We start from the raw sequence: 144,179 nt of genomic DNA on the forward strand, positions 1-144,179 counted from the left end.
AAGAAGTATATTTATAACCGTATACTAGTAGATAAATCTTTACAAGATGTGCGTAACAGGCGCCATTAATTAAACATTGTGCTGAGTGACTGTTTGGTAGACAAATGATCTTGATTCGATAATATGACGGCCAATGTATATATGAACATGAACGGCGGATATTTCCACAGATGAAAGGAAGAGTAACGGTGTACCTGAAATTACCGCTGTTGCTGATAAGCGATAGGCGTGCACGTGCTGTGAAAATGAGATCGATAATGACCATGTGACGGGTGCGCGTGCGATCTCGCCATGGTGTCTTGTTAGCCGAGTTGGATGCCTTTGTTAACACACGAGATAATAATCAATTTGCTAGGTAACAATATTATCTAGCAATGTGTTGCGACCATCTCATTTCACCGCAAATGTCCGTTAACATTGAAATGATTGAACTTCTTAAGTACTGCGTGAGTACATCCAGGTACGCGTTAAAATGTGGTGAAGTGATGAAGGGAAGTAATGCGTTTTCTTTTGAGTATTCTCCTACGCAGTGACCTCCCTTTTCACGTCTAATCTAAACATAGGTTCCCAGTACCAGGTAGTTTTTTCGGACTTGAAATAGAGATTATTTTTTTGTTATATTATTCAGTCATTTTAAGAAATGCTTTTATTAACTCACGCACACCGACCTTAAAGAACGAGATAAAACAATTACATTATGATAATAATTAAGCAGACCTCTTACACTTTAAATGGTATCTTTTTAATCGTTTATTTCTAAAAATGTGCCTCTTATCCAAGATATTTTGGTTTCAATCCCACCAGGGGGTACCTTTTCATGGCCTTTCGAAATTGACACAAGTACTAGTACAAACAAAGTACGAACTCGAGCACTTATCTATAAGTCATTGTCAGCTTTCGTAACAATCGAGCCGCGTAAAATATATAAACTAAAACTAAAAATGTGTCCACGTCCACTTTCGGAGTTCGGGAGTCGCCGAGTACAAGGTGACGGCAGTGCTGCGGTGATAACCGGTCCAAAGTAATAGACACTAAATATGCGCCTGTTTTAGTCCAGGGAGGTTGGAAACCATTAGCAGTCTCAAAGGGATGGAGCGCACAACTGTCCAAGTGAATGTTTGATGACAATATGGCAAAACAGACATGCAAAGAATGCATTCCAATACACCATTTCGGAAGAATAGTAGACACAGGGGACCACAATGGAAATACGAGCTGGCTCTTTATTGCGTGAACCTTGGTATTTGGGGACATTTTTTTTTACTGTACGATATAGTATTTAATATTTGATAATTTATTCCATTTTATGTGATGTTGTGAACCATGTGATTTGTTTTCCTTTGCCAAAATAAATTCATTTATCTATAGAGGTTTGTTGAATAGGGGGCCCCAATTCTCCATGTCACATTTAACGCCTCTTTAATAGTTTATTTTGGTTCCGGTTGGTGGAAACGCACGTCTCCAGTTGCAACAACAAGAAACGTAAAACCCGAATCTAAGTATCAAGTAAAAATTTGCAGAAAAGTAATAGTTGAAATAAAAGTATGCCTTTTATTGAATGAATGTGCATGAAAAACATACCAACGAGTTCCATGTTAGATTAAGATAACTGGAAAATCTCGGATAAGCCTGCTGTAGAGAAGCTAGAAATAGGGGGCAAAGACAGAGAGAGGAAGAATGACGAAAGGGGAAAAGAGAGTACATGATTTAAGAGAGGGAGAGAATGGCCAAGATGGAGGTTAAGAGAGACAGAAGACGAAGGGAATGGGAGAAAGGAGAAGGGAGACAGGGGTGATAGAGGAGTGAAGTGGGGTAGGGAGAAAAGGGGGGAGAGGGGATGAAGGGCGATGTGAAGTGAGAGAGATGATGGAAGGAGGATAGAAAAGTGGGCGAGGGGAGAGAGAGAGAGAGAGAGAGAGAGAGAGAGAGAGAGAGAGAGAGAGAGAGAGAGAGAGAGAGAGAGAGAGAGAGAGAGAGAGAGAGAGAGAGAGAGAGAGAGAGAGAGAGAGAGAGAGAGAGAGAGAGAGAGAGAGAGAGAGAGAGAGAGAGATGGGGTGATGAGAGAGAGGGGGAGGTGAGGGGAGAAGGGAGAGGGGGTGATAGGAGAGATAGTGAGGGGTTGAAGGGAGAGAGCGAGGGGGATGAGAGAGAGGGAGTTGAGGGGAGAAGAGAGGGGGTGTGAGGGGAGAAGAGAGAGAGAGAGAGAGGGGGGGGGTGATGGGAGAGATAGAGAGGGGGTTGAAGGGAGAATGAGAGAGGGATGTGAAGGAAGAAAGTGGGAGAAGGGGGTGAATGGTCAAATAAAAAGATAGAGAGCGAGCTAAAAAGAGAAAAAAATGGCGAAGAGACAGATATATAGAGAGAGAATAGTGAAGAGAAAAAATGAAAAGAGAGGGAGAATGGACGAAGGGGTAAATAGTGAGATAGGGGTAAAGAGAGAAGTTATGGAGTACAAAGTTGGATTTAAAAAGGGAGAGATAAGAGGCGGGGAGTGTGAGAGAAAAAAGATCGAGGGGTAAAGAAAAAGGGTGAGCAATTGGTATTGAAAGATCTGGTAGGAGACCACATACGTATGTACGATAGTAACTCTGAGAGCCAAAGAGAAAGACAGAAAAGATGACAGATGTTGTACCATGCACGACCACACGTACGAGCGGTGGCTCTGAGAGCCGAGCTCGAGAACCAGCCTAGCCAGTTTCCGTATTATCGAATCGAGGACTTGAAACCCTTGGATATTGTATTTCAGTTTACACAATTGCAGGTTTCAATGGCGGATATCTTTTTTTCATTTTCCGGGGTAATAACAAATTGAATATTTTTTTGAAGTGGTACAAAATATATATATATAAAATTATGTTAATCTTCATATTTAAGGGATTCATTAAAATGTATGTGTCTGTCGGTTTTTGCGTTTGCCTACTTACATTGTTTATACATATTCTATAAATGAATTATTATCATAATAGCGCTACATGTATACTTTATAGCGCGTTTGGCAATCTAAGTAAATTACATCTTCAACAGTGGGCTATGCCTAGTATTTTGTTAATTTATTATGATATTATCAAATTTTATTAAACACTTTTAGAAATAAATATACTACTTTGGATTTTTATATCCGTGAAGAAGATCAAATATAGTCCATATCCATACATACCATATTTCTGAGAGGCTTTCCAGGGATTTTGGTCTGAATTCCAGGGGATTTTGATATTACACCAGGGGATTTTCACGCAGCGAAATTTTGCATAATATCATGGATGCTTTTCACTGTCGACATTGGGCTATTTTTTTATATATAAATAATTAAAATTTCAGGGTATATGGATCGCTCGGCGGGGGACCAGGGAATGGGTCGGAATTCCCTTTTTACCCGTCGGGGGATATGGCATGTTTGCATATCACTTTCTCTACCATCGAAGCAAAAAAATGAACATATGAACTGTAGAATGCTTGCCGAATGGTGGGGTTAAAATGATAAAACAAATCCACGACATTGATTATTTATATTTATATATATAGCATGAACAATTGAAACATGTCCAGTAAATATTAAACTATCACATACATGTACATGCACACTATATTGATGAGCCATGGTATACCAGTACACTTCATCACCAAGGATACCGGACAACACGTATTTCCATTGCGGATCCTTGCTGTTGTTCGATTGTTTCATGGCATAGAGAGGCACAGGAGAGAAGACCGGTTATTAAAACCTTAACTGTTCAAGTGATAAATCAAATTGATAAGCACAAACCTGTATTTGCCTTGAGAAGAGGGGTGTATCAACACTGTGAGAGAGAGGGAGGAAGGGAGGGAGGGAGGGAGGGAGGGAGAGAGAGAGAGAGAGAGAGAGAGAGAGAGAGAGAGAGAGAGAGAGAGAGAGAAGAGAAAATGCCGTTAACAAACCCCAAAGATGTATTATTGGCCTGACGACAAAAAAATATACTGGGGAAAAGGCATTCACAGCAAGCTATCTATATTCCATTGATGTACGTCAAACCGGCCTGCTGGGGAAGCTAGACATTTGCGTGTCAAGCTGAATAATGTTAGTAAATGCTGTAAAAGAGACAGAACTTATAAAGCAAAGTTAAAAATAGTAGGTACAGATGAGGTTAAACAGTAGAAGAAGTTTGAAAACTCCCTATGGCATGTTCAATCTGACCGGTCCCGGACAGCCTGATAGAACTGCTACAGGGTAGGGAAGGCCACAGTGTTGGGTGGGAGGTTGTTCTAGTCTAAAATAATAGACGTGCTATACGGGATTCTTCCAATCCCTGAAGGATTTGCCATATCAAAAATCTAAAAAAATCCGTCAACGTACAATTATTTGGACTAGAGGTTGTTCTAACTTGCTCACTCCTCTCTGGAATTTTTATACTACAGCAGCCATTTTGGTGCTTATATGTCAAAGTTTTATAAATGAATTTGGAAATGAAAACGTTTTAATTTTGATTTAATTAGTTCATAACAATGTTATTCCAGTGAGAGTACCGGACACCGGGAACTAAACAAAAAGTATCTTGCAGTTGATTGGTTAAGGTCAAAGTACAACAAACATGGCGGCCAAAATTCTTGTGAGACGAACAAAAGGAAGAAAGATGGAAATCCTAGCCTTCTTTCCTTGTTTATTTAATAAGAGTCTCGTGTAACAATACCGTAAAATAAGCATATACGAAGGAAATTTTTGTTTAGTACTAAGTTCGTGCCAAATGGCGCCAGTATTTCATTTAAAAAGTCCAATTTTAACAGACCTGTCAAGAACAATTTCAGAATCGATGAATATTTCAACAATTTCCAAAGTGTTACTTACTTTGCGACAAATAATGTTGTAAACTATGTTATAGAATGTATTGTTGAATGCTACCTTTGGCCTTGATAGCTTGTTCAAATGCCGTGTGCATTAAGAATTGACATGTCAGTGGCATCTAGTTCCCTTGTTTATGCCCGACCGTCTCTGCAAAAGAAAAAGAGTGATGGTCCATTCTACACTGCCATCTTTGACTATGAAGCCACACGAGATGATGAGCTCACCTTGCGTCGTGGTGGGCAAGTGGAAGTCCTGTCAACAGATGCCAAGATCTCTGGAGATATTGGCTGGTGGACTGGCAGTGTGGGAGATAAAGTTGGGATCTTTCCCAGTAACTTTGTTACAAAAGAACAAGATGTCATACGCAAAATACCTCTCGAAATTGACTATAAAGAGCTCAAGTTAAATGATGTTATTGGTGTAGGTGGATTTGGGAAAGTGTTTCATGCAACTTGGAGAGGTGAAGTAGTGGCAGTGAAAATTGCAAATCAAGATCCAGATGGTCCAGGTGCAACAGTGACAAATGTTAGTCAGGAAGCCAAACTGTTCTGGCTGTTGGACCATCCAAATATTGTCTCATTAAGAGGAGTATGCCTTCAAGAACCAAACTTGTGTCTTGTAATGGAGTATGCAGCTGGTGGATCATTAAGCAGGGTTTTAAATGGACGTCAAATCCATCCAAGCATTTTAGTGGACTGGGCATTACAAATAGCAAGAGGAATGCGATACTTGCATGAGGAGGCACCTATTCCACTTATTCACAGGGATTTAAAATCAAATAACAGTATGTATAGACTCATTGCAGATCTTTATATATTTTAGCCAGTCTAAAAATAATATAAAATCCATATATGCTTAAGAACTCAGTCCATCATGGTTATTTGTATCACAAAATGCTTAAGAACTCAGTCCATCATGGTTATTTGTATCACAAATGCACGTCTAAAGCTTTTCTTGGTCTATGAAGATATCATCTATAATGGTAGATAGATAGATATCTTTTATTCCTCCAGGTTGGAGAGCAAAACATATATACATATACAGAAGGTTAATTACAACAGTGTGTATATGGTTTATTGCAATATTATTGCAATATACAAATGACATAATACAAAAGTGATAATTGTACTGTCAACATACAATGACATTAATAGCTTGTATATATATATATATATATATATATATATATATATATATATATATAGTTTGTAAAGAAATTTTAGCGGTACTAATTCAAATTCAAACTAATATATAACATACTGCAATATCGTAATAAGCCACAGTTCTATATTACAGCCAGTGGCAAGGTTGTTTTAAACGAACATCGAAAATTAAGACATTTAAGCTCAGGCTAATAAGTATGATCTTGGCACAGCGTTAACTTAGTAATCTGCACAATGCAGTTGCCAGGTTCAAATGGCGAAGACTTTTACTGTTGTTGTCAGTAGAAATTTTCAAAATGAACTGACACTGTTCGTTGCTATTGATGTTTAATATTTGTAAGAACAGCAGATCTGATTAAAGGCTTAAAAGGGCAGAGGAAAAACAATAACAGCAATTTACTGTACATGTAGTTATGATAATCGATTGAAATTATTATTCAAACAAAATTAATCTTAGCATAGATTCTTATCAAGTTTTCGCGGAGGAATGCGGCGTTTGTATTTCTTCTGTGGACTTATAACCCTCTAAGGGCCTGCAATACACACTGCTGGCACCGACATTTCATAAACTCATAGATAGCACTAGATGGAAAGTGGGTCTATCTTGTTGAGTGTACTGTTGTATGGCTTGTTGAAAAGCACCCAACAATCGCTAGAGAGACAACTCTGCACATGATGTTTACAGTTTACAAAGTTTTCCCGGTGATATTTTGTTTATGTTATGATTTAAATAGTCTCTACATCGATTGAGAACACAGTGATATGTCTTGGTGAAACTAACTGCCTTCTGAAGGAAAAAGTATCTATTTTTCCAAAAAATTAAAATATTTTTCCAATTTGGATACTACAGTATCTTCAAATGAATAAGAAAGCAATATATTTCTTGTAATACAACAAACAAGAGCTCTAACCCTGTATTGTGTATGCATTTTAAAGTCGATACATGTTACGATGTATATTTGCCATTGTTTTGGCTATTTTGGAACGAGTTTGATGCTGAGCTTGAAAAAAAATAAAAAAAAAATTATTCTTTTCAGAATACATACATTTTAAAGCTTTCTTGAAATACCCAAATCAAAAGTATAAATAATTTAATGTACATGTAGGGCAAAGCATATACAAACATTTTGGGATTCCTACATACAAATGCGTATGTTTAATCTAGTACTGTGAAAGGGGAATTTGCCAGGAAAACAGAATTTTGAAATTGCACAGAATATTCCTATGGAAGAGTGGGTGGGCAGTTGTATTAGTAAACTGTGGTAATGTCAGTGCTCCAGCCAGGATTTGAAAAGGGCAGGGTGCTAGGTTAAAAAGGGCACTTTCGATGAGCCTTGATCAGGCACTTGCAAGGGCCAATGTTGAATTCTTATTGTGTATTTGTTGTAATTACTTTCAATCCTAATAGTTAATTATGAATACCTTATCTGTTTTCTTTAATTTAGTGTCAAAACTATTTATATTTATTATTTTCATACATATTTCTGAAAATTGACTCTGTCAAACAAAAGGGCACAGCAGGGTGTAGTAAAGGGCAGCAGGGTGCTTGAAAAGGGCAGCGGGGTGCCCCACCCTGCTATTTAGGCCTAGCTGGAGCACTGGTAATGTGTAGACAATCGCAATGACATTAGTAAATAGTAATAGTAGCTATTTTTGTCTGATTTTAATTAATTTTCTTTTGTTGGTATTCAGGTAAACCCAAAGGGGATTGTGGCCACATAATTGTTTCTTTTTAAACTTTTAAAAAAAATGTATATAAAACATACAAAAGTAACATATTTGGCAGTTGAAACCTAATATTACTTCAATCAAACACAATTCCTAACCTTTGCTTTACAATTCACTATCAGGGCATAGAGTAATGGAATAGTGCTGCACCCTATCCTTTTTTTGGTACATGTAGCATCCTTCTGCCCTCATGGAGACCAGCATGTTTACCCTCCTGCCTTCATAGAATTTATTGCTTAAGATAATAAAAAAATCTTTAGTTTTGCTTGAAATCTAAAATATTATTACAAATTCATACAAATGCCAAAATTGAAAAACCATTAGTCATTTTATAAATAGATCATTCAGTAGAAAATACTAGATTCATATACTCCAGAGGTATGGAACACAGTTACCATGAATTTTCTTCACATACTGACTGTCTTATAATAGAGAGATATCGGATTGCAGTTTCATAAATACAGACAGTTATTAAATACCAGTAATCAATATTTATAGTCTGCAATAACATAGAACATATTTCTATCATGATAATGCATCTGTCTGGAATTTTGAATATGAAAATATAGCATATTTTTCAAGATCTGGGCTGGTAGTCAATATTGGTCTTAATTTGATTTAAGAACGATGTAGCTTCATTCATCGAAATTTGACTTTTGGATGAACAAGCCCAAATTCTTAAACTTTTGCTTGGCATCAAAATTTTGAACAAGCCCTGCTATATAAAATTCAGAATTTGAGCAAGCCAGGAAGACAATTGTGTTCATTTTGACCACTGTAGCTAATTGGTTAATTGTTATTAATAACTTACATGTAATGCACCAGTCAATTGTAACCACGGCCACCCCAGGTTCGGGGAATGGCGGGGACTTTGACTTTCGGTCCAGCCAACCCCGGGTAAAATCTCCGCCCTGCGGGGACGAACTGATGGTCAAATCCCCGCCAAATGCCCCTGCACCCCAGGGAGCCTAGGTAAGGCCCATTCCCCGCTATATTTTGCGCGAAGACAAAACCACCGCATTCACCCGGCACTGCGGGGCCACCTGGAATTTAAAACACGCCCCATTTCCCCGGCTATCCCCGGTATACCCCCGGACCTGGGGGAGCCGTGGTTACTATTGACTGGTGTAGAACAATAAAGTGAATGAAGTCAATGATGTATGATCTTAAGATAAACTTAAGTTGTATAACGAATACCAGCCCAGACATACAGTTCTAACCAGGTTTTCAAAAGGTCAGGGTGCTGCAGAATAATGACAGATGCTAAGGGAGAAAAGGGAACATTGTAATGGGCTGTCAAGAACTTGAACTTAATGTAGGGTTTAGCCAGGTTTTCTAAACAACAGGGTTCTGCAGAAAAGAGGACAGGGTGTTTAAGGGAGAAAAGGGCACATGATGTCTGGCAGTGAAGAATTTGAACTTGATGAATTTCATAAAAATGATCGAAATTGTGCTTACCAGGTAATTAAGATAAAAGAGGTTTCAGCTGCAAACTATGTCAAGTTTGTATGAATTTGTAATAATATTTTAAATTTAAATCAAAACAGAAGATTTTTTTATTGTCTTTAAGCATTTAGTTCTTTGAAGGCAGGAGGGTATACCATGAGGACAGAAGGGTGCTAGCAAAAGTGGACAGGGTGCTGCCATGCAGCAGCCTTCCATAACTCTATAACTAAAACCCTAATAAATTCAATTGTACAGAAAGTGAAAGGAATTGTGCTAAAACGAATTAATATAAGGTTTCAACTGCCCAGTATGTAACTTTTGTATGTATTAATAATCTTAATGGAAGCCCTGAAAAATAATATACATATGACATTTTTTCTTTATTTCCACAGATATGAGAATTGAACCAATCACAATTATATAATACATGTATGTGCATCAATACAAACAAGTCATGACTTGAGAAGCTACTGTATATACAAAACTGGATAAATGCCACTTATCTGTTATAAAGATGTATATGGTAGTGAAAGCAATTACATGGTAAAATAGAATATTAAGGATTTTAATGGATAATTTAACTAGGAAGAAGAGAGATGATTTACTTTTAAATTTAGACTTTCATACAGATTGTTTTTTTTGCTGGGACATTTGCATAAAATATACATGTACTAGGAAGTACCTTAAAATGAATATAAATAATTATGGAAATAATTTCAACAGGGGTCTAGGACAAAATTGTGTGTATTAACCCTGCCTTGGGCATGAAGCTCTCATAATAAAAAAAGACCCAGTGGTCGAAATGAGCACAAGCCCGCAAGCCCTGCACTGGTAAAATGTCTACCGGGCTACAAATGTAGCTCAAATTCTAAATTTTATATAGCAGGGCTTGTTAACAAATTTGGTGCCAAACAATAGTATAAGAATTTGAGCTTGTTCATCAAAAAGTCTTATTTTTAAGATTGATGATCCCCGCTGTTTGTTAGAACTCCTGTTTGTAATAAAACTAATTAAAAACAATCGATCGCTTCTGTTATTCAGTTCTGATGAGAGAGGAGATTGTTAACGAAGACCTAACCAACAAGACGATGATGATAACAGATTTTGGCCTGGCTCGAGAGATGTACTGCACTACACGAATGAGCGCTGCTGGTACCTATGCCTGGATGGCCCCAGAAGTTATCAAGAACAACACATACTCCAAGCACAGCGATGTGTGGAGGTACTCAGTGATTTCTTTAGCTGCTTAGAAGGACTCCACACATTAAAGAGTCTGAAATTCATACTTTTTTTCCCAGACTCCTAGATTTTGAGTCTTGGGACATAAATAAAATTCCTGGTTTTGCATCTTGAATAAATGGAATTCTAAAAAAAAATTCTGAGCTTATGTTTTTAGTGCTAATTATTTATTTTAATTTAAGTATTTCTTCTCTCTGTGTGATAATGCATTTTTCTTAAACCTTAATTTTTTATTGTGTCACAAACTCCTGAATTTATGTCAGTAGTATGTTGGACTGCTGTGCAAATACAATGAGTGTGTTTGTTTGATGCTTCTGTTATCCATTGACATGTTACAGTATACTGGTATGGTGTGTTTCAGTTTTCAACTACAAACAACCCAGTGGTTAACTTGTGGCTTGTTGAATGTTTCATTTACAAACTACACTTTGTTAAATTTGTAGTTTGTTACCTGTTGTAGTTATAAACAACACTGTGGTCAACTTGTGTTTGTTACCTGTTGTAGTTATAAACAACACTGTGGTCAACTTGTGTTTGTTACCTGTTGTAGTTATAAACAACACTGTGGTCAACTTGTGTTTGTTACCTGTTGTAGTTATAAACAACACTGTGGTCAACTTGTGTTTGTTACCTGTTGTAGTTATAAACAACACTGTGGTCAACTTGTGTTTGTTACCTGTTCTAGTTACCAACAACACTGTGGTCAACTTGTGTTTCTACCTGTTCTAGTTACCAACAACACTGTGGTCAACTTGTGTTTGTTATCTGTTCTAGTTACCAACAAAACCGTGGTCAACTTGTGTTTGCTACCTGTTCTAGTTATAAACAACACTGTGGTCAACTTGTGGTTTGTTACCTGTTCTAGTTATAAACAACACTGTGGTCAACCTGTGGTTTGTTACCTGTTGTAGTTATAAACAACACTGTGGTCATCTAGTGGTATGTTACCTGTTCTAGTTACAAACAACCATGTGGTCAACTTGTGGTTTGTTACCTAGTGTTGTTACAAACAACACTGTGGTCAACTTGTGGTTTGTTACCTGTTCTAGTTATAAACAACACTGTGGTCAACTTGTGGTTTGTTACCTTTTCTAGTTATAAACAACACTGTGGTCAACCTGTGGTTTGTTACCTGTTGTAGTTATAAACAACACTGTGGTCATCTAGTGGTATGTTACCTGTTCTAGTTACAAACAACCATGTGGTCAAGGTGTGGTTTGTTACCTGTTCCAGTTATGAACAACACTGTGGTCAAGGTGTGGTTTGTTTCATGTTCCAGTTATAAACAACACTGTGGTCAAGGTGTGCTTTGTTTCATGTTCCAGTTATAAACAACACTGTGGTCAAGGTGTGCTTTGTTTCATGTTCCAGTTATAAACAACACTGTGGTCAAGGTGTGGTTTGTTTCATGTTCCTGTTATAAACAACACTGTGGTCAAGGTGTACTTTGCTTCATGTTCCAGTTATAAACAACACTGTGGTCAAGGTGTGCTTTGTTTCATGTTCCAGTTATAAACAACACTGTGGTCAAGGTGTGCTTTGTTTCATGTTCCAGTTATAAACAACACTGTGGTCAAGGTGTGCTTTGTTTCATGTTCCAGTTATAAACGACATTGTGGTCATCTCTGTGGTCATTATGTGTTTTGTTTGGGTTCCTGTTGCAAACAACACTGTGGTCATCTCTGTGGTCATTATGTGTTTTGTTTCATGTTCCAGTCACTAACGACATTGTAGTCATCTCTGTTGTCAATATTTGATTTGTTCAGTTATATACAAACAATACTAAGTTTAACACTGTGGTCAACTTGTTGTTTGTTTCCTGTTTCAGTTACGGTGTGGTACTCTGGGAGTTACTGACAGGAGAGACACCATACAAGGGGATAGATCAACTCGGTGTAGCGTATGGGGTGGCAGTCAACAAGTTAACGCTGCCTATCCCTTCTACATGTCCCCCCATCCTCGCCAAGATTATGTCAGGTACATGTACACTAATGCTGCCTAAAATATTGAAATACAGTAAAACTGTGTTCGCTCGAGGGTGCTGGGGACCAAGCTGAAACCTTGAGTGATATGATGTTTCGGACGACCAAAGTTTCCATTTCAGTCTGTTTTGAAATGTCTTACAATATATTTGCAAAGTCGTTAGTTTACTTCAGCACCGATTATGTATAGAGCTGTGGAAATTACTCATATATATAGTTATGTTCAAAATCTGTCATATACTAAATGTGAAAAAGTAAAAGAAAACCCAATAAATGAATAAATATCAAAAGTTAATTTTTACAAATACAAACACATTTTGTAAACAAAAAACATAAGAATATGATTAACTTTTCACAATTATCTTCTCTAATGTGGGAAATAGGGATTATACATATCGTCACCTTAGTGCAATAATGCAATAACTGCATATAGAAATAGAAGTAGATATTGAGTTCTTGCACTCAGATGACGATATGTAGCATCATGTCATGATTATATTGTTTTTAAGGAATATTACTGTTGTGTAAGGTAAAATGAAGTTTTTAGAAAGGCTTATACTTTTAACATATAATGAAATAGTTTCAGACTTATCATATAAGTGTATAAACCATTTTATGGACCACATACAGTAATATTCTCCTCAACTTTGTGTGAATATCACGAAGAAAAATGTTGTTTTTTTGGTTTCCCCACCCACCCTTTTTTTGGCCCTTACTCTTGATGTTTTAACCTATATTTTGAGGTCACAGAAAAAAATCTAAAATATGAGGAAAAAGAATTGCTACTAAATTTTTTACTAAATTTAAATATTATTTCAAACTACCTACCCTAATTTTTTTGGTCATAGGAAAGAATATAATTATTTTAGACCTTATGGTCCATAAAATAAGATTTAAACCTTATCAGTCAATAACTGTATAATATAATGAATTTGTCTATAAAAGGTCAAGGATTTCAAACTCTTGTTCAATTAATTAATTTCATATTACTCGGATATTGGCAGAATGTTGGCAGCAAGAGCCCCACTTCCGGCCGACGTTCACAGGCGTGATGGAGATGTTGGAGGAAGTCTGTTCATCTGCGTTTGTCTCCACGCCCCATGACTCATTCCACACGCTGCAAGAAGACTGGCGCGCAGAAATTGAGGAAATGTTTGATGAGCTTCGCAGTCGGGAAAAGGTATTCAAAGGGCCGATTGTTCAAAACTTTGTTAAAAATGACCCGGGCTACGAAGAAATCCGTAGCTAGACTGGTGATAAAATCATCCCGCTTACAGTTGCTGGGACCAATAACAATCCAACTCCCAGACAGTTGTCATATCATTCCTTACTTTTAACCATATAAGGTACTCAAGATGCATTTTTTTGGTTAACTGGTGGGCTATGGAAATTTGGATTGGGCTACAGAAATCTCAAAGTCTGTAGCCCCATTGGCTACTAGGTCAAAAAGGTTAAATTCGCACACTGAATATAAACATGTAGCAGAAATAGTTGTCTCACATGTTGTAAAAAATACAACAAATCACAAGTTTATTCATTAAACTTCCAAAGCAGTAAAAGGTTTGAATGTTAACAGTGATGACATGAATGACTGGCCCAATATTGAGCTGGATTTATATTTACAGTCTTCAGACTCGACACACTTTGACCAGCCCAACTGCGTTCATACCCTGATAATGACATCAATCCCGCAATTCATTTCTTAATAACACTTTGAAACTTAGTTAGTCCTCAAGAAAATCAATTACAGCTTGGAGAATGTAGATATTAGTTTCCACTTATTCAGAATCATCTGATACTAAATTTCCTGAACATAATGATTTACATGTACAACCATACATTATCTATCCTCTGGCTACTGTCAAGGCATGTATAATAATTACATTTATTTCACCATTATTGAACAATTTTAAGAGGAATCTGTAGGCATGTATTACATGTTATATTTAATGTTGATAATCAGGTCTTTATCATTAGAGTTGGTTTTATTTTAAATATCTTTAAGAGAATATGTTATTCATGATCAAAACTACACTGTAGTACATATTTAGCAGATAAAATCCAATTTGTACATATATAATGTTCAAAGTTCCTCCCAGCCTTATACAATGTGTTGTTTTCTACTTGACCACCCTGTCCCTCTTCTGCAGCAGCCTGCAGTTAATTGTATACAACTGAATCTTTGGTTTGGTCAAAGTTAGCCTAAGTGTTTACTGATTGGTCCTTTTTTATCTGGTAACAACAATCGACCAATCAAATTTAAACAATTTGAACAATTGGCTGCCATTCTTTTTATAAAACTTGGCTAAAACGCTATACAATTACTGTATTGTTGGGAGTATGTTTTTTTTAATCTTCACCCTTTTCCAACATAGGAGTTACGTAGTAGAGAGGAAGAACTTACAAAGGCTGCTCTGCAACATAAACACCAGGAAGAGTTCCTGAAGCGAAGAGAACAGGAGATTGCTGAACGGGAAATCGAACTTGTGGAACGCGAGCTCAACATCATGATCTTACAGCAAGTCATGCACAAACCTCTACCAAACAAGCGACGGGGAAAGTTTAAGAAAAGCCGCCTTCAGAAACTTGTTAAGTCTGGCAGCAAGTCAATAAGTGAACCTTCTGGTAAGGCCATAAATATAATTATTTGTTTCCACTTAGATCTCAAAAAAAAATAGGGTAGGTAGGTACCCGGTAGGTAGGAATATTTTTTTGGGGAAAAGTGGGATTCTGTAGCGAAGCAACCTATATCAGTGTATATTACTATTGTAGAAAATTTATACTCTTTGTTTCTGCTGACATCTCCAAAAGAAGATAGGGTTGGTAGGAAGACATCACTTTCTCATTTTGAGGGACTGGGATTCTGTACCAGACGACATATGTTAGGGTATTTTATATTGTAGAAAATTTTAAATTTAGAATGGTTGAATTTTAGCATATTTACTCAAACAAATGCACATCTTTTTTAAAAAATCAGCACCTTGGCAAAATATGCCTAAATAGAAAATAATCAATTCAAAAGTTATCCATTGAAAATGTATGTTATGGTAGAATTTATATGCCATAAGTTACAGCTTATTATATATTAATCATAATTTATTATAACTGAAGTCCAACTTCATTATTAAAACATTTATTTTAACAATGATTCGGCCATCTTGACCTTCATCAGGTTCTATGCAATACAGGAAATGATGTCATGAACAGGAAATGATGTCATCATATTTTTTTACGAATATTGCTGTTAATGCTAGTATTTCAAACTATTTCCATGAAACATTTTTCATGCAGCAATGTTTCTAAATCAATGCACGTACCTTATTTTGAAACATTTATGTGTATTACAGACTTTCGTCACAACATCACGGTGCAGAAGGAGGTACAGACGTCACCATACCGGGACCGTATCTCCAGCCCCGAGAGTCCGGCACCCCAGTCCCCAAACCACCCACCCAGGCTGCGAGCCATAGCTTGTAAGTGTCCTGTTTGTGAAATAATAGTATATTGCCTAAATGTTGAACAAAAAATAACATTTTCCAAAGGGCAGTTCATAGGAGTGGCACTGTCAATCCATCTATCAAACTTGACTGACATGTATGGCAGTATATGAAGGTTTGTCACGTATAGCTTATATGCTCTTGCTTCAAAGCTCGGGTCAAATATAGATGTCAGTTGGTTATCACTCAGACAAGGCCAAATTGGGGGCATTTGTCATGTTTCTGTGAAAGCTATGTTTTCTAAGCTTAGGTGTGAACATTGCTCCAGTTCCGAACCATGTTAAGTTAGATGAAATCTTAGACATAGAAGGAAGTGTCCAATCCATGGTTTATATAACTATTACTGCGTTCCAGAAAAAAGAAAAAGCCCAACTGAATGCGCAAGTTGAAGCAATGTGTTCATCAAGCATATTTTTGTTGTCAAATATTTTATAGCGTAAGTTTATTCAATAGATCCTGCTGATGGGATAAAGGGAAAGACGTGGGGTCCGAGCTCCGTACAGAAGGACCGACGTCAGCGTACATCTGTGATCATGTCGGACGGGCGGTGGTCGAAGAGCGCCCCCAGCTTGGAGAAGAACCTCAAACACCTGGGCGGACCACATTCCAACTTCAGTGCACTCCAGGAGATGTGTATGTTCAGGCTTGGTTAAAGTGATGCTCGTATAGGGGCTTCCATTAAAGGAAGTTTGGATGTATAGTACTCCCTAGAAATGGGCTGAAACTTCCAAAATTTATTCCTTGGAAATACAAAAACTTACATAATTTTGAAGAAAACTTACAAAGTTAAAAGCTTGGAAGTTCAAAATATCAAAACCTGGTGTCTATATTACTTTTATGGTCACAATTTCAATTAGTCTTGAAGTAAAATGAATTATAATTATGTAAATCTGTGAAGTTATAGTTGCAACGTTTTTAAACTTTTAATACTTGGAAAATATTGGAAAAAAATATTGTATTCAGGAGACTTAAACTTCCAAATTTCAGTGAAAAACTTCCAATATTGATGGACAGGAAGTTCATACTTCATGTTTCAAATTCTTAATGGAAGCCCTGCTCGTATTTAAAATCAATACATACACATGTATAACAAAATAACATAAATTTTGAGTGATAAACCTTTAACTACTTACTAAAGAATGCATTTATGGAAATTTTCAATTACTTATAACAAGATTGTAACTGTGTATTTAATACTTGAAAATGCACAAAAATAAATGACTGTTAGGTCCAAAAAAGATTTACAGTGATTAAAACTATCGTCTTATGGTAAAAATACCTTGTTTTCTGCACCTCTCTTTCAAACTACCGGTAATCATGGTATCCTTCATAAGAACCATTGTTTTCGATATCTATTCATCCTTTTCGGTAGATTAAAACAATTGTATCAATTGTGGTACACCTTATTTGGGAGTAAGATCGCATCTTAAATAATAATGCACCATTTAGTAAACAGTTTGTTTGGCTTTACCCACCCAAATGGTTAGGTGTGGGTAGGTACGGTAGGTTTTTTTTTTCTTTTCTTTTGTTCTTGCCTAACTGTTTAAAGGGACAAAAAGGTTTGACTCACTTGACTTCATTGATCAAAATCAGTAATTTTATTTGGTGCAATTTACTGCCTTCTAAAGGCTGTTTCCCTTTGCGAAAGAAAAAAAGTCCATTTATATTTTTCCCCAATTTGATAAATGCAGATTATGTTGACGAATAAAAAAGCAATGAATTTCTTGAAAAATTAATAAACTCTTTAAAGACTAACTCTTTCACAGCATAATGTATTCATAAAAAGGTGAAAACATGTATATTTGCCATTATATTTGCTAATTATATATATAGTAATGGTAGGCGCAATTCCGTGCGGGTGTGTGCGTGCGTGCGTCCGTCCGTCCATCCCACATTCATTTCTTTGCATCTCCTCTTACATTTCTCATGCGATTTCTACCAAACTTTCACAGATTGATGATCATAAAGTGAAGCAGCCCATATTGTCGGGCTTTTGCAATTTGTCCATTTTTGAAAGAGTTATAGCCCTTTGTTAAGTTTTCATTTAAAATTGGTTTCTTCGCAACTCCTTTTACGTTTTTCATGCGATTTCTACCAAACCTCTTACAGTTTGATGATCATAAAGTGATGCAGCGCATATTTTCGGGCTTTCCTGATTTGAACATTTTTGAAAGAGTAATTGCCCTTTGCTTATTTTACATTTAAAATTGGTTTCTTCGCAACTCCTCTTACGTCTTTCATGTGATTTCTTCCAAACTTTCACAGATTGATGATCATAATGTGAAGCAGCGCATATTGTCGGGCTTTCCTGATTTGACCATTTTTGAAAGAGTTATTGCCCTTTGATTATTTTACATTTAAAATTGGTTTCTTCGCAACTCCTCTTACGTCTTTCATGCGATTTCTACCAAACTGTTACAGATTGATGATCATAAAGTGAAGCAGCGCATATTGTCATGCTTTCCGGATTTGACCATTTTTGAAAGAGTTATTGCCCTTTGCTTATTTTACATTTAAAATTGGTTTCTTCGCAACTCCTCTTACGTTTTCATGCAATTTCTACCAAACTTTCACAGATTGATGATCATAAAGTGAAGCAGCGCATATTGTCGGGCTTTCCTGATTTGACCATTTTTGAAAGAGTTATTGCCCTTTCTTCGCAACTCCTCTTACGTTTATGACTATATAGTGACACAGTGCATATTGTCAGGCTTTTGCAATTTGACCTTTTTTGAAAGAGTTATTGCCCTTTCTTAATTTTACGCATTTCTTATGTTCCTGAGAAATTACCCTTATCATTGATTGGCTTTCGTTACAAAAAATGTCCCCATGAGGGGGGGGGGGATATTGCTGTCTGTGACCGCTCTTTTTTGTTTTGATTTTGTATCTTTCCCAATCTCAATTTTTTTCCCAATCTGCAAGGCACAGGCAGTTAAAATATTTCGAAGAAAAATCACTGGAAATAAAAAAAGCATAAAATTTGTGTACATATAAGCAATATTTATCCTCTTAGATATATGCCAGAAGTGGTTATTCTACATATTTGAACAGATACAGGTACTAATTTTGACACTTCTGTAGAAATGGTGGCCTAGTACCTATTATTAAACTGAAAACCCCATTTATAAAGTGTAATATTTTTTATGTTTACACTAATCAGGCGTAGTAAAACTAGACAGTGGTTAAAGCTATTGGAATCATTTTTAGTTTTAGGTCTTTGGTTGACATGATAGTTAATGCTTTTTCAGGAATAAACATTGGAAAGAGGAAGGAAGGGTTGTAGAACTAATGGTTATAGAAAAATAGTTCATAGCTACCATAATCAACAGCAGACTTTTGTGTTACAGGGGATGAAGACGAATCATGGCCAACGGACCTGGCTGAGGGTCGGCGTTCTGCTCTCGGCCAGAGTAAAACCCTGCCAGCAGATACGGGTAACCTGCGACGCTCACTCTCAATAGGGCGTGTGGGCTCCAGTCTGTGTAACATGGCCAGTATACTGGCGGGCGTGGCAGTAGGCTACGACATTCGCCTCTCTAACACCTCTGGGATTCATCCAAATGTGCAAGGTGCTATTGACCCAACGTCACCAAAGTCGGACTCTTTTATTCTCAATCGCAGAGACGCATACAATTCTGCTGTGCGAGATTTATTTATAGAGCCAGATATAGATTATAGAAGCTGTTATTCTGTGACAGGCTCAGGGCATAATACTTTCCATGGTTACCAGACAAAATATAGACCAAGTATCCAGGATATTCCTGTGCAATTCATGGATAGTTCCATTTTGAATACATCCTCGGCTTCTTCTGGGGGTGATGCCAGTGACTCAGCCTCTACGTCACAGTCTACCGCAACTCTATTGCCACGTGCTTCTCCTTCCCATCGTCTGTCATTGGGTGAGAGCGATGATGGTACAATCACAAACTTGTCTCAGGACGGTCTGCTCTCAACGCACCAAGCTCTCAAACGCCAAACTTCTGAGAGCAGTTACAGCTCAGACACATCTCGGACAACGGTCAGATCTAATCGACATTCAGTGACTTTTGAAGATGAGTTTAATGTTAGCAATTTAGGTAACTTAGGCTCTCGAGAAGATAGATATAAATCTCCGTCTGATACCTCATCAAATGCAAGCCCTTTTCACGAAACGCCAGTAGCACCACCTAGGAGATCAAAACAAAATGGTGGGCCTAAATCAGCCGAACGACCAAAAACATTAGACCTTGCCAATGCCAAACCAGGAATATTAAAATCCACTTCCTCACACTCGTCTTCGAGGGAATCGTCACAGGATTCGCCACGGGCAATGTGGGTGACGCCGTCTGAATCGGCCGATCGCACACCGTATTGGTCAACGCGGTCTGGCATGTCACCGGGCAACACCCCACCGCACATTCTACACCAAAAGACCCTGCTTGATATTGACATGGAGGGGCAAACCTTGGACCCTACCCAACCCCTTCTTGTGTTACAAAACCAACCCAATGACTCTTCACAACATGAGTTCAACGAGAGATTGTGATACTCCTTTTATGACAGTTATTTCTACACATTTATTTATGTTCTTTCAGTTGAAGATGTTATATGATACATTTTCTAATTATGTTTTATCGCTGTTCTAAAAAAGATATTTCTCGTGTAAACAGATTTTCTTTCACATAATTTTACAAAGCTGTTTATCTTAACAAAAATGAAAATTTGTTTGATACAATTATTTCTGTGACAGCTTAGTACCTTTCTTTGTGAGACATACATGATTATATAACATTTTTATATTATTCTTAGGTTGGGGTTTTAGTATACAATGTATTAACAAATCCTTATAATGTTTTTATTAACTATTTTTGTTACATGATATAAACATTTTAAAAGTGTATGTTTTTCCAACCATTGATTTTTACATGTGAAACATTCCACCATGCACTCATGATGTACAATTTCCATCTGAACCAATATCACAAATTGTTAACTCGTCTGAATAAATGTCGAGGTATTGTCATAGCCAGGAGGTCTATTTCGTTATCGTCGTGCAAAAACTTTAACCTTTGGCGTAACTCAAAAACTGTTAAAAGTATTTGAATATAACTTGGTGCATACGTTGCTAGAAACAAAACTCTCATGCATACCAAGATCCATAACTCTGGGTTAAATAGTTTTTAAGTTATGCCCCTTGTTTGACTATAAGAACTACAAGAACAGGCGAGCATTAGCATTCCCTCTGTGGCTCTCTTGTTGTATTTTTTTCCCAAGCTTATCTTCTGACTTTGTGTGAGCTGTGATGTGATGAAGAATTTGAGAGATTATGACTTTGCAGCTATAAAATATTCTAGGGTTTTGGCTAGGCAAGGTGCTGCTTATGGTAATCAAATAATATATCTGTTTTGTTAAGAAAAGTTATTGTACGATTATAAATACATGCAAACTTTACATGATATTTGGCTGTTAAAAACCTAAAATAATTTTTAAATTTAAACCCATTTTCCGATATTTTCTGCCAAAGTTATGATATTTGAGTGCGCTACAAGGGGAAAAACTACTGAGATACTGTTATAGCCTTGTCGTCGGCGGAGAAGTGTCAACACTTCAACCTGGACAATATCTCAAAAACAGTTCAAGAAGTTCAAATGAAACTTGGTACACATGTTGCGAGTGACAATACACACATGAATAGCAAGGCTTAATTAATTGTTGAATTAGGCCTCTTTTATCAACCAAAAATTTGCAAAAACTTTGGATTTGCCATAACTCAAAAACTGTTTTTGACTTGCAAAATAAAATGCAACTTGGTACACATGTTGCCAGGGACAATATGCACTTGTATATCAAGACCAAGAACTTTGACTTTTTGAATAATTTTCCAGTAATGCTACTTATTTCAACAAAAAAAACAACAGACTTTTGTTTGGCTCTACTCTGCGACACTCAAGTTAACCGCAGCACCCTGTCCTTTTTAAAGCCTGGCTAAAACCCTAAGAGTATTATGCCTTATATAATTGCAACAGAGAAGCTATTACCTCATTTTTAAAGGCAATTATGATATGTCTTCAGGTAAAAAATCATGTATGTGCCAGTAAGGATTGAAATTTGTTCATTTTGACATCTTTGTATAAAATGAATTCCTTGACATTCAACTGAGAATTGCCGGCTATAGCTAAAATGATTTGATTATGTTCATTAGGTGTTTTTTTTTGTGCAGTTTTACGATATCAGCTGTCATCAAAATTGAGATATCATTTACAAACCTGATTCTATATGTTCATAGTTATAATTGAATTTTTAGCTCACCTGAGCGACTAGTGCTCAGGTTGAGCATTTCCCATTGTCCACTGTCCGGTGTCCGTCAGGCGTCAAGCATCTGGCGTCCGACAAAAATTGCTTCATACGACATTTCCTCCTAAACCTCATGGACAATTTTGATGAAACTTTACTGGAATGTTTTTTGGATGGTGCCCTTCAAAATTGCTAAAAATAATAAAATCAATGGCAAAACAAATAATTTGGACCATGTGTTCAGTTTTGAAAACAAATATCAATGTTGTGCTTTGACCACTACAACATTTGACAATACTTGATCATAGTTTAATCCCAAGTTTTATTATCATGAACCAATAAACTCATTCACTCTCAAAACCAGAGGTTTAAATCTTTCATTCAGGTGACCGATATTAGGGCCATCATGGCCCAGTTGTTCTTGAATAAGCCAGAATAAATAAAAAAAACAGCAACAACAGTTTTTAACAATCTTTGAATTGATTTGGGCTTTCAGGCTTGTGCTTATTTCTATCACTTTATCAGAAGTAGAGCTGCAATAAATTATAAAGCCAAACATTTTGGGTTAAATATCACTTAGGTTTATATGGCCATGTGAACTTGGTCAAATAAATCATTAACAGCCATTTTAGGTTGAACCTCATTGTTTTTTGTGGCCATGTGAAATTTGTCTGATAAATCATTAACCATCATTTTGGGTTAAACACCACTTTTGTTTATTATGGCCATGTGAAGTTGCTCGACAAACGTTTTAGGTGAAACAAAATTTATGTTTTATGGCCATGTGAAGTCAGAGGTTAAGCATGCATGTGTTATCAATGTGCCAAATGTGTTTAATGACAAAACAGAATACAATAAAGTGGTCTTATGAATATGTGACGTTGTCAGCGAAAAAAGTCCTGTGGAGGGATAAGTGACATTTTCATTGTTTGTGGAGTATTGTGGTTCATAATCAGACGATTGTAGCAATTTTAGAATATGTTTAAAAATAATCTCTAAATCAAATCTACAATATCTGTTTTAATCCAATTACTTTGATTTATCTTGTAAAGTTCTCTATAATATGTTGACCCACACAGGAATTATTTTTTCTAATGTCGTTACATAGGTATGCATTACATAGGATTTAAACTCAGAAATATGGAATTTATGTCATGGGCCTATTGTATAGACCTTTGTCAAAGTTAACCACATGATTAAGGATATTGTTTTTATGTTTTAATGGTGAAATATTTGATAATGTGCTTGCATATTTGAATATAAACAAGACATACAGCTTAAAAAGTTCTCTCAAATTTTGTTAAAAATATAACAGATCATTAAACTTGCAGATTTGAAAGTTACGAACAGTGACGTTAACAATGTTGTTAAATTTAACAAAGTTCTGAACAATCAGGCCAGTACCTTACAGTCTTCTTGCTGTTCATGTTATATATGTAAATTCAACCAAACAGTTTTTACCAGTTATAGACACTAGCGATCTATTTTTTACACCAATGTGTGGCATGTATCTTTATCAAGTATTTTGCTCAGGCCAAGAAAAAGATTCAGTTTGTTTCCTGTTTCATATCCCCCCAAAATAGGGTAGGCAGGTCTAAAAAAAAAATTTTTTTTTAGTATTTCTTTATTAGCCGATTTTTAGCTCTACTGGCCAAAGGCCAGAAGAGCTTATGCGATGGTCATGTGTACGTAGTATGTGCATCTGTGCGTCTGTGCGGTCTTTCGTCCGTGCATCTGTAAACAATTGCTTGTGAATTATGGGCCATGAAAGTTTTAAAGAAATGCTTTCTATTTTTAGCCAGGTCTGCATGAGTGAATTCTATTTTTAGCCAAGTTTACATGTGCATGTAAATTCAAGTCTAGAGTTAAGGGAGACAATTTGCAAGTCTAGGATTTTGAGCGACAATTTGCTTTTTGCTTCTGCAGTTGATTTTGTGAATTACTCTGCCTTGTTCTTGTTGAAAGCCCAAAGGCCATTTTTTAGCTTTAAGTTCTGTAGTTTGCGCATTCATCTTAACAAAATTGGTTGTGAATGTTTAAGTTATGCACCTGGGTGTCATTACTGGCCACACCCAGGGTTCACAGGTTTGGTAAACATAAATCTGGAAAGGTTTGAAAATCTTTTTGTGTGTTCGTGCATCCATCTCAGCATGATTGATTGTGAATGTTTGTTCAAATTGATCAATGTTGTCCTAGGATGCCCTTGACTTTGACCTTTTGACCAACTTTTTAACTTTTAAAACTACAGAAATTTTTACTATGAGTACAGTTTTGAAAGCATTTTTTTTTTGTCGGATGACTTTTACTTTGCACATGTTAAAATAGTTCATGCAACTAATCTGCTTGCAATACTTTCTGGGCTCAGATGTTGAATGTGCTACGCATTCAGGTAACCCAAACACAAAACATAAACTATATGTCTGTTGCCTTTTACCCATACATACATGCTCTGGATTGACATGACCACAAAAGCCATGCCAGTAGAGCATAGGCCCTTTTGGGCTACTTGTTTATTGATATTTTTCTGTTACCAAAAAAATACAGGTTTAATGTTTTAGAAAATTGATACACTCGCCAGTATTGTTCAAAGCCAAAACAATTCAAACTAATAAAAGATTAAAATCAGACTAATGAACAAATGTATTTTGTCTAGGCAATAATAATGTCTAGGATCGGGGCAAAAAAAATAGGAAAGGTCGGGAAACCGGAAACGAACAAATTTTTTCTACGCCTAAGAAAGAGGTTGCGAAACATTGTGTACTTGAACGTGTAACCAAACATTCTTGTACAAGTTGCTATTGAGTTTCAAACTGTGAAAAATTCTCTTTAAACTCGCTGATACTGGCATAGATGACTTTTCTATTGCTATTGTATGTGTCATTCTCCAAGTGTACAATGTACACATACCTGGATGACGTAGTGCATAAAAAAAGTAGTCCACACATACCCGTACAAGTAGTGTTTCGCAACCTCGCTTATGTTCAAAGGTCAGTTATTATGTACTTTGTATTCATTGGAAGAGTAATATATATCTGGACACAAAAGTTTGCTCCGTCTTCCAGTAATGTTGTGAGCTGTCGTTGTTTCTGTGTCCGTATCGTACGTGTCATCTTGTCTCAAGCTATGATATGCTTTGTGCACAGTCCCAAAGTCAAAGATGCAATAGTATTTTTCTACATTTCTGCATAAATTTTATTTCTACAGTATCTTTATTTAAGACAAGAAGGAGTTTTCCAATATTATGTAACTCAAGCCGGAAAAAAAAGAAATTTTTTTTTTTGACTGATTTTAAGCCCTTGAAATCTCGATTTGTCGGATTCTTTGCTGAGGAGAGATTTTACATCAAAACGCTAATTTTATACAAAGTACTATTTTATTGCTAGGAATCAACAACAGTCTAGTTCAAATTAATGAATAATTTTCCTCACAAAAAAGATAAAAGCAAAAAACATCCTGTTGGTCCATCATTAAACTTTGGAGATTTGGATTTTTAATACTAAAATTAATTATAACTGCTTGTAGTATAACAGCTATTTTAATAAATTAACTGTGTTTATAGGCATTGAAGTGCTTAGCTGGATTTTGTAAATAATATTAAGTCTGATTTAAGTTATTTGTTCTCTGTACTTGATATCATTTTTTCAGTCATATCAAAGTATATATCTGTTTGTTTGTTGGAAATCTATTTATATCTCTACATGTACATAGCACCACTAGGCATCTGCTATATTTAGATTATATATGCTTTTCGATGTTATTTCTGAGTTGTATGTAACAGAGTATTCTAATTATAGATGTTGTTTATATATACATGCACTTTATCTGATATCTGTTTCACTAATCAGTCAATTTTAATAATACTTGAGGATAGTTCTAAATCATCATTAGAAGGAAAAAAAATTCCCTATAAATTTAGACCATGTACCAGACAGAATTATTATGATTATATCCATTTGACTCAATGGCTTTATCTTTACAGTGAATGTCTTAAACGTAAAACAAGGTCAGCATTTTTTCTGTCCTTAAAACTAGGGCGATCTTGGCTGCAATGTTATCAAATTAGAATCTTAATTGTTTGTTGAAATCTCGAAGCGTAAAATTGCATAACTTTCATTTTTATACATTTTACAATGATACTTGGATCCAAAATAAAAAAAAATCTAAAAACATTCAAAAATATACTAAAGAAATTGTGCTCTGTCAAATGAATTACAAAACCATAGAAAATGTTGTTTTCACGTTACAGATTTATCCCGTTCAAAAACAAAATTATGCCCTGTTTTCTATGATGAAACTGACTGCTTTTAAGAACAGAAATATATTTCATATTTTATAATGCTTTAACCGTGTTTTGAGAAGAAAAAAACCCGCGGTATATAGCGCTGGCTTCCCCTGGTAAATTGCCCCAGTTTTGGGTACTCAAAGGATATAAGACCGTGCTTCATTCACAAGTTTTAACTTAAACTAAATCAAATAATAAAAAGAGAGCTCTAATTTGAACTCATGATAATGTGTTGTTTTTTTGCAAGCATGTGCTTCACATTTTACACGAACTTCGTTATTTTCAATGTCTGAGCCATTAAAACATGAACAAGTCCCATTAAAATGCCAATCTAATCATCTACTTCCTTAAAGCAGCCCTTTTGTATGTAATTCTATTTGTAGATTGTTCTGTGTTAAAACATATTGTTGTTGGTATCGGATAAAGTGATATATCTAGCTTTTAAGTGTAGATTTTGTTATGTTGCTGCTTTGTTATGTATACCCTACACAAATATTGTCTTTTTCATACATTCATATATCTCTTACTGTCCTTTCGTTTCAAATGATGAATGAATGTTTATTACCAATCGAGGTCAATATTTGCTATTTTCACAATATCTTGTTTTGGTAACACCGAGAAAACTTCTGAAAAAAATTGTTTCGTTTGTGGTGGACGGGCCTGGACGGATCGAGATTTCAAAATTTTATCAGCCCTGTTTTTTTTGGATGCTCTGTTTTATTGGTTTTTGGCAACACTTTAGAGTTCAGCCTCATGTCTTTGCCAATTTGATCGCTGGACATATTCACATTCAATCATTTAGAAGAGTTTCGACGAAACCGACTTTCGAAATACGGATTAAAGCAGCTCAATGGCTATTTAGTCATTATTTTGTTATATTAAGTGGGGTATTCAGAAGCTTGTGCAGTGTTGGCTGGTTAGAATAGTTTACGCTCAACACTAAGAAAGTTAGCTGCACGTGGCATGCCAACCAAAATGTTCAGAAAACCAAAAAAATACTTTGGTACCAAAATCTTTGGTTTATTTTTCTTGAAAATTACTTTTGATCTTTTCCATCACAATATCATAGGAACATTGGAGCCACAACCTTTTGTTATGAGTTAAAAATGCTCCAAAGAATCTTCTGATGTTGTTCCAATTTGTAATCTAGCTTCGTCAAGCTGATATTTTACAAAACCTTATATTTTGACCTCTAATTTTGACAGAGATTATAAAATACTTTTGATGCCTTATAAGTCAACTTTAAGTGCTGTCTTTGTACTTTAAAACCTTAGTAATGGTTATTGCTTTTTGCAGTTTTTTGCATTTCTAAACCATTAAAACGGCATTAGCCGAGGGCAGCAAAAACAGACAGTGACATAGTGATGGCGCGAAATTGTTCTTTACTAGTCAGGCATGCACAAACTACTGAATAATCATTTTAATACAACTAATTAATGACTTTGTTGAAACTTACAAATCATTTTTTGTTGGAAGCATTTTAAATGATTAAATCACAATCCATCTGGCAATTTCATTGGTCGAGATATGAGCATAAACGCTAAAAATATGGAGCAACAAATATCCATTAATAAAAAATGTTATGTCAAAAGCCCGTGATATGCCTACAATGCAAAACATAAAGAAAAATATTTTGGTTTATAGAAGACAAATTATTTTACCAATATTCAGATTTTAATTACATTATTCACATGCATTTATGAATATGATTGGTGAAAAAATCCAAACATACTTTGAATCGAAAGGACTGGAGGAGGATTTTTTTTATATTTGTTTGTTATATTGTTTTTATAGATTAAGTGTATATTTTGTTCATGTGTCCAAAGACTTTCAACTTGATGCCTTTTGTAAATTTTGCCAAAATGTTTACTTTTAGTTTATGACCCATCAAAAAGTGGTAATTAAAATGGAGCCTTTTGTAAGCACGTTTTGAAAGAAAATGGTATTGTAAAAAACATATCTTACTTCTACGCTGTTTTATTTACGACTAATTTAGGAATTTTTTAATTTGTAAGAAAAACATTTTTTGCATTTTTTAAGTTTACAGGGAAGATGCAGGGCTAATCCTGACCTCATGATTTCAGATTCCGGGCCGTATTTACTAATGTCCTGGGTCCGAGAATGAGACTCCGGCTCAGAAAGGCAAAATTTAATATTGTTGTAAAAATGGTATTATAGGCGCAAGGATGGTAAAACAGGATGTATGTGTTACAAATAATCTGTTCTACAATCAGACACACATCTTTCTACAATCAGACACACATCTTTCTACAATCAGACACACATCTTTCTACAATCAGACACACATCTTTCTACAATCAGACACACATCTTTTGTCAAAATTAGTTCTATTATAGATGTTTTGAAACATTTAAGAATAATCAGTTATCTGAGCCTGACTCTGAAACTCAGACACAAGACTTTAGTGTATACAGGCTCTGGGTGCAAAAAAGATATAATACCAGGCTTAGTTTACATAGTCTTTTTTGCTTGATTTTTTCATTGAAATAGTAATTAGTCCCTTGAATTGGATATAAATGGCTTTGAACACAATTTCAACCACTGGAGCAGATTATTATTTTTTTTAGCCTATACAGTCGATATAAAGAGTATACTGTCAAGGCTGGAAAAAATAATTTGTTTCTGCCCTGTGTGATTTCAATAGGGGTCGTAGCCCCTTATCCCTGTTTTGTGCATAAATCCCTTATACTCGAACTAAATTTTCAGGATTTTTAAAGATTGGGATTATCAGCCAGTTATCATCCGTGGATTTATGGCATTCTAGTTTTACATTTATCATTTTTTTGTATATCTTTAATGAAATCTTGAAAATGACCTTTTTGATATGATATTAATGATACCGTAATGAAATATAGTGATTTATCTTAATGATGGGTAACACTTACTAACAGATAGTTTCTATTATATAAGGATTTATTTTGTTAATGGCTTACTAATGCAACTCTGTATCCATTTTGTATCATCTTTGTCAAGCATCTATGTGAACAAAGTTTCTTAAGGCAGACCAAATTAAAGTCATGAATATGTGAGTGTTTTGGGTTGTTTTTATCCTTGTACCAGTTGTCTGACATCTTGCATCACAAAGATTCATTAAAGGGACTAGACACCAGATGATACAGTTGCAAGAAAAAAAGAAAATCGTCAAAATCTTACATTAAATTGATATCGTTGTGTACAACACATTAAATCTTGCTTACTGAAGTATCACATTGCTTAGGACACATGCATCTTCCACAGTTTATGCTCATTTACCAATTCGAAATTTACTAGGGTTGTCTACCATGTATATCCCAGTAATTTAACAATAGCATCAGTATATTTATCTGTACTCATAAACAGATTTGATTTAAACTTGGAAATAATTATGCGCTATTTCAAACAGGGATACTCAGATGGGACAGCAGCATGATTGTTGCTTTTATTCTTTTAACCATGTCAAGTGATGTATTATCGGCCTCATGCTAGCTCACATTGACAACTGAGGCTTGATTTGAGGAAATACTGTATTTGACGATTTGTGGACCATCTGGTGTCTAGCATTTTAAGCAATATCTCTAAAACCTTTTGACCAGTTTCTTTGAAGTTTGTCTGAAGCCTCAAAAGCATTATTTACTTTATATTATTTTTTCCATTTAAGAGAATAATCATTAATTGTTCCAAGCGCAATAAAGACAAATGTTTAAATAGCTGTTTTTAAAGAATATCATTTGGATGGTGTCATGGACATTCTATATGAAAATTGTTCCGGAAGTGAGCAGAATTTTAACATAAAATGGACAAAATTTATGTTATTGAAAATGATTGCAAATACAAATAAAGTTCAATGCAGTCTACATTGATAGTAGAAATATAGTGAATTTATAAAATGCTACATTTATATTTCTGGTATCCATGACAACGCAAATATGAGAACTTGACTTAGTTCAAAATCTTGGCAACAATTATGAAAAAGGTATCCCTTCTACAGTATGATTGGAGGACATTGTTGGACAATGTAGCTTGGGTATAAATCTGGAATTTTAATAAAATTTTTCGTGTTTTTAAAGGCCTGCCTGGTTCCCATTGGCTGCATTAAGGCTTGACCCAGCTTTGATACAATCATGACTTTATTTAAGAGTATTTAAATGCCATAAGTGACATGTGAGTGAGTTAGAAGTGTCATGGCAATTTCAAGTCACAACTAGATATCCAGCAGAGTTGTAAGAAACTGAGTGCAATATTCTAGCTTATTTCAAATACAGGCCTTGGTTATGTAATGTGCCCTGTATTAAGACATTTTCCTGGGTTTAAACTGGTACTGAGTACTATAGTTTTCCAGAACTGCCCTCTTATGACGAGCACCAAGCTAGGGAGAAGTGGTACCAATTTCGTCTTTCGGTATGATGCGGTCGGGGATTGAACCCAGGACCTTCTGAATCCGAAGCGGATAATCTACCACTAAGCTATCCGGGCGATTTAACTGTAATCTAGTAACCCAGTGACTTCTTAAGAAATGATGGTGTTACCAGATTCAAAAAAGAAAAACAATTGGACTTCCAGTACTTATGGTATGAAAGGCGAATGTCATGGGGACTATGTTCTTACTTCAGGCCGTGATGACATTACCTGGGGCCACCCATATGGTTAACGTGGGAAACTAGATTCGCTTATTTCAACACTTTTTCAAACACTTAGAGGGCTGGGACTGGTTGTGTTCTTCTTAGAGGCAAATGTCATGGGGACCAAGTTCTTACTTCAGGCCGTGATGACGTCACCTGGGGCCGCCCATACGGTATGAAATATGTTGATGTTTATAATAACTTATAACCTGTTATAATATTGTGCAATTCAAGTCATTATGACCAGAACACAAGCTAGGAAGGATAATTGTTTGTTTCAGTGTAAGATCGTAATATATTTCACACCAAAGCACCAAAAGATATATTTTGCGAATGGCAAAGCCACGAGTAAAATATTCACTTTTGGTGTTAACGAGGTGAAATACATTGTTATCTAACATTGAAACAAACAATGTTTAGCTCGACTATTTGAAGAATAAGGAGAGCTATACTACTCACCCAAGCGTCCGGGTCGGCGTCACACCTTGGTTAAGGTTTTGCATGTAAGCACCTTTAGGTCATTATCTCAGCAAATGCATCATGTATTGCATTGAAACTTTAGATATGTATTCCAAACTATCAAACCTACTTAATTAATCAAGCTAGATAACACTAACTTGAATATACAGGGTAATGCAAATTAAGGGCCTTTATTATTTGACTTAGAAATTCTGGTTAAGGTTTAGCATGTAAGCATGCATAGGTTTATATCTCAGCAAATGCATCATGTATTGCATTGAGACTTTATACAATGGTACTCAACCATCCAACTTACTTGAAAAACCAAGTTAGATAACTCTATTTTGCATATAATGCTAATTAGGCCCTTTATTTTTCGACTTAGAAATTCTGGTTAAGGTTTTGCATGTAACCACATTTAAGTCAATATCTCAGCAAATACATCATGTATTGCATTGAAACTTAAGACATGTGTTCCCAACTATCCAACATACTTAATTAATCAAGTTAGTTAACTCTAACATGCAGATAATGCAAATATTTGCCCTTTATTATTCAACACAGAAATTCTGGTTAAGGTTTTGCATGTAAGCACACATAGGTTAATATCTCAGCAACTTCTTGATGTATTGCATTGAAACTTTATACATGTGCTCCCAACCATTCAACCTTCTTAATTAATCAAGTAAGATAACTCTATCTTGCATATGATATAAATTTTGCCCCTTTATTATTCAACTTAGCAATTATGGTTAAGGTTTTGCATGTAAGCACATGTAAGTCAATTAACTCAGCAGCTACTTGAAAACTACATTGAAACTTTAAACAATCAAGTATAACTCTATCTTGCATATATATTACAAATTTTGCCCCTTTACTTGTTGACTTAGAAATTCTGGATAAGGTTTTGTATTTAATCTTTTTTTACAGTGATCCATGCATGTTTCACTAAAACTTTGCAATTCTTATCTTAAAAGCAGCGGAATAGACGAGCGTGCTGTCTCTGTGACAGCTCTTGTTCTTGTTATTATAAATTATGCCTAAAATTGTAGTTTAAAGTTAATTTATTACACGTGCCAATTCAAACGCGCACATAACATCATTTTGGAAATTATGTTGTTGAAATATAAATCTCAAATTGCAATATGTAGTTTAATGTGCAACGTTTACGTTTGAGACGCTATGGACCAAGCAGTTTTGTGATCTGGTCCTGAATGATGCGCGTACCGGTGACCGAACTTTGGTGTGGCTCGTAACGAGCGTTTGTGGAATTATGAAACCTTTGTTTTTTTGTTCGGTTAACGGCCTAAAAATCCGATAAAACCGGTAAGTTTGTCTGTTTTTTTTAGATAAAACATTTTATTTTATTCACGACTTAAGCTATTATCTTATAATGTTTAGATTTTTTTTTAGAATTGGAACGCGGAAATCGGTTAAAAATTGTAGCGATTCGAACCCTAAAGTTCCGTACCAGTTCAAACATTTCATTCGTTCATTCCCACAACAGTTATATTTAAAATCAATATTGGTAGTCACAAGACATAGTTTTTTTGTTTTTCTTTAAACATTCAATAATAATGGATTCTTGTCTCTTAAATTAAATTAATGAATAAAACATGAACTAAAGATGACAATATGTTTAGATCACATAATTCTATGTCAGAAGTTAAAAGAAATGCTTGTTGGATTCAATTAAGTGGTTTCTGTGGTATTGATCTGGTCGTTAACAAGCTATCAATGTTAATAATACATTGTCTGAATGCATGAACATCTCACTCATGTGCTGTTTCGCAAGGATGCTACTTGCTAGCCACAATGCGCAATAAGGGAACTTTTTAACATTTGGACATTTATTATGTTCCCCTTTATTGGCATTAAACGTAGAGTTCCTGAAACAAAAATCGTCAAAGACTTTGAAGTGGCTGTTTATATGGACTACAAGTAAGCATATACAGACCTTTTATTTTTATCCTATTTCAATGATATATGAGTATTTAAGTATATATATATATATATATAAGTGAAAAATGTAAATTAATATTTCATTCTAGACATCACAAAAGTTCAGAGAAAGTCACAGTCATTCAGACTGACAGCCTCTGAAATTATGTCAGTCCAAAAGAAAATTTGCTGGTCCAATAAATTTTGTTTGAAAGCTTGCTTTTTCAAAGCCTCTCTTTCTAATTTTACATTTACAAGGTATAAGAAGGTATTTAGATATTAACTGGTTAAACATGAACACATGCTGCATGGTGTTTTAGTTTATTTAGTTTAAAAGATTGTGAAACAAGTTATTACAAAATTATATTACCGTAATCACTCTTATTGGCACGATGTTAAGCGAAAGTGTGGTCTTGTGTTGTGGGGGAAACAGGAGTACCCGGAGGAACTCCAATTGTCCGGCTTGCTGACCACAAACCAAACTCACATGCGCCCTGGCCGGGAATCAAACCCAGGTCGCCTTGATGAGATGCGAATGGGCTAACCACTGCGCTAACCGGACAACCTTGCATGGTGTTTTACTTTGTGCAGTACGCTCTCCGACATATACACTACTGGAAAACAACATCGGATTCATAAACAAATGGTTATATGACAATATCTTTGATAAAAATTTGTTTTTCTGATAAACAAAATAAATTATGCTTATAACTTTCAAGAGTTGTTAGATAATTGTTAAATATTAAATCTTCACTCCCCCTACTACCTGGTTGTTTTTTATGGCTTGTATTTTTCTGCAATTTCAATATCGAACAGTCCAATAATTATAAAATGAGCTACATTTTGTATTGTTTTCAGATACATTACCAGAAAAAAATATTTTGGTACTTAAACATGTGAGTCCCATTAAGGCCCACAGTGGTAAAAAGGCTTCTAGATCCACAGTTTCAATAACTCTTTGACATGTTTCATGATTCAGGGCCCATATATTCATTAGTGTCCAAGTTTGAGACTTTAGGTTCAGAACAGCTGTTACTTGGTCATGCACTGCCCGAGTTTGAAATAATGCTAGGCACACTAATGTAATGGGTCACGCAAAAAGCCCTTTGTCCCCACCTCAAGGTAAAGGTCACACTTTGAGGTGTTACATTGTAAATTATTGGGGCTCAAATTTTAGAGATAAAATATACGAAAAAAAAGTTAACATAGTTTAAATTACTTTAAATTACTCCAAACTTCAGGGTGTACAGGGCTTGGACACAATTTCAAGGACGTCAATCACAAATTGTAGTTAAGTTGGCATAGAATTTGGAGCACCCTTCTTAAAAAATACAATTAAATAAATTTTATATCCTTTTATGCATATAATATACAGAAAAATTGTTTATTTCTGTAGGAAAGTGGTTTCACTTATAATCAAATCGTCTGTTGTTGTATAGAAAAAAGTCAAGGTATTGTCTAAGCCTTGGTGCCAGTGTAGTCATTATGCATTTTTTTTAACCTTGGCCAAAATGATAAAACTTTCAAGATGATATATTGAAACTTGGTACACATGTTGCTAGAGATGACACACACATCATGACATGTATTGCAAGGACTGTAACTCTTGCTTTACCAATTATTGAGTTATTTCCCTTTTTTGACAATAAAATAAAAGACTAGCTACGGCGATCTTGTCTTGAAGTTGTTATAATGATGAATTATGACAGATTTTGAGAACTTACTGACATGTATAAACAGTACACTTGAATACTGAAATTTGAAACGATGACCCAGTATAAGTTGTTTCCCAGGCAAATTATTTCATGAAATAAGCCTAGATATATGATTATAGCTTATCATGAATGGTATGGTTGGTGTGTGAAAGTGACAAAATTACAGATAATGGTGAGGGTTATGGTGTGTTTTTATGGTCATTGAATCGCACACATGTGATGTGCAGGGATCGGTTTATTGTTCATAAACCATGTTCTTTATGGCTCATTCAGTGTGTTGAACATAAATTATACATGCACTCAAGGCATCAATGATTATGTTGTGTTTTTTGTTTGTTTTAATACAAGATTAAACATTGGAAAATATGAAATTTTAATATCAAACATTTTGTATAGGTAAATATTTTATGAAAAATTCCTTTGGATAAATTATGTAACTGCTGTTTCCATGTGATATTTTATCAATCCCACCTTGACAATATTATTGGGAAATACTTACAGATTGACTGTAAAATATGGGTGATTCACGAAATCAATAAACTGTGATGGGAATTTATTGTTTTCACTGAACTTTTACAGTCTTTCACGTAACCTTGGATTCGTGAATTTTGTTCTCAGATTTTAAGGTAAGATGTAAGTTATAGGTGGCCATGAATATTAATATCTTATATTCATATTCTAGTGCTGTTTATCAATATGTTTAGATTCTAGATTTCTTCCATTGTTTGTCTGTCTGGAAATCGTTGTAATAATGTAGTCTGGTTACTAGGGATAAAATGATAATCAAGTACTGTCATAAATAGAGGTTGTTGATAATCGTTATATAATATATATATAATATATATATTAAATCTCAGAATCGATTATCGCTATATTTCTTTATTCCCTGAAAATGGAAATGTACATTTACAAAGAGCATTGAAATTAATTAATGCATTTTTTATCTACCTTTTTAATACCTTGGCCTTAAAAATTACTTTTGGTTCAGGTTACGGGACCCTACCTACGAAATAGGTGCCGGCCCTACTGTTTTTATAGTCAGTTGTTAAAAAAATGAAATAAAAAAAAATTTAGTGTGTGTTTTTTTATGTAGTTAAAAAACTTTAAAGCTTAATTTATTTTTGAAAAGGATGTAACCCTAACCAAACCATTTTAATTTTTTTGCCTTAGGCCCCAAATAAATTAATTTGGTTTGGGTTGCATCCTTTTCTAAATCAGGTAGGGTAGGTATTTTGTTTTTACTAGGCTTTATATAAGAACGTAATTGTCATCATTGGAAAATGGTGTTAAAGTCATCTTCTGAATAAATCTTCAAAGGTTTATAAACTACATACATATGATGAAATAAATAAATAAATGAATGAATGAATGAATGAATGAATGAATGAATGAATGAATGAATGAATAAATGAATGAATGAATGAATGAATGAATGAATGAATGAATGAATGAATGAATGAATGAATGAATGAATGAATGAATGAATGAATAGTATTAAGTACAGTGGTATATGGTAATACCATATGATGAAACTAATAAATAAATAAATAACTACAGAGGTATATGATACGATGAAACTGTTTGCCAGCCTATTATACTTCTGGGTGAAAGTGAAAGGGTTTTAAAAGGACATTCAATATTGAAAGTAGCAAATAAATCTGTTTCGCTATATATTATCCTCTTGAGGTATATGTAATAGTTCACTTAGTACAAACTATCAAAGGGTGTGACTGTGACCAAATGAGTGAGCATATTTAATTTGTTGAATAATGCACTATTAAATTTCCCCAAGCCTACTGAGGTGGGGTAAATTTTGCAATGTGACTTTTTCTTGTCATTATAGGCAACAATTGATTTCCCAAGGGACTATTTTGATTTTGAGCAGGTTTTTACAGTAAATGATTGACAATGTAAAACAAATATAGGAAGGAAATTGTTATAAATACATAAATTTATTACGTCATTTTTAGCTCGACTATTCGAAGAATAAGGAGAGCTATACTACTCACCCTGGCGTTGTCAGCACCGGCGGCGGCGTCACACCTTGGTTAAGGTTTTGCATGTAAGCACCTTTAAGTCATTATCTCAGTAAATACATCAGTTGTTGCATTGAAACTTTGGATATGTATTCCCAACTATCTTACATACTAAATTAATGAAGTTGGATAACAATTATTTGAATATATAGGTTAATATCTCAGCAACTACTTGAGGTATTGCATTGAGACTTTATACAATGGTACTCAACCATCCAACCTACTTCAGTGCTCCAGCTAGGCCGTTTTTCAATGGCGCAGCGCCCGTGCCCCTTTTCTTATCGCCCTGCCCCCTTTTTGAGTAGTGCCCTTTTCACAAATACTCTATTAGGGCCAATTATTCCGTTAGTGCCCTTTTTACTATTGAAATCATGATGAAAGAGCAGCAGCCCTTAATCCGCTGTCATAATTTAGACAAATTACGTAATATTTATGATAATAGTGTTCCCGCTAGGCGTCACCATGCCCCCAATTTGTCTGCTTAAAATATGCTGTACTGCCCTTTCATCTTCCCATGTGCCTTGTCCAAGTCATATGACATTTGTGTAGTGAGCAGACGACCTGTGTATTCATAATTGGTCATCTTCTAATCCAATAATTAGATAGAGCCAAATACGGAAACATCGGCAGGAGGTGGGGCTATTGCATGTCAGCCAATCAGAATATACATTGAGAACTCGTTCATTCAATCTTCAATCTATTGGCATTTTATTTAAAATATTCAATTTTCTTAATTTCTATTATATAGATATATATGCTTGTAAAAAAAATACCCAACAGGTAAATCCGCCCATGTGGGAAATTGACGCGGGGCTTATGTTAAGCAGCATAACATTATAGTTAAACATTTAACGCAGTTTAAGTTATCAGGTAAATAGATGATTAAGTGAGATGTCATGGCCCAATATATGATTAACTCAGTCCCCCTCCCCGCCTTTTTTCCATTTGATATTTGTTTTTATTAGCGTATTGCTCCGGTACTGTCCTGGCGTTCATTCATACCTACATGTACAAGGTCGATGTATAACATTCACATGTAAAAAAGCAGAATTGTTACAATGGTGTTAGTAGTTTGTCTAGAAACACATGTGTATGGCTCCTTGTGCAAAAAGAAAGAGCATGAACATATTTTCTCAATGGTGAAACAGTCTTCTAAGAAAAATAAAAAAAAAAATTTATGTCACTCTCTGCCCCCATTTAAAAAAAATTGGATGAAATGAAAATAAAGCAATTTAATTACATTGGCCTAATTATACACCAGCCTCCTTTAATGGTTCTGCACTTTTACTTTTTGTGTGGTAGTACCATAAGGCTTAAAGTGAACATTTGATATGTTGTGGTTTGGTATGTTTTGTCGATAGCACTGCAAAATAATTATACTTTACTTCAGCAGAATCCTTAAATTGACCATGTGTTCGGTGGTTTGCCATGAGGTTTAATACAAAATTAATGTGTTAAGGGCCTTCCACTGTGTGAAAATTGTTTTAAGGACCAAAAAAGGAAATGTTTAAAAATAGATAGATAGATCTTTTTTGATTAATCAATAGGTTAGGGTCTCAGATTAATCAATTATGAAAATCCAAGCTGATTGCCCATCACTAGTTTTGTCACAAAGATAAAGTTATTTTGTCAACAGACTTTTCCAAAAATATTCAAAAGCTGACAAAATCTTCTTTGGTAAAGATGGTCAACTCCATATTACCACAAAACATGTCGCAAAAGATGTATGTATTAAAAAAAGAGATTGTTCCTCAAATCTTAACCACCTAACATGAATTTTTGAAACTTTTTAAATTTTGGCCTTCCCCACCCAGTAATGCACTGTGGAAGACCCTTAAACCTGCATGCCTGATGATGAATCTGGTAAATTATAATGGCCTGTGATATATATGGGATGTAGTTTGCATTAAATTGAAAGGTTAATGGTGGTTCTGGAAACTTGAACTACCCAAATTACATGACAAATTAATCATGAAGTGTGGTCTAACATGGAAACACAGATTGATTTTGTATGTTTGTAAATAAATCTTGAGGTAACGAGTTTCATGTGGAAAGTAACTAAGAGTGCACTGGTGTTTTGTTACATCCCCTGATTCCCACAATTCATTTTTACAACTATGATCCAGTAAAAGCTAAGGCCATTCCAATTAAATGCATTGTTGTACAGATTTTTGCTGAGAATAATAGGAGCGAACTAAAAAAACACTTTTTGCTTAAAAACAGGAATGGGAGAAGGCGAATCCATTATATTTTTTCAATAATTAATATTTAGAATGATACTCCTGAAAAAGACAACATTATTCCCCCTTCTTCATGTAATTTAATGTAAATACCCAACAAAATATATATAAATATTTCAAGTACCTGTTTCTGACTTTGGGATGTCGTCACAGGCGTAATATAACATGTTTTTCATTGCTTTATGCAACATGGCGTCTTATGACCTTTTTTTTTGTGAGTTTTGGGTGATAAGGAAAGCAGTCGCTCGAAAAAATAATAATCCGTAGATCAAAACATCAATTTTGAAAGGCTAGGTCCAATATCCATCGTTCAAATATGTCTTATAAGCTGGGATGGTTGGAATTATATGAGTGATAAAAATGTATGACTGTCATTATGGAGTCCAATATCAATTGTTCATAGATGTCTTATGAGCTGGAATGGTTGGAATTATATGAGTGATAAAAATGTATATGGCCCTGTCATTATGGAGTCCAATGTCCATTGTTCAAAGATGTCATATAAGCTGGAATGGTTGGAATTATATGAGTGATAAAAATGTATATGGCCCTGTCAATATAGAGTCCGATATCCATTGTTCAAAGATGGCTTACAAAGAATTTTATACATGTGCATCATCTTTGTTAAGAGATTGGAATTTTCCAATATATATGTGGCAGACAACAGGCTTGGTCATAGTCCTCAATTATGCATGCTGTACTGACAGCTGTTTCAGGGACTTTTCAAAGTGCATTCCCCTGTATTAGTCAACAGGATAAGAAGTAGGAAGAAAAAATTCTCTGAAGTGCAATCTTCTTTAAATATAAAATTACCTGGTAACAGGAACTGTCTGATTAACCAGTAACAGGAACTGTCATGAAGATGAGATCTCAAGGAAATTTAAACTTGGTTGGTGTATTTTAACAATAAGGATACTGTTAAAAATTGTTTTTTTACAGGGTTTAACTTCATGATAAATATGATTGGGTAATTATAAATTAATAAGGAATTGCTAACCCAGCTATGCTGATGTGAAATTTCTGTGTGTTTTTCTTTCAGAGTATATTGGCAGGGTGATTAAACACATTGACCATGGATATTCATAGACCCCCACCATCTTAAAGGTAAGTACCAGATTTTTTTGATTTTTTTTTTAAGTTTTAGATCTATTTTTATTTTTGACTTTTTCCTCTATTCAAATTTTATTCAACAGAAATTATTACTGGTAACATCAATTATTTACATCAATTATAACATAATATGTATATTAACATCATTATGTTACAATACATCATGTGCCCTTTGTTTTCGCCTATAATTAAACATTCATATCAAAACAGTAACATGTAGGCGGTGCTTAACTGTTTAATTACAATGATGCGGATAAATTACAACTCCACACTTATTCTGCATGGTTTTTATGTCTCTCCCATGAATGGGGAGACATAATGTTTTTGGTTTGAGTTGTCTGTCCAACACAATTGTGTCGCGCCATATTTCTTGATTTTCTTGTATTGCGATGATGTGCAAAGCACATGTAACAACCAGCTTTGTTCAAGGTCACAGGAAGAGGTCAAAGGTCATATGACCTCATTTAGTGGCTGCTCCATATCTTTTTAACGGCTTGAAGGATTTTGAAAGAACTCACCACAAATGTTAACCATATTGAGAAGATTTGCAGAGTGCATGTTACAACCAGCTTGGTTCAAGGTCAAGGTCACACTTAGAGGTCAAAGGTGATATGACTTCAATTTGTGTCTGCTCCATATCTCTTGAATCACTTGAAGGATTTTGAAATGACTCACCACAAATGTTGAACACATTGAGACAATGTGTAGAGCACATGTTACAACCAGCTTGATTCAAGGTCAATGTCACACTTGGAGGTTTAAGGTCATACGACTACATTTTGTGTCCGCTTCATATCTCTTGAACTGCTGAAAGGATTTTGAATTAACTTGCCAAATATGTTCACCATATTGAGAAGATGTGCAGAGCCATGTTTCAACCAGCTTGGTTCAAGGTCAAGATCACAGTTAAAGGTCAAAGGTCATATTACTTCATTTTGTGTCCGCTCCAAATCTCTTGAACCTCTTGAAGGATTTAAAATAACTTGCCACGTATTATGTTCACGATATTGAGACAATGTGCAGAGGGGAAGACATCAATTTTTGATTACAGAAACACTTGTCTAGTTATTGAAAATATGGAATAAAACCATTCCTTGTGATTGAAATTATCACGCTAATGTGCTCATGTATAAATTTATCAAATTGTGCTGTAGGTAAAGTAAATATTACATGCCATATATGAAACAATAAAGTATTATTCATTGTTATCAACTTTAACTGATACTTTTGGAAGATAATCTGAATATTCCATTGATATAATCAATAACAGTTTGATACTGAAGGCAGTGATATTTTGGGGATTTTTTTACAGCCTGTGCCTTTTAATTTCGGAAAAAGTTCTACCTTGGGGAAAATACAATATCATGTCAAAATACATGTAAGGCCTAAAAAAAAAATACATTTGGTTCGGGTTACCCGACCCTACCTACGGAATAGGCGCCGACCCTAACGTTTTTATAGTCAGTTTGAAAAAAAAAATGAAAAACTAAAAAAAAAAAAAAAAAAAAATATTTTTCTTTTTTTTTTGCTTTTCAATATGTAGTTTAAAACCTTAATTGCTTATATAGAAGATAACTTTAACACCATTCTCCAATGATGAAAATGACATTCTTATATAAGGCCAAATAAAAAAATAAATAAAAAAAAATAAAAAGCCTACCTACCCTACCTATTTTTGAAAAGGATGTAACCCTAACCAAACAATTTTTTTTTTAGGCCTAGCTAACATAATAGAACTTATACATGTTTTTACTTTTGAAGGCTAATCCTAGTCAAGATTTTTTTATATGTTCAAGAAAACCTTGCTTCTTTATTCATTAACGGAATCTGTCTTTGTCAAATCGGGAAAATATTAAGGAATGGAATTTCGGGAAAAATTAACAATATTTTGCAAGGGAAAACAGCCTTTAGAAGGCAGTAAATTGCACCCAAAAAAATCACTGGAAGGGAAATGGACTTGTGAAATAAAACCACAAACCAGGATAAATATTGCATTAGGATTGGGTATTTATGGGTTGATGCATTACAGGACATAAGGCCATCGATGATTGGGCCCAATCGATGCTTATGCAACGTTGTAAACAAGTATTTGCAATAGAATGATTAGTCTGTTTTTATCCGAGAGATAGTGAGAAAATCAGGGCTTTTGTTCGAATTTAAAACAGGATTCACTCCTGTGAATGGCAGATCAACGATGGTTATTTGAAAATCTAGCTTCAAAGGAGGATCTATTGTTCTGAAAGTAGATTGTTTATTATTGTTTACATTGTTGGTTAGAGGAACAATCTTTTTAAGCTCATTTGTCTTTCAAAGAAAATACGTGAAGGTCTTATCATAGCCTTTGTGTCATTGTCTGCGTTGTGCTGAAAACAAATGCAATTGTGAAATTAGCAAATTCCATGTTTTTGGACAAATAATTTTGGATGCCGCAATTCTTTTGAAAGTAATTTTTTATCTCATTTTTGGCAATTAAAACATTTGAGTTGTGGCAAATAAATAGGGTTGGTCATGTAACCAGAAACAAACCTAATTTTTTATGCCTTAGAGGAGATCCATCTTGCTGTAGTCCAGCTGCTTTAAAATTTTACTTAAATTTAGCGTAACAAAATAATTATACACCAGCATCTTTGATTATAGTTCTGCACTTTTACTGATAGTGGAATAGTGGTATAAAGAACTATTAAAAGTGAAATTGGATATATTGTGGTTTAGGGCCTTTTAGCATTAGGACTGCGATATAAGTATACTTCAGTTAAGCAGAATCCTAAAAATGACCATGTGGTTCACTATCAGGTTCATTTACAAAATCGATGCATAAAACCTGCCTGTTTAATGATGAATTTCGGTTAATGTTGATGGTCTAATGTATATATATTATGGGATGTAGTTAACGTTAAATTAAAAGGTTAATGTGGGTGACTGGAAACTTTAACCTCTCAAGTTTCAATACAAATTAATCACGTTACAGTGTGGTAGTGTAGTGTGGTCGAAAGTGGAAACACAAATTGGTTTGTAAATAAATCTTGAGGTAACAAGTCTCATATGGAAAGCAACTAGGAGTGCACTTGTGTAATATTACATCCCTTCCTATAAATTATTTCACAACTGATTCATTGAAAGGTTAACCCACACTAATTTTATAGTGTTTTTTAGCGATTTTGGCGGAGAATAATTTGAGGGGACAAGCAAGTGAAAAAAAAAAAAATCACGTTCTCTAAAAAATCAGGAGTGCATGGGCGAAGGCAAAACCATGTTTTTCGAATATGACAATCCAGAACAATAACAAAATTATTCCCACAAAATATTTGTTTCATCTACCTGTTTCAATCTCCTGGAAGTTGTCACAGACATAATATCACTTTGCTTTGCCTCCGACCAATATAAATTAATTGTGGAAGGGGGATGGATATTTTTTTTCTTTTTTTAGATGACTGTTTTCCTGTTGAATATGTGTTCATGATCTTTCTTATTGCATAAGGGACCATAAACAAGAGTTTCTAGATGAACCATAAACAAGAGTTTCTAGATGAACCATAAACAAGAGTTTCTAGATGAACCATAAACAAGAGTTTCTAGATGAACCATAAACAAGAGTTTCTAGATGAACCATAAACAAGAGTTTCTAGATGAACCATAAACAAGAGTTTCTAGATGAACCATAAACAAGAGTTTCTAGATGAACCATAAACAAGAGTTTCTAGACAGCCATGATAACTATTCTCCATTTTTTATATGTGATTGGTGTATATCAACACCGTAGGTATGAATTAACGCGTATGAATTAATGCTGTTCTCAGACAGTACTGGACCGATACACAAATACAGACACTAGTTCAACATTTTTATTTCAGCCAGTACAATATAATGGGCAGCGGAAAAAGAGGTGTTGGGGCGCGTTGAAAATCTAGCAATTAACTTATGGTCGCTTGAGGTTACATGACTTCACAAACAAGTGTTGTCTGACATTGTAATAATTGTTTTTAACTTGGGGTAGGTGGGGGTAGTGGGGTGAAGTAGGAGTGGTCATAATATTTTTTTTGCATTTTTCAAAAGGTAGGTGAGACAAATCAGTGGAACTAACATATATTTGATGTGACCTGATGGTAGCAATTTTTGAGCGGAGTTTGTTGGAATTATATTAGTGATGATGATGTATGGCTCTGTCATTATGAAGTCTGATATCCATTGTTCAGTGATGTCTTACGAAGAATTCAATGTACATCATCTTGAGTTTGTAAAGTGATTGAAGTTTTCCAATATATATCAAGGCTCTGACATCCAAGCCGGACATATTTGTATGGAGTACCAACAGTCACCGCAAATATATTTCCTGACTGCTTTGTCTATTGGCTACCAGCTGCATGGCTGTTGTACAGGGATTGTTCAAAGTGCACTCCCAGAGTTTTTAGTCCGTAGGAAGATAAATTCTCCTGGGTGCAAACCTCTTATATTAACAGATTAACAGGAACTGTCTGTTTAACAAAAAAAGCCAGTTCTCAAGGAAATTGAAACTTGGTTGGTGGATATCTCGTACAATAAGAAATTGATGTTTTATTTATTTGGTGAATTTAAAGGATAAAACCGGATTGGATAATTATTCTATGATAGTCAATGGGATTTCTAACCATCTACTGTGATGTGAAATTCAGTTTTCTTTTCTTTCAGAAAATAAAACATTTTGAAAAGCATCTGATTATACATATTGACCATGGATATCAGTAGACCCCCACCATTATAAAGGTAAGTACCACATTTAGAAATTCCTTTTATTTTAGAGGATTTACAAGTTAAGTATTTTTTTCTATTTTAGCTCACCTGGGGACAAAGTGCTCAAAGTGAGCTATTGTGATCAGTCTATGTCCGGTGTCCGTCGTTCGGCGTCAACAATTGGTTATGAGCAGCTTCTACTCTTAAACCCCTTGGACAATTTTAATGAAACTTCATAGGAATGATCCTTGGTTGGTGCTTTTTCAAAATTGTTCAAAGAAATGAATTCCATGCTGAACTCTGGTTGCCATGGCAACCTAAAGGAAAAATTACAAAACTTTTTTTGCAAATTCTATTAGGCCTAGTGCTTAAATATTTGGTGTGTAACATTGTCGATTGGTTACCATCAGGGCTTCTGAAAACCGGCAATTTGCCGGTCTGGACCAATTTTGACCAATCCAGACCGATTTCAGTTTCAAAAAGTGTAAAAAAAATTGGTCCGAAATTATTTTTTTGTAATTTCGGTCCAAAACGACTAAGTCAGTAAAAGATGTAGAAATTGTAATACACAAACATTCATGGGTCATTCACACATTCAAAACTACATCCAATAGGTCATAAAAGTGTCTTGGTTACCATGAGACTGATGCGACTAGCTGCTTTTTCCGCTACGCTGATCACTCTATAGCCTATCTGTTAATTAGCAGACACTTGCAATTGGTCCAATCACGTGTTTTGGTATAAGCAGAAGACACAATCAAACAAACTATGTGTTAATTATCTGCTTGCAGCTTTCCTGATTAAGTGTTAAAATCGGTCCATATTTTCACATGGCAATATGCTATGTCGTCGTCGATCATTACATGATATCCGTTTGTTGATTACAAAACGGTTAAATTTAGATTGTTATAAAGAACCATTGCTGGTTAAAAACGGCTTTAAAGATAAATGCATGTCATTGTTAATCCGTGAAAGCATTAAAATACCGAATTAATTAACTTAATAATATATAGGATATCAACAGCGATACGCTTGATTAACTACATAGTCTGACAGCTGAGTCCGCTGCTCACGTCATATTTATTCGCAGTAATGAAAAAATCGTTGTCGATATCACACTTTAAGCTTGTTGCCCCGATTATAAATCTAGATATATAATATTATTCAAGATTATCAGTTGAATGTTGACCCACTAAAGAAGCATTAAGCAAATAAATCATACTACTGTTTCACTTTTGGTCGTCTGACCGCCTCCCGACAGCCACAGTTAATTACGATCGGAGTCATCTTGTTAGAAACCCCGCAGAGCTCGATGAGAATCTCATTTGAATTAAACTTGTATCAATGACAATCCGAATCGGCTATGCTGGCTCTAGTGCCCTCTTACGAATTGCCACATTGCAAAAAATATTGACAGAAAAGACGTCGCGAAAATGTATGACATTTCTATAAAATCGGACTATTGAACAGGTCTTTCTTTTTTTGAGGGGGGAGATTTTATTTTGGGGGGGGGGGGGTCGTCGCCAGGTCCGGACCGATTGAGGTTCCAAAGTTTTAGAAGCCCTGGTTACCATGTTTATTCAAATTATGCCCCTGGAGAAAAATTGGTCTCACCCCGTGGGTAACAAGTTCATTATAAATACACTATGTTAAAATCTGATAGTTATGTAAAGTTTACTCTTGAAGCAAGGGCAGCAAGTCCTGCTATATGGTCTCCCTTTTTGTTGGAGATTCCACTACTTTCAATTTTTAGTAACAAGGGAATAGATTTTAAATTTTATGAAGTCTTCAACATAGTCACTTCTAAGGTAATTATTGTTGTTTTTTAGGATCATAGATTAAAACAATTTTTATACACTTAAAACAATTTTTATACACTTTATTTGTTCGAAGAAATTTCATTTTTACTTAATGATAAATTTAAATTTAAACAGAGGCTGGGTAGACAAAACATAATTTTGAACACTAAAATAGTTAAAAGGTTTACAGAAACAAATTGTTATGATAATATGTCGCATTAAGCTATCTATTTTGGTAATTTTTTAAACCTTTAACCATGACATTTCAACAAATGTTATACATCGAATATAACAACAACTCTTGAATACTTGTCATGTGTAGGACATTCACGTAGTATTCAACTCTATTAACTATATGTCTTCTAAACCATATTCTTGGGAAAGTAATCGAAATAATCAATCGATATTTTAGAAGAAAGTTTTATACTGAAGGAAAATGGACTTAGGAAATAAAAGTCACATACCAGGATAAATTATGCATTAACTTGGAGCATTTATGAGATAAATACACCACCTAAGGCCAGCCATGTTTCTACAACTTTGTAAACATTTTCAAATGTTTGTTTAGAGAATCAGTCTGCTTTTAGCAGTGAAATAATGAGAAAATCAAACTTATTGATTGAATGTTAAAAGCTGTTACAACTCTTTCGAATGTACTTATTGTCTACTATTGTCTATTATTCAACTTTAGAGGAGGTCAGCGGTTCATATAATATGATGTTTGTGGTCCATATTATTTTGGGCGAGGTCCAGACCGGCCAAATATGTGATATGGACTGCTGACATTATAAAACTGGGTTTTTGATTAAAAAAATACACCGTTATATGGACCGATCGATTTTATATGTACATATAAAGGACACATTTATGTAAGGTATAATATGATAAAATATATAGTGCTGGTTTTACACTAGAAACAAGCATCGTCATTTGATAAAAACAATACATTGTTGGTGTTGCTGTTTCTGTGGGTGTTGGAGGCATGATCAGCACCATTAAGTGAAAACTTAAACCTTGGTGATAACTTTATAACTGTTAAAGATTTTCCAATACAACTTGGTATACAAAGTCATGTTGCCATCGATACGATACATGGTACACATGTTGCCATCGATACGATACATGGTACACATGTTGCCATCGATACGATACTTGGTACACATGTTGCCATCGATACGATACATGGTACACATGTTGCCATCGATACGATACATGGTACACATGTTGCCATCGATACGAAACTTGGTACACATGTTGCCATCGATACGAAACTTAGTACACATGTTGCCATCGATACGAAACTTGGTACACATGTTGCCATCGATACGAAACTTGGTACACATGTTGCCATCGATATGAAACTTGGTACACAGGTTGCCATAGACAATATGCACATATAAAGGCCAAAGACTGGCTTTGATAATTGTTATGCGCCTTGATCAACTAGAAAAAACTTTGACAAGCTATTGCATCTGTTGCGCTGTGTTCTTGTTTATCAGCTTGAATTCATAAGCATGTCTCTACTTTTTTTATCAATACCTTAAGACTAATTTAGAGACTGAGTAGAGGTCGTCTTGATTTCCACTGACTTATTTTATACCTGTGATATATTGCCTCGTGATAAAACTGGGTTACAGTCGGAGTGACCGTTTAATGTAAAGTAATAAGTTTTAAGCGTTGATCTTCTTTCACATACACTTAAGAGTTAGTGCACAATGAATTATAAATGACATGTCACACCCTGGTGGGGATGAAACCCTGAATATACCCCCCCCCCCCCCCCCTCCAAAAAAAAGGTCATCTTGACTATTGTACAATGCATTTTCATACAACATCTATACTCTGTACAGTTTAAGTTACTTATAAATAAAATCATTTTAAAAAATGGAACTCAAAAAGGAAAAAGTGTGTGAAGATGTAATTATTGAAAATTTTCGCTGGATGAGAGCAAGGTCGCTCGCTGGTTTTCTCAGCAAAATCTCCTGGGAAGATGACATTATATAATGGCATACAATACACATATAAGGGCGTACAATACACTTTAAGTAAAAAGTTATCTATAGCTCTGGTAAAGGACCATGTCCTTGAATACCACTTCAGAATGCTTATAGTATTGCTTTCCCATGGAGTTCCAAAGAGCATGTTATGCATATATAGAATTGGAGTGTACTTAAATTTGGTGCAGTGTAATAATCGCAGGTTTTGTAAAATTAGCCCATAATAGCCATTAACGATTTAATTTGTGATAGAAATGGACATATGAATTGAACAAATTTAAGAGGCCGTATTATTAAAATTGTGGATTAAGTTTGGGATCTTCAGGTATTTATAAAGTTAAGTGAAATCAGTCTACTACCAATATTGCTGGTCATATGGTAATCACCCCCCCCCCCCCCCCCCCCCCATATTATTTAAAAAAATGGAATGATGTACATTTTCCTTAAATTCAAAACAATTTCCTTAATTGTTTTATTACACAGATATAAAGGGTTATGCGAAGAGTATATTCTGCAATTAAAATATGGACACTTAAAATTTGAAATATAAAAAATCCATTTAAAATAGTTTGGTGTTGTTTTTTTTTCAAGAAATATAACAATTCCAATATTTACACTGAAGTTTAAATATGTTAAAATTTTATTAAGATACCTCTGTGATACAGACCCAGGGTACCATGGAGTGTCATGCAATAATAATGAAATCAATCCACCACTATTATTGACACCACAGTAAGCATCTAGTGGACAGGTAATCACTCTTCAAGTCCCCCCCCCCCCATCTGTCTTGTTGATCAGATGTAGTTGACCAGGGTATTACATGGATTTAACTCTGCCTTATTATTCCTTGGGAATGACTGGAAAATGAATCATGTATTCATGGACTTTAAGTGAATAAGGTATTAGTCTGCATGTTGTTGTTTTCTGTTTTGCACAAATATTATCAGGACTAAAGTAAGATATGTAGAATGAAGTATGATAACAGGAAGCTTCTTAGATTTGCTCTAAATCTTTATCGTTTATGTTTCTGCAATATGGCTTTTTGGTATCAGACACACTTGAATCTCCGTCTGGTACAAGAACATCTGGAAAGATGTACAGAGATATTATTATATCCATTGTTTGTCTATAATTCATATGTTTGTATAATTTTGGCTATATTCACCCACATTTGTAGATAAACAAAATTGTTATTCCCTATGCCTTAAGAAAAAATCCCCTTCCTAAGATATAGGCACCAAGCCTACTGTTTTTAAAGTCAGTTGGTAATTGTTTTTATTTTTTAAGAGAGTGTTTTCATATGAAGTTTAAAACGTTTAATGCTTAATACAGTGCTGGATTACTTAAACACCTTTCTCCAATGATGACAAAAATGTTCGTACATAAAGCCTAATAAAAAAAGTTATAAAAAAATAAAAAGCCCACATACCCAACCTGTTTTTGAAAATAGTGTTAAACTAACCAAATCATTTTTACTTTGGCCCGTTATAATTAACCCGTTGCCTGAGCCAATTGTATAAACTGGCTTATCTTTTGGTTTGGTTAAATTTAGCCAAAATGTTGATTGATTGTTTAATATTTAACCCAAAATACTATAAACCAATCACACCTTGCCTGTTTTTAACCAGGTTTTCAACGAAAACTGGGTTATTAGAATGAGGTTGTCGTTGGGCGGGCGGGCGGGCGTCAAACATTGGTTTCTGTTCAATAACTTTAGTTAGCATTGATAGATATTGATGAAACTTGGTGTGTAGGTAGCTTATGGGACGAGCTAGCTTGGGATTGCTTTTGAGGGGGTAGGGGCTAAGGTCAAGGTCACTGTTACTAAAAATAGAAAAATGGTATCTGCCCAATAACTTTAGTTAGCATTGATAGATATTGACGAAACTTGGTGTGTAAGTTGCTTATGTAAAGAGCTAGCTTGGGATTGCTTTTAGTGAGGAGGGGCTAAGGTCAAGGTCACTATTACTTAAAATAGAAAAATGGTCAAGGTCACTGTTACTTAAAATAGAAAAATGGTTTCTGCCCAATAACTTTAGTTAGCATTGACAGATATTGATGAAACTTGGTGTGTAGGTAGCTTATGTCAAGAGCTAGCTTGGGATTGCTTTTTAGGGGGGTGGGGCTGAGGTCAAGGTGGCCTGTTACTAAAGATAGAAAAATGGTTTCTGCCCAATCACTTTAGTTAGGATTGATAGATATTGACGAAAGTTGGTGTGTAGGTAGCTTATGTGAAGAGCTAGCTTGGGATTGCTTTTGAGGGGGGAGGGGCTAAGGTCAAGGTCAATGTTACTTAAAATAGAAAAATGGTTTAGAAAAATGGTTTCTGCCCAATAACTTTAGTTAGCATTGACCGATATTGATGAAACTTGGTGTGTAAGTTGCTTATGTGAAGAGCTAGCTTGGGATTGCTTTTGAGTGGGGAGGGGCTAAGGTCAAGGTCACTTTTACTTAAAATAGAAAAATGGTCAAGGTCACTGTTACTTAAAATAGGAAAATGGTTTCTGCCCAATAACTTTAGTTAGCATTGACCGATATTGATGAAACTTGGTATGTAGGTAGCTTATGTACAGAGCTAGCTTGGGATTGCTTTTGAGGGGGGTGGGGCTAAGGTCAAGGTCGCCTGTTACTAAAAATAGAAAAATGGTTTCTGCCCAATAACATAAGTTAGCATTGCTAGATATTGATGAAACTTAGTGTGTAGATACATGTAGCTTATGTGAAGAGTTATTTTGGGATTGCTTTTGAGGGGGGTGGGGCTAAGGTCAAGGTCACTCTAACTTAAAAACTTGGTGTCCGCCCAATAATTTTAGTTAGGATTGATAGATATATTGACGAAATTTTGTGTGTAGGTACTAGTAGCTTATGTGAAGAGCAAGCTTGGAATTTCTTTTGAGGGGGGTGGGGTCAAGGTCACTGTTACTAAAAATAGAAGCATAGTTAGCATTGATAGATATTGATGAAACTTAGAGCGAAGGTAGCTTATGTGAAGAGCTAGCTTGGGAGGTGTGGTCAAGGTCACTGTTCCTAAAAATAGAAAAATGTTTTTTCTGCCCAACAACTTAGTTAGAATTGATGGATAGTGATGAATCTTAGTGTGAATATAGCTTATATGAAGCTGCAGATTGAACTTGCTTTTGAGGGTGGGGAAGAAGGTCAAGGTACTTGATTTGTTGAGTGTAAGTTAAAAACTTAAGTTTTTTTTTTTTAAAAGCAGACAACTGATTTTTTGAGAATATTTTACAAGAACATGCATGCCTTTGAAGTGAAGCAGGGTCTGTGTTCACTATCTTCATGACTCTGAGTTTTAGACTCAGACTCAGAAAAGGGAATTTTGAAATGTTATATAACATCTTTAATATAATCAGCTTGACAAAATAAGAGTGTGTTATCATTGAATATGATTTTAAATATGTAAAGCCATTTTCTCAAATATTGCTCAGCAAACACTGAATTTACATTGAAATTGACATTTGCATTTTATAAAGGTGTTAATAATCAGATTAAACATTTTGCTTTGTAAAAATAAATTGTCATTGGTATTCAGTGATGTTGGCTTGCAGAAAGTTAAATCATTGTAATTTGCAAAAAAATAGGTAAAAGATATTCACAAATATGAGACTTAGTATGAATGTTGCAGCGAAACTAAACACATAAGAAACTTAATTAGAGTAATTTTCAGTTATGTCTCTTTTTGATAAAAGTAAAGATAAAGTCATACAACAAATTAATTGGCTATAATTTCTGATTGCCCATAACAAAAACCTGGTTTCGTCACATTGCGGCGCTTCTAGTTGAATAAGATGTTACCCTAACCAGACAATCGTTAACCCTATATTATTGACCAGTTGACTGCAGTCAATTGTGTTATACTGTAGGTTTTTTTTATTTGGTTAAGGTTAACCAAAATGCTGATTGATCGGTTGATATTTATCCAAAAATTAAAATTAAACCAATCATGTTATTTAAGTATTGAAGAAGTTAAACTCCGTTGGCTTGATCTCCCAGGGACCGGCGAAAATACCTCAAGCCTAGGAAAATTCGAGTCAAGAGGGGTTGTTTACCTTCGGTTTAAAGAATTCATCCTTTATAACTAGTTCACACCAACGAAGAATTCAAGCCAAGCGAGACCTAGCAAAAGGGGGGGGACTGTAGATAAAATCACTTCGTTGCATTATCCATGGGATGAATTTGTAAACCTACGCCAAATGATCCAGATAAGTTGAAATGATTTCTTTGGCGTCTAGTCAATTATGTGAGTTCTGACATTGTTGTATAATTGAACTAAGTGATTTTTATTCCATTACAGGACATGAATGAAACAGTTAAAGAGTGGTGCATGTGTTGGCAGCCTCCGCCTCTCCCTCCTCAGTACCATCCAGCCTTCATACAAATGTATGACCATGCCAGGGTTGATCCTAGCTATGTCATATATACAGGTAAAAAGCCCCATCCATCTTAAAAGTCCCAAAAGACTTAAAATGTGCCAGAATTCACACCATGGGCCATAAATATTATCAGAATTCTAAATAAGGCCCATACACACAGGCGAAATGATAACAAATGTATAGAAAAAATAAAGTATCTTGCTTCGCCAAATGGTAAGGGTGAAAGTAGTCTAGTGGTATAGGTGTCGGCCTCTGACTCAAGAGGTTGTGGATTCGATCCCCACCAAGGGAATGTTCTCTTGGCCTCTGAGAATTGATTAAGTTCTGGTTTCTGACCAGGAAATGGGTCTCGAGAGCGATTCATATCGGCTTTGAAAGATCTTCACAGTTGAGCTAAAATAAATCAGTATAAACTATATCAACTAACTGGTAAGGAACACCTGCTAATGATCTATAACAATGTTCAATGACACATGAAGATGCAAGTCTGAGCAAGCCATTTAATTGCAGTATTTTTTTTTAATTCCAGAAAAATGTGAAGGATACATAGAGATACCAGAAATACTACCCACTAAAGGTAAGAAATACTTTTAGAACAGCATGAAGATAATCATGTTTTTGTACTTTTTCCTTTCGTGTTGGCCCTGGATGGAAGAGGCCAGTTTTTTGAGAATTTTATGTCTTTGTTACATTTGTACTGGTTCATTTTTCGTACCTTAATACTGCTGTCAAGTATCAACGGTTTCCTTTCAATAATAAAACATTTATATATTTCAACTTTTCTGTTCTCTTTAATTTTGTTTACAACGAAATTGAGAATAACAACAAAAGCGTCATATCCTGCGATAAAAATGATTGCATTGCTGGTCAATGTATTAAATCTATTCAAACCTACGATGATTAAAATAGAAATCCTGACTTTCATAGAATACAGAGACTTAAAATGGAATTAAATGGAATGGAATTCAATTCAGCGGTGTATATTAAAAGTCATTAAAGGTCATTTAACACTTTTCCCCTGATTCCCCAGATGAGGATAATGTGAAAACAGAAGCTGAAATTTTATGTTTAACACCTTTTATTAGGTGTGACTGATTTAACTATAATCATGATTTTACCGATATATATTGTGTGCAACGTTGTGATTTCATGTATAATGGCTTTTCTCAGGTGTGACTGTTGTGACTTTTGCTGGAAGTAAAGGTATCAATATTTGTCTGGTTGCCATGGCAAGCATTTACCTGATTATACATGTCACCGTCACCATACTCACATTTGCTACCAGTCTTGTGCGCTAATGTTTCCAATACTGTTTAAATGTTTGCGAAAAAGAGGATTTCAGATGCTGTTAGAATCTAACCCAGTGTTCTCAATAAGAATGGAAAACTAAATGAATTTTCAGTAGAATAAGTAGAAGCTGGTCGTTTACTATTTCAAAATAATTTGAGACGGTTCAACCAAAACTTATTGAGAACCCTGCTAACCCTATCTGATTTCTGAGCTAACCATTTCAATAATACATAAATGTTTGAGTACATAAGGCTTTCAGTAGAGGATGTTAGAGTCTAACAAATTAAACAATGTCTTGAAGCTTTGCACAGACATTATTTGAATGTGATAGTTAAGTTCTGTCTTTTACATGAACATGCCAAGGGCTGATATTCATAAAATATCTTATGTCATTTCCTAATTTCAATCCATTTTCATTATTAAAATCAATGTATTTTTTAAGCCCCTAAAGGTGAGCATATTAAATGGCGCCGTCTGTTCCTCTGTGCATCTGGCTCAGTTTCTCGTGTCCTGTCTAACTTTCTCTTGTATAGACAGATTTTAAAATAACTTGCCATTTTTGTTTGACATACCAAGAGGAAGTGTTGGGTGCTCGACCTGTGTCTCTACCTTTAAGGTCAAGGTCACTTAAGTATTGGTTTACTATGGAATGCTGCCTAAATGGACAGATTTTAAAATAACTTGCCACATGTGTTTGACACATCAAGAGGACAAGTGGAGTGGAAGACCTGTGTCCCTACCTCTTTGTTCCGTTTGAATTTAAAAGTACATTGAACCACACATTTAACTTAAAGAACAGCACAGGGACTGAGAAGATAGCTGGAAACTTGTGGAAATAGCTGGAAGCTAATATTAATACCTCTCTCCATTTCTCATATGTTGCAAGAAATAGGATAAGTCCGGGTCATGGGTTTAAGCCACACAAGGGACATATTCGATAGACCTCTTAAAAAGTCTCCTAGGAAATACAATATATATCAATTTTAAACTTGATTGTGAAAACAGCTATAAACTTTATAAATTAAGTTTGAACTATTGACTATAATAATTGCGTATAATATTTCTGTTTCAAACAATGTCTGTACAAAGTTCATATTTTCACTGTCATCACTTTGTCTATCTAACAATTCTAACATGATACTGACATTTTTATATATTTGCTGTCAAAGTGTTAACTAAACTTTGTCCTAACAGCTAACTATTTACACAAGTTTTTAACGTAAGTGCAGAAGATTATAATTTTACTATCAGGGTGCGTCATTAAAACATTAACATACAATTAACTTATACTAGACACAAGATGATACAACTGCAAGAAAAAAAGAAAATTGTCAATGACTTACATTAAATTGTTATCCTTGTGTACAACGCATTAAATCTTAATTACTGATGTATCAGATCGCTCAAGACACATGTATCTTTCGAAATTTTGCATATTTTTCCAGTTTGAAAATTTACTAGGTTTGTCTACCACTAAAATCCCAGTTAATTTAAAAATAGGGTTGGTATGTGTATCTGTACTAATAATGTACTAAAGATGTGTAATCTGTGACTTTTACATGCTAAATTTACACAGTATAAACGTGGATTAACCAGTAAGTGCTTTTTTTTTTATTGTTTAATGGGTAAATGCAGCTGAGACAGTGACAAAATAACCTTTAAATCATGTAAAATGATGTATTAGCGGCCTCACACTAGCTGTATTGATGATTCTATTATTGTTTTAATGAAATGATGTGTGTGCTGATTTTGGAACCATCTGGTGTCTAGTCCCTTGAATTGTTTTATATAATTATATAAGCAAAGTAATACTCCTAATCTTTGTTTTGTTAATGGATTATCAGAGCTGCTCATGAATGTAATAATACTAATTGATAAATAGTGATAAAACAAATATTGAAATCTGTGATGTTTCTGTATATAGAGGATATTTCATGAATGGTCATTTAGAATGAATAAAGAATTTATTAAACATGTGTTCAAGATTAATAAATTGTATTATTGAATAAGCACATATTAAGTGATATTCTATTTATATCATAAATTTTAATTTGATGGTCTACAGCGCTAAGCATATTAAACTTTCCTATTATTGAGCATTTCCAATGGTATTTATTTATGATGTCACATGCAGGGCTTCTAAAAACCGACAATTTACCGGTCTGGACTGATTTTTACCAAGCCAGACCGATTTCAGTTTCAAAAAGTGTACCGGTAAACAAAATCGGTCCGAAATGTTCTCATTTTTTTTTATAATTTTGGTCCAAAACGACTAGGCCAGTAAAAGTTGCTGAAATTGTACTACACAAATAATCATGGGTCATGCACACATTTAAAACTACCCCCAATAGGTCATAAAAGTGTCTTAGTTACCATGTGACTAATGGGACCAGCTGCTTTTTCCGCTACACTGATCACTCTATAGCCTATCTGTTAATTAGCAGACGCTTGCAAGCGGTCAAATCATGTGTATTGGTAGGTCGCAGAAGACACAATTAAACAAACTATGTGTTAATTGTGTGCTTGCAGCTATCCTGATTAAGTGTTAAAATCGGTCCATATTTTCACATGGCAATATGAATATGCTATGTCTTCGTCGATCATTACATGATATATCCGTTTGTTGATTACCAAACTTTTAAATTTAAATTGTTCTTTTTAATTGCATATGCCATTTTTAATCCGAACCTAGTCATATATAGGATATCAACAGCGACACGCTTGATTAACTACATAGTCTGAATGCTGAGTGCGCCATTTACGTCATTTTAATTCGCAGTAATGAAAAAATCGTTGTCGATATCTATTATCACACTTATAGCTTGAAGCCCCGATTATAAATCTAGATATATATTATTATTCAAGAGTATCAGTTGAATGTTGACCCACTGTAGATGCATTAAGCAAATAAATTATAATACTGTTTCACTTTTTGTTGTCTGACCGCTTTCTGACAGCCAGAGCTGTTTACGATCGCAGTCGTTCTTATTAGAAACGCCGCAGAACTTGATCAGAATCTCATTTGAATTAAGCTTGTATTAATGACTATCTGAAATGGCTATGCAGCTCTAGAACCCTCTTAGGAATTGCGACATCACGAAAAAATATTGACAGAAAAGACGTCGCGAAAATGTGTGACATTTCTAAGTAATTGGACTTTTGAACAGGTTTTTCTTTTTTTCCAGGGGGGGGGGGGTGTTGCCGGGTCCAGACCAATTCACGCCGGGTCCGGACCGATTGAGGTTCCAAAATTTTAGAAGCCCTGCTCACATGATATTATATCATGATGGTGACATCATTTATGACATAAAGATATAAAGTCATTTTAGGGAAATTTTTATGGAATATGCTGGTTGGGGTCCACTGTGTTACGAGATCCAATGTCAACTTCAAATCAATTTGTAAATGTCAACCTGATTTAGTGTAATTACTTCCTTTTTACTTTGGCCATAGAACCCATCATGTTATGCACCAGTCAATTGAAACCAATCTTTCATGTGACCCCGCAGTCCTGGGTGAATGTGGTGGTTTTGTCTTCGCGCCAAAGATAGCGGGGAATGGGCTGTACCCTGTGTTGAGGTGGCTGTTGACGGGGATTTTACCAGCAGTTCGTCCCCACAGGGCGGGGATTTTACCCGGGCTTGGCTGGACCAAAAGACAAAGTCCCCGCTATTCCCCGGACGTTATGGGGGCCGTGGTTACAATTGACCGATGCATTATTTGCTTATAATTTTTTAACATCATAAGCACAAAATCTGCTGAAGTTAATTATATAAACAATATATGTATAAAAATTATTGTATAGCTGTGTTTGTGTTTCAGTGCAAAACGCAGGGCTGTCTGGTTGGATAGTATTTCTGATTGTCTTCATTGTCATCGTGATTATAATCGTATTTGCCTTCATGACTTGGAAAATATGGAAGAAAAAGAAGCGTACTGGCAGGTACAATGTATGTCGTATATCGTTTTTTTTTCTTTTGTATAGTTCTGGTTAAATGTGCCTTTATTAATTGATATTTTCAGATAATTGTATGATAAAATATTAAAGGGGTTACATATCACTAAAAAATGAACTGTTTACTGAGGTCAATAACTATGTGTTATATAGGTAGCTCCATTTCCTCTTAAATTTTAGACAGTTATTTTATAATTTCATAATTCACTCAAGCTTGTAATATTTACAATGTTACAGAAAGAACATACATACATGACAGTGTAAATAGTTCAAACAGGCTGTCTGCGCTTAAACTTGAGAAGCGCTTGTCCGGTCATCATCAACTTGAACAATATGTGTATGGGCAGAACATCTCTGTCAGGTTTGATTACCAGCCATTCCAACCAAGTCACCTGCAAGTTATGCCCCTTGAAATGGTTAAATTGCACAAACTTGATGCTGTCCTCGCTCTCACTCAGGAAGCTTTTGTCCAATCATCACAGAACTTGGGCAATTTGTGAATGGGCAGAATATCTTGGCCAAGTTTGATTTCAGGCAAATGTTAACTGGTCGACATCAGAATTATAGCCCCTTAATTGGTTAAATTACTCATGACTAACCCTCATAGAACTTTGACAATATGTTAGTGGGCAAAATTTATATGCAACATTTTATAACCAGCCATATTGACCAAGTTACTTCAGAGTTATGGCCCTTGAATTCAGCTTAAATTGCACAAAATTTATGCTGTCCATTCTCTTACTCAAAGTTTTTGTCCAATCATTACCTAATTTTAAATAAATGTGAATGGGTAGAGTATCTCAGTCAGGTTTGATAACCAGTCATGTAACATCAGAGTTATGGCCCTTGAATTGCATAGAAGAAAACACAATGATTTTACGGACTTATCTTGTGACTTTTGCTAGAGTTATGCCACTTGACCAACCAAGAAAACCAGATAAGTGTTGACATCTGCTTGTAAGATATTGTTCTGTTAATTTCTGAGTTACTGCAATAATATTTTCTGAGGTTTCAGTGCTTTAAGTGTCTACATGTGCAATGGCAAAAATGAAATGTTACGATTTTCCTTTCATATTTTACCAGCAGCAATGTCGGTATGTGTTTAATTCTTTGGTTACATGTTAAAAACAAATTTAATTAAAACTATATCATATTTGGTTTATGGTCGTGTTAAGGAAGAGAACTTCAGATGATGCTCTCTGAACATTCTAAACTTTATTAGTATATGGAATTATGTCAGGTTTTGACTGCCAGGTCCAAAATTGATTTTTGGCAGAAAAAGGCACTTTTATCCCTTATATAGCGTGTTCAGTTTTTTAGTTAGTTCTATTTTTAGCGCATCTGTATCCAGAAAAATAGTTGGGCTATTGTGATTGCCTTGGTGTCATTGGCAGACATGTTGTGCAAAAAACTTGAATCTTGGCCATTACTCAAAAGAGATATTTAAGATATTCTAATGAAACTTGGTACAAATGTTGCTAGAGAAAATACACATGATAGGCCCATATATTTATAACTTTGATTTTATAATTGGCACACAAACAAACCTTAACCATTCATTACTCAAAAACGATATTCAAGATATTCGAATAAAACTTGGTACAAATGTTGTCAGAGGGAATACCCACATGTACAGCAAGGCCCATAACTCAGATTTAAATAATTGTTTAAATAATTGGTGAATTATGGCCTTTTCCACAAATAAACACATAAAAACCTTATAACCACAGCCATAGCACAAAAAGATTTCAAGATTTTTAAATCAAACTTGGTACAAATGTTGCCATAGACAATGTGCACATGTATTGAATAACAAGACCTATAATTCTTGAATTTAACAATTTTCAAGTTACAAAAATAGTTTTGTATGCCCCTTTTTCACCAAAAAGCAACAGATGAGGATTGGTGTTCACTGAGCAGAGCTCTTATCATATTGCATGATCGGTGCATGAATTTGAATCTAGTCAATTATATTTGGAAATGGTTGTTAATTTTGTACATGTACATTATTTTTTGGGTTTTGGAAGATGGTATTAAACTAGTTTATATTGTAATATATCCATAAAAAGTTAGGGCTGTTTAATGTATTAATATGTTCTTACATGTTTTCCTTGTTTATGTATAAATTGCTTTTGGATTAATTTCCTTAAATTACATGTTTATAATATAAAATATTTTGTTAATGACATGTAAAAAGGAGTTTTATACCTGACCTTTTCCCTTACACGCCAGATTTTCACTACACTAGTTACTGCAGGTAAAACCTAAAGTTTTTTCATATTGGTTTGCATCTTGAATGCTGAACAATTTATCTGTATCAATATTTAAAATAGGACCAAAAAAAATATGTCTGGTTCGGGTAACTCGACCCTATCGTTTTCATAGTCTGTAAAAAATAGAAATACGATATGTAATTAAATATTTATTTAAAAACCTTTAAAGATTACTTTAAAGCCATTTTCCAATGATGACAATTAAATTTTTACCTAAAGCTTATTTTTTTAACACACAAACACAAAAAACCTACCTGTTGTTGAGTACTCTACCTGTTTTAAGACAAAACACATTCTTATTGTTTTCACCTAGTAAGAAAACTTCAAATGAACTGTTCTAGCTGTTTGAGCTTGTTGCTTGTCACACAGGTGTTCAAGCGGGCCTTTCTTTTTCTCCTTTTTGTTAGGCTCCTACTTTTTCTTGAGAAAGCCCTGCTATCCCTACTCTTTTGTCAAAATTGTATGAGAAATAATAGGTTTTTTCAATTAGATGCATTTATTGAAATAATCCAATTCTTGATTTTAATCAGAAGCCATTTCTAAGATTTTTGAAAGAATTAGTTTGATGCAGTAGGTCTCCAGCGCTGCAAGAGGGGTTCTATGATGAGAATCAGTGGTGCATGTTGACAAGTCAGAGACACCCATTCCAGGTTCATCTTCTCATCCTGTGGCTAAATCCCTCTTGAAGCACTGGTTTCCAAGCAAAGATTACTAAATGTTCATCACAATTAATGAATAGGTTTAGAAGTCATATATTTGCATCCAAATAGGTAAGTAAAGAGACCTACTATCCCTACGTCTTGCTCATAATGCTCCCTATTTTACTGTACTTTTTCAAAAAATCCTACTTTTATCCTTACTTTTGTTATTTGTTACTTGAAAGCCTGGTCACTTGTTTAACATCAATCACAGATCATTTACTAAGTGTAACACTATTTTAAGGCATTCTTCTATGGTATAGGAGAACTTCAAAAAACTGAAAACTGAAACAGTTTTTAAAGGCATTCTATGGTATAGGAGAACTTTGAAAACAGTGAGACACATCATACCCAGCGGTCAAAATTAGCACCGGCCCGCAAGCCCTGCACTCGTTATTTGCTTTTTGAGCTTGCTCAAATTCTTGATTTTATAAAGAAGGCCTTAATGTTAAGAATGTTGATGCCAAGCACTTGTAAGTTACAGAATTCAGGCTTGTTCACCATAAAGTCTTAGTTTGATGACTGCATACAAAACGCTTCCCCTCACCCCCATACACCCCAAAATTTGATTGAGAATCTGGGTCTGAGATGAATATTATGTATGTGCATAACAATTTGATAAAGATTCAACGGTCTACTAAACAGAACTCTTGAAAATGAGTTAAATTATGTAGAATAAATATCATCGCAGCTGTTGTCTTGACAATGGTTAAACATCGACAATATCAGTGACATCATCGGATGATTAATTGATGATCAATACAGGTTTACGATAGATTTTCCTAGAACTTTGTTTGTCTGTCTTATTCAGTAAATGTTTACGTGACATAATGATTTTAGTATTATCTGTCATCGCATGACATTTAGAAACAATGTTTTTAGAAGTGATAATTGTTTACAAATTTAGAATGGTTTTAGTCTGAGTCAAATTGCTGTAATCATATTTTCATTCCTTCATGAACAACCATAGTCGATAGGGAAATTTTATCATGTGTGCTGTTATTAGTTGATGCCATTAATAATTTTAGGCATCGTGTGAGTTTCACTTGAAAATAAATAACACGCACACACAAAAACACCTTATTCATGTATTGGGCATAAACAGTTATCCTAAAAAGCAGTTTCTACATTTTGTAATGGAGAGGCTTAATGACAAAGTTAAAACTTCTTTTATTTTTGCAATGATTGTGAAGAAAGTTGTATTAACTTATATGAAGTCACTCATGTTGGCACAATGTTGCGCGAAGAAGTGGTCTTGCGTTGTGGGGGAAACCAGAGAAAACCCACTTGTCTGGCTTGGTGACCACCAGCCAAACTCGCATGTGCCCAGGCTGGGAATCAAATCTAAGTCGCCGTGGTTTGAAGCGCTAACCACTGCAAAACCAGACAACCAAATTATGTTTATATGATAGTGTAATATACTGTTTGGTTGAACACTGAATATAATATCTGTATACCAATTTGCATGCAACGTTCCAGGTATGAACCTGTGTAAGTTACGTTACTTTACGTTTGAATGTTGCCACCCTAGTGTATTTCACAGTTATTTAGTTAATGTTTTTTTTATTTGTAAGAGTTATTATTTTGTGTGATATATTGCTTTGTCTAATTTGTCTTATTCACGAAAAAATGCATCCCCCTTCATTGATATCTTTAACACACAAAATCTGATGTCAGTATAATTGTTTAACAAGCTTTAGCATATATTTATGTTAAATATATATTTAATATTTCAGTGTTGTTGTTTTAACCATTTTGGGGATAGACCAGTGGCCTTTCAGATTTGGAAAATTGCATAATTTTGACTAAAATTTTGGAACTTCAATTTTGCTTGGAGATAAACAAGAATGCTTTAGTGAATGTGATAAAGTTTGTTTCAATACACAGATTCTTCCATTGGTCTGGGGTGTCCAATATTTTGAAGAAATGAATAATAAGTTTGATATATAAAAAATCAAAATAGCTATTGGGAATTCTATTTTCACTTTTTTGTGGATAAAAGAATATGTTTTAGCATTGGGAATATGACTTTTTGCACCAAGATGTTCAGAACAAAACACAGTGTAATAAATCAAGTCCACAAACTTTATTCTTTAGGAAACAGCTTTTTTTCTGTAACATGATTATGTATACATTGACAGTTCCTGTTTGTATTGATTTTAAAATTTAGAAATAATGAAATGGTCAGAACAAAAAACTTTATGATAAATCGATTCCTTCAACATTATTCCTACTGAGAGTGACCTTCAGAATCTTAATATTTGTTGAAATGCTTCTATTTATTTTGAAATTTAGAAATAATGAAGTGCTAGTAAATATGTTTTGTAAAATGTTCATGTAATTGATGCCAAACAACCCCAATATAAATATTCATGTATTTGACATGATGCTGAACCTGAATGGAAATTAACTAGTCACTTAGATCACATGTCACATCCTGATATAAATATTCATAATTGTTTGACCAATGGAGAGATTTACTGGTCACATGACCACATGACGTACAACTACACTGATATAAATATTCATAACTGTTGAACCAATGGAGAGATTTACAGGTCATATGACCACATGACGTACAAATACACTGACATAAATATTCATAACTGTTCAACCAATGGAGTGATTTACTAGTCACATGATAACATGGCGCTGACCCACCCTGATATAAATATTCATAACTGTTGAACCAATGGAGAGATTTACTAGTCACATGATAACATGGCGCTGACCCACCCTGATATAAATATTCATAACTGTTAAACCAATGGAGTGATTTACTAGTCACATGATAACATGGCGCTGACCCACCCTGATATAAATATTCATAACTGTTCAACCAATGGAGTGATTTACTAGTCACATGATAACATGGCGCTGACCCACCCTGATATAAATATTCATAAATGTTAAACCAATGGAGAGATTTACTAGTCACATGAAAACATGACACTGAACCACCCTGATATAAATATTCATAACTGTTAAACCAATGGAGAGATTTACTGGTCACATGATAACATGACACTGAACCACCCTGATATAAATATTCATAACTGTTAAACCAATGGAGAGATTTACTGGTCACATGATAACATGACACTGAACCACCCTGATATAAATATTCATAACTGTTGAACCAATGGAGAGATATACTGGTCACATGATAACATGACACTGAACCACCCTGATATAAATATTCATAACTGTTAAACCAATGGAGAGATTTACTGGTCACATGATAACATGACACTGAACCACCCTGATATAAATATTCATAACTGGTTAACCAATAGGGAGATTTACTGGTTACATGATAACATGAGGCTGAACCAATGGGGAGATTGGCTAGTCACATGACATTTTGTTGCTGAAATACCCAGATACAAATGTTTATAACTGTTAAACCAATGGAGAGATTTACTGAATAGACAGCTACACATGGACTTGGATTCAGTATATTATTTTGTTCAACACTATTATTGAAGTAGGTTTGAATTAAGGGGGATCTTTATCTTATTTGGCGTCATGTCAATCCCATAAGCTTTTTTATGAATATTTTCTATTTTTGATATAAATGTACAGAAGTCAAGTCCAAGATAAATATTTCTTTAACAAGTTTAACTGTGTTCAGACCTTTGTTTAAGTTAAGAAGGTTGTTAACTTCATTGTTGTTAACTTTCAAATCTTTTCTGCTCTTGAATTTTTATGGATACACTTGTGATCTGCAGGTTTTCTAACGATATTTGAGACCTTTTCAGCTATTCTTGTTTATATTTAAATACATGAGCACATGATGAAATATTTCACATTTAAAAAGTAACCACCATGCTGTTAATCATGTTGTTAACTTTAATCACGTTGTTAACCTTAATCACATTGTTAACTTAAACAAAGTTCTGAACAATTGGCTTTTTATGCCTAGATGTTATATTAAACTACATAGTTATTTTCATTTACAGTACCGGGAACGTTCCCCTAGAAGTTTACGAAAGCACCAACTATCTCGACAACAAAGCAACCAGAGGCCAATGCTGGAAAACATCCAACTTGACAACACCTGATAATAATGGGATCGAGAACATGTATAACTCCCTGCCTCGATCAAACGGGATGTCGTCATGTGATATGGAGGTCCCAGATGGAACAGTTTTGAATGGTGCATTGAGTAGCCAGGAGAATAAACCACAAAATGTCAAGAGAGCGGGCGTAAAAAATGGGTTGCCTCAAGGTCCAAATTCCACAGAACGTCCATGGTCCCAAAAGTTTGAGGATATTCATTTTATTGATGACCCTCCATCTCCACCACCTGCATATGATCAGGCAGTTGAAGGTGCCAATACATATGGGGCATTGCAACGAGACAGTGGGGGATTTAACAGTAAAGTGTTGCACAAAGGTGGGGATATCCAAGGACTTGATGATAAAACAGTTGATGGAAAAATGATTGAAAATCAAGATAGTGGGAAAGGTAGTTTGCCACCAATAGAGGTAACACAGAAAAGTTCACCGAAAAAGAAAAAGAAAGCATTTTTAAAAACACCAAGACAAGTGAAAGATGAGAAAAATCCAAGGACTTAAGGTGCTGCTTAGCTTGTTTAAGTAAGCTGTAATGTGTAAGCAACCCACAGCTACTTAATTGTTAAATGGTTATGGTCAACAGGCATTTAAAATGTGCAATGTCATACCTAATTTGTCATCTCTAATCGGCAATTACCATTTCTTTGTCAAAGTCACATTGCTTCCTCAGAAGAGAAACATTAGAAAAGCATAAGCATTGTTGTTCAACGATTGTCTTCATTTGTCCATTTTTCTTTGATACTGCACCTCAATACCTAATTCCATTGTTAAGGGGTGAGAATATTCTAGTTGTAAAGGTGTCCACCTCTAACCCAAGAGGTTGTGGGTTTGATCCCCACCAGGGGTACTTTCTCATGGCCTCTGAAAAGGACACCAGTACTAGTTCCTGGCCAAGAAATGGACTCTAGAGAGATTTTAGAAGCAATCAACATTTGTCACAATCAAGGTGAAGTATGAACTAAACTGTAGATTTTAATGAGCTAAAAGCAAAGCTTAAAAGCATAAATAATTGTGTTTTTTAAATTTGATCTAGTTCTAGCTTGTCTGTGGGGTTTTTTGAGAAAAGAAATGTACCCGTACTTATTGTCATAGCCTTGATGTTGTTGGTGTTGTCAGCATCGTCGTCGTAGTGCAAACGCTTTAACCTCTGTCATTATATTCAAAAACTGTTATTCAAATGAAACTTGGAACACATCTTGCCAGAGGCTATTTGCAGACGCAGCATGAGGCCCATGACTCTTGATTAAAAAATTGTTGAGTATTGCCCCCTTTTGCTGAACAACATTCAATTGTAAGCCTTCATTCTGCAGCGCTCTAGTTTGTCAAGAGTTTCTATCACTATAACAACAGAATGTTCCTATAAAAGCAAATTTGATTTCACCTGCAAGCTGTTTTCGTTTCTATTTTTTAAATGAATAGGGATTAGTGTGTATGTATGTATGAAATTAATCATTTTGATGTCAACAGTACCATTATTGGTGCCGAGCCATCAACTTGTAATGGGCATTCTATGGGAGTAAATTTCAGCACCGTAGTTCCATGTTAGCATTTGTTTTAAATGATTCATTATTCTGTCCTACATTCCAATGTTGAAGTCTTTCTTCTTGTTCAGTGTTAACTTATGATCTATGAACTGTAGCTGAGTGAGGTCGAACACAAAGAAGTTGTTTGTTTACTGTTAACCCTGACCCTGCCTTTGTAAAACCGCCAACCCAAGAGATTTCTTTCCATTTCTGGTTTTAAAATGTACAGCCAGACAATGATTTATTTTTTAATTTAGAACCCAGAGTTAATATAAGTATCTATCATGTGTTTCTGGTACTGATAGAAAAATCCGACCTGAGGGCATGTGCGTAATTCTTGCATACCGGACGTGTGTTTCAGGTCATGTGACCAGTGCTGGAAAAACCCATCTTACATACCCCATGTAAGATGAGTCACGCGCAACAACGCTTATTTCAGCTTCTTATTTCATTTATTGTATGGTTTATGAAAGATATAGAATGCCATTTCATTAAAGTGCAATCAAATATATATGTTTGCAAGTCTTTTAATTAAAACTGATAATAATTCATCGTAAAAAACGCTATTTTTAGTTATTTAAAATTACTGCGCTCTATGACGTCAGCAAACAACGTCGCACGCACTTTTTGGTGTAAATGTACGAAAGTTTGTTTTCTACGTCATTTTTTTCCATAAATTCATAATTTTAGGTATGCAAGAAAAAATATCAATCATGTTTTTCCGGTCCGGATCGAAAAATACGGCCCTCGGGCACGCTGCGTTACGGTAACTCGGCAAGCCTCGTTACCGGCTAACGCGCATGCCCTCGGGTCGGATTTTTCTATCCGTACCAGAAACACATGATAGATACTTATATTCCTTAATAGTGACTATATTCGTATCGTTGCACTCCCCTCAAATTTGGAAATTCATCTTCAAATTCCAGATATATTTATATGCTATAAAAGTCTGATGGCCAAACGTGCTAGCAATAGCGGTCCCATAATCTTGACATAAGGTTTTTCCAAAAAAGATCCCTACCTACCATTTCTAGTAGATTTTGGATGTTAACCTTAAACAAACAATTTATTTTGTTAGGCCTGATGTCAGTGTTGGCATTTTATGCATTTCAATGAAGGTTGTGGCTGTACTTATGTAATATGTTGACTTATGCTGTAAAAGAATTATTGCCATATTTTAGTGTGTTTAAGTTCAATATCATGTTCAAAGTAATATGTGACACAATATGTGAAAACAGGCTAAAGGCAATTATGATGTAACTTAGGGATTACATTTGATAAATTTTTACTGTAGGGCGTTTTTGTTGATACCAAACCAGTTTCAGTTTTGGTTTCAGCAGTTACAAAATTGTTTTTTATAGTTTTGCTTGAAGTAACAAGTGCATGGTTTTGTTTACATTTTCAACAACATGGCAGAGCTACTGTGGCTACTGAGGCACTCAATTACTAATAAAACCCTTTTCATTTAGCTCATTTGCCCATTGTAAGGCATTATTGTCAAAAAGATTGCGTTACAACAAACGTGGCTGATCACTTTCCGCCATGTTGTTTTCGAAGTAAACTAGATTTCGGCTGGAACGAACCGATAAAACCGCCTCCGGTAGGGGTTTCGATAGTTTCAAAAACCAGTTTCGGTTTTTGTTAAAAAATGATTAAAATTGGTTTTGGTTTTATTTGAAACTTTTACAACAAATACACAGTTCGTGAAACCGATATAAAACCAAAACCAGTTTAATACCAACAAAAACGCCCGTAGTTAATTGACAGTAAAAATAAAACCAATGTCACCCTTAAATAACCAGCTTGTTGAAAAAAAAATCTCAGTCACCTGTGGCCTGGTTTTCACAGACAGTGTCAAATATTATGGTTTTGTGATTAACTATGAGTCCTTTAACAGTGCTATTCATCGTAATAATTATGTCCTTTAAATTCTTTTCAGTGGCCTGGCCACACAAAAACAATGTAATTTACTGTTGTTTTATGTGGAGGGCATAAAGAAGTACAAAGAAGTACATTCCTTTGCAGATGCTATAGTCTGTCCGTCCGTAAACCAAACCTTGTCCGATAGATAACTAAAGTAAGCTTGGTCCTTAAGTCCTCAAACGTGGCAGGGAAGCTGGTTATGACCAGCAGATGACTTCTATGTATTTTGAGGTCAAAGGTCATGGTCGCGGTTACCTTGGACACAAAAAGCTTTTCCAAATGATATCTCGAGTATGCTTCTTCCTACAGTCCTCAAACCTGTTAGGAAGGTTTGTTATGTCCAGCTATTGGTTTTGAGGACAGTAGAACTGGTCAATAACTCTTCCTACAGTCCTCAAACTTGTAGGGATGTTGGTCATAACATTAAAATACCCCATTGACACTTTTAATGTGAAATGACTTTTTGGTTGTCAGAAGGGGAGGAAAGATGTTTTACAAACATCACTTGTGCTTTTCTTCTGACAAGACCCAATGGGGAGCATTTGTCAGGTGTTTGTGACAGTGCTTGTTTACTGTTTTACTTAGTCATAATCGCCCCTAACAAAAACCTCTTGAACTTCAGACCTATGATAAGATTTGGACCCTTTTTCATTCAAGATTTATAGCATCAGTTGAAATTATTTTGCATTCTTATATATTTGATTTGAACTTGAAACATTGAAACAATGTTGCAGAAGGGTGATTTGATAATTTACTGAGCTAAATAAATACATGAAATGTCCATAAATAGCGAACATAATTTTCGATGCTATTTATTAATGACATCACATTAAAAGTTATTACATTAGTTATAAATAATAAAAAAAAGGTAATGATGTTACTTCATGATGGTGATGTCATTTATGATATGAATTGTTTCATAAATCTTATTTTGGTGCCTTAAATATTTTGTGAATATTATTAATTTCTTAGCATTTAAGAAATTAAGGCTACAAGCCATGCAATGTTGTCATTGTTTTACTTTGCGGAAGCATAACTTCAAGGGAAACATTTTTACTAGTCTCACATTGGAATTGGCATTTGATGGTAACTTTTACATTGATATAACTTGAGTCAAGTTATATACCTCGTTTATTATTTTGTTTATTTCTTTCTGAAAACTTATTTGTTTTTCTGCTGGTGCTTTAAAAATATTTTAGAATAGAAACTCGACTTGTCAATAGACGTTGCATTTATAACCTGTTTTTTCTTGTTATATACAAATCCGAAGTTCATCCATACTGTTCAATACAATTTAGTGTTCAATATTATGTTTTGTTTCATGTGTGTTGCATTATTTTTCAGGTTTCTTTTACTCTTTTTTTGGAAAACTGCACTCAGCCTTTTCTGGCTTTCATCTAATGTGTTGATATTATTTATTTCTTATGTGTTCATTTAGTTAATGGTAAAAGCAATGTGATGTAAACATTGATTTACTTTGCTGAAGCAAAACCTCAAGGGAAATATTTTAACTAGTCTCTAGATATTACTTTAGTCGAGTAAGATACCTTGTTTACTTTCTTTGTTTATTCCAGTCCGAAAACTTAATTTTACATCATACGTTTTATACAAATCTTAAGTTCATCCATACAGTCTAATAAAATTTAGTGTTCAAAGTTATATTTTGTACAAGAGAATACCAGATTTTTCCAAATTTACCTTACATTTATTTTAGTAAAACAGCAGTCAGACAAGTTACCGCTTTTAATCAGGTGAATCAGTAAATTAAAACAGAAGCTGGACAAGTAGATGAAATATAATCTCAACCACTAAGCTTGTTAAGGGGCTATTAATATGCATTTTTTGGTTAAAACTGGTTATGTGACCATTTTGCATTAACAGTCACATTAAACCATTTATTTAGGTAAATACATAGTGTGACATACTAATATCCATCAACCATTTCTAATACACTGGTTTAAGCTGGTTTTGACGATCATTTCCTTAGCATTCTCATATCAATGTTTTCAAAACACAAACAGCATGTCAGCAAAAAAAAAAAAAAACTACAGCGAAATACTTCCTCGTGTTGTTACTATCAAGTTTACAGCAAATAAAGTTACTGTTTTTATTAATTGAAAATTCGAGTAATTCAAAAATATTTGTCAAAAATAACTGCTGTTTTTATGTGCCATGTGTCACTGGAATTGTGTTTTTCCTCAAATTATCAGATGCATATTGTTGATCTTATTGAGGTCCGTTTGTCTGTTGTTTTAAAATTTTGAACAGTGGCTTTTTATGATATTCATTTAGTCATCATTTTCAGCTGGATGGGTCGGTTGCATTCGTCAAGTAAACACTTGAGTCCATGAAAGTCTTGATAACAAGTCAATTTTGGTGCATGTGTTCTTAACGCAGTTACAGACATAATTTTCATTACTGCCATTTTGTGTATCCTTCTTTTGCTGTTAATATTGTTTTCATAGTTGTGTGCATTTATTTTTGTAATAAAATAAATAAATTTCTTAAAAAAGTTGTCTTATCATTGTTACAAGATATTTATACAAGGCATTAAAAAAATAAAATGTTTGTTTATGGTTCCTCGACCTTCCCTATTTCTTTGCCGCTGACCCTAAACCTTTTTACTTCCTTGAGATATATTTTTTATCATTTAAATTGTTTTGGCTCTAAACAATACCAGGGACGCCAATACTGATTGTATAGATGTTCTTAAGCAATTTTTTTATAATTTATAGTTTTTGGTCACAGAAATTTCTCTAGAAACAATTTGCCCAAAGAAAAAACAAACAAAAATAGATAAAATAAAATACCCTATTTTGGGGGCATGAACCTGTTCACATTTTTTAAATGCTTTATGAAAAAGCACAGCCCTTCATGTTTACAAAAAATCACAAATCTAAGTCTGGACTGATTCGGAAAAGCATTTTTTTTCTCCAAAGGGCAAAAGATCAAATTAAATTCGGAAATGAATGTGGATAATAATTTAATAATTTAGTAAAATAAATAATGGTAATATTTATCAGTTTTGAGTCCACTGCCCAAACACTGGATTTAGATTGAAAAAAAAGATAAAGCCAGTATTGTTGACAAGGTTTTTCCAATATTTGACCTAGTGACCTAGTTCCATAATAAAAATTAAAAAAAGACAAACATTTAAACAGTTTCATAAAGATTGATGATTATAAAGGTTTTTGACCTAGTGACCTACTTTTTCAACCTGAAATGACCCATAATCAAGAATAGTAGTGTTAATAGTTGTTTTTTTACATTTGATATAATTGACCTAATTCTAAACCCAACATGACCCAGAATAGTATTTAGTGTACCGGGGTAAATTTCATAGCGACAGGAGAAACAGGTTTAAATGTCGGAAACGGCGAAATTATATCGTTTTGAACACAGTTTATGAGGTTATAATCCAACCATTAATTTCACTGAAGAGAATGAAATGAATATGTATCTTCACTATACAATAATCAGTGTGTGTATACCAGGTGATAAATTATGTCACATAAGCTACTTCAAAAGGCAAAGTTTTAAGCAAAATGAAGACTTAAATCAAAGATAACTTCATTTTACTACACCATTTTAAATTAAACAAAGTTTCCGAAATAATGTTTTGACACTGCTCTGTCAGACGGCCGTATTGTGAAAAGGTTTGTCAAAATGTTTTAAGAAACTAAACTCTCAAACTTTGGTAAAAGACGGAAAGTAGGGCTCTGTAAGTGGCAAATTGATTATGATTTTGAAAAATTGATTATTGCAAGAAGTAGACTTATTTTTAAATTTACATGATAAAATCTTATTGGAATGTTACCAAAATAAATATTTAATAAATAAATGTGCATTTGATGGATTTAACCTATGAATAGTAATGAATGAGATAGTTCTGTTTGACCGAATATCATTTTCTATTATTCATGAATTATAAGTAAGCATCAAACATTGGCAACTGTTCTTTTCATGCATTTCTTCATTTACGATTATGAAATCGATGATTGTTGGATATAACCACTCCGATTATCATTTTGGTCTACCCTTCAATCCCTAAAAATCATCGAAAACAGATGAGGAAGTTAACAATTTATTCATATCACATTTGAAAAGTACAAGCACAAAAACCAGGAATATTATACAGGAAAAAACTACTAGGACATAATCACAACAAAATTATAAAGTCAAACAATCTTGCAGTGCACAAGTCATCTTGATACCATGATTTTAATTTGTGTAATATTTCTATTCCTATAACAGACACATGATCACATTTTAATAAAGATGTATGGAAAGCACTGTATCCACTCCTAAAGGACGTTAAGGCAAAATATAGCTGGAGTTATGGGCCTTGCTATATTGTCACTGGAAACACATGTACTAAGTTTCATTTGAAAATTTTAAACTTTTTTTCTGAATTATGGCCAAGGTTCGTTGATGACACAGACAATACCGCAACTTCTTTGAAAAACAGACCAGCTCAAAATCATGACAGAAATTTACATGATAACCAACAGAATTTTCACTCTATTGTCAACAGATACACTTTTAAATAGGTAGACCTCACTTTAGCTGTAAGATTTATGAGTAAATCATTCCTAACTCCAAAATATTCTTGAAAACAAAATAATAATGGTGAACAAAACTGAAATCATTCAAGTTTACTCGAAGAAAGGAAAAAAGTATTAATTTGAAAACTATTATTTACATATCAAACAATCTACCTAACATAACTTTCGAGCAAGAACAATCAGTTTGTTGTACTGAACTCTAATTGCAGTACCAACATCACGGTTTAGTCTTGAACGCAGACACACAGCAGTGTTATGAACCTAAATTCACAACAATGTATTCCAAGTGTAGGTACTATATAGCGTTATTGCACATCAACATCTTTAAGAAATTCCCAAAAAAGCATCTAGTGGTATCCACAATTTCACACCAGTAGTTTCGGCTGCTGATTTATTATTTGCTTCTACTAGCAACCATTATATGGTAAAAAAAATCATCAATGTCTAAAACATTTTAACGGAATTTGTCTGTTCACTTCCAACTGTCCTAACCACTAGGTAAAACACCAAGCACTCTTTAACGTTGTACTCTTGTTCTTAAATCACAGCTGTGGGCTGAAATGTCATAATTGTTTCCCCCATAATGCTATATTCTTGAGATGGGGATTAAAAGAATAATTGCATGTTCATACTTTGTTGCTTATTTTGAATGAAAGCAATCGTTTCACTCATTAAACCAAGTGTAGTTTTCTCGCCCACACGTCGCAACATCGAATCACTAGCATCTAGTTTTCCCCTACAATTAAGCACTCAGTTTAGATGAAAGCCTTTCTCTTTTGTTGCAGACAGCAGCCTTTCTCTTAGAATCTCCTCTGAAGAGTACTCGGGCAGTTTGAGATAGTGCACACAAGTGTTCACAGATGGGAAACTGTTATCGTCCCCGTCGACTTTCCTCACGACGGTGAGGTGGGGGTGGAGGTTAGCAAGCCCGCCGGGAGGCAGGGAGGAACAACCCGTTGTGAACTGCAGGAAGGATTTTCTCTCATCCGCATCTAGGCCGACCATCACGTTAACCAGGCGCTGGAACACTGCGCTGCAAATATAGAAAACCAGCTTGTATGACAGCCATAATGGTTTTATCATCACTGGGATAAAGTATAATTCAAGTATAAAAAGGTCATTTGGTCGTTTTTTTCCCACTGTAGGGCTGTGGTATTTTTTTCCCACTATAGAGCTGTGGTCAACAGTTTTTCCCACTATAGGGCTGTGAAACAAACTAAATACTACCTTGTCTCCAAGTTAATATATCCTACAAAGAATAGTATCAATGTTTTGAGACTAATATTGAAAGATATGGTTTAATAATCATTCTCCCTTTATACAATATACTACTACATCATGAAATATGCGAAGAAGCTGCTTCTAAGATCGAACAGCATTTCAAGATTTGCTGAACTGACCTGTCCTTAGTGTATCCCAGCTTGGGTTCTGTGTAAGTGAGAATGTCCTCCCTTGTCCAGGATGGGGCCTGTTCTCCACACAGGATACGGCGCAGCTCAGCGGGTGAGAACGAGTGGAGCTTCTCCATAGGGAACACTGCGCTAAAGCCACCTGGAAAAGTACAACATGTTCATGTTCAGGACACTGATGTTTGTACAGAAGACAATTTTACATTTTAACACGCTTCTACACTTTTAAACTGTTTTACGAGTATTAAGAACTTTGTCAGACAAACATAGCCTCATTATTGCACTTTCTTAAAATGGGAATAATTGAATAATAGAAAGCTTGCAAAGCACTACTTGTATGTGTACACGTGGACTACTTTTAGTGCACTATGTCACCCAGGTATGTGTACATTGTACAGGTTAAGTAGCAGTGAGCCTTTAAGTACAAGTTTAAAATTAAAATTACACTTTTCCAATTTTAAACTCAACTGCGACTTTTACGTTTATGTTTAGTTACACATACAAGTACACATACAAGTACACATACAAGTACACATACAAGTACACATACACATCATGTTTCCTAAACCCTTTCACTTGTATCCCGCTTTCTACACTGAAAAATGGGTAGGAAATTGTTTAGCAAATAATGTCATCTGAATCCAAAACCATGATCTGCATCTTGTGTTTATACATCTAATAACTGTAAGACTTACTTCTAAATGCGTCCATCTGCCTACGTATGCCAGAATTTAGACACAAGTCGTACACAAGGTCCGTATATTCTTCCACATTCATTAACGTCACCTCCTGTAATATACATCCACACATTCATTTAGTAAATGTCAACATTTCATACAACTTAAGTTATTATAGTACAAAAAAAGCATGGATGGTTTAAAACTCACTTAAGTAACTAAAGGAATGCATACACTAAACATTTGACATTATATTTATCTAGTAATTCATATGACAGTTCCTATTTTTTTATCCATTCATATCTGGTTAACCGTAAAGCACTCACACTTTTAACTTGAATTATATTTTGGAATTACACTACTGTGCCATCTTATCAATGGACAAATCGTACAATCACTACTTCAAGTTGATATTTCTGAGAGGTCATAAAATCATTTTGTAAGTAATACCAGGTTGTTAGATTGGTAAGCCCATCCTAGATATATTTGATTTCACAAGCAGAATGTTAAATTAAATCTACAACTTTTCAAGATAATTTTGTCAAACGCATGTATATAAAAGTGTCCCCATATGTTTCATCTCAGAAACTGTTACATCATCTTCCCAGTTGGGGTTCCAGTTGATGGCCTTGATACCTTATTTCTTGGATAAGTCTACCACTATATGTTTCGACTACGGTATATCATCTGTCATCTCTGAAACCCTTACGGCATCTTCCCAGTTGGGGGCCTCAGGTATTTAAGGCGTGAACCCACATTTCTTTGATTAGCCTACCAATATGTATTTTTCTACTTGAAACCTTTACCTCATCTTCACCGTCAGGCTTCAAGTCAATGGCTGTGAACCCGTATTTCTTGGACGATGGATTAAACTGGTATGTCAGTCTGAAAACACAATCAATTTTTAGATAATCTGGTCTGCTGTCCAAGTTGTATTGAATATGAAACTAATGTCCTTCAATGTTAAAATTCAATTCAAATTCAATACTTATGGAGATAATCTGGTCTGCTGTCCAAGCTGTTTTAATTAATCTTAAACTGACCTTATTTTAACAAGACTATCGCAAAGCAAGCTAATTCACTTCTGTTGCTTTTGTCAAACAATGTGTATAAATTGACAAGTGATAAAGCAAGAGTTACAGGTCTTGCTGTACATGTGCATTTCGTACAATAACACAAATTAATGTCAATTCTGACAACACCAAGGCTATGACAAAGCCTCGACTTCTTCAAAATACAGATCAGCAAAAAAATCAATCCATGCAAATAAAATAAAGACTGTTACATTTAAATATTAAACTTCATTCAAACACTCTAAACATGTAATACGAAATCTATTCTATAACTTATATAGTTTTTTTTTTCCAGGTAATCAAACTCAAGTCCTGTCCAACATCTTACTTCAACTACATACATACCCTAGATCCTCGAGAAACACTCCAGCAGAGGGGATCGTGGGATTGGGCAGGGCCAGCTCCTGTAGAGCTACATTCCGACGATCCTCCGACATGGAACGGTCTTGTAGGATTCGCTGCTTCCTTGCTGATAACTCGCGCAACTGCTTCAGGAATGATGACCTGTAACCATTCAGTTGTATTCAATGAATTCAAGATACACAAATATAATGTAAACACACAAAAACTGAACAAATATAAGATGAAATGAAAGTTAGAAGAAATCCATAAAAAGATAGTATGGCATTTGCCTACCCTCATTTTCAGGTGTTGGCAGGTAGATAGGAAGTTTTTTATTTAATTTCTAAACCCTTAATTTCATTATGGAAAACAAATAAATATTTTTATAAAAGGCTAAAAATTAATCATGTCACAGGTATTTATGAGTCTGTCGGTCGGGTAACACCAAACAAACAATGTACATTGAGAAATTCAATGGTTTGAGCTTAACAATATTCAAACAAAATGCATAGGAGATGGAAGCATGCACTAATTGTGAGAGTCAACATTCCTGTTTAGCATTCTTGCATGATTTAAAATCTTTATAGATGCATAATATAGGTTGAAGCAAACAATATATGTTTAAAGATGCACTTTTACTCCCAAATAAGATTTACCACAGTTAATAATATTGTTTTAATATTCCAAAAAGGATGAATAAATGTAAAAAACAGTGGTCCTTATGAAGGATACCGAGTTGATTTTGAAAGAAATGAGCATAAAACACGGTATTTCTACCTTATGAGACTATAGTAGATCACATTAAATCTTTTAGCATTCACCAATCATTTTATACTTTTGCACTTTCTGCTATTCAATACACGGTTACAATCTTGTTATCAGTAATTCATATTTTCCATAAATGCATTACTTAGTATTGAAGCAGTTTAAGGTTTATCACTCAAAATTTATATTTGTTATACATGTGTATGTATTGATTTTTAATAAGGGTGCCACTTTAATTTAAAAAAAAATATATAACATTTTTTATCAGTACACAAATCATATGCTTTTTTTATGATCATTAAAGTCAAATGAGCTATTAAAACATGATAATGCATTAAAATATATTGTGCGGCTTTCATACATACTGCATGCTACAACCACCCACATCTGAGATTTATCATTTATTCTCTGAGGATCTGTTGCGTACCTGTGGGGGTCTATAGAATCAAGGTCCTCCTCCTCCAGAATGCCCTCAAACCAGGGGGCGGCGGTCTGGGGGCGGGCCTTGGGTGGGTCCAGGATCAGCTCCTTGTTGTCCCAGTCCTCACTCGTCTGGGACTCGGTGAGGGAGCCAGCAGGGGGTCGGGACAAGGACTGGCTATACTGCCGGGTGATGTTATGACCAACCTCACCCATACACATCAGCTTCAGGAATGGCACAGACAGTGGGAGGTCGATGAGCCGGTTGTCCTGGAAACACTTGGCAAGCAGAGAGCCGAGGAAGGTAAAAAGTCGCTCCACACGGTCCAGGTCAGGACTGTCCTGGGGCCAGGGGGCGGGGAACAGACCTCCCGACCGCTGGATGTAGTAACCCACAGGCTTCTTTCCTTCACCTATGTCAACCTGATGGGCGAAAAACACAAATATCATCCACATGACAAGCACTTAAGTAAAATACTCATTGCATATCTTGACCTACACAAAAAAATGCCTTATATTTGACGTCACAACCGCTATTTGCTGTTAATGATATCAGTGACCAAAAATAAATATTTGAATGATCAAGTATGAATTATTGTGCTTGTGATTGTCAACAAGCTCAAAAATCCACAAACTGAGCAAGCTTGAAAAGTATTTCACCAGCACAGGGCTAAAACTAATTTATTTTTGCTCAATTGTTAAGACATCTGAAAGCTGATATAAATCACCCTTGAATATGTTTCCTGGGCAGAAACCAGTACTGTATCTTTTTGATAGGCAATGAGTAAGAACCCCTTATAGGGCTCCAACCCACAACCTTTTGGGTTAGAGGCAGACACCTAAACCACTAAACCCCTCTTACTCCAGCGCAAGGCTTGCTTGATTTTGCAAATTGCTAACAAGCATTCTTCCAGGCCAGCAAGCCAACCACATGACAGGTTGCAAAACACAGTGAAAACAAAGTAAATCAATAATTCATGGCAAGTTGTTACGGACTGAAAATTAAACAAAAAACAAAAAGATCCACGGAAATAGTCAATCAATCTTAAAGTCGCAATTCATTGATGTTGATCTTTCATTAGTCATCTGAATGTATTATAAGATGACAATCGAGATCCTTCCACACACGAGAAACAGCCTAATGGGTTTGAAGAATTGATGTTTTATTTAATTACAATAATCAAACTTTATTCTCAAAATGCCAATCTAATAGAGTATGGCAATTATTTTGATACTGCCAGCGATAAGCAGTTTTTGAAAATCATAATCAATTTTCGTCTTCTTTCGATGAAACAATCTATTTATGACAGTACTGGATCATAGTTTTATCCCTTGTTTGTTCCACACAGGTTATTACCTCGCGTTCCATGTCGTCATGGAACTCATCATCACAGATCCACATGCCAATGGTGGCCTTCTGAAGTTCAGCAGCCACGAGGGCGTAGAACTCCAGGGTGGGGCCCAGCCCTGTCCCCTCCTCACCCACAAACTCTATCTCCAGGATAGACTTCCGCCCAGCATGGAACTTCAACATCTGTAAAATTGTGAAGATTACATCATTAGCTAAAAAATCCAGATTTAAACCTCTGGTTTTAGTCCTTTAACTTCTGTAACAGTTCATTAAGCCAATTAATCTATACTGAATTGTAAAGACAGCTGGAAGCTAAAATGAACCAATGTTGGGGCTGTTTCCTGGGTAGAAACCAGTACCATAACATGGAGGCTACAAGAAAGGACCCCTGGTGGTGATCAAAGCCACAACCGTGAGTGGGAGACAGACACATATCCAGCATTTACCCTCTACATAAATCAATTGATACTTGTTCAATGAATTTATTTAATAGCAACTGATATTTCCCAAGGTGTACATATAGATATATTTTATTCAGTATCATTAACCCAATTGATTTTATGACATAAAAGATATTTGTCTATTTCAGTGTAGGATCGTATTTTATTTCACGAGTGTCATAGAAAAACATATTTTCACGAGTGGCGAAAGTGAAGTGTTCTGTTTTGATCAAGGGGAAGTTACTACAATGGATTTTAAAAGTAGTTCTGAAAGTTGATATTTTCACTCCTTATTTCACAGTGAAAATATTAATTTGATATTTGTTAATTCACTCATAAAAGCATGAAAGAAAATATGTTGTGTGTTAAATTCAGAATCCATCAAGTCTTTTTCAGTTTAAAGAGAGGCTTAAGTAACACTCATAAGTTTTGAAATCTGATCTAGGTGGTTATAAATTCTTACAGTTTTTTCATTGAACCATTCAATATCTGCTATCACAAACCTGCATAGCCCAGTCCAGGAGTTTCTCGTTGCGAGGAATTTTGACGCGCTCATGTTTAAGCCGTCCGACCCGGTACTCTCCTGTCTCTTCACGTCGAGGCTGGACACCGCGTTGACGTTCCATCTGCTGGTCACGACGACCCTGTAGCCACACTATCGCTCTAAAACAGACATAAAATATTTTCAGTTCACTGAATGAAACTTTGTTTTAACCTAACAATTTGACAAGGAATGTTCAGAACTTTGTTAACATCGTTGTTAATGTCATCATTGTTAACATTAAATTCCTGACTGCTCTGGAAGTGTAATGGATACACTCGTGATCTGCTGTATTTCTTACAATATTGGAGACAACTGTTTCAACTTTACTTGTTTATATTTAAATATTTGAGCAAATCATCAAATAATTCAAGTTTAAAAGTTAACAATGATGCTATTTATTAACCGAAAGAAACTTCTAAACAATTGGGCCATTGTTAAAATTCTTAAGTGGGAATACTGAACTCAAGATACATGTTCCAAGTTGCTTGAAATATCTTAAGCACAACAGGTTTAAGTGTTTTTTTTTCACATTGAGTGAAAATACTTGCTTAAAATTTATTTTATCAACCCTAACACAGTAGTATCATAAAAATAATTTCCTTAAAAGTCTCCAAACTCTTTAAAAGGAGAAAAAAATACAATTTTATATGTACAAACCAAAGCTATAATGTACACAGGTAATGATATAATACCTGGATGTTCCAAAGGCTGTACAGGTGAAGTAGAGCTGCCGTGTGTCGAAGGAAAAGAGCATAGGGCACCATTTTGTCATGGTCTCACACCACGATGGCAGGGCACCACTTGCTAGCACCAGGGCATCCTGTGGGGCGTTAACGAAAATAGTTTAATTTATTGCTAAGAAATTTAATTCAGGATGAAATTCGAATGTGAAACACGACATCTGATTCTACAGCAATCCCTTTTCCAATATTCTTAGTGTCACTTCAATTACGTGCTTCATTCACTAGAGGGCTTATTACAAGACTGTTGTAACTCAACAGAAGGTGTTACAACAATCTTGTGCTAAACCCTCGACTGTAGGTCTCGAAATACAATTGGATGTAACCTCCATATACATCAGTATCAGTACACCAACTACAATGAATTTTTTATGGCAAGGGAACCCGGAGTTGTTGTCAATAATTGAAAAGTTGTCCAATGCTACCATAACAAGCTGACAATTTTGTTACTCTTTCTATTTTAAAAGAATGAGGAATAAAGTAAGCGTCAGATACCTTTGTCTGTTGAACGAGTTTGTTTGTGGCCTTCTTACTGATAAATTCCTCCACGTGTATATTCAAGCTGACATCCTCGTTGTTTAAAACTTAACAACAAATGAACTATTAACCACTACATCAATGACAACCTTTATAATCAATGCAATTTCTGTTTTAAATCTATTGAATTTCATTATAAACATCTAGATTTTATACATTGTTTGAAAAAGTATTATATAACTATCCACATTCCTACTATCCATTCATGAGAGAAAGTTCAAAAGTTAAAAAAAACACCTGAAATTAACTGTTTCATTACTGATATGCCATTTGGCAGTACATTACATAGAAGATTTTTTTTTAAAAATATTAAATTTATTATAAATACCGAAAATGTTCACCTATGAAAGTGTAACACAAACAAATGGATCGGCATATACTAATATTTGACAATTGTCATTGTCAGCATTCCTTCTTAAAATTTTAAGATTTGAAATCACAGCTTTTCAGTTCACTCACCATATCTGTTATTTGGCGTGGAATTATCTCGTGTGAGGGCATACAGCCTCTGTAGAAGCTGGAGTACATGATCCACAGAGCAGGCCGCAGGATCTGCGGAGCGAGGAGCTTCCCACTCGGACACAATCTGCAAACCACCTGTGGACTCCTGCATGGCTAGGTCTGCCTTTGTCTCACCTTCACGCAATTCTCGATACATCAACCTGCAGTAAAAATGACACACACTCAATATAGCTTACAAGATATCTGTGTTTTTGAAACCTGCAGGTTCATTACTGCCTTACAGTTGTACACACATATTTATGTTAATTTCTATCCATCAGTAGCATAGTAATTGCTCTGAACAGAAACAAAATTGAAGCCTTTTTTATCAACTACAGGGCAATAACTCAAGTGTTACTTACCCAATCCAGATGAAACATGCGCGTGCACCACTGCACTATAGTTAATCACACTTCACATAAGTTTTATTAACTTCTGTGTTCAGATGGACAAATTATAGATTAGTTCATTAATCAAAGGGCGATAACAATAATATAGGAAAAATCTGGTGGAATCAAGCTGGCACAGACTCAAATCAGAATGTAGGCTAAAATGAGATCAGCTGTTTTTCATCCTTTAAAGGGAAGAGAGAAAGTACCCTTTGATGGGGGAAAATAGCATCGTTTTGGCAAAATGGGTTTAATACTAACATGATTCATATAATGTTCAACTTGTTTCCATACAGTTCATTCAACAAACTTATCTATATGAATAGCACTTTTATGCTACATTTGCTAAATATTCAGATTTTTTTTTTTTAATGGAAGGGGATTATTTTACCTAGTCATGGACAAAATATAATTATACTTTTTCAGGAGGTAAATGGGACCAATTTATGGCCACAAAAAGGGAGGAAAAAATACACTAAAATCTTCTCTAGTCTAATATATGCAGATCATTGAATGACCCTTTTTTGGCAAAAATCGTGTACCGGTATTCAATTCCATTACATAAGGATACAAGGATAGTCATTAATAACTAACATGAAGCTTGTTGTCATTCATCTATTATATTTCGTCAATTAATAATAGCACCTGGTTTGCTAAACCAATGGACTTTTCTTTAACCGCAATGCATCATTTTAATTCCCATAAAAAGACAAAATGTCCAATGCAAAAGCAAGTTTATTAGCAGGGAATTCCAGTGTCATAAACTGGTGATGTAGCCTTTTATACCAGTACTCACGTGTATGTCGGTTCCCAGATGCGTTTGAGCCTGTCTGGGCGGGTGTGAGGCTGGCCGGTGACCAGTAAACGCTGGATGAAGTTGAATATACATGACTGATGGTCGTCTGTCAAAGCTACGGCCTCCTCACCAACCTGAAGTCGGAAGAACATGCCTTCTATTTGTTTTTTAGCACTTATCATTTCATGCATTGCCTACATGTTTTTTATTTAAATATAACTAACTGCTTTACACATTGGATTTAAACTAGGACATATTATTTTTGGATTAATTTTTATTAAATGATTGAATAACTGACATTGGGCCAATTGTTCGAAAGTTTGTTTAAATTAACAATGTTGTTAACAATGATATCTATACTCCTCTAGACAAAATTGGACATATTTGTGATCTACAGAAATCCTAACAAGGTTCTAGATTCCAGTTTCAACTGTATGTGTTTAATTTCAATATATGAACATGTTACAAAATAATTCACCTTTTAAAGTAAACAACAATGCCTTTATCAAAGTTATTAACTTTACTTAAATTCTGAACATTCTACACCTTGTCTTATAAAGCCAATGAGTATTGGGATGACAAACACATGAAGTAATAAGTTCAGTCAGATTTTCAGTGTGCATTGTACATACCCCAGGCAGAGATGCCGGTGGTCGAAGGTAGATGACTATTCTTGGCTGATCACTAGGCTCCCGGGCCGGCTGGCTTGCCTCACCGCCATCACCACCTGTAGTAGTCGGAATAATTCCACAATATTAGTACTCTATCTTTAATAGGCTAATATCAATGTAAAAACTGTTCTGAGGCATTGGTAATTATGACTACACTTGTAGGTAAGGAACATTTACAGTGGTCAAAATGAGCACAAGCTTGCAAGCCTTGCACGTAATATGCTTCTGAAATTTGCTCAAATTCTGAATTTTACATAGCATGGCTGGTCTATTGAAACCAGGCGCTTGTATATGGATTTTGGCATGTTCATTCAGTAGTTTATCATATCGATGACTGTGTTTTGATGGTTTAATGCCTGACATCGCCTACTATTACTATAATGACTTCAACCATCTTGCACGAGCCCAGAATTTAAACAAGAGGGCCATGATGGCCCTGTATCGCTCACCTGTAGACCGCAGATGACCCAATATCGAACTTGACCTAGATTTTATAGAGATGATCATTCTGACCAAGTTGCATTGAGATTAGGCTAAAATTGTGACCTCTAGCGTGTTCACAAGGTTTTTGTACTAATTGACCTAGTGACCTAGTTATTGACCGTGAATGACCCAATATCAAACTTGACCTACATTTTATAGCGATGATCATTCTGACCAAGTTGCATTGAGATTAGGCTAAAATTGTGACCTCTATTGTGTTCACAAGGTTTTTCTACTAATTGACCTAGTGACCTAGTTATTGACCATGGATGACCCAATATCGAACTTGACCTAAATTTTATAGAGATGATCATTCTGACCAAGTTGCATTGAGATTAGGCTAAAATTGTGACCTCTAATGTGTTCACAAGGTATTTCTACTAATTGACCTACTGACCTAGTTTTTGACCCCAGATGACCCAATATCGAACTTGACCTAGATTTCATAGAGATCATCAGTCTGACCAAGTTTCATAAAGATTAGGTCAAAATTGTGACCTCTGTTGTGTTCACAAGGTTTTTCTAATAATTGACCTAGTGACCTAGTTATTGACCCCAGATGACCCAATATCGAACTTGACCTAGATTTTATAGAGATGATTATTCTGACCAACTTGCATTGAGATTAGGCTAAAATTGTGACCTCTATTGTGTTCACAAGGTTTTTGTACTAATTGACCTAGTGACCTAGTTATTGACCGTGAATGACCCAATATCAAACTTGACCTACATTTTACAGCGATGATCATTCTGACCAATTTGCATTGAGATTAGGCTAAAATTGTGACCTCTATTGTGTTCACAAGGTTTTTCTACTAATTGACCTAGTGACCTAGTTATTGACCGCAGATGACCCAATATCGAACTTGACCTAGATTTTATAGAGATGATCATTCTGACCAAGTTGCATTGAGATTAGGCTAAAATTGTGACCTCTAATGTGTTCACAAGGTATTTCTACTAATTGACCTACTGACCTAGTTTTTGACCCCAGATGACCCAATATCGAACTTGACCTAGATTTCATAGAGATGATCAGTCTGACCAAGTTTCATAAAGATTAGGTCAAAATTGTGACCTCTGTTGTGTTCACAAGGTTTTTCTAATAATTGACCTAGTGACCTAGTTATTGACTGCGGATGACCCAATATCGAACTTGACCTAGATTTTATAGAGATGATTATTCTGAACAAGTTGCATTGAGATTAGGCTAAAATTGTGACCTCTATTGTGTTCACAAGGTTTTTGTACTAATTGACCTAGTGACCTAGTTGTTGACCGCGGATGACCCAATATCGAACTTGACCTACATTTTATAGAGATGATCATTCTGACCAAGTTGCATTGAGATTAGGCTAAAATTGTGACCTCTATTGTGTTCACAAGGTTTTTCTACTAATTGACCTAGTGACCTAGTTATTGACTGCGGATGACCCAATATCGAACTTGACCTAGATTTTATAGAGATGATTATTCTGAACAAGTTGCATTGAGATTAGGCTAAAATTGTGACCTCTATTGTGTTCACAAGGTTTTTGTACTAATTGACCTAGTGACCTAGTTGTTGACCGCGGATGACCCAATATCGAACTTGACCTACATTTTATAGAGATGATCATTCTGACCAAGTTGCATTGAGATTAGGCTAAAATTGTGACCTCTATTGTGTTCACAAGGTTTTTCTACTAATTGACCTAGTGACCTAATTATTGACCACGGATGACCCAATATCGAACTTGACCTAGATTTTATAGAGATGACCATTCTGACCAAGTTGCATTGAGATTAGGCTAAAATTGTGACCTCTATTGTGTTCACAAGGTTTTTCTACTAATTGACCTAGTGACCTAGTTTTTGACCCCAGATGACCCAATATCGAACTTGACCTAGATTTTATAGAGATGATCAGTCTGACCAAGTTTCATAAAGATTAGGTCAAAATTGTGACCTCTATTGTGTTCACAAGCAATTGTGAACGGACGGACGGACGGACGGACGACGGACGAAGAGTGATCACAAAAGCTCACCTTGTCACTACGTGACAGGTGAGCTAAAAACAATGTTTGAGGTGTTCAATATTAGTTTGCACGGTTTATCTTTGTTCATCCATACACTTGCTGAAGTTGAAAAAACTGTTAGCTGCTTTTAGGCTGTCACCTTACAGTCCTATATCTTACTTAGCAGCCCCATATCTCACCTGGTTCAGGTATGGCTATGTCCTCTATCTGGTTGACGTTGGTGCGGCCAGGCCGGGGATCGAAGGCTGGAATAAGTGCGGAGAACTGGCGTTTGAGTACAAACTCATCATCCCAGGTCTTACGGCGCTCCCCTCGCAGCTCCACCTCCTCATCCTAGCAAAAAATTGGACACTCACATCAAGAAAACACCATACTATCTTTAATCAGTTATCATGTTTATAATAATATAAATTTAACTGTATGGACAACATTTACGTAAATCAAATTTGTTGTTTGTCAGGTGCACCCAGTAAAGGTCACTGTGGCTTTTCTCTTTGACCGATTAACTTAATAATACATGGTCTATGGGTATACCAAGTTTGAAGACTCCTCACTAAGTTTTTCAAGTTATTGATTGGGAACAGAAATGCCAGACAAAGTCATCCCTACATGTCTGTTATACTGACCAGGCGACATGGAATGGCAGACAAAATAATGATGAGGCAAAGTGATACAACGATTGTAACTGTCAAACATAGCTTGACTCTCAATCTAACTCAATATAACACAAACCATAAAGTAACAAAATATAAAATCAAGATCAATGATACTTTTAAACAATTGAAGTCTGCCACCCCACTAAGATCCATACATAATGTGTTAATATCTTTACATGGTAAGTCAGGAGATGTGTAATTCAGCTACCAAATGAACTCACCACAGCAAGGACATCATCAAAGTCATCTTCGTTCTCATCCTCGTTCTCATCATCATCATCATCCGGATCTGGGAGGTCATCGTCGTCCTCCAGGTCGGCTAGGAGCGCTGACGGACGATGGCCACACGCCTCCAGAAACTCGTTATCACTCTCGCTGGATGTTGAGGTCAGGCTGCGTGTTAGGGCCTACAAATGCATGGTTCATAAATGAATATGTTACGTCAACATTGTAGGGATTGATTCTGTACAATAATACAATGAAAACTAAAGGTAAAAACAATGCAGTCGCAAATTAAAAAATAAACCCTGTTAGGCGGCACAAAGCAAGGGCCCAAATGACAATAAACTAGAGGCACAAATCTTTAAACACTACATACATAAATATAAACAAAATAGCTTTATTTATAAAAGCTGTGATTATTGCCTTAATAGGTCATTAAAACGCAGGCTCACTGGATCACGAGTCTACCAGGGGCTTTACTAGTTTGAATGGACATAACCTCACACTTTTCCAATCATAACAATAATGAAAAATTCAAATTGAATCGGACTTATTTTCAAAGAAATAACATCTCTTGAGCAGTCTGGACTGTCACAATTTTGCATTCACTGACATGTGAAATCAAATATAAAACATAATAGCAAGCACATTTTAACAGGTAAAACCAGAGATAAGTTTTGAAAAGAATATTAAACAGAAGTCATAATAAAAATGTAATGACCAAAAAAAGCAAAAAAAATACAATCTGAAATAATCTTTGTACTAAAAAAAAAAAAAAAATTTGAATTTTTTTTAAGGAAGTTTCAAATTCATATGTCAAGTGCTGACTTATTAGTTTTTACTGCTGAAAAATGCCATACCTGACTCAGTGAGGTAACATTGGCGACTGTCTGTGTGGTAGTCAGTGTGTTGGACGTGCTTGTCAACGATGAGGTCAAGTTTGGGAAACTCTGGGCCGCCGACAACAATGTGTCTGAAACATGATCACAGATATTGCAGAGTCATCTTAGCTAGCATTGTGACAATAAGAATCCTTTACTCTTTAACATAACCATATTTCATATACATTTAATCATACATGTAGGATCTACAGTCCTCATATAATACACAAGCCTTTGGTGATAAATGTATTTCCTTGCCAAAAATGATGCTGTTATATCTATATCTTATGGTAATATAGCCAGACTTTTGTGAAGGTAGAACTGGAGTAGCCAGCAGAGAGTTCTTTAAGATAATTTAAAACATGCAGATGCAACAGTCTTGTCTTATCATTTTCAAATTATGAACAAATTGCATTGTAATATCTAAACATTTCAAGTGTTTCGGAGTTATGGCTATTCCATTTAAACAAACAACCCAATCTAGGAGGGTAAGCTAAAGATTTTTTTAATGGAGGTTCCTGTTTGTTTCTTGATTTCTTTACATTAAAACAGCACAACATAGGTTTATACAAACAACTATTGTTTTTTTTATTTAAATGCATTATTACATTTGAGTCATTTCACTTTAATGATCAAACCAAAAACAACAACATATGATTTAGGTCCAGATAAAAAAAATATAATAAGCCTTCATAATTGTTTTTTTAATTAATAGCTACATGACCACAATTCCCCAGTTAAAAAAACACACCAAAATATTGTTTAATCTGATGGGGTTTGGGGGTGTTTTGTTTTGATTGTTGATTGTCAAATGAGTTAAACATAAAAATGCATTCAAATTAAAAAAAAATTTGCATCAACCTATACTGTGATTAGTAAACTTCTGAATATGGACAGTCAAATTTGAAAGCTTCAGGTTGGTTGTATTTTCAAATGGAATAGCCCTTATTTTCCACCATAAGCTCTCTTTGCAGAGTTGCGAGAACTTTCTACACGTACCTGTCCAGTCACTTGGAGAATTACACGTGGATGGGAGAAGTCTCGCCAGACTGATAGCGTTGTTACTGCGTAGCATATTGTTTCCGGCGTTCCTCCTTGCAACAGCAGCGAAAGTCTCAAGCAGTGACATTGTTGAGTGCTCCATGCTGGCGGGAAGGTTCGGCACACTGACTGACATGGGGTTTGTGGGAGACACCCGCGTCGGGGCCTCTGTCTTGCTGGCGTTTACTTGATTTGTCTGCTCAACAGTCTTGGCCTTTGCTGATGCTATGAAAGAGTTGATTAGAACGAAATATAAAATTGACATTTACAGGGATGTGATTGACTTGGTAGCTGAAGGGCAGAAGCACCCTGCAGCAGAGGCAAAACTGATGCAAATGTGCATAATATACCTGGCAACAGCAGTTCAATTGGGATATTTTGAACTGTTTTTCAGACAAGATTAAATCTTTCGTAGCATGACGCCGCCCACAACAAAACAATTGCTATCACAATATCCCTGATAATTCATTTCTTCAAAAAAAACCCACAAGCTTGAAATGTTACATCTACAGTGATAATTTGTACAATTTTTCTCAATAGACAAGTGTCTGACTTTGAATAGAAGAATATCATGAAATCACATGATAGTTTCATCTGTGTTTACATATTTCCATTTAAAATACATCATTTTTATATATACAATAATGTGTCTTAAAAATGTAATTACCTTCATCCTTGCTATGGTCAGCTGACCTTGGAGTGGGAGTCACCCATGGGTGCTGCCCCACGTTAAAGGTTTGCCCCTCCCTACCACTCTCTCCTTCTCCATCCCGGGCCCACTCCTCCTCCTCCCCGCCCGCGGGCTCTTCTACAGAGGCCAATGGCATACGCAAGCCCATGTCGGAGGTTGCCAGGTTCATCATGCTCTCGGCAAGGTTCTCGGCAACCTGAACGAAACATTGCTGGCTGATTTTTGGAAATATACAACATGATCACCCATTGACAAAGAAATAATGATCCCAAATTAAATTTAGATAACTAATGCCCATGATGATTGCTTTCTTTGTTTAACAAAATAATTTCTTGAATCCAAGACCACTTGCACTTGTTTGTTACCATGTTACAAGGTTATCATGTGACTAGTCTCTCCATTGGTTTAACAGTTATGGATATTTATATCACGGTGGTTCATCCTAATGCCAATTAAAGGAAATATGTGTACTAATTTAGTCTATAATACATGAACACAATAACATGATACATGTAATTCGAAATTTTATCTAAAAATGTTTTCTTTTTAACATGAATACTTTTTAACTCCATATATCTTAACACAATGACCTGTCCCTTTCCGTAATTTTATTTTTTATGAACTTTAATACTTTTCAACTCCTTGTCATTGTCGTAATTATTGATTTTTAGCTCTTTTTTTCTGTTCCCATCAAGCAAATGAAATCCACATACATCTGCGTTTTACCAGTAGTCTCTACCAATTTTTAAAAAACACAATTCACTCACAGATTTGACTGACTGTGTGAGGTTGTCTGCCGACGCGGCCTGTTCCGTAGCAGCTACAGACGCGGGGCTGTCCTTCACCTCATTAAGGCTGGGTGTAGAACTGCTTTTCCGGCTTGTCAACACACTCACCTGCATAAATATTCAATAAAACATTCACATATTTGCTACAGTAATTTATAAGCATTTCCACATCATATATTTTTGCCTCTAAAATAGTTTTTAAACCTTTTGTGGCCCTTTTTTCATTCTTAAATTTAGTGGAACTTGAATTTTGGAATAACTATTTAATTTCCTGTCTTCTGGAGAAAATGACAAATGTTAAAGTTTGGCAATTTCTAAGAAGTAAGCAGAAGCAGTTAATCTTAAACATTACAGGACATGGCCTGCATCCCTGAATGCCACATTACCTTTGCCTTTTCACCAGAGTTGGATGGGGTGGCGTTCGATTTGACCCCAGGGATTGGTGTTGTAGTGGGCTCAGTCTTCCCCAGAGCCTTGAGTCTCTCAGGGTCATGTGAGGGAGCCAGCTGGAGGTCAAACTTGCCCTCTGCGCCCATACGGTACGAGTTGGAGCCCGCAGAGTCCCACGTTATGTCTATCCAGCCTGCAAACAACAGGGACATAATTAGTTTTCAATGCTTTATTTTTGCACAATTGTAAGGTAATCCTGTGTTTAATGAGGTGCCAAAAAACAGCTCATGCATCAGCCCAAGTAAAAGTTGGACCACCACATCTATCACTTGTATGATTTTATTTAGGTATTTTTTTCACATCTGTGTATAGCATATTCCAAATCAAAATCCTGATAATTGGGTTGAGTACAAGGGATTTAGGCCTGAAGCAAATTTACGGGGCTTAGAAAAGCCATTTCTATCCATTTCAATGTATTTCTAAGCAAAATGTCTAGCAAAAACAAACTCTAAAGCTATACAGAAACCTGAATTTGAAAGCCTTTAATCCTGATTGCAAGATTAATACAAAATTTCAACATCCGTGATATTTTCATTATTATGGAATATCAGTGCAATCTTGTAAGTTGATTTATATCGCAGAAATATTCCTACTGTTAAAAGACCGACACCCAGAGCCATCTCACCATTATGAAGTTCCCCGGAGACTGTTCCCTCTCCTGGTGGGCTGCCGTCCTGGTCCCGCCATTTCCAGTCCATCCCGCGCACGACACGGGCTCCTGGGCACATCTGCTTCAACACGTGACTACGGATGTGGCGCCGTTGACGACGTAACACTGCCTCAGCTTCTTTAGCAGCCTTACCTGACAAGCCACAAGCTAACAGTTGAATGACTGATTAAGTATTAAATAGATGTTTGTAGATTTTTTCTCAATGAATTGTTTGATATTTATAGGCTTTTAGCTAAAGACTTATGGAAAGATGCTGCTCCCTGTCCCTTTTAGGTAGCACCTACTGGAGACCAACATTGGCATCCTTTTGCCTTCTTAGCATTGAATGCTGAGATAATCAAACCATACCTTTGTTTTGCTTAAAAGATTATTATATGATTATAAAACGTACACACTTAATATATCTGGCAGTTGAAACAAAAAACTACCTTAAATAACACATTTCAAACATTTTTTGTAAAATTTATTATACTTTAGTTCTTCACAGCCTGATACAATTTGCCCTGTAATCTCTTAGCACCCTGTCCCTTTTCTGCAACACCCTGGCTAAAACCCTAATTTACCATATTCAGTGTAACTGCAGGAATATGTAGCAATTTAAATAATGCCAATGTCATATATTCTGAACTTTACAGCTTTAGCAACTGAAAATGAAGCATAGCTGCTAATAAGAATGATATTATTTCTTCACAAAAATAAAATTATAAAGAATACACTACGCACACCACAAAATACCACGAGTCCACTAACCTAAATCATCACAGACGCCTGTAAGTGTCCCATATATCTCAAACCCAGACAGTGACAGGTAGTGGGTCTGTCCGCTAGCATTCTTCCCATTCTGCTGTATCCTCACATGTCGCCAGCCCTGGGTCTCCTCTCGCGGGGCCACTAGCGGCCATGAGGCAGTCGACCTACATAAGTAATGCATCATCATATCAAATGTGTACAAGCCTTAGGCTTTTAAGGTACAAAGTCTATACAGATGCACAAAAGAAAAATTAATTATGATGCATAATTATATTAAACTCATTTGACATTAATGATCAATACAAAAAAGTCCATGATTTGTGCACAGATAAATAATATTAGACTTCATAAATGGGGTTTTCAATTAAAACAATCAAGTGATCACAAATTCCCCAGTTAAAAAAAAGTGCTAAAATATCGCCTTACCCTGGTTCCATGAGGCTTGTGTCGTTCTTGTGCTCATACAGGGTTGTCCAGGTTGTTCCGTCCTTCGAGACTTGGAACAGCCAGTTGCGCAGGGCAGACCTGGAAACAATACACATACATACATGGTCAATTGAGGCCGAAAAAAATAAAATGGTTTGGTTAGTGTAACATCCTTTTCAAAAACAGATAGGGCAGGTAGGCTTTGTATTTGATCTTTTTATTAGGCTTTATGTAAGAACATTATTGTCATCATAGGAGAATGGTGTTAAAATAATCTTCAGTATAAAGCTTTAAACGTTTTAAACTTGGTATTAAAACACACACTTAAAAGATTTCTTTTTTTGCCAACTGACAATAAAAACGGTAGGGTCCATGTCTTTAATGTAGTTAAGGTCAGGTAACACAAACCAAATTATTTATTTTTTAGGCCTAAGGGTCGAGGGTAAAATGTAGGTCATTGATTTTATCTTTTTAAAATTAAAGAATCTTGGCTTGTTTTTAAAATGGAGCCTTAAAAGTATAAATCCAAAATTTCGCTTGATTACATCATTTCATTACATTTGATAAAAATATTAATCTTATTGGAATCCTTTTGTCCTAAATTTCTGCAATTGTCATTATTCTATGGACAATTTTCAACAGAGATGTATGCCAGAATAATAACACTAAAATCACTCAACTGTTACCAATGTACGCAGTATGTTACCTGCCATATCCACGCGCATGTCTGAGGGTGTAGCATGTGGGCAGGATCCATACACCAAGATCTATGGCAAACCAGGCTTTCCTGAAATATACATAAATATGCACAACACATTCAACTTACAATATCTGAAGTATTGATATAATACATGACTGTGCATGTCTACTGAGGTTGATGCAATATTGTACTAACTCAGTCTTACTGAAGTGATACTTTCTGAAAATGAGAGAATAATACTTCTTTATGGAGCGTCTCTCACCCCAATATCACAAAATAAACTAAGTCAAATCTCAATCTCATCCATAACTCATTTTACCACATAACTTAAATAATAAAATTTCTAAAATGTTTTTGTTTTTTTCGAATTTTTAAAAGCTCATTTTGTCCAAAAATATGTGAATAAAAAATTCTACAGCACAAAAATGTAATTGAGTACAACTCATTGTTCTTTAGCAATTACTCAAGTACATTAATCTTCTATGAACTATTTACCAAAGCCAAAGGGTTTTTTCAGCACATTCTTTTCCCTATAAAATATTGATCAAAGGTTTTTATCAGAGCATTCTATGGGAGAATTTTTTTTGTCAAAAACGTATATCATTTTTGATAACTTTTGATGTCATGTGATAAAATGAGTTGAGATAGAGATTGTGATTTGACTTATGTATATTTGTGATATTGGGGCCAGGATCGCTGATTATGAAAACAGTCTCAAGTCCAAGTCTAGACTCAGACTCAGACAGGCACATTAATCAAATTACAAAGAATAACTTTAAATTTTCAATTTTGCAAAAATAATTGTAAAGATTTGAGCAATCTCGAATAGTCATAAAATTCAGCAAATTCCATCAACAAATCTAAACTAGAAAGAAAGTTCCAATGAAATGAGCATTTGCAGTTTTGCCACTTGAATCTGAACTAAGACTTAATACAGTTCATAATCATGTCCTCAAGTGTAACGAAGTTGAGACAGCATGTACCTGTCATCATTAGTGTGGCAGTTGAGAGCAGCTGAATCCCGTGACAAGATATCCTCTAGTTTTCCATATGGCAGGTTCCGACCTTCAGACGCAGTGACCACCACAAGATTATACTGGCCCGGATTGATCCACTCAGCCACAGCCCTGGAGGAATTCACATTATAATATTAAACACACGCACACACATTCAGGGATCAAGCTAGACCTTGAAATATGAAGAAGTTTTCATCAAGTCACATTAAGTGCTATGGTTTATATAGATATGAACTTCTCCCTCATCTCATGATAGGGGAGAATTTGCATGAAGTCATGTTAAGTTTGATGGTTTATATAGATACATAAAATAAAGGAATTATAGAGTCAAATTTTCTTAAATACACATACATTCCATTAGTACCGATCCAGTACAGGAGTCCATTCTTGTCAAAGTCATGCTGGTGTCCAAACGTGATCTGACGACCCTCCTTCAGCTCCCGAACAAAGTTGAACGTTCCCCGATCAAAGTCATGCCACTGTTTTGCCACCTACAGACAAAGAATCATAGATAATATGCCACTGTTTTGCCACCTACATACAAAGAATCATAGATAATATGCCACTGTTTTGCCACCTACAGACAAAGAATTATAGATAATATGCCACTGTTTTGCCACCTACAGACAAAGAATCATAGATAATATGCCACTGTTTTGCCACCTACAGACAAAGAATCATAGATAATATGGCACTGTTTTGCCACCTACAGACAAAGAATCATAGATAATATGCCACTGTTTTGCCACCTACAGACAAAGAATCATAGATAATATGCCACTGTTTTGCCACCTACAGACAAAGAATCATAGACACAGGATCATAGATAATATGGCACTGTTTTGTCACAGATATACAAAGAATCATAGATTAATCTCCCACAGTTTTCGACCTACATACACAGAATGTACTGAACATTAGACAAAAGATAAAAGAGCAAATTGATGGTGGAGAAAACTGATTGGTCACTTTTTTCAATCTCTTTCAGTTGGACTTAAAACAACAACAAAAGCATATCAAAGGAAATGCTAATGATCGTCTGTGATTTTTTCAGACAAAGGGCATCACTCAACAGTTATTACAGCATGAGATATGGGCCTTGCATTACATATGTACATTGTTTCTGGCAACATGTATACCAAGTTTTATAGGAATATATTTTTTGTTTTTTCGGCTCATGCCCAAGGTTAAAGAATTTGCACGACAACAATGATGTTCACAACAACACTAAAGTCACATGACTGACATTTTTTCTTGGATAAAGTGAACAGCTAAAACTAAAGACTTCATGAAAAACTTCAGAGACTTCCATATATTTAGCGATAATCTCAAAATCATTACAGTGAAAAGAATCAGGTGACCAACCATTTTGAGAAGGTATTTTTCTAGAGCTGCCACGGTGGTAAGAGGCTCCATTTTTAAGTTTCGCCCAGACCTGTCAATCAGGCTGGTCTCCCCTGGTGCACGCTCCAACTGGAAACGGATCTTCCGGGAAAATATCTGAAACACACAGGTCATATAAATCACCACAGGCTTGATTCAAAATTATTTTATTATGCTGAGTCATCCAAGTCAGAAGTTTGGATTAAGGCCCACAAGCCCAGACACTAGTTTTTGTCATCAAATATTTGTCAACAAGCTGTAGTGTATAAAGCTAGCCCACAAAGCATTTTACCAGTGCAGGGCTTGAGAGCCTGTGCTAATTATAATAAATGGCTAATACAAATGGCATTTCTACAAAACAACTTTTTGTGCAAGAAAAAGAGGCCAATGAGGGCCTATTGGCATGACTTTTTTGGTAATGTTTTTTTCAAAAGCATGTACATACTAGTTGTAGGCAATATTTCAATATTCTGAACCCACGTTCAAAGGGAAGCAATCAGTGAACAATATATTAGTAACAAAGGGCACAGGGAGAGAAACACTACAAAAATACACAACTATGTACAAGTTGACTGCCTTAGACAAGGAACAGAGCTCTCATGGATATCTATTTACTGTTTAAGTTTGATCGAGATAAAAACAAAACTGAAGACAGTATCACCTTCACAAGCAAATTGTTTCGGGAAAAACGTAAGGACAATGGACACCATGCCATGGCAAAATCTCCTCTGACCTTTGGCCAGAAGAGCTAAAACTCAAGTATTACAGACAAACCACATACCTGAAGCCCATATCCTCCAGCTCCTCTGACCTTTGGCCAGGAGAGCTAAAACTCAAGTATTACAGACAAACCACATACCTGAAGCCCATATCCTCCAGCTCCTCTGACCTTTGGCCAGGAGAGCTAAAACTCAAGTATTACAGACAAACCACACTGAAGCCCATATCCTCCAGCTCCTCTGACCTTTGGCCAGGAGAGCTAAAACTCAAGTATTACAGACAAACCACATACCTGAAGCCCATATCCTCCAGCTCCTCTGACCTTTGGCCAGGAGAGCTAAAACTCAAGTATTACAGACAAACCACACTGAAGCCCATATCCTCCAGCTCCTCTGACCTTTGGCCAGGAGAGGTAAAACTCAAGTATTACAGACAAACCACATACCTGAAGCCCATATCCTCCAGCTCCTCTGACCTTTGGCCAGGAGAGCTAAAACTCAAGTATTACAGACAAACCACTTACCTGAAGCCCATATCCTCCAGCTCCTCTGACCTTTGGCCAGGAGAGCTAAAACTCAAGTATTACAGACAAACCACATACCTGAAGCCCATATCCTCCAGCTCCTCTGACCTTTGGCCAGGAGAGCTAAAACTCAAGTATTACAGACAAACCACATACCTGAAGCCCATATCCTCCAGCTCCTCTGACCTTTGGCCAGGAGAGCTAAAACTCAAGTATTACAGAAAAACCACATACCTGAAGCCCATATCCTCCAGCTCCTCTGACCTTTGGCCAGGAGAGGTAAAACTCAAGTATTACAGACAAACCACATACCTGAAGCCCATATCCTCCAGCTCCTCTGACCTTTGGCCAGGAGAGCTAAAACTCAAGTATTACAGACGAACCACATACCTGAAGCCCATATCCTCCAGCTCCTCTGACCTTTGGCCAGGAGAGCTAAAACTCAAGTATTACAGACAAACCACATACCTGAAGCCCATATCCTCCAGCTCCTCTGACCTTTGGCCAGGAGAGGTAAAACTCAAGTATTACAGACAAACCACATACCTGAAGCCCATATCCTCCAGCTCCTCTGACCTTTGGCCAGAAGAGCTAAAACTCAAGTATTACAGACAAACCACTTACCTGAAGCCCATATCCTCCAGCTCCTCTGACCTTTGGCCAGGAGAGCTAAAACTCAAGTATTACAGACAAACCACATACCTGAAGCCCATATCCTCCAGCTCCTCTGACCTTTGGCCAGGAGAGCTAAAACTCAAGTATTACCGACAAACCACATACCTGAAGCCCATATCCTCCAGCTCCTCTGACCTTTGGCCAGGAGAGCTAAAACTCAAGTATTACAGACAAACCACATACCTGAAGCCCATATCCTCCAGCTCCTCTGACCTTTGGCCAGGAGAGCTAAAACTCAAGTATTACAGACAAACCACATACCTGAAGCCCATATCCTCCAGCTCCTCTGACCTTTGGCCAGGAGAGCTAAAACTCAAGTATTACAGACAAACCACATACCTGAAGCCCATATCCTCCAGCTCCTCTGACCTTTGGCCAGGAGAGGTAAAACTCAAGTATTACAGACAAACCACATACCTGAAGCCCATATCCTCCAGCTCCTCTGACCTTTGGCCAGGAGAGGTAAAACTCAAGTATTACAGACAAACCACATACCTGAAGCCCATATCCTCCAGCTCCTCTGACCTTTGGCCAGGAGAGCTAAAACTCAAGTATTACAGACGAACCACATACCTGAAGCCCATATCCTCCAGCTCCTCTGACCTTTGGCCAGGAGAGCTAAAACTCAAGTATTACAGACAAACCACATACCTGAAGCCCATATCCTCCAGCTCCTCTGACCTTTGGCCAGGAGAGCTAAAACTCAAGTATTACAGACAAACCACATACCTGAAGCCCATATCCTCCAGCTCCTCTGACCTTTGGCCAGGAGAGCTAAAACTCAAGTATTACAGACAAACCACTTACCTGAAGCCCATATCCTCCAGCTCCTCTGACCTTTGGCCAGGAGAGCTAAAACTCAAGTATTACAGACAAACCACATACCTGAAGCCCATATCCTCTAGCTCCTCTGACCTTTGGCCAGGAGAGCTAAAACTCAAGTATTACAGACAAACCACATACCTGAAGCCCATATCCTCCAGCTCCTCTGACCTTTGGCCAGGAGAGCTAAAACTCAAGTATTACAGACAAACCACATACCTGAAGCCCATATTCTCCAGCTCCTCTGACCTTTGGCCAGGAGAGGTAAAACTCAAGTATTACAGACAAACCACATACCTGAAGCCCATATCCTCCAGCTCCTCTGACCTTTGGCCAGGAGAGGTAAAACTCAAGTATTACAGACAAACCACATACCTGAAGCCCATATCCTCCAGCTCCTCTGACCTTTGGCCAGGAGAGCTAAAACTCAAGTATTACAGACAAACCACATACCTGAAGCCCATATCCTCCAGCTCCATTGAGATCATAGCTATAAACTGGCAGTTTCTCTATAGACTCGAATACAGCAACAAGCTTGCGTGTCAGGCACACTGCTGGGGAGATTTCACTGCAAGATAAAATCAGACAGTATTTAGTGGATCTTGCAGATTTGTGTTAAATTTTATTTCGGTTTCAATAGATTTTACTAACTACGAATCAAGTGTGTGTGATGTTTTATTACTGAAGTCTAGATGAGCAGTAATTTTAGATCGAAGTTGACGTCCAATATTTTCTCTGAAAATTATGTCTTTGAGGATTGTTTGTTTCCATTTTTAATTAGAAGTCTTGCACATATTTAATTACGCTTTATTGTAATTTCATGATGTAATTTTTATAAACCATAAAGTAAAAGAAATAAAAAGTGGAGTGTTGTTAGACTCATTTTGCATTGGGTGAGCCTTGATAGAATTTTGCCTATAGATCTTTCCAGTGTGCATGAATAAATCGGTATATATCTACAAGTGAATGTTTGCAATAGCTACTATTATAAATGCAAAGGGTACTCACTTTTCCCTATCTTTGAACACAAGTCTGAAGATGTTTATTCTCTCCTTAGTTCTCTTTTGGCTGCCTTTCGTGTTGGACTCCTCTATATTCTGTAAAAACAAACCCACAAAATTTAAGAATTTCTGGCCATTTCCAAAAGCTTACTACATCAATTAGTTCAATCTGTTGAGTGCAACATGGGATGTATCAAGAATGTCATGTAGAGAATCATCATGCTTGATTGTTGCAGTTATTAAGTTAAAACTTGGACATAACCCAGATATTATAACAGGAATATCTCTTGCAACATCTGTACCAAGTTTTATTAAATGTCTTGTTTTATTTTGGAGTTATGGCCATTTAAGCCAAGATTCACGTTTTTGCAAGTAGACATTTTGACCAGTTAGGCCAAGACTAACTTTATGGTCAGTTAGGCCAAGGTTAACATTATGGCCAGTAAGATGTTAATGGTAGTGCTTGTTAGGCCAAGGTTACCGCTATGGCCAATTAGGCCATGGTTATATTATGGCCAGTTAGGTGTTAACGGTATCGCAAGTTAGGCCAAGGTTACCATTATGGCCAGTAAGGCCAAGCTTAACGATATCACAAGTTAGGCCAAGGATACCATTATGGCCAGTTAAGGCCAAGGTTAACAGTATCACCAGTTAGGCCAAGGTTAACGTTATGGCCAGACAGGCCAAGGTTTACGGTATCACCAGTTAGGCCAAGGTTAACATTATGGCCAGTAAGGCCAAGGACAAGTTAGGCCAAGGTTAATGTTTTGGCCAGTTAGGCCAAGGTTAACAGTATCACCAGTTAGGCCAAGGTTAATGTTATGGCCAGTTAGGCCAAGGTTAACAGTATCACCAGTTAGGCCAAGATTAACAGTATCACCAGTAAGGCCAATGTTAATGTTATGGCCAGTAAGGCCAAGGACAAGTTAGGCAAAGGTTAATGTTTTGGCCAGTTAGGCCAAGGTTAACAATATCACCAGTTAGGCCAAGATTAAAAGTATCACCAGTAAGGCCAAGGTTAACGTTATGGCCAGTTAGGCCAAGGTTAACGTTATGGCCAATTAGGCCAAGGTCAACAGCATCACCAGTTAGGCCAAGGTTAACGTTATGGCCAGTTAGGCCAAGGTTAACATTTTTGCACTACAACACCGATGCTAACAACAACACCGAGGCAATCACAATACCACAACTTGTTTTCTCTAAAAACAGATAACCTTACAAGCAAGACCATTGCGTACGTGGATGCTCGCACTGCAATCACTGTACATTCTTTAATGTTTGGTATGCAGTCAGCATATTTAGCTACTCCTTTATCTTGTCACCTTTATGCATGAACTCAATATTTGCTTGTATTTCTATATGCAGTCATAGCATTATTGCACTAGGGCGATGACCTGTGGCAGTTTTTTTTTAGAGATGCACTCTAACTCCCAATTAAGATGTACTATAATAAATACATTTGTTTTAATTTACCAAAAAGGATGAATAAATATCAAAAACAGTGGTTCTTATGAAGGATACGGTGTTTAATTTGAAAGAAAGGTACAGAAAACACAGTATTTCTACCTTATGAGACAATAGCAGAACACTGTAAATCTTTGCGTTTTCAGCGATTAAATACACGGTTACAATCTTGTTAACAGTAATTGATATTTTCCATAAATGCATTATTTAGTAAGTAGTTGAAGGTTTATCACTCAAAAATTATTGATTTCAAATACGAGTGCCACTTTCAATTCAACACAATATGGAACAAAATGGACAAATATCAATCAATACAATGTGTTTATAATGTTGAGAGGATAAAAGTGATCATATGTTGACTTACGTTTGTCAGGACATTGAGTAGAGTCTGTACAAGTCCACTGGAGTAGAGCTCAAATGCTGATACAGTATGTTCATCTTGTAACAGGCCAGCTAGTTTCTTGAGGGCTAGTCTCATTTCCTCAGCCCACATCTCACTGCCATCAACACCCTGTGGAGAAATAGAAACTTCATTAGAAAAGCTTCTTTAGTTGAGCTCAAAGACAAAGACAGTATGTCCATCCAGTACCAGGCCAGCTAGTTCCTCAATGGCTAGACCCATTTTCTCCGCCCACATTTCACTACCATCAACACACTGTGGAGAAATTAAGACTACATTTGGAAGGCTACCACAGCAGTTGGGCAACTGGCCTTGAGCTTAAAGGCAATGTCCATCCAGTAAAAGGCCAGCTAGTTTCACTTTCTCTCCCCACATCTAACTGCCATTCACACCCTGGAGGGAATAGCAACCTTTTTGAGGGGTAACTAAAGTCCAGCTGTACCATGTATGGTATGTAATCAATACTTATCAATTTACAAAGTTTAAATCTAGTAAATCATAAACAATCAATGATTGAATCTCATCTTCAATTATGGATTTATATTACTATCTATGTATCTAAGAACATAAAAATCACCTTGACTTGAGTTATCTGCTTGGCACAAGCGGCCTCCAGTTGTTGAACTATGACCTTCATCTTGTTCACAACGCCCCTTGGTGTGGACTCGGCGACCTTGAAATACTCGTTGTAGAGGTCTCTGGCCAGCAACCGCACCTGAACAAGAAACATACAGAGGGTAAATAAGGAGGGTTTTAACTTTCTGAGTCTAACAATATGATCCAATAGAACAAATTCAGGCTTCAAAACTGATTCATTATCACTTTTTTACCTGAAGCTTGGATCTTGTTAAGGCCAATGTGAATGTCTTATATCAAACATACCTTAGACCGCAAGGCATCCACAAGAGAGCGGAACTTCTTGCTCTTCTTCCCACCCCAGCCGGCGGAAAACTCCGGCCCAAGTGACGTCTCCGCTGTGAAGGAATGCTTCGTGCCTCGGTTTGATTCAAAAACAAACCCTGCCAGGTCCTCTTTTAGTATGGTGGCTTGCTGTGAAATACAGACACAATACTTGTATGATTTTTATTTTTTTATTTTTAGGAAAATAACCTGTTTAGTTCTAACAGTAAAGTAATATTAAGTAGAAATAAATTTTGATTGTCAGGTAATGTCAGTATTTGTTGACATGTTTTTGACAAGTATAAATCTCGGAATTGTTAAGACTGGTTTATGTCATGTATTTGAGAAAAACCAGTTTTGGTGAATTAAGTTTTGATAACCAGTCTGTTCCAAAATGCAACAATTTATAAAGATTTTTAGTGTAACTGTGACAACAACAGTAAGCTTAAGTGAATGTGGGAGTCAAGCAAGGTGTCAGTTTCATCAAAGAATCTTAGTAGTCTTAACTTCAAAAATCATTAATCTGTACGAATACTTTATTTCAAATGGCAACAAGTTGAAAGAAATTTTCTCAACAACATAAATACTGACTTAACCTCAGGGGCCAATTTCTCGAAAACTACTTTAAGTCTGTTATAACAGCATCAAGCTAAGCTGACTATTTTGGTTCTTCTATAATTTTGATATATTATTTTTTTGGAGAAGTTTTTTTACTGTTTATTGTAGTTATCTATCTCCTTGATCATTGGGAAAAAAGTTAAATTTATCAAAATCAGTAAAATTAATGTTAAGGTATGAGATATTATTATTGAACAAAATAAGCTACTTAAGTCTGTTAAGCTTAAGAAGTTTCCAGAAATTAGGGCTTGGTCTAACAAATAAATTAGATTTTTTTTAAAAAACATATGGATCTAAATTTCTGTTATGTGATATCACAAAAAATCAAAACAAATCAGCTTGAAAGATTCTCCTGGCTGAGAGGCTCAAACACACCAAACATTACCAGTTCTGATAATTTCTAGTCTTATTGTCGAAGTTTAGCAAGAAAATTGGAACCACTGAAGACTTGATTATTTAAGTGAGCTTTAATTTATATTTAAGCGGGTAGGCACCCCATTTTTTCATGAGTGTAAATTGAAATTATCAAATTTCAAAGTTCACAAGATGAAGTATAATCAAATTCTCAATGAAACAAACAATTTTTGTATTACCAAAACTCATCCAAAATGTAATCAAATAGTATTTAATCTGAAAAGGACACCAAATATATTGTTAACATCACATTAGTTTGGAAATGACATAAATTTTGTCCCAGCGGTGTGCCAGATGACGTCCAAATTGGATGGCAAAACCGAGGTAAATTTCCATAACAGTCACTGATACCAAAATGTTATTTTCACTTTTCCAAACAGTGTAGTGTCGATGATACATCCTGGTAACCTTCTCTAATCCACCAGAAGGCATACAACAAAACGCTGGCATGCATCAACACTGCAGTCAATATACTCACATGCTGTCCATCGGAGTTCTGTACATGCAGCTCACCCTCCTTGCGGCAAGATATAGCCCAGTTGCCCACGAGAATACGGCCCGGATTCACGGTGGACAATATGGGCTGACTGGGCGTACCCAGCCTGATCTGGCTTCGGGCTCGCTGAAGCTTCTCCAGAAATTCACCCCGATTCTCTGAACTGTCAGATCCACCTGTACAAAAAATGGCTAGTACAGGACCAGTATCAATAAAACCTCTTATGTACTTTCTTAACGTAAGTCTTTGAAGTCATGTTAAAAGATAATTATGTTAAAGTGTTTTTAACATAATTTTTTTCAGATGTTATTACATTAAACAGATCTCTCAAATCTTGTAAGAAATTCAACAGATCACAACTCTATTCATTAAATTTACAGAGCAGTTAAGATTTGAAAGTTAACAACCATGCTGTTATCAACAGTGTTAACCTTCAAAAGTTCTGAACAATGGGCACAATGTTTACAACTCCACACAGAATTTAGGAGTTATATCTTACTCATACTAAGCCCTCAATATTTAGAACATACCTTCAGGACTGCCACTTGAGTACATCGTGGCAAGCTTGCTGTCCAGGATAAAGCGGAACCAGCCATTAGATCCATTGGAGAGCTCAAGGGCGGCCGCGTCACTCCAGAGGTAGAGGCAGTCACGCCCCCGGACCAGGCTCCAGTCGCGCCAGTGGTACGGGCGGCCCTGGACAATCTCTGTTGCATCCTCCGTACGCCCACTGTCCTCCTCCTGAATTAGGTTTAAGAGTCTTCAGGGATTTCTCTTATGCAGAAAACCCAAGCCACTGACTAACTTTTCAAGCAAGGGACTCCTGTGGGACCCCAAAATAAACTACCATGGAGTCAGTGACCACAATGTGTCTAGCATGTGACCCAAAGCCAAAAAGTCTTAGAGAAACCTCTAATGTTGACATTTTTTCATGCTCTTTCGCACAACCTTATACTGCCTGTATAAAATAATTTGTACCAGTGTTTGAAGAATATCATCACAACTTTCTTCAAAGGAGTAATTCAAACCTCCTTCATAAGTTTGTTAAAGTTTGAAAATTTCTTACATTGAATCAATACAATCAAGATTATACACTTGAATCATTTTGTATGTCTTCACTTTTCGTGATTTCCCTCATTCCACAATGCTTTTTCATGTGATTCCAGTGTGGATAGGAACCGCCTTTTTAATAGCAGTCGAGGGTTGCCAAGTTACTGGCTATTCAGCATGCCTGAAGGTTGACATTTCCCAATAGTACCAAAATACATGATTGATATTTTTTCTTTCAAACCTGATTTTGTTAAGTTATGTCATGACGTAATAATTTGAAATCAAAGATGGCTTCAAATAATTTGTAAGAACTTTTTCTTAAATATAAAAAAGATAACTTTTTAACTTTAAATGATATCGAATGTGTTCTTTCTCTTTTTCAATTATTCATAATTTAAATTGCATACAATTCAACATTAATATATTTCAACTGGCGTGTTGATGTATGTGACTCATCTTTTATTTGGGGTAGCAGATCTAATTTTCCAGCACTGGTCACATGATCGGAATTATAATACAAACACAAACATCTACTACTGGATTACCTTTTCTGTTCCCATTCCGGTCTCCTCCTCCATCTCCGGCCCAGCAAGGGACAGAACCTTGCCAAACAGTCCAAGACGAGCAAAGTGATCAAGGAAAAGTTCTCCCCCTTTCTTCATCACATCCTCGATGATTTGCAGAGTGGTCAGGTGACCATCGTCATCATCCTGGAATATTAACATGCTCCATTTGTATTGTATATCGAAACCGTGACGTTCATATTGTATATATTGCAAGGGGTTATGACGTCATTGTTTGTTTCAATATTAATACACTCTAACTGGATTGGCACAATGTCATTTTGCAATGGTAAAGGATGTTACAGTGATCAGCTTTTCTTTTATACAAACATATATAGTTAATAGCCTTTTTTTAAAATTAATAATCAGTTCAATGATATACCTAAATTTTAATCTTGATAAATAATTATTTAAAGTTTTGAAATAATTATCATGTGTAAATGGGAGCACGCTTGCAAATTTCCCAATAAGCAGTAGCGCCTTTCATAAAATTTGCTTGCATGCATTTCTGCATTACATGAAGCATGAACACACAAATAAACTGCTGTTTGGACTGAAGCAATGGGGCCAAAATACTTGTATTATCCTAATTATATGCATACAATCAAAATCAAATTGAATATAGTATTAAAAACTTCTTCATCAACATCTACATTGTCAGCTTTACCCACCTCGTGATCTAGGACATTTGTAAGCACTTCCGTCAGCGAGGCTGGGAAACTTGTACCAACGGGTTCATCCCCATGGTCACACAGCGACAACAACAACGGAGCTTCCATATAGTGAACCATCTTCTTGATCAGGGAGAGGCTGGACTTTCTGAGTCACAAAAAGGTTGATGTTGTAATCAGCATTAATGTCATATAATGTGGTTAACGCTGTACGGTATGAAATGATAATAAAATACAATGTATAATCACATTTTATAGCATTTATTTTCCTCAATATTGATTGCAGCTTAACAACTGAAAATAGACCTATCACAGAAGTAATGAATACCCCCAGATACCACTGGGACAAAGGAATGATTAAAAGTTGTGTTCTGAAAATTTTAGGGACGTGACCTTACGTGACCGACACAAAACCTATATTGCCCCCAAATGTAACTACATCCAGGGTACATATATGCATTTCATATTAGATTGAGTGAAGTTTTGTTCATCTAAGATTATTATATTTCATAAGCATCTCACCGTATAGACTGTATCATGGAGCTCTGGAACACATGGGTGAAGACTGGCAGCAGGCGTGAGACGTAGGTCGGGGCCACCTCCGGGTCACCGCGGACCTTACCCCCCTCCTCCACCTCCATAGGCCCCTCCCCCTGTGCCACCCTCTCTCCAGACACCACGGGGTTCTCTCGGGGCACAGGCACCATCCACTCTCCTGAAACACAACAAAGCACATTTTTGTATTCATACGATCTTGATTAATTGACCTTCTGAATTACAAAGACCATCCCCTTTTTTATCCTTTAAATCAACAGATTCTGTACTACCAAAACTAACTAATATTCGGTTTCCTCATTGTTAAAGCAGTATGACTGAATTACATAACTTGATGAGTATGAATGGCCTAATAGGAGGCTTACTTTACTGACGAAGGTCCAACTATCTCAAAAGCTGTATAATACTAGGCTTCAATCCGAAGAAAAACTTAGCATATACCACGGCTATGACTTTGATAATTGACCTTAAACTCCTATGACATCCTGGTTAGCCTATACTTCAGAGTTGACCCTAACTAAATTTCCCAGAGTTCCCAAGAGGGACACCCCAAGGTGTAATAAAGTGTCCTTTCCTTAAGTCTCCCTTGCTAAAAAAAACTCCAAATTATTCTCTGCTTCGATTTAACATGTATTTTGGGTTCTTATTTATCTTTCTGCTAAAAAAAAAAAGGTTGTCCAAATGGGACACCTGACTTTGAGGTTCTGGCGTCCCACCATAAAATATGGTGTCCTTGGGATCCCAGGACATCATTAGTGCCGAAGTTAAAGCACTACCTGGAGATTGTAATATCTGTATAACGTCACGATGTCCCTCATCACTTCTCTCGCGAGCTTTGTCTAGAGGGGTTTTCCCGTCCTCATCACGCAGGTCTGGGTTTGCCCCAAACCTCAGCAGAGTCTTCACGATCTGAGGGCGCCCAAAACATGCGGCATAGTGTAACGAGGAGGAGCGCAGTCCACGGTTCACATCAGCTCCTCTCTCACACAGAAACTCCACCTGTAATATGGCATACAAGAAAGAATGATCAATAGGCAAAAATGCAGTAAAAGCACAACTAATTTAAATAACTAATTTATATTTGCACAAGTACTTGATATATTCAGAGAATCATGAAAATTGTGTCATCTAGTTTATTCTGTCATCATACCGGAGTATTTGTGCATTCTAATCACTTTATCACATTCTTTTTATTGTTTCATTCAAGTTTTTAAACCATTCTTGTTTGTTTCAAGACAAAATTTGAATTCCCAATTATAGTCAAAAAGATGTATCTTGCCCTATCCGAAAGGCCCTGGCACCATTCCCAAACTGGTGGAGGAAAAAAACAAAAAACTGGTCTTACCATTTCCTGAGTTCCAAATGCTGATGCCCAGTTGAGGAGCGTTTGTCCAACATCGTCCATGAAGTTCACTTCAAACCCGCTATCAACGGCATCAATGAGCGCGTCAGTGTCTTTGCTGCGTATACAGTCGATCAGCTGTCTGTGTGACCGTTCCCCGAGACTGTCCATGCGACGGAGACCAGGAAGTCGTCCGCCAGTGCTGGGGGCGGCACCTGCCTTGGGTAGCGCACCTCGACCCTCGAATAGCAGCACCAGAAGGAGGTCAACGAGTCGCATGGTGTCAAGGCAACATCTGCAATAATGGTTATCAAGATTCAACAATGATTTATAGGGATCATCCATATTACATGTACATTTACTGATCGATGGTCAATTGATGATGTTTAAATCGGATAATTGATAATTACCTACTTTAACAAAGAATATAATGAATCCAAGTCCATTTGCATTTATTTGTCCAGGATTATGTAACTATTAAATCACTCCATTTGTTTAACAGTAATGAATATTAAAGGTAATTCGCCGTCATGTCAATTTGAAATGAGATGAATGACAATTGGCCAATTGTTCGGAACTTTGTTTAAGTTAACAACGAAGTCAACATCATTGTTGTTAACTTTCAAATCTTTACAACTCTGAAAGTTTAATGGATATGTTTGTGATCTGCTGTATTTCTAACAGGATAATTGAGGACTGTTTCAGTTGCAAATGTTGACATTTTAATATTCATCAAATAATATATGTTTAAATGTTAACACAATGCCATAAAATCACGTGGAAAACTTTAACAAAAATTAGAACAATCTGAACATTGAATTACAATGAAACCTGTAATCAAAGTAGCCGTTTTGGCTATATTATTTATTGCTACCAGAACAATGCCTTTACAATCTAACCAACAAGGCTTCCATTAAATATTTGAAACTGAAAGTAGGAATTTCCTTGCCATCATTTTGTAAGTTTTTTCTTTAGGTGTGGAGGCTGATGTCACCTGAACACTTATGTTGTGTTTATATGCCGAACATCTGCCAATGGGAAATTTTGCCCTTGGGAACAAATATACTCATGAGGGCAAAATATGCCCCTGGTGTAATTTTTGGACACATTTAAATGGCAATTGAAAACAATGAATATTTTTTGGTTTAGTGCCAATAGTTTGTGTAAAAAAGAAGATGAGATATATTAATTAAGCTAATATTACATCATATGATATAAATATCTGTATCTGATACCACTCCTGCTCACATAGAGATATTATGTTGCAGTTTTTTCCATGAAATGATAAGAAAATCGGTTTTTCATTCAAAAATATATTGTCATAAAGTCAGAAAACATTTAAACTATGTGTTCATGTTCGTTTTGTATTATGTAAATAAGATGTATGTTGAAAATAAATGAGAAAAAAAAATGTTTGTTTCATTCTCAAAACATATAAGGAAACAAGACAGTGTTTAAAATTGATAACTTCCAGAGTATCAGTTGAAACAGGAGTGTGAAAGCTTTTAACTAAATGAGTTTGCGAGTATAACATTCCATTGTGATAGTATTACCGGTAGTATATGAATCTGACGGAATGGCCAAATCGCTAAACTTGAAAACAAAATAGTTATGTTGTAAATAAACATGATATTACAAACATTTCAGTCATTTGTACAGTCTGCAGAGAAATTTCACATAAGTTTGAAAGAATAAATAAAGTTGTTTTTAAAACAAAATTTGTCTTTTAATTTAATATTAGTCAATTATCTACTGTTGGACCATGCAAATAAAACAGGAGTGACATGATGGCAATAAATCGCTCACCAGAATGAAAGTTTTAAACCATTGAGAATTAATGAGCTCATTGGTTATGGCAGTCAAAATATGTATTAAACAATGATCGAGTATTATCAAATGTTAAAGTGGCCAAGGTCATCCAAGCAAAACATTGATATTTATTTTCAAAACTGTACACATAGTCCAAATTATATTGCTGTAGCTTCAAAATAAGAAAGTATGTCAAAGTGTCTCAGTAAAGGTCATCTGAAGACAACATTGATATTTGTTTTCAAAACAAGAGATGTTGTTTTAAACAATTTTTGACGTATGGGAGACATACAGTGGACAATGGGAAAAGCTCATGTGCTCAGGTGAGCTAAAAATACCCTATCCTTTTTACAATCCTTGAGAAAACATTAATTGTGACGTTTATTGATTGCAAGAATGCATTTACAATGCGTCTGCTTTAACATGATGGTTATTAAATTAATAAAGACAAATCAACTTTAAACCCACCTTTCATCCCCTTTGAGGCCACACTCTATAGCATGTGGGAGGTCAGACCGCAGTAGATCGTGTGTGATTGAAGGTGAACCTCTACACAGTGTGGACAGCAGGCTGATAACGGTGGAGACACTGTGACTTGACTTCGCCTCTGGCGTAATTGTCACCTTTCCAGGAGTGCTTGATACCGATGTGTTCCGACCTGGTGTGGAAATGCATTGCATATTATTTATTGCTTAGTAAGATGCAATATATATACATGTAGCAACGTTTCTAAAGTTTGCAAAAAGATCAAAAGTGAGTTATTGCATAAATAGAAGGCAGGTAATAAAAAAAAAAAAAATAATAATAATAACACGTAAACACTTTCTAATCACTGCATGAAGTATACTGTTTGTTAAACAGTCTTCAAGAGCACATTACTGTTCATAAACAATGTCAATTGAATAAATGGATTAACTTGAAAGGTCATCATTCTGAAAATATTTTTATAAAAATTAAAGAGAAACTACATAATTACCTGGTTCACCTGCCTGACACAGCCTTTGTAGGAGAACATTTATTAGGCCGTGAGCAGCAAGTGGTGCTGGGTCCTCCCCTCTACGTGTGAATCTGTCGGCCAGGGAGGCAAAACAGCGCAGGGATCCGTCACTCACAAAATGGTCCTCGTGATCGAGCAGGGCGGAGAGAGAGCTGACACACTCCTGCTGGGAGCTGTCCTTTGGCTCCATCTTGCCACAAAGCCGGGTGACGACGGACATGCATGAGTGGAGCGTGTCTTTGTGGACCTGGCTGCCATGTTCGCAAATGAATTGCAAGACACAGTTCAGTCCACCTGATTCAAACACTGCCCCAGATTCTCGTGTGCATACTAGTTCTAGCACCTGCAGATCAAAAGTAAATTGCCAGTCTTTTAATGTTGTATACAAAATGAAAGTTTCAGGGTAAAAATTACTCGAGGTAAAATCCCCTTAACTATTCACTCGGGGTTCCAGTGGGGGGCAAAGTAAGGCCTAATGGTGGGTCCAAGACAGCACCTTGGTGGCAGTTACAAAGGTCAAAGTCCTTTTGAAGCTTCTGGGTTTGAAACATTTTAGGAGCCTAAGATAACATTTAAATATGCTAAGTGCTAACGGAAGTGATTGACCTTGCAGATTAAAGGCTGAAACCATTTCGGCAATGGGGCAACTCTTGGGTTCAAATTTGATGCCAACTGGACAGTCAATTTTTAGAGCATGTGGTGGGGGAAGGGAGTTTTTTCTGGAGCCATCTGATTTGCAGATATCCTCAAATTTCTGGACATATCACATCCCTGGTTAATTAATATAATATCTGTGGAAGACTTTCACCCATGACATTTCCTCTTAGTAGTGACTTAAAATTCTTGATATGGACAACTGACCTTGATACACTGCTCTGCTAGGTCCTTGCTTGTCCGGGACTCCATGTCAACCAGCACAAGGCGGTTACACAGTGCCTTCACAGCCCCCTCAACAGCCACAATCCGACGAGTGCACTCGGCTGATACATCAAGGTAGTAGGTGATGGCGCGGGCTGTCACCTCAAGCACATTGTCAGGGGCATTCTCGTCCAGGAATATTCTACACAGCGCTGGTAAGAATGTCCGTGGTGGGCAACTGAAGTAACAAACGGGTAAAAATTGTCATACAGAATTGTATGTCATTGACTTAAAACAGCTAATTGTCAACACATGATAACAGGGCTTCCGTTAAAGGAAGTTTGGAAGTATATTACTCCCGAGAAATGGGTTAAAACTTCCAAAATTGATTCCTTGGAAGTACAAAAACTTCCATAACTTAGAAGGAAACTTCCAAAGTTGAAAGCTTGGAAGTTCAAAATATCAAAACCTTTTGTCAATATTACTTTTATAGTCATAATTTCAATCAGTGTTTTTAAGTAATGAATTATAATAATATAAATTAAAGTGCAAATTATTTGATTTTTAATATATTTGTTGAAAAATAGTTGAAAAAGATATTGTATTATGGAGACTTCCATTATTTAGTGTAAAACTTCCAAAAGTGATAGACAGGAAGTTCATACTTCCAGTTTCAATTTCTTAATGGAAGCCCTGATGATAACTAGCATCAGGAATCAGTTGCCATATTACTCATTGCTCTTTCAACAGTTATATACCAAATAATTCCAGGTTTCTCACCAGGTACACATGAATGTTACGTTATTTCATTCTTTTAAACTTCATGTCTTTCGAGACAGTGTTTTGGTTGTAAAATATATTTATTATAAATATACTAAAATCATAACAGACATTTTAATTTTTTTATTTTCCGATTTTAGAGTTACATGTCTTAATATATTAGCTGGGCTTTGAATGCCACTAAGTAATCAAGTATCCAACTGTTAATGCTTTATTTGTATAAGTGTTAATTTCCATGCTATGTAACTGCACCTTTCAAACACGCGATCCACGTTGTCAGACATGAGCAGTAGCATGCAGAGTTGCTCGAGGGCGATGTGCTGCATCTCTCGCATCTCCCCGCTGCCCATCTGCAGCCATTCCAGCAATGTTTCTGGGTCACAATCCGCCATCGTCACAGCGGTTGGCGCCTCAACTCACCCAGTCAGCACAGGTTCATACTTGCCACTGAAATCATGAGACATTATTATTTTAACAGCGAGTGTATTGTTTTCATCGGATGTGCCTTATGAGGCAAAGGTACAATCCATGTTATTCTCTTAGAGTTTATAAATAGTAACTGTTATTGTAACAGATAGCTGAAGACAATGGCTTATCAGGGAAGGACAAAAAAATATTATGGTTATTAATAAATACCAGAACCTAGTAATTTTAATTTAAAAATTATTAAGTAATTTTTATAAAGAAATATCTTATCAAATTTTACTGAATATATGGTGCAATTGTTGTTCCGATTTCGTATTCATAAAGCATCTCAAGTCATTACCTAACTTAACCCACTTTTCTTATTTAAGTACCTAATTGGTCAAATGATATAAAAATCTTATTTCTGAAGAACATATTCATTGACACACTATAATGTTAAAAACATTTCTCTTAATTTGACTATAATTTTTTTAAAGAAATCAACTTACGTCAGGAAAGGACTTAGGTTTCTATGTGAACAAAGCCTCAGATAACAAGATTTAAATTATTACTGTGTACTGTAGACCTTATAAGTTTTTTTACAATTTTTCCAAGTCATTTAAAAAAAAATCTTGAATTTCATATTTTCATATTTTACCCGATTGTTTTTCCTTCCTCATGCACATAATCCATCCTAATGTTTTAACTACCACAAAATGCATTTAACAATAATTATTAGAAACATCTAATTATCAATATTTTGAACATGTATGGACATTTTAGCTGATAAAACGGAACCACTTTTACAGTTTTAGAAGCGGTCTACAAAAAATATATATAAGAATCTGTCCACAAATAAAAACAATTTTCAAAAAAAAAGAATGACCCTAACAAAATGCTTTACTTTTTCAGCTCCAGAAGGATGGCTAAATTTTTAAAAGCAGGTGCTTGTGACATCATTTATCAATGGTTACCAATAAACATGATGCTGGTTGTCACCAAAACATTTTAATTGACCAATAAAGTGATGATATTTTTTCAATAAATGATAGCATATGTATTGTGCAAAAAATTGTATCTAGTCCAATTAACTACTTTGCCTACCTCCGACAAATGACCAGGTGGAGTTTGGATCCCATTTGTGTCAAATTTATTGATAGAATAGAACAGATCAATTAGTTCTCCAGTCATCATTTGTAAAGAGCATGGAGCTAGGTCAGAAAGGGAACTTTTTATGGGCATGTAGTGAGCCATAATTGGACACTTGCAAGGGTCAACGCTCACTTAATATTATTGTTTATGTGTTGTAACTACATAGTCTTTCAATAAAAATAATATGTAATGAATACCTTAGCTGTTATCTTTACTTTTGTGACAAAATTGGTGTTAATTTCAGTACCTGTTGTGTTCATTCAATTATTATCAAGACGCCTCTGTCTAACAAAAGGGCACAGCGGGGCAAACCAAAAAGGCAGCAGGATGCCGAAAACAAAAAAGGGCGGTGGGGCACTCCCCCCTGCTATTTAGGCCTAGCTGGAGTACTGGACCAACTGATACATTTACATAAATGTATTTCAGAAGTTGATACAAAATAATATGAAAGGCCAATTAGCTATAGTTTTGCTCTAATGAATAAATTTTGAAAGTTAAATTGACTAATATAACTGTAAATATCAAACTAACCAAAAACAAGAGCAATCACTTACTACCATATATCCTCCGCTGTATAAAGAACAATATCAACAAGTTTGAAGTCAATACCTCAAAGACTTTATTATGATCTGCACCAAGTATGAAAATGATCAAAGGGCAATAACTCAAAAAGTACTGAAGCTAGAGTTATTGTTCCTATGTACTGTACTTCTCATCAATGAGATCTATCTGTTTATAATGTTTGACGTCAATACCTCAATGATTTTGAAGTTATGGTCCAGACAAAAAATAAGTAAGAAAATCAACAAAGGGTAATAGCTAAAAACATACTGCAGTCAGAGTTAAGGTTCCTGTGTATTGTACTTTTTGCTCTGGATAAGATTGCCTGGAGGCAAACACACACACACACACACACACACAGTCATAACCATGCCTACCATTTAATAGTATATCCCCTTTGCGTTTCGGTGGGGATAAAAATAGAAAGACATACTTTAGAATTTGGTAATTAACATTAATGGTAATTAAAAAATAGCAGACAAGTTTGGTAACAAATGAGTCTCATTGCTTTGGTAACCACAGGGTTCGAATTTAGACTCGCATACTCGCAAAATCTGAGCGACATTTACAAATTGCGAGTGACTTTTATTCAAGCTCGCGGCTTTTTCTAGACCACAAAATGTTAAAAGGAAAGTAGAATAAACATGAACTTAACTCCGCTACGTGGTCGAGTGTAAACAGCCTATAAATGGCATGTTAACATTACCAGTATAAAGAAGACAGTACGGAGTCACGCTCTAGTAAGTTTTCAAAAATAGAATAAATACGGAAAAGGCAAAGTTTTATCTCAAATCTTTCCGGGATGCTCCAAGGCGTGCATTATACAAAATGAATACAAATGACATAATCACCTAGCTCAATCATTGGCTAAATTTAGCGCTTTCGGGCACTATAAGTAAACCCCATCATCCTTTGAATATATTTTCGCCCAACTGTCAAAATGAATAGACTTCCTCGATCGATATATTTCATGGTCCAAAGTATCCACGCTACATTTACTGTTGCTTTTTTTTATTTCAAATTTATAACGCTATTGATTTTTATACTTACAGACTTAATGAAATCTGTAGCATGCTTGTCGAATGGGTATTAAATTACCCGATGGCGAGGGTAAATATACAAAGTGAACAATGTCAAATTATTGGACAGCTTTGTTATCAAAAAGCTGCCAGCATCAGATGAGTCTTTCCGTACCTCCCAAATAGAATAAGCCATCAACAGGTTCTAGCAGTCGAGTCACTCAACATTGATACTTTTTAATATTCATAATATGTCTTAGGTGTAAATTTCTACTTTAATTAGACAATATTATAAGGAAATAAAGCAAATAATAAAATTGCAAGTTGATTTTTCATTTTGCGAGTTGCCTCAAAATGCACTTGCAAAATTTTACGAGTGCTCCTCAAAGTTAAATTCGAACCCTGAACCAGTATGTCCTCTGTGTTTTTCAAATTTCCTTAATTGTCAAACATATACCAAAGTAATATCCAAACTAACTAACTTCCAAACTAAGACACATCTGATCATCTGCTTCTTCTTACTTGGTAAGAATATCTAGGGTCAATATATTTCAGACAAGTTTGATAAAAGGACTTGAACTAAAGAGTTATAAGAGGGTGCAGCTCCCCCCCAGTAGCACCCCTCTGCAAACATGGAGACCAGCATGTGCACCCTTTTTTCCTCTTAAATTGAATGCTGTAGATTATCATTTGATAATAGTTTACTTGTTTTTCTAAGCTTATTGCATGATTAAAAATTTGTAGGTAACAAACTTAATATATTAGGCAGATGATAACTAAAATTACTTCAATTAAACATATTTCTAACATCAATTGTAACTCTGAATAGCTTCTCCTTTCGGCAAAAATTGGGAACGATGCAATGCTTAAAACTGGAAAGCTGCACTTACCACTGAATTAATGGCAGTGAGTAAGGACGCATAAGTCTGGTAATGAGGGGGATTCCGCCAATTTCTGGTAATTCCTGGAAGCGGAATTATTCTATGTACTGGTCTGCCAAACCCAAAACTTCTTAGACGCATGGGCGTCTATTCATATGGACTGTGTTGTATGTTCATTTTCATGTCATTAGTGTATGGATTATTAAAGAACAAAAGGTGTTAGTAAAGGCTTAACCCCCTTTGTTTGTTAGACTAAGACTGGAAAAAGAGGAAAAAATTATTTATGTCACTTTCTCTTTCCTAGGTTCACTTTGATTAGTGTTAAAATGACAAGGTAAAATTACTTACGTGATCAACTAAGATTAAATCGTAGTAAAAACTATTTTAAACTAATGTTCATACATGAAAAACAGAAAAGTCATAGGAGTATTGCGTTCAACGAACTAAAAAAACATATTGTCAAAATAATTTTTCAGCCTCGTTATCGAACCCAAGGTAATCCGCATGAAACTCGGGGCAGTTATATTTGACGGGACCCGGGACTGCCGGGACCCGGGATCCGGAACCCAAATTTTAATTTTGGTTTTACCTTTGCGTTTGTAACGTTTGAGCTTGTACAAGCTATTCAAAAGAGTGAGTACATTAAAAAAAATATATTAATAGCATATAAATTATTTCAATTTATATAGTATGATGCACCTATTTATTCTTTGGATACGCTTGTAACTAATTGTATGTTTGATTTTATGTCCATGCATTTCCTTTTTCAAATTGTTAATAAATCAATAAGAAATATGGAAAAAACAACAACATATGTTAAGGTTGATATTAACGTCAACGACCCGGGACATCATTGAAAAAGCCGGGACTTCTACCGATAACTGCATGTATATATCGCTAAATGGATATATCCAGTACCTTATGGCTTGTAACTGTCGGGATCGATTTTTGAGAAAAGCCGGTACCGCTATGGCCGGGACCTTAACTGATAACTGCCAGGATCGTTTATTGACTTCATGTTAGAGATTGAGACAAGACACAACTCGCGTAGTGTATACAGCTTCTTAATTGTATTTGCATATTATAATATCAACAATGTGTCAAATAATACAAATAAGTTAATAACCAGGAACAATTACATCTGAAGGATAAGAATAAAAAACAAATAACATTTGTTTCAAATAATGAAAATAGTATAAGAAACAAATCATTTATTATTATATTTAAACATTTGGGCGCATATCATTAGTATGTAGAACTCTAACACCTAACATATATTGAAAATACAATAAATGACAAATAACTTAAACAATGAAAGCATCGCGCGGCAGTGTCCGAAATTGGCACATGTAATAATGTAGGTGATTTTTCACATTTTGTCCTTATTTTCTTGTTGTTTGGTGATGATGTTGGCGAATAAGGGATAATTATGTTTTCTTTTGTAACTGTCCGAAATATAATCATCATAGCAACTTCCATTAATATTTGTATTATTTTCCGAAATTTCTTCGGACACATTCTTTTCTGAACTATTGCTATTTTTGAATCAGGTGCAGGCAGTACATATTCGAAGTTGGTAGGTTTCTGTTTCTTTATGCCAATTGTCTTTTAATTTTTATTATATATCTCATAAGGCCTGGGAGTTATTGGTCCCAAATAAGGCTTTTTTCATTTTGTTGGCTAATTGTCGGGCTATGATGTGGTAACACGTACTGGTTGATGGACATTGACAAGTCTCTATGGGAAATCAGGTGACAGTGTATTTCCTGTCACATACACCCCTAACCATAAAGGCGTTCATGTCAGGCACCAAGCGCATCCCGCCGAGACCGCTGATGTCGATTACTGATACCGAGGTCCCGGCTGTGATGGTCCCGGCAAATGTAATTTTATTGGTCCCGACCCGGGATCAATAATAATAGTCCCGGCTTTTCCGAAAAAGTCCCGGGTTCCGGCAAACATAACTGCCCTGAACTCGCCCTACTGGACTTTTTAGGTTACAGAAAGCTAATTTGTATAATTTTAATATCAACGCAAAGATTACTTTCCCTTCATAGATACATGATTAATGCGAAAACATAAGAAGAAGCTGTAATTATTTTTTACAAAGTGTTCACAGGCTATAAATTCGAATTCAAAAGTTGCCTAAAACTGTAACCGATAAATGCCTGTGAATACCTAAGAATGGGAAATGTAAATTGATGACTTTTTATATACAATTAGCTGGTTTCAAAAAGTTACTTATATACCTGGAAATATTCTCGCAAATGTATTGCTAGTTGACAGTTAATTAAATGAAACCGGATATTGGCTGGGACGTTAGAAGGTAAAGTAAGGCAGCGTATTTTATTCAACACATTTCCGTTTTCTGCGAAATTATCCATAATCGTCAATTCCCCTCGGTGCCTCCCCAACACGTATTTTAATTATTCGGCCTGCTTTCAAATTCACATTACCTTGCAATCTTATGAACGTATTTAAATAATGTAGTACTTTAATTCGCACTATTTTAAACCGCATTACACCAACCGTCCCATTTGGTAATACCGGCGCAAACTCCGCGCAGTGATACTTCCCTTGCAGTACAGTAATCACTGCCTTCACAAATATCACGTGATGATAGAAACGGCACGTGATTGCAATTTACAAAATGGACGGAACACCTTTAAAAGAAATTCCAGCAACATGTTTCATTTGTTTAGAAAATAAACGATTTTATTCCATAAAAGGAAAAAATGCAAAACGTTCGATACATGTCTGAATAGCTAACAACACAACCATGTTGATATTGTAATTTGTAAATCCTACTTTCAATTTGAAAAAAGACCGAACATTTCCGAATGTTTTTTTTTAATTGTTATTTTTTTATAAAACATATTATGCCTATCAACTGGCGTAAAGTAATTATTTAAGAAAGGATATAAGAATAAATATATATGATTAAAAAAAATGCCATTAAAAGTTTTCATCCAATTTTGGATGAAAATCTTGTGGTGGCAGTGATAACTGTACTGCAAGGGAAGTAACACTGCGCGGAGTTTGATACCGGCGCAATTATAACTTTAACATGTCATGCCAAAAGTAGATCCGACCATACCTGATTTAAATTTGCGGTACTAAAGTCTGTAGGTAGCAAAACTGTTCAAAGCGTTAAACAATCTTTAACTTGATATGCAAACTTTATGCAGGTGTTATATTTATGAGCTCGTCATAGTTTTTATTTCAATTTCAACTATTTAATAATAATGATAATGACATGATTTGGGCTTGAGGTAAATTTGATTTTAGTGTTGTATTTGATATATCATATGAATGATATTTCAGGAAACAGGAAGATCTAAAATGTGTTTACAAGTATGACTTGCGCATTTTGAATACTAAATTTGACATCATAAAATGACGCCATAATATCACAGAAATGACATGCACAATGAACGTATTGATAGTCCAACTAGCTTATGGTTTTAGTTTTTACCCTTACACGGAATATCTATGGAACATAATACATAAAGATAAGTTTCATTTATCTTTTTAATATATTTATACGGCTGGGCCGTTTGAAAAAAACAGTCCCTATGAAAGTATAGCATAAGCCCGGCAAACTGTGGTTGCTATGGAAACATGAGTTAAGTTATTGTCATAAATCGATAAGAAAATGATACGTCAATGGCAATCCTTTTTAAGGACAGAAGATTTGAAGAAAACACTTTAAAAAATCATTACTTTTTTGCCTTTTTTATAAGTGATTATTTCATGTTTAATAATGATGTCCGACGACGTTGATCATAAAATAGTTACTTGCATGTGTTAAAGTACAAGTACAGGTATTTATTAGATTTTATTACTACTTGTTAACAAAGGCATGGAAGCAATACATACAATAAAATACACTTTTGGAATGAAAGGAATATCATTCAGTTATGGCTGAAACGTCACAAACGAATATACTGGACCGCAAACATATTCATGGCATACAGTCAAACCTGTATTAAGTGGCCACCTTTGGGAAATGGTCAAAATGGCTGCTTGAGAAAGGGTGGCCACTTAATCCAGGTTGGAAATTGTATGTATAATTAATGTCAAGTATGTCAATGTACCGATTGCAAGTTATACTGTATATTATGTTTTCTGCAGTGTTCTGTTGTGTTGTTTGTTTCTTAATTATGACACTGTTTTCTTAAAAGTTAACACTTAAATACCTATCTCTTGACAATTCATTTTTCATGCTTTGCGGTCTCGCTCATGGTTTGTAAAATGCACGTTTACAAAAAAACATTATTGCGAAATAAAGTGTGGCAAATCATTAATATTAGGAGTGCCAAAACTAAGAAACTGACAGCTGGAACCCTTTAACAAATGTTAATCATAATTCGTGTATTCGATAAAGGTTAAACTCTACATCAACTGTTGTATCAATCCTTGTGGCCGAATGTTGACGTCGGTTTTCGTAGTTTTTCTTGACGCTACCTGCGTGGTTCGCTTTCAACTACATTTTTTTTATACTTTTTATTGTATTTTATTTGCAATTTCGCAATAACTGAATAAGTGTTTCAGATGCATTTCTAGGGAAATAATGTTTTCGTCCCAAAACATGAGCGATCGAGTTTCTTTAACTTATGCTGTTGTAAATGAGTTTGGCTACTGTTGTCGTTTATGGAGAAACTCCTCGCGCATTATTTGCAGCGTCGCTTCTGAATATGTCACATGGATTGAAATGCGTTAAATTTTCTTGGTAGCACACAATCGGAACACCTCGGCCTTTATCAGAATTCCGAAGATGGCCGGAGATGGCCGAGTTGTTACGATTGGTTAGCACACTGTCTTCACAGGTTTCAAAATAACGCGCCGCGGTAAAGGGGCCCCGTAGTTGACTGCCCAGTCACGAGGTTTTGTCTTTTCATTACGTTGCTTCATTTCTTTTACCAGTTGCTGAAGTCCCCGGATCTTTTCTTTGATGGACGTCCTTGGTGCGTGGGACTCGGTCGTATCACACTCCTCAACCTCGTACCAAGTATCTCCCCGCTCCTTCCGGTGATCGAGAGAGGTTGGCGGACGCTCGTCGCGGCAGCGCTCCAGCAGCTGATTATAATTACCGACCACAGAATAGCTTTGAGGCTTTGGTAGCACACTAAGGCTATTGTATGTGAAAGGTAAGAAGCAGGGGAAATGTTTACACCGCGAAGAAGTGTTGGACGGATCAAACAGGCATGCGCGACAGACGCCGTCCCGCCCACCGGACGCCTTCGGGCCGGTCCTGGAGCCGGGACCGTTCAAGTTGCTCAAGCCGCTTGAGGATCGGGAGTCTACAGGTGTGGCGGATTGAATTCGAGGGAGCCGGATCGGCGTGACCTCCTCCGCTCCCTCCATTTCCTCGAGCAAGAATTTGGTTTCTTTACGAAGTTCCTTCGTCACTTGACTAAAGCTGGTGCGCAGAAGTCTGAAATATGACGGATGAAATATGACATATTCATTTTAATTTATCAAAATTGCTGGAATAATACAATCAGTTAAACATAATACAAACTTGTTACAATGTACTACTTAGTTATGTTGTAAATACTGTTTAATAAGATTTACTTTTCACCCTAAATCCGACATTCGGAACTCCTCGGCCATTTTTATCGAAAACAATTCAACCTCGGATGTATGCCGGTCCATCAGTAAAAGTAGTTCGTATTTTTTAATTATATCATCAATTAGATTAAGAGTTTAGCTTGTATTTATTGATCTAAGTTTAAATTGATTGCCAGTGAAGTGTATTATTGCAAACAAAATTAAGATTCACAAGAGTTATAAGTCATTAAGTTTAACTGCTAAAATAAATTACTACGCGATCTACTTACAGCGGACTTAAACATACCAACTTCTGAGTATGTAAACCGTCCATATACATCAGAGGTTGTTTTCGATAAAAATGGCCGTGGAGCTCCGAATGCTAATCCGATTGAATAAAATTAAAGTGAAATGCGGATCTTTGGTGTGTTTTTTTTTTTGACAAATCAATATGGAATTCAACTTTGCTAATAATGTTTAGACATTACATTTCTTTTATCAAACTTCTGCACATGTTTTAAGAAACTTCCATCGATTTCTTATACTCAAATTGAAATCATTAAACTATTTAAAGAAGCTTCGTTGAAATCTTTTTGACTGGGGTGTCCTGCATTTTTTGTTCATTTGTATTTTTTAAGACATATAATGTTACATGATTTGAATTTTCTTTTTATCTTTTACTTCAAATACGTAACATTTGGATGGCAGTGAAACACACCCATGAATAATCAATTTTGCTTGATGTTGACTTTAGTGTAGCTTTTCAAAACGTTTCAATCTCAAATATCCTTTTTCATTTTTGAAAGCTAACCATTTTTGGACAAAATATGTCTTAATGAGTTTACATTCAATTGAAAGAAAATTAACAACTGAACGTCGCCATCTAGTCAAGCTCTATACAAATTGAGCAACTGGGCTTTAGGTACCGACCTGATTTTCCCTTGGAGAAGACGGCCGTGGACGTCGTTGACCTTCCGGAGCCGCGCAGTGGCGGCGTGCTTCTGTTTCGCGATGTTCAGGCGCCGGTCCATCTCCCGCTCAGCCTCCCAGCGACGCCGGAAACCAGACCCACTGGAAATAATTATAGAACATTACGCTTGGACATTGGCGTTTGTTTTGCTGTCTGTTTGTGCTATCGCCGACCTCAAGTGTTTTAAATAAGATGAAAGTTGATGCAACTGTCAGTCAAATCCAGATATTAGAAGATTTGAAGACACAGAGTGGGCTATAAAAAAGAAGTCCGTGTGCGATTGCCCTAGCTCTGCGAATTTACCTCTCTGTCGCAATCGTAACAACTCGGCCATGTCCGGCAAGCTTCGAGACAAACTCCGCGCAGTGTTACTTCCCTTGCAGTACAGTAATCACTGCCTTCACAAATATCACGTGATGATAGAAACGGCACGTGATTGCAATTTACAAAATGGACGGAACACCTTTAAAAGAAATTCCAGCAACATGTTTCATTTGTTTAGAAAATAAACGATTTTATTCCATAAAAGGAAAAAAATGCAAAACGTTCGATACATGTCTGAATAGCTAACAACACATCCATGTTGATATTGTAATTTGTAAATCCTACTTTCAATTTGAAAAAAGACCGAACATTTCCGAATGTTTTTTTTAATTGTTATTTTTTTATAAAACATATTATGCCTATCAACTGGCGTAAAGTAATTATTTAAGAAAGGATATAAGAATAAATATATATGATTAAAAAAAATGCCATTAAAAGTTTTCATCCAATTTTGGATGAAAATCTTGTGGTGGCAGTGATTACTGTACTGCAAGGGAAGTAACACTGCGCGGAGTTTGGCTTCGAGATTATCTGTTGGGTAATGGCCGAGATGTTCCGATTTTTCTATGTTGGTGTAAAGCGCCGATACACGGACTACAACTTTCCTTGGCTTAAACCACCATTGAAATGCTGACTATGTCGCCCTAAACCAGACCTGCTGAAAATTATTATAAAATTCTAAACGCCGGGATCTAGACCTAGTGGAAATATTTGTAAGTACACCGGGAACCATACCCACTGAAAATAATTATGAATATTATGACATGGGGCACAGGCCTGCTGGAAGTTGTCATGAATAGTATGTCGCCGGAATCTAGATCTGTTAATATATTGTATGAAAACTATTATGACGCCGGGCACAAGCCCGCTGGAAATCATCATAAATAGTATGTCGCCGGGAACTAGACATGTTGATATCTTTTATCAATACCATGACGCTGACAATCGTACCCACTGATAATAAGTGACACATAGATCTTGTACGTCGCCGGAAAGAAAGATCCGCCGGAAATACTTGATAATAGAATGACGCTGGAACTATACCCACTGGAAATAATTATAACCAGAATGGTTCCGGAAACTTCACTTGCTGAAATTAATTATTATAAATAGTATTGCACAGACCTGCTAGAAAAATACAGAATGCCAAAAACTGTGTACGCCGAAATGGTAAGACGCCGTCGAAATCCTCGTTAACATTATTTTATCACCTTTTTTTCAAATAGTCGGCATTGAACGAATGGATTTATTGAGCTAAAAAAAACAACAGAAAGATAATTTTAAAAGGATAATTCACTGCAATAGACGGTTTAACTACTTTAAACCTTTAATGTTTTATTTGTTTAGAATGTTTGCAAACATTCACTCCGAAAAAGGAGTATAGATATAAATGTTTCGTCCAAAACGAAGAAGTTAAAGATGCTCTCTTACTCCCAAATTAGATGAACCACAATTAGCGCAAATGTTTTAATATACAAAAAAAAAATTAATAAATGTCGAAAACAGTGGTTCTTATGAAAGATACCGAGGTAATTTGGAAAAAAGGTGCAGAAAACACGGTACTGAGCCTTGTGAGATGACAGTAAATCACATAAAAATTTAAACACTCACCAATCATTTAATATTTTGGCGTTTTCAGCTATTAAATACACGGTAACAATCTTGTTATCTGTTATCAGTATTTAATATTTTCCATAAATGCATTATTAAGTAAGTATTTAAAGGTTTATCACTCAAAATATATGTTTGTTATGTATGTGTATTTATTGATTTTGAATAAGAGTGCCACTTTAAAAATTATAACCGAATTACCTCTACATATTTAAATGCTACCTATCTACTCATTCCTTTGAATTTGTTTAGAACAAGCAAGACATTTAGGAACTCCCTAGGAAACTACAACAGCCGGTGTACCATTCAAGTGATGTTAAACTTTCTGTCGTAGTCGCCATGGATAGAGCGGAATTTGAACTCGACTGTCGTGACGTCTTTTTATGATCGTCATCCGACGTATTTGTCTGATTTGACGTCACTTTACGCTCGTCACCTGGCAATTTCAACTTAAGTGACGTAATTTGGCTATCGTCATAAGGCGTTATAGACTCAGTTGACGTTGTTTCACTTTCTTCTTCTGACGTTGTTGACTCCGGTGACGTCACTTTACCGACGTCTTCCGGCATCACCGCATGACCTGACGACATCTTACGTTCCACATATGAACTGATTGAGTGACGTGGTGAAAGCTTTGGAGAAGATGTTAGCCGAACTGGCGACCACCTACGAGGCGATGTTTTATATTTCTCAGACTTTACAAAGTAAGTCATTTTCTTATCCCACGCAGAGCTAAAACTATGAGACATTTTCAAATGTATTCCTTTTCTATTCTTGCAATCACAGTTTGTCTCCAGACTTAACTTATTTAGGCGCTGGTCTAAATGAACAATTACTTATTTGTATCAATAGCGCTAAATTAAACTCCCCGTAGACTGCTAAAACCATTTAAAGGCACTCCCACAATTTATGTCGGTAAAGTTTTTTATTAAAAACTTCGTTGAATTTGAGTTATTTCACTTACTTTTATTAACAAACATAATACATAAACTAGAAGATATTATTTTTGAACGGAATTTTATAAATCAAAGCTATAAATGAATACAGTTTTAGTAGCGTTAACAATAAAGCTAATATATAAAATAATATTTTTAAACTTTTATTTCTAAACGTTTCGGCCTAACGCCTTCATCAGTAAATAAATAAACACCCATAGTAAGGAAGTGACGTCAACGTCATGCACTAAAGACTTCACGTCGTTTAGCGGTACAACAAATGACTTCAAAGAGTGAAATAACAATTTGATATTTTCAAATTTAGCCCACTCACGTGCAAATCAAATGTCAACGAGCCCGTGGTTGGGACATACTTTCAATGACGTCATAACCGAAATGACGTTGCGTTCGAATACTACGGTGCGCTTTTCTGAAAAACTACAAGAATGTGTCATTTTTAAGTACTATAAAGGCATAAATGAAAAGGTAGCATGTTTGTTTTAGTTTAAGATCGCAATATATTTCACCTTGTGAACACCTAAAGTATATACTTCATTCATGGCTATGCCGCTCGTAAAATATAACTTTGGTGCTTATATGGCTAAATATATTATGATCTCACACTGAAAAAAACATTTACCCCCTATGTCATAAAAACATAGTATACTACGTTTGCCTAACTATAAAGCCCTATTTTAAACCTTTGATGATGTTTTATCACTGACACTTGCATTTTGATAACATTTCAAACGAAAATAATTATCTCAGTGTCAGGCTTTATTAAACACAAAGCAGCCCCTTTAAACTTCTTGCAGATTGCCAAATTCATTTAAAATATTTATTATTGAAAACAAGTACTTAATAACATTTCAAACGAAAATATCTTTTTTTAAATATTAAACACGAAGCAGCCCCTTTAAATGTCTTGAAGACTGCCAAATTCATTTAGAATATCTATGTTTACAATCACTCCTGTTAATGTGTGTATCTTATTGTCCAACCCAGAAACCAGAGACATGCAAACAAAGCAGACTTTGATTAGCATTCTGTTTTTTTGTTCCGTCTGATAGATACCTGATTAAACATCTAGTTGTCTATGATAGCGTTTGGCAATATTTGAATAAAACAATTTACGAGATACAATAAATTTTGAATGTTGTCATTTGCAATACAAGCAGCTCCTTGCAAGATAAGACGGGTTCGTTTCGGGCAGGGAGGACTCAAAATATGTATTTGTGCAGAAACAACTGAACATTTGCCAGCCACAGTTAAGGTACGCCATCCATTTATTAGTATGCACTTTTACCCGATTAAGATGTACCATAATTTATACAATTGTTTTAATTTACCGATAAGGATGTATATATATATATATATATATATATATATATATATATATATATATATATATATATATATATATATATATATATATTGCAAACACTGGTTCTTATGAAGCATACCGTGTTTAATTTGAAATAACGGTGCAGAAAACACGCTACTTATACCTTATGAGACGGTAGTTTATCACTCTAAATCTTTTAGGACCCACCAGTCATTTAATATTTGTGCGAATTCAGCTATTAAATACAAATGTACATTGTTACAATCTTGTTACAATATTTTCCATAAATACATTATTTAGTAAGTAGTTAAAGGTTTATCACTCAAAATCAATGTTCGGACGTTTTGACCAGCTACTTGGGACGTTTTGATCAAAATGGGGACGTTTTGATCTGCGACCGTTTGGTATACATGTGTATATATTGATTTTAAATACGAGTGTCACTTTAATACAAAAAAAAGCTACTGGGGCACTATTCAGTATAATTCTTATCCTTATTCTTAGATGCTCAGTGATTCCATCTAGTCTGTTGGTCATTTATAACAGACCAATCGAAATACTCAGATTCTTTTCCCAAACTTAAGATAGATATAAGTTCGTAATTGAATACTACCTTTGGTAAAGTTTCATTTTAAAGTTACCAAATGATAAGATTGAATGTTGTTCTTTTTTAAAAAATACCGAATATCAGGCCTTTTTATATCTGCATTATGCTGTTTATATGATAGATTTATAATATTCTTATATACTCATAGTATAATTGATTTATTACTTCTCTTAAATATATCATATTTGATTAATCATAATTTATTGTTATTTTTGTCAACAGTAAAAATTACATACAATCTACACATACACATACGATCAAATCAAACAGAAAGAACAAATGGGTCGGGCTACAAATTATGACAACATTAGTTTCAGCCATTCCCAATCTCGATGTTATTATCTAAAATGCACTAACACATCCTAATGGCGGATGGCTTACCTTAAATGCATACCTAGTATTTATAGTAGTAAAACTAAAAACTAAAATAGTATATAAAAAGCCTACAACTGTATAACCCAAGGTTTGGTATCATGCAGGATCAGTATGTTCACTAATGCCAAAGTAGGACAATCGTTAAAGGTACCATTCACGTCTTTAAAGGGTCAAACTTCAAAAACAATAATTTCTTTTGAAATGCAAACAGTCAAAATCATGCTTTTACAAAAATCAACATCATCAAACGTTGAAAAAAATAACTCTATTGTAAACGTTTTACAAATTATGACAGAGACTGCTTTTTCTCCCACTCCAGATAAGTAGATCCAAGTATTGAGCCATGCTTGCCATTGGGCAAAGATAAAAAAGTACCCGTATGGAACTATTTTTTTATCACTACGCACAAAAGGGATCCGGTAAAAAAAAAACAGTTTTACTTTTTGTTGTTTAACTGAAGTCGGAGAACATGCATCTACCATGGTCCCTCGTGTATGATATATAATCCAAACCCTCGCGAAGAGTGTTTAGTGGAAACTCGGTAAACCTCGTTTTCGCCAAAAACACTTCAGCTCAGGTTGGGATGACCTAGCATGGAAGATACTAATAATTTCGCCGACTTTAGGCTAAGATTCAAAACATTCTGTTGAAATGAGTATAGAACTGCCAGTTGCTGTTTGTTCATAAAAGTATTTTATTGATTTAGTAAAATATCTCAATTTGAACTTCTGAAAATAAAATAAAACGTTTCGAACATATAATATGTGAGAGTCCCTTTAAAGCTGCACTCTCACAGATATACCATTTTTACAACTTTTTTTTTAAATTTTTGTCTCAGAAAGAGCAAATTTTTGCATAAATATCTGCAAACCAATGATTTAAGTTTGCTGACAAAAAATCAGATCGTAGATTTTCATATTTCCGTTCGAAAATTACTATTTTATGGCTTAAACCGAAAAATGCATAAAACATCATCATTTTAACTTAAATATAAACATTTGCGTTCTATTTTTTGTCAGCAGTCTTATATAAGTGGTTTCCATGGATTCTCGTAAAAATTGGCTCATTCCATGACTAAATATAAAAAAGTTGTCAAAACGTCCAATCTATGAGAGTGCAGCTTTAAGGGCGTATAGTTATACATTGTTGGTTATATTGACTTTATGTTGATGTCGAGTTAAAGTAATAAATAAAATAATTAATTATAAAGACAAATATGTCTAGGAATCAATTTCGTGATATCATTAGACTAAAAATAATAACGCAGTAATATATTAACAATGTTTTCAGAATTAAGATTTGTCGAAAGATTGATCGTATTCTTTATAATGCGAAATCAGTCAAGGCAGATAATACCATTACAACATAAACAATGTTTTAAGATAAAACAATGAATTAGACGTAAAAAAACCCAAAAGGCGCACGATTAATTTCACCAAGTAATACTTAAGAACCAAAATAAGACGTTTTTTTTATATAAGACCTTTTCCATTACAGGTATATATTTATGTCGGAAAACAATTTCAATAAATTCATTTTTTTTAAATGTCAATTGACTTGAAAATAAATACATGAGATAAGATATGACGAGATATTATGTTATAAGCAAATCTAATACTTACAAGTCTCTCCCATTTACTATCTCGAACATCTGGGCAATGTCATAAATTTAACATATTTTAATAGATCCTACTTCTAGAAGTGGTCTTGAGAAATGAATCGCACAGTCATATACGTAAGATATTATTGCCTAATTCAAAGTGCAATAAATTTTATTAAAGAACGCATTTCGGCTTTATAAAGATTCCCCCAAACACAAACGTTTGGATATGTCATATTGATATAGATCCTATTTCACTTTCATAATATACAATGCATTTGTCTGACATTTTCATTAATTTTCCTTAATGTTAAACGTTATAAAACCATTAGATAAGCTCTTCACGGCTCGAAAGTCATACGCCATTATTCTATTCATGCTATGACGCTCGAATTTCATTTCTATAGGCTCATAAAAATGTATTCACGAATGAAAAACAATATCGAATGATTGATTAAAATTCGAACCGACATCTCCGATGTCAAGTGTCAATTCGTTAGGGCCGGCAGTTCATGCGTGTGCACGCTGCCCGCGTCTGTTGCCAGCATCCTTCGTCCACATCCGCATGCGTCCGCGAAAAGAATTCAGAAAATCAAATAACTTCGGATCATTATAAAGAATTTTATTACAATAGGTCGCAATTGTACACATACAAATGTTTGCTATGCTCTCATAAAACCGGCTGTATTAATCTGTTTTATTTCAATGTTTAAAAAAAAAAAACATTGAACAAATATAGATTAAAAGTGTCAGACTTAGTACGTTTTGCGTAATGACAATGCTTTTAATGCATTCTTATGTATCGATGTTTCATATAGTTTTTACTAGTTTGTATTCCTATTTTTCAAGCAAAAGCCAGGCCGCGTATGTGTCCGCCTCAGCTTAAAATCGGTCGGACGCACACGTGGACACATCAAACAGAACCAAAGAAAAGTATTTATTATTATGATTAACTCATTTGACTTTAACGATCAAAACTAAACAAAACATATGATTCGTGTACTAGGGTGACATAGAACAGCCGTAGGATAACTTGTTAACGTTCGCGTATTGTTTCGATAATTTTCGCGAAACATTTTCGGTAAGATAAATATCATAAGACTAAAAACAGACTTGAAAGTACCCCGAATTGCCACCTGTTACCTTTTCGGCTGCACAGCTCTAACAGGTAACTTTATGCTAAGCGTATTCCACTTAGTAAGTAACAAAATAACTGGCTCCACCCCATAAAGGTTACTTATTCGTGGAGAAACTACTTAATTGACTCTAACCTATTCTTAAATTCAACAAATTTTGTGTTTCATTTATCATGCTAAAAAACGACTCGTTTAACAAATCCACAGAGAAACATACCGTCGTGATGTCACCTCAAATCATCACAGAATAGCGATTTTTTAATAAATAAGCAAGTAGGAAACATAAATCTGTAAGAGCGTGAAAATATTAAAATTTATATTCACTGTGTACAGTATAAGTAACAGTGATTAAACTATAACAACAACGTGATATTTTACCAAAGATCATAACATATTATGACAGTATTTTCTGCAAGTTTTTACCAGATAAAACTCTTGAACATCTGGGCCGGTGTGAATAAAACATCTTAAGTCATTTCCTAGTAAAGTCATGTTCCCAAGTGAAGTATCTTACTAGTCATATGATAGAGTAACTTAAAATCCAAAACACTTTGTTTTTATTTAGTTTTATGTAAGGCAAAAATATTGTGTTAAAACACTTGAACTCTTCTTAAAAGTTAATTATGAACATCTTAAGATATTGACTAAAGTTAAGAAAATACTTAAGATATTTTATGAGTAGTGGCCCTATATATGATACTCACAGAACTCTTATGTTGCCGTTTTAATTTTCCATGTATGTTTCATTATTTTTAATGAACTTATTTGTCGTAGTAACTTTAAAAAGTCCCTTAAAGTATGTATGTTATAGTAACAGAGGACACTGCATACCATTCCTGTAAAAGCTTTATTTACACAACTAAGGAATAACACCAGTTTCCGATTGCTACTCCGGCCATGTTTTAAATAAAAGTCTTTTTTTGTATACAGTCCTACTGAATACAGAAGCTTGTATTGACATTAAACCATTTCTTTTACCTAAATGTTTACACTGCAAACAAAAGTGATATGGCAAACTATTTAAAAATCAACGAGATGCATGATTTACGAAGATACAATTTCGAGTGCTCGGTCTTTGATTTAGATATGAAAAGAAATAAGTTTCAACCGAACCCCCACAAGACAAAGTACATTACCAGGGCACAGGACATGTTTTTACTAATAAATCTGCATATTGCGCAAGGAAGACCGCTTCGTTCACTTCACCCTTATTAATAATTTAATTTAGTATTTTATATAACATGTTCTAACAACTACTTATATTTTAGTCTTGTGCATAGAAATAATATAGAGGATAATTACTTGTTTCAGTGTAAGATCGTATTATATTTCACCGAGTGAACACCAAAAATTGGAGTTAAAAGTAATTTAATTACACTTTCTAGAAAAACGCACCAATTTGTACGCACACGTAACGTTATTTCAGAAATGTGCCCCAGCCCTGTGCGCGCTGACGTTTGATTTGGAACTGAGAGCGGGCTAAAATTTCAAAACAGTGAAAATATAAATTGATATTTTTACTGTTTGAAACATTGAAATATCACTTTTATTTCACTTATTATTCTCTATTAAAACAGAGAAGCTTCTGACAAATATATATCATCGGTTTCATACCTTTAACATTTAAATTAAAAAAAAATAACAGTCATTAACAAAAGGTTTTGGTAAATTTCACAAATGAGGCGTTCGTCATTTATAACTAATGTCATGACGCGCACTCATTTATAATCATATTTGATGTCAAACAGTTCCCAAGAACATCGCTTTTTATCTATTTCAATCTATTGTTAATTTGCCTTTTGAAAATGTGATAAAACGACCAAACATTAAACTAATTTACATTGACGAGTTGTTCCGCCTGAATCATCTTCCAGCGGGAATGGAAGAATCGTGTGTGTTTTCCTAACACATGATGGGAAACACTTATTCGGTATGCAATTACTTTTTCTCTAAGCCTGACCGATAACATTTTTAACGATATTCCAGTCAAGCACATATCAAATGCTTATGGTATTTTACTCGGGCTATGCATTTTCGCCTGTCCCTTGTCAGATGCTGATGGTTGGTTTTTCAGTCGGGCATATATCAGATGCCTATGGTCATTAAGTTGGGGGCATATCGGATGCTTATGGTGTCTAAGTTAGGACATGCCAGATGCTTATGTTCTCTAAGTTAGGACATGTCAGATGATTATGGTGTCGTAAGTTAGGACATGCCAGATGCGTATGGTCGCGTACGTTCGGGCATGCCAGATGCTTACGGTCTCGTACGTTCGGGCACGCCAGATGTTTATGGTTTCGTAAGTTCGGGCATGCCAGATGCTTATGGTCGCGTAAGTTCGGGCATGCCAGATGCTTATGGGCTCGTAAGATCGGGCATGCCAGATGCTTATGGTCTCGTAAGTTCGGGCATGCCAGATGATTATAGTATCGTAAGTTCGGGCATGCCAGATGTTTATAGACCTTTAGTCTTGAACATATCAGATGCTTATGGTCTCGTTAGTTTGGCCATGCCAGATGCTTACGGTGCTTTAGTCGTGTACATGTCAGATGCTTCATGGGACGTATCAGCTGCTTATGGACTCTAAGTTAGGACATGCCAGATGCTAATGGTCTCTAAGTTTGGGCATGTCAAATACTATGGTCTCTAAGTTTGGGCATGCCATATGCTTTTGGTCCCTAGGTTAGGACATGCTAGACGCTTATGGTCTCTAAGTAAGGACATGTCACATGCTTTTGGTCTGTAAGTTTGGGCATGCCAGATGCCTATGGTCTCTTAGTTAGGACATGTCAGATGCTTTTGGTCTGTAAGTTTGCGCATGCCAGATGCCTATTGTCTCTAAGTTAGGACATGTCACATGCTTATTGTCTTTAAGTAAGGACATGCCAGATGTTTATGGTCTTTAAGTTAAGGTACAAGTCAGATGCTTATGGACGTTCAGTCTGGGACATGTCAGATTCTTACGGGCGTTCAGTCTGGGTCATGTCAGATGCTTATCGACTTTCAGTCTGGGTCATGTCAGATGTTTACGGGTGTTCAGTCTGGGACATGTCAGATGCTTATCGACTTTCAGTCTGGGTCATGTCAGATGTTTACGGGTGTTCAGTCTGGGACATACCAGATGCATATCGACTTTCAGTCTGGGTCATGTCAGATGTTTACGGGTGTTCAGTCTGGGACATGTCAGACGCTTATCGACTTTCAGTCGGGGACATGTCAGGTGCTTATGGGCGTTCAGTCGGGGATATGCAAGATTATTATAACCGATCAGTCTGGGACATGTTAAATGCTCATCGACTTTCAGTCTGAGACATTTCAGCTGATTGTGGGCGTTCAGTCGGGGACATGTCAGATGCCTATGGGCGTTCAGTCGGGGAAATGTTAAATGCTTATCGATTTTAAGTCTGAGACATGTCAAATGATTGTGGGCGTTCAGTCGGGGACATGTCAGATGATTACGGGCGGTCAGTCTGGAACATGTCAGATGCTCATGAGCGTTTAGTCTGGAACATGTCAGATGCTTATGAGCGTTTAGTCTGGAACATGTCAGATGCTTATGGGCGGTCAGTCAGGAACATGTCAGATGCTTATGAGCGTTTAGTCTGGGACATGTCAGATGCTTATGAGCGTTTAGTCTGGAACATGTCAGATGCTTGTGGGTGGTCAGTCTGGAACATGTCAGATGCTTATGAGCGTTTAGTCTGGGACATGTCAGATGCTTATGAGCGTTTAATCTGCAACATGTCAGATGCTTATGAGCGTTTAGTCTGGAACATGTCAGATGCTTATGAGCGTTTAGTCTGGGACATGTCAGATGCTTATGGGTGGTCAGTCTGGAACATGTTAGATGCTTATGGGCGTTCAGTCTGGAACATGTCAGATGCTTATGAGCGTTTAGTCTGGAACATGTCAGATATTTACGGGCGTTCAGTCTAGGACATGTCAGATGTTTATGGGCGTACAGTCGGGGACATTCCAGATGTGTATGGGCGTTCAGTCGGGGACATGTCGAATGTTTATGGGCGTTCAGTCTGGGACATATCGGATGTTAATGGGCGTTCAGTCTGGGACATGTCGGATGTTTATGGGCCTTCAGTCTGGGACATGTCAGCTGTTTATGGGCCTGCAGTCTGGGACATGTCAGCTGTTTATAGGCCTACAGTCTGGGACATGTCAGCTGTTTATGGGCCTACAGTCGGGAACATGTCAGATATTTATGGGCGTTCAATCTGGGACATGTCAGATGTTTACGAGCGTTCAGTCTGGGACATGTCAGATGATTATGGGCGGTTAGTCTGGAACATGTCAGATGATTATGAGCGTTTAGTCTGGAACATGTCAGATGCTCATGAGCGTTTAGTCTGGGGCATGTCAGATGCTATTGAGCGTTTAGTCTGGAACATGTCAGATGCTATTGAGCGTTTAGTCTGGAACATGTCAGATTCTTATGAGCGTTTAGTCTGGAACATGTCAGATGTTTATGGGCGTTCAGTCTGGAACATGTCAGATGTTTATGGGCGTACAGTCCTGGACATTCCAGATGTTTAAAGGCGTTCAGTCGGGGACATGTCAGATATTTATGGGCGTTCAGTCTAGGACATGTCAGATGTGTATGGGCGTTCAGTCTGGGACATGTCCGATGTTTATGGGCGTTCAGTCTGGGACATGTCAGTGGCTCATGGGCCTTCTGTCTGGGACATGTCAGATATTTATGGGCGTTCAGTCTGGGACATGTCAGATGTGTATGGGCGTTCAGTCGGGGACATGTCAGATGCTTATGGGCCTACAGTCTTGGACAAATCAGATGCTCATGGGCCTACAGTCTTGGACAAATCAGATGCTCATGGGCCTACAGTCTGGGACATGTCAGATGCCTATGGGCGTTCAGTCTGGGACATGTCAGACGTTTATGGGCCTTCAGTCTGGCACATGTCAAATGTTTATGCGCGTTCAGTCTGGGACATGTCGGATGTTAATGGGCGTTCAGTCTGGGACATGTCGGATGTTAATGGGCGTTCAATCTGGGACATGACGGATGTTTATGGGCCTTCAGTCTGGGACATGTCAGCTGGTTATGGGCCTTCAGTCGGGAACATGTCAGATAATTATGGGCGTTCAATCTGGGACACGTCAGATGTTTACGAGCGTACAGTCGGGGACATGTCAGATGTTTACGGGCGTACAGTCGGGGACATGTCAGATGCTTATTGTCGTTCAGTCTGGGACATGTCAGATGTTTACGGGCGTACAGTCGGGGACATGTCAGATGTTTATGGGCGTACAGTCGGGGACATGTTAGATGTTTATGGGCGTACAGTCGGGGACATATCAGATGCTTAAAGGCGATCAGTCTTGGACATGTCAAATGTTTATGGGCGTACAGTCGGGGACATGTCAGATGTTTGTGGGCGTACAGTCGGGGACATGTCAGATGTTAACGGGCGTTCAGTCTTGGACATGTCAGATGTTTGTGGGCGTACAGTCGGGGACATGTCCGATGTTTATGCGCGTACAGTCGGGGACATGTCAGATGTTTAAGGGCGTTCAGTCTGGGACATGCCAGATGTTTATGGGAGTTCAGTCGGGGACATGTCAGCTGTTTATTGGAGTTCAGTCTGAGACATGTCAGATGTTTATGGGAGTTCAGTCGGGGGCCTGTCAGCTGTTTATGGGAGTTTAGTCTGGGACATGTCAGATGTTTATGGGAGTTCAGTCGGGGGCATGTCAGATGTTTATGGGAGTTCAGTCTTGGACATGCCAGATGTTTATGGGAGTTCAGTTTGGGACATGTCAGATGTTTATGGGAGTTCAGTCGGGGGCCTGTCAGCTGTTTATGGGAGTTTAGTCTGGGACATGTCAGATGTTTATGGGAGTTCAGTCGGGGGCATGTCAGATGTTTATGGGAGTTCAGTCTGGGACATGTCAGATGTTTATGGGAGTTCAGTCGGGGGCATGTCAGATGTTTATGGGCGTACAGTCGGGGACATGTCAGATACTTATGGCCGTACAGTCTGGGACATGTCAGATACTTATGGGCGTACAGTCTGGGACATGTCAGATACTTATGGGCGTACAGTCAGGGACATGTCAGCTGTTAATGGGCGTACAGTCGGGAACATGTCAGCTGTTTATGGGCGTACAGTCGGGGACATATCAGCTGTTTATGGGCGTACAGTCTGGGACATGTCAGATGTTTATTGGAGTTCAGTCTGGGACATGTCAGCTGTTTATGGGAGTTCAGTCTGGGACATGTCAGATGTTTATGGGAGTTCAGTCTGGGACATGCCAGATGTTTATGGGAGTTCAGTCTGGGACATGTCAGCTGTTTATGGGAGTTCAGTCTTGGACATGCCAGATGTTTATGGGAGTTCATTCTGGGACATGTCAGCTGTTTATGGGAGTTCAGTCTGGGACATGTCAGCTGTTTATGGAAGTTCAGTCTGGGACATGTCAGCTGTTTATGGGAGTTCAGTCTGGGACATGTCAGATGTTTATGGGAGTTCAGTCTGGACATGCCAGATGTTTATGGGAGTTCAGTCTGGGACATGCCAGATGTTTATGGGAGTTCAGTCTGGACATGCCAGATGTTTATGGGAGTTCAGTCTGGGACATGCCAGATGTTTATGGGAGTTCAGTCTGGACATGCCAGATGTTTATGGGAGTTTAGTCTGGACATGCCAGATGTTTATGGGAGTTCAGTCTGGGACATGCCAGATGTTTATGGGAGTTCAGTCTGGACATGCCAGATGTTTATGGGAGTTCAGTCTGGACATGCCAGATGTTTATGGGAGTTCAGTCTGGGACATGCCAGATGTTTATGGGAGTTTAGTCTGGACATGCCAGATGTTTATGGGAGTTCAGTCTGGGACATGCGAGATGTTTATGGGAGTTCAGTCTGGACATGCCAGATGTTTATGGGAGTTCAGTCTGGACATGCCAGATGTTTATGGGAGTTCAGTCTGGGACATGCCAGATGTTTATGGGAGTTCAGTCTGGGACATGTCAGATGTTTATGGGAGTTCAGTCTGGACATGCCAGATGTTTATGGGAGTTCAGTCTGGACATGCCAGATGTTTATGGGAGTTCAGTCTGGGACATGTCAGACGTTTATGGGAGTTCAGTCTGGACATGCCAGATGTTTATGGGAGTTCAGTCTGGGACATGCCAGATGTTTATGGGAGTTCAGTCTGGGACATGCCAGATGTTTATGGGAGTTCAGTCTGGGACATGTCAGCTGTTTATGGGAGTTCAGTCTTGGACATGCCAGATGCTTATGGGCGTTCAGTCTGGGACATGTCAGCTGTTTATGGGAGTTCATTCTGGGACATGTCAGATGTTTATTGGAGTTCAGTCTGGGACATGTCAGCTGTTTATGGGAGTTCAGTCTGGGACATGTCAGCTGTTTATTGGAGTTCAGTTTGGGACATGTCAGCTGTTTATGGGAGTTCAGTCTGGGACATGTCAGATGTTTATTGGAGTTCAGTCTGGGACATGCCAGATGTTTATGGGAGTTCAGTCTGGGACATGTCAGCTGTTTATGGGAGTTCAGTCTGGGACATGTCAGCTGTTTATGGGAGTTCATTCTGGGACATGCCAGCTGTTTATGGGAGTTCAGTCTTGGACATGCCAGAAGCTTATGGGAGTTCAGTCTGGACATGCCAGATGCTTATGGGAGTTCAGTCTGGGACATGTCAGCTGTTTATGGGAGTCCAGTCTGAGACATGACAGATGCTTATGGGAGTTCATTGTGGGACATGCCAGATGCTTATTGGAGTTCAGTCTGGGACATGTCAGCTTTTTATGGAAGTTCAGTCTGGGACATGACAGATGCTTATGGGAGTTCATTCTGGGACATGACAGATGCTTATGGGAGTTCAGTCTAGGACATTTCAGCTGTTTATGGGTGTTCAGTCTGGGACATGCCAGATGCTTATGGGAGTTCAGTCTGGGACATGCCAGATATGTATGGGAGTTCAGTCTGGACATGCCAGATATTTATGGGAGTTCAGTCTGGGACATGCCAGATGCTTATGGGAGTTCAGTCTGGGACATGCCAGATATTTATGGAAGTTCAGTCTGGGACATGCCAGATGCTTATGGGAGTTCAGTCTGGGACATGCCAGATATGTATGGGAGTTCAGTCTGGGACATGCCAGATATGTATGGGAGTTTAGTCTGGGACATGCCAGATGCTTATGGGCGTTCAGTCTAGGACATGTCAGATATTTATGGGAGTTCAGTCTCGGACATGCCAGACGCTTATGGGCGTTCAGTCATGGACATGTCTGATATGTATGGGTGTTCAGTCTGCGACATGTTATATGCTTATGTTCTCTCAGTCGGTCAACTGTGAGATGTCATTAATCTTTCAGTCGGAAACATGCAAGATGCGGTTGACATTTTGTTTGGGCAGGTGTTGTATTCTTACGGGTCTTCATTCGTTTAGTGTTTATCGTTTAACAGTATTGATATGCTAATGATATTTCGCGCAGTTTGGTACATTGAAAAAAAATCAAGTATTTCAGTCTAGATTATTATAGGGCATAATAATAGTATGTTGCATAAATTAACTTTAATATTATTTAGAAAATATCGGTTGGACTTGGTTTGAGACTTTCTTATACGCCCAACATTATGGGACTTTTACCTATTATTTACATTTTAATGTAATCACACAATAAATTCTAACTGGGGTGCAAATGCACCAGTCCTTTTCAAAATAGATTCCGGCTCATGCAAAATGAGCCCTTTTCAATTTTATTGGCTGTTAGTATTTTTTGTCGCATAAATAAACTCTGGATGTTACAGCGCAAATATAAAATATATTGTCAATTTTTATTCGATGACGTACATGTTACAAAACACTAAAATCAGGTGATTCATTTTACATGCAAAAATGAATAAGCGGTAGGGAAGGTTTAAATCACTTTAAGATCAAACTACAACAAACTCATTTGTAGCGTAAACATGAATAAAATGTCGCAATGCGGTAAAGTACCGGTGTGCGCGAAGCAGACGACAATTTACGCGCGGAGGACACATTTCAACTCTGGCTAATGGTTGAAGATGGTAAGACTTTTCATTTCTTTACCTTTTTCGTATATCTTATTCATTATTTATTTACTTCTACATGATTTTCAACTGTAAATCATGCATTTTGATTTATTAAATTTATTCATAAAATATGTTTTGTTGTAGAAGTAATTAGTGTTATTAATGTTCAGAATTAACACAATACTGTATTGTATTAAAATCGACAATTAATGTTGAAATGTGCATGGTGAAATGGCGGTTGATAAATACTATATTTAGATAATGTTGTAATGTTCTGTCGGAGTGAATATATTCTTTGTTAATATCAAGTAAGTTTATAATACTCGTGGGAGTCGTGGCAGTTCACAACTTGTAGTTTATGCTTGTCTTAAAGCACCAATTATTCTAAATTGAATATATGTACATGTCCGGAACTATGATCCTGAATTGATTAAATACCAGTCATCACTATTGTTTATAGTAATACATGGTTACATGTATAACGTAAACTGCTATGCGGACTGACATTGACTTAAGCCTTGATATTATATACAACTAAACCACATTGTCCCATGCTACAATTTACATACAAGTTTTTATGTATGTAATTAATGAGTAGGAAGTTAGGAGTGTAATTAAAGCTGCATTCTCATAGATTGACAGTTTTGACAACTTTTTCATTAATTGTCTCAGAATCAGCTGATTTTGGCACCAATGCTTTCAATGCAGTCACATTAGATAACTCACAATATAACCAATAGTGGTTCATGGGGGGGGGGGGCACTCACCCCTCCCACCCCCTTTAATCGTCCAAGTTTACTTTTTATGTTAATATCGGAGAAAAAAGGTAATAACATACGCTCAAAATTCATCATCTCGGACTAGATATTATTAAAATTTTCTTTGGGGAGACCTCCCATCCCCACCCACCCTCTCACCATTTAAAACCAAATATATTCTGGTTCTGAGGGAGGGGCGAAAGTCAAAAGGTAACGCCCCCAAAGTTACGCCCCCTCTAACGTCAAATCCTGGCCCGCCCCGGATCGGAAAACTGCCGAAAATTTCATTTTTTCTAAATCGTTATTAACGTTTTTAGCCATAAAACAGCAAATTTTGAGCGTAAATATGAAATATCAGCAGTCCTACATCACCGATTTACGCAAAGTGGAGCTCAATCCAAAACAAAAAATAAGAGTTGTCAAAACCGACAATCTGTGAGAGTGCAGCTATAAAATGATGTTAACCTCAATGTAGAGCGTACTGTGTTCAACAGTCATCGTAGTATAGAATAGTATAGAATTTCAAGATTTGGCTTTTAAAACCATCCGACCCATTATAGTTGAGAATCTTAATAAAACCTAACAAGCCATGCTCGAACGCACTCGATCTTTCATTTAAGTTTCGTTGGTGTTCTAGTTTCCGCTGTTATTACCCAACCTGGTTATTCATACATGTATTTACATGACCTTTTGGTTTTCTGTAACTGATGTGACCGGAACAGTCACGTTACTTAGTTTCCTGCCGCGACTGATAATAATCATAAAATGTTTCCAAAGATACAGATTTATATTTCTGCTAACTTCTGTTGACATTTAAAGCCTTAATTCAACGAACTGATAATGATATGACAAACCATTAAAAGTATATAATTTTTTGTCCAAATCCTTCAGTTTTCGAAATAGTGTTTAATTTTTGGTTTATACTTTGATTTTCATTAGGTAATGTTTCTATTCTCCCCTTTTCAGACTGACCAACTAACTGAAGAACAGATCGCAGGTAATAATTTCTATTTTTAATATTACACTTTTTCCTTTCCTATTTTCCTGTTTTCCCCTTCCCTGCCTTTCCTTTCCTATATTTCATTTCCTTCTTTTCCTATCTTTTCTTTCCTTTTTTTCCTTTTCGTAATCTACCTTTTTTGACTATTTTTCTTTTTCCCATATTTCATTTTTCCTATTTATCATTTCCTTCTTTTTCTTTCCTAATTGCCTTCTTTCCTAATATCTTTTTTTTTAATTTTACAAATCTTTCCAAATTTTCCTTTCCTAATTTTCCTGTTTTCCCCTTTCTTGCCGTTCCTTTCCTATATTTCCTTTCCATCATTTCCTTTCCTTTTTTCCTTTCGTAATCTTTCTTTTTGCCCTTTTTTACCTATTTTTCCTTTTCCCTATCTTACCTTTCCTTCTTTTCCTATCTTTCCTTTTATTTCCTTTATCCATTTCCTTCTCTTCCTTCCCTTCTTTTCCTTTCCTAATTTTCATTTTTTCCAATTTTCTTTTTTTCTTTCCGTTCCTTTTTTCCTTTCCTGCTTTTCTTTTCCTATTTTCCTTTGTATCATTTCATTTCTTTTCAATAATGCAATGGAGCAAACCTAGCAGCCATGCAGACGCGTTATCTGGTCTTGTAAAAATGAACGTCACAAGGAAAAACGTCAAAACCCAATTTTGTGACGCATTGCAACAGGATCTAGTTTCCTTGTTCTGGTTTCAAGAATGTTTAAATACTAGCAGTCGCAAGTTATTTCCGTCAGACCGATGCAATAGTAAAGATAGCCTCGGGGCTCCGACACTGTACTAAACTACCATCATTCTAGCATAATGAATATCTAAATACCTGTATAATATTTTTTTCTAATTTATTTTTCACATAGAGTATGTATCAGCACACAGTTGTAAATTGTCAACCTGTTTAAAGAACATGGTAATAGCCCTTTGCTTAAACACTTACAGTGTACATACTCTTAACATGCTCATGAGAGTGAAAGTGACTAGTGGTAAATCAGAAATACTAGTATTCACTCTTGCACATGTGCGGAATGTGGATGTCTACATTTTTGTTAAAGTGGTTCAGTTTTCAGTCTCATCATATTCGCGCACAATACTGTCGTCCATTCATAGTTTAACACCAGTTTTAACGCTCTAATGAAACAGAAACCATCAACTATCTTTTCTTTACATGTTCACCATACTGTGAAATCAGTAATATCTATGAGCATAAATATATAGATTGCCCTGTTCTTCTCCATAGAATTCAAGGAGGCGTTCAGCCTGTTTGACAAGGACGGAGATGGAACCATCACCACCAAGGAGCTGGGAACCGTCATGAGGTCCCTGGGCCAGAACCCGACCGAGGCCGAGCTTCAGGACATGATCAACGAGGTGGACGCTGACGGTAAGTCACGCTGTGCTATTGTGTGTATGTGTCCGGCTGGTGTGGTGGTAGTAAAGTTAACTTCGTTTAAAGGGACTAGATACTAGATGATACAATTGCAAGAAAAATAGAAAAATGTAAAAAAACTTGCATAAAATTGGTATCATTGTATAACGCATTGGATCTTACTTACTGGTGTATCGCTAACGTCACATGTATCTCTCGCAGATTTTGCGGGGTGTGTGGGTTCCATTCGAAATTTACGGGGTCGGTCTACCACGTAAATATCA

General features: G+C 36.0%; 5 protein-coding genes across 11 annotated transcripts in view; 3 read left to right on the plus strand and 2 right to left on the minus strand.

Moving 5' to 3' along the window:
- The first annotated feature begins 4,561 nt into the window (after positions 1 to 4,561).
- On the plus strand, positions 4,562 to 29,473 carry LOC128208859 (mitogen-activated protein kinase kinase kinase 11-like). Its single transcript, XM_052912517.1, has 8 exons — positions 4,562 to 5,600; positions 10,195 to 10,375; positions 12,221 to 12,369; positions 13,379 to 13,554; positions 14,750 to 14,999; positions 15,722 to 15,847; positions 16,325 to 16,504; positions 19,219 to 29,473. Exons 1-8 carry the CDS (start codon positions 4,898 to 4,900, stop codon positions 20,394 to 20,396), a joined length of 2,943 nt encoding a protein of 980 aa, XP_052768477.1. The 5' UTR covers positions 4,562 to 4,897; the 3' UTR covers positions 20,397 to 29,473.
- Positions 29,474 to 32,716: 3,243 nt separating this feature from the next.
- Positions 32,717 to 71,685, plus strand: LOC128208133 (uncharacterized). Of its 4 annotated transcripts, XM_052911502.1 has the most exons (9): positions 33,295 to 33,445; positions 40,476 to 40,540; positions 45,212 to 45,286; positions 53,359 to 53,488; positions 53,967 to 54,014; positions 54,608 to 54,640; positions 58,550 to 58,670; positions 63,133 to 63,144; positions 65,616 to 71,685. In XM_052911502.1, exons 4-9 carry the CDS (start codon positions 53,362 to 53,364, stop codon positions 66,232 to 66,234), a joined length of 960 nt encoding a protein of 319 aa, XP_052767462.1. In that variant the 5' UTR covers positions 33,295 to 33,445; positions 40,476 to 40,540; positions 45,212 to 45,286; positions 53,359 to 53,361; the 3' UTR covers positions 66,235 to 71,685. The 4 variants fall into 4 exon arrangements, with proteins under 4 accessions (XP_052767463.1, XP_052767464.1, XP_052767465.1 ...); XM_052911503.1 differs by lacking the exons at positions 33,295 to 33,445; positions 63,133 to 63,144 and adding an exon at positions 32,717 to 32,830; XM_052911504.1 differs by lacking the exons at positions 33,295 to 33,445; positions 54,608 to 54,640 and adding an exon at positions 32,717 to 32,830.
- Positions 71,686 to 73,247: 1,562 nt separating this feature from the next.
- LOC128208124 (E3 ubiquitin-protein ligase HECTD1-like) lies at positions 73,248 to 117,755 on the minus strand. Of its 3 annotated transcripts, XM_052911489.1 has the most exons (45): positions 117,599 to 117,755; positions 117,260 to 117,333; positions 113,485 to 113,679; positions 112,456 to 112,690; positions 111,574 to 111,937; positions 111,066 to 111,255; positions 108,792 to 109,083; positions 108,223 to 108,445; positions 107,414 to 107,606; positions 106,892 to 107,039; positions 106,203 to 106,367; positions 105,138 to 105,348; positions 104,590 to 104,783; positions 103,062 to 103,229; positions 102,757 to 102,894; positions 102,144 to 102,290; positions 100,323 to 100,411; positions 99,768 to 99,882; positions 96,557 to 96,691; positions 95,543 to 95,682; positions 95,159 to 95,302; positions 94,182 to 94,262; positions 93,476 to 93,574; positions 93,050 to 93,213; positions 92,255 to 92,431; positions 91,566 to 91,762; positions 91,159 to 91,287; positions 90,368 to 90,587; positions 89,659 to 89,925; positions 88,639 to 88,751; positions 87,778 to 87,963; positions 87,080 to 87,233; positions 84,361 to 84,455; positions 83,729 to 83,862; positions 82,502 to 82,704; positions 82,001 to 82,089; positions 81,458 to 81,585; positions 80,725 to 80,884; positions 79,788 to 79,964; positions 78,438 to 78,853; positions 77,249 to 77,407; positions 76,637 to 76,715; positions 75,849 to 75,942; positions 75,145 to 75,295; positions 73,248 to 74,777 (listed from the first exon to the last, which is right to left on the minus strand). In XM_052911489.1, exons 3-45 carry the CDS (start codon positions 113,622 to 113,624, stop codon positions 74,495 to 74,497), a joined length of 7,386 nt encoding a protein of 2,461 aa, XP_052767449.1. In that variant the 5' UTR covers positions 113,625 to 113,679; positions 117,260 to 117,333; positions 117,599 to 117,755; the 3' UTR covers positions 73,248 to 74,494. The 3 variants fall into 3 exon arrangements, with proteins under 3 accessions (XP_052767449.1, XP_052767450.1, XP_052767448.1); XM_052911490.1 differs by lacking the exon at positions 117,260 to 117,333 and having other exon boundaries at positions 91,566 to 91,753; XM_052911488.1 differs by lacking the exon at positions 117,260 to 117,333.
- A 3,328-nt stretch (positions 117,756 to 121,083) lies between these two features.
- On the minus strand, positions 121,084 to 130,826 carry LOC128207640 (uncharacterized). 2 transcript variants are annotated; one of them, XM_052910683.1, is made up of 3 exons: positions 130,593 to 130,826; positions 123,734 to 123,874; positions 121,084 to 122,687 (listed from the first exon to the last, which is right to left on the minus strand). In XM_052910683.1, exons 1-3 carry the CDS (start codon positions 130,619 to 130,621, stop codon positions 122,060 to 122,062), a joined length of 798 nt encoding a protein of 265 aa, XP_052766643.1. In that variant the 5' UTR covers positions 130,622 to 130,826; the 3' UTR covers positions 121,084 to 122,059. The 2 variants fall into 2 exon arrangements, with proteins under 2 accessions (XP_052766643.1, XP_052766642.1); XM_052910682.1 differs by lacking the exon at positions 130,593 to 130,826 and adding an exon at positions 126,012 to 126,501.
- Positions 130,827 to 140,649: 9,823 nt separating this feature from the next.
- The window catches only part of LOC128207763 (calmodulin-A-like), a 6,229-nt gene continuing 2,699 nt past the window's right edge, over positions 140,650 to 144,179 (plus strand). The window contains exons 1-3 of the mRNA XM_052910889.1: positions 140,650 to 140,775; positions 142,485 to 142,515; positions 143,767 to 143,910. Of these exons, the coding sequence (XP_052766849.1) occupies positions 140,773 to 140,775; positions 142,485 to 142,515; positions 143,767 to 143,910 (178 nt within the window). The 5' untranslated portion in view covers positions 140,650 to 140,772. The remainder of the gene's footprint in view (positions 140,776 to 142,484; positions 142,516 to 143,766; positions 143,911 to 144,179) is intronic.

The sequence above is a fragment of the Mya arenaria genome, chromosome 11 (assembly GCF_026914265.1).
Source record: "Mya arenaria isolate MELC-2E11 chromosome 11, ASM2691426v1".
Taxonomy (NCBI): Eukaryota; Metazoa; Mollusca; class Bivalvia; order Myida; family Myidae; genus Mya; species Mya arenaria.

What these genes read in the sequence shown, in the direction of transcription:
- LOC128208859 (XM_052912517.1), top strand. Translation starts at nt 4,898, where the DNA reads ATGCCGTGTGCATTAAGAATTGACATGTCAGTGGCATCTAGTTCCCTT. An exon ending in CCTCGCCAAGATTATGTCAG is followed by an intron (nt 12,370 to 13,378) that starts GTACATGTACAC and finishes GGATATTGGCAG; the next exon opens with AATGTTGGCAGCAAGAGCCC. An exon ending in CAGGCTGCGAGCCATAGCTT is followed by an intron (nt 15,848 to 16,324) that starts GTAAGTGTCCTG and finishes TTTATTCAATAG; the next exon opens with ATCCTGCTGATGGGATAAAG.
- LOC128208133 (XM_052911502.1), top strand. Translation starts at nt 53,362, where the DNA reads ATGAATGAAACAGTTAAAGAGTGGTGCATGTGTTGGCAGCCTCCGCCT. An exon ending in AGAAATACTACCCACTAAAG is followed by an intron (nt 54,015 to 54,607) that starts GTAAGAAATACT and finishes GGCTTTTCTCAG; the next exon opens with GTGTGACTGTTGTGACTTTT. An exon ending in GACTTTTGCTGGAAGTAAAG is followed by an intron (nt 54,641 to 58,549) that starts GTATCAATATTT and finishes TTTGTGTTTCAG; the next exon opens with TGCAAAACGCAGGGCTGTCT.
- LOC128208124 (XM_052911488.1), bottom strand. Translation starts at nt 113,624, where the DNA reads ATGGCGGATTGTGACCCAGAAACATTGCTGGAATGGCTGCAGATGGGC. An exon ending in CCGGAATGGGAACAGAAAAG is followed by an intron (nt 105,349 to 106,202) that starts GTAATCCAGTAG and finishes AACCTAATTCAG; the next exon opens with GAGGAGGACAGTGGGCGTAC. An exon ending in ACTCTGGTGAAAAGGCAAAG is followed by an intron (nt 91,288 to 91,565) that starts GTAATGTGGCAT and finishes ATATTTATGCAG; the next exon opens with GTGAGTGTGTTGACAAGCCG.
- LOC128207640 (XM_052910682.1), bottom strand. Translation starts at nt 126,457, where the DNA reads ATGTCTCATAGTTTTAGCTCTGCGTGGGATAAGAAAATGACTTACTTT. An exon ending in AGTTTAACATCACTTGAATG is followed by an intron (nt 123,875 to 126,011) that starts GTACACCGGCTG and finishes AATTATTTCCAG; the next exon opens with TGGGTCTGGTTTCCGGCGTC. An exon ending in CTTCTCCAAGGGAAAATCAG is followed by an intron (nt 122,688 to 123,733) that starts GTCGGTACCTAA and finishes GTCATATTTCAG; the next exon opens with ACTTCTGCGCACCAGCTTTA.